General features: G+C 43.0%; 2 protein-coding genes and 1 pseudogene across 3 annotated transcripts in view; 1 reads left to right on the top strand and 2 right to left on the bottom strand.

The window, feature by feature from the left end:
• The window catches only part of SNRPB (small nuclear ribonucleoprotein polypeptides B and B1), an 8652-nt gene extending 3059 nt beyond the window's left edge, over nt 1-5593 (top strand). Inside the window, exons 3-7 of one of the 2 annotated variants that reach the window (XM_055432758.2) lie at nt 1611-1722; nt 3136-3288; nt 4000-4138; nt 4470-4595; nt 5433-5593. In XM_055432758.2, the coding sequence (XP_055288733.1) occupies nt 1611-1722; nt 3136-3288; nt 4000-4138; nt 4470-4595; nt 5433-5470 (568 nt within the window). In that variant the 3' untranslated portion in view covers nt 5471-5593. Of the gene's footprint in view, nt 1-1610; nt 1723-3135; nt 3289-3999; nt 4139-4469; nt 4596-5288 lie in introns of both variants that reach the window. The other variant, XM_055432764.2, reaches the window with a different exon arrangement.
• Nucleotides 5594-6665: 1072 nt separating this feature from the next.
• On the bottom strand, nt 6666-6961 carry LOC148775406 (TP53-regulated inhibitor of apoptosis 1 pseudogene; annotated as a pseudogene).
• A 22785-nt stretch (nt 6962-29746) lies between these two features.
• Nucleotides 29747-56785, bottom strand: TGM6 (transglutaminase 6). Its single transcript, XM_055423949.2, has 12 exons — nt 56617-56785; nt 55876-56118; nt 54968-55086; nt 53704-53832; nt 51863-52040; nt 51196-51334; nt 48063-48166; nt 47742-47984; nt 39023-39364; nt 32054-32208; nt 31637-31770; nt 29747-29900 (listed from the first exon to the last, which is right to left on the bottom strand). Exons 2-12 carry the CDS (start codon nt 56042-56044, stop codon nt 29747-29749), a joined length of 1866 nt encoding a protein of 621 aa, XP_055279924.2. The 5' UTR covers nt 56045-56118; nt 56617-56785.
• Between the last annotated feature and the right edge of the window lie 44248 nt (nt 56786-101033).

Below are 101033 nucleotides of genomic sequence, written 5' to 3'. Positions count from 1 at the left end.
TTCCTCTCCGTTTGCTCTCCTGTTTTATAGGGCAGATTAAAATGGAGAGTTTCTTAAATCTCTTTCCTTAGTTTTGCTCTTTACTTCTAGCAGAGTACAAGTTGTAAGGAGGGCTGCCAGGCTTTTTATTTCTCTGACTTTGTGTGCCCCTGGGTACTGGGGTAAAGGGCTCTCATGTTCTCCCTACAGGTGTGTAAGGGGGGAGAGCTTGATTTTCTGGCCTCATTGCCTATTTGTAAAGCTGTAGCCTAAAGGGCTCTCACAGTGCAGCCTGGTCTGAAACTGCTTTAAGAAGCCTCTGACCCTCTTCAGGGTAAGTGCTCAACTCCCCTTGTGGGTTTGGGGCCAGTGATTTTTGTTGTCATTTATAGAAACAACTGGAGAATACAGTTCCCATAATTTGTTCGATAATTCCCTTGCCTTAGGAGTCACAGATCTTAAGCTTCTAGTAAAAGATGTGGCCTAGTGTTTCATTCTGTTTTACAGTCAAGGCATCCTGAGGCCCAAAGAAGTTATGTAATTCCCTTGGCCATCCAGCTCTCTCTTGCCTCTGGAGTGTCTATAGTGTGTTGCCAGTGGCTGTCAGTTCCCTTTGATTCTCTTTGGGACTTCTGTTTGCTTTGTGGCATGAGGTCAAGAAGTATAGGACAGAAAATGGTAGTGATGGCTGAGTGCCAGGTTCACATTAGAAAGTGGCCAACATTTTTAAATGAGACTAACTTTATTCTGGTAATGAAAATGTGCCCAGTAGAACATATTTTTTTTAAAGTACATAGAAGTATATGAGAAAAAACTTAAGATACCCAGAAAGGTTTTTTTTTTAATTGTGAAAGGGCAGTACATGCTTTCTTTTAAAAATAAGAACTATAGAAAAGTTTTTAAAAAGAGGAAAAAATGATCACCCACAGAAAATTTATATAAAATATCATTAAAATGAAACCTTTAATTAATTTTTAAAAATCAAGGTATTCTGTATTTCCTTTAATTTTAGGATATTGACTTTGACTTTCCTTTCCCTATCTTGTTGCAATTACTTTTTCCCAGTCTATCTCATTTATATTTTGCTAATCTTTTCTGCTTGTGGATATTTGGAGATTTGTTTTTGTTCTTTGGGGATAGAAGTGTAATTTCTATGTAGCTAATCTCTTAACGTTTTCCTTTATGGCTTCTATTTCTAATGTGAGGTGAGAGACAGAGTTATAGTTCTGTGGGGTTGAATTAATACTGGAAGGATACTGCATGTAAGTAGAGTGAATGGGATTCAGTTGAATTGAGGAATTGTTTCGACTGCCTTCTTGACGTTGTTAAGACCTTAAACTGAAGGAAGGAAAAGGGTAATGGCAACAAAGAGTTGACTGAGGAAAGGCTTTCACAGTGGCTTTGTGAGTGAGTCAGGGCTGAACTTCCTTGAATCTTGTCCTGTCTCTTGGTCTGTGCATTCTCTTGGCATGGGACACAACCATCTAATGGGGGGAGGTTACAAGTTTAGCCTGTCAGTAGATTTAGTGTAAAACAAGTCTTGGAGGGCCCCTAGGTAGGTGAACATGAACTTTACCCTTTTTCTAATGCTTATTTTTTTTGTTTGTTTCTTCTCCTAAACCTGTCTTTAGACCAAAGAACTCAAAACAAGCAGAGAGAGAAGAGAAGCGAGTCCTTGGTCTCGTGCTACTTCGAGGGGAGAACCTGGTCTCAATGACAGTAGAGGGACCACCTCCAAAAGATGTAAGTCAGAACTGAGAGCCAGTGCAAGGCCAGGAACCTTGTGCAAGGGAGGTGCCACCCTGAGCTGGGTCCTGGGTGGGGTTCTCTGTTTCATTGCAGTATTCACAGGTATCTTCTGGTTTCTGTTTCCCTTATACAGATAATAAACCAGAATCTTAAAGAGGTTACTTTGCAAGTCAGAAGTAAGGAACTGGGATTTGGGGGTTTGTAACTTTAAAGCCCTCTCTTCCTTAGTTGATGTACATAGTCAATAGAAGAGGCACTTAAGGCCTCCTGGGTCAATTCTTAATGTGATGACAGTCTAGTTGGACCATAAAAAATTGTAACTCCAAACATGTATATTTTTTGTATAGTTGTGGAATAATAGTTAATATTTAATTAAGCATCTGCTATTTGCCAAGCCCTTCAGTATTTAATCCATGTAACAATCTTTTGAGATAGATTATTCCCACTTTATAGATAATGCAAATTGAAATTTAGTAACTTGAACAAGGTGGCACAGCTGGAAAGTGGTGAAACTGTCATTTGATTCCGAGCAGTATTGGTTCATTAACATCAGCTTCCCTTTAGAAATAGAAGAGGCTTTAGAGAATCTAACCAAATTTGTTTTCCCTTTTTTGTTTTAAGATACTGTTTAAAGGAATAATCTTGTTACCTTGTTTTAATTTTTGTCCACATATATATATGTTGGGTTTTTTTTTTTACTTGTAATAGGTATGTATCAGTCTACTTTTTAACTTAACACTGTAAACATTTTTCCAGTTGTTATATTCAAAAATCCTGTTAATGGCTTAAAGATACTTTCAAGTGAGTGCAGAATAGTTTATCCTAGTTATTTTGTTCTGTTTAGACTCTTATATGCAAAGGATGTTACCATGTTTCTGATTCAAAGCCTATGTGCCTACATAGCTTTAGTATCTATTTCCAGTAGAATTTGCTACTCTAATGTAGCCAATTGTAAACCTTCAGGACCATAACCAGTTTTGTTAAAACCTCTTCATTGGCAGATGAGGAAGCAGTACTAGAATGGTGGGATTACTTGCCCACTATCAACCGCCAAGTGAGAATCAGAGCTGGGACTGGACCTCATATCTCTTTGTCAGGTCAAATACTCTGATCTAACATACACACCCTTTTGGGTGGAGGCTTGGCTGTTTGTTTATTTAATTTTCATAGGAATGCATATTGGTTGAGTTGTGTGTGTTTCTCTTGACTTAAAATTTAAGTTCTTTTAGCCTGCTAGGCATATAATCTTGGATGAAGGAGGAGTGGTGTTAACAGGAATGGATAGTGTTTATAAGAAGGTGTTTTGATGCCCTGTAAATCTGAGGGGTTCTCTTGGCAGTGATATTCCAAAGTGTACTTCTTATTCTCTAGGCCACAAGCATATTAACATGTATATTTATTTTTCAGACTGGCATTGCCCGAGTGCCACTTGCTGGAGCTGCTGGGGGCCCAGGGATTGGCAGAGCTGCTGGTAGAGGAATCCCAGCTGGGGTTCCTATGCCTCAGGCTCCTGCAGGACTTGCTGGGCCAGTCCGTGGGGTTGGTGGTCCATCCCAACAGGTGAGGATTTGGAGGAAGGGGCACCAGCTTCTGTAGTTAAAATAAAGGATAGAGTGAAGATCTGAGTCCAGAATGACCACCTAGGCTGTGATTGTGAAGCTATCAGTGTGCTTCATACACGGTTGGAGAGTCAAGCAAAAAGGAAAGCTTGCTATTATGCATTATGTCAATGCTGTAAGAGATGCATGAAAAGTTTTTGACCAACTATATTAAAGTATTTCCATGACAACATTTCACATCTTGACCCTTGAACAATATGGGGGTTAGGAATGCCAACTCTACAGGTGAAAATTTGTGTATAACTTTACAGTTGGCTCATTATGTCCATGGATTCAAGCCAAGATTGTGCATAGTACTGTAGTATGTATTTAGGGAGAAGAATGCATATAAGTGGACCCTGGCAGATTAAAACCACGTTCAAGGGTCAGCTGTACTATAGCTTTTACAACCTATTGTCAGTCCTGTTTGAGCATGCAAATGCCTTATCTAATTTGGATTGGGCATCCTTAACTTAGGCCTGGAAAACAGGAATTGAACTTAAAATCACGCTTGATCTCCTCTGGCATAATAGGTTTTGATAGGAAGTCTGATGCTTTGAGTTGTAGCTCAGTGGATTTGGTGTCTGCTGTTTCTTAACCAAGTTGGAGAGGAGAGAGGGACATTGCATTGCACTGTACTGTTCTGCCTAACTTCTTTCCTGTGTCTTCCTAGGTGATGACCCCACAAGGAAGAGGTACTGTTGCAGCAGCTGCAGCTGCTGCCACAGCCAGTATTGCAGGGGCCCCAACCCAGTACCCACCTGGTCGTGCAGGTCCTCCCCCACCTATGGGCCGAGGGGCACCCCCTCCAGGTGAGGAGCCCAGGAGGGGTCCACTGTTAATTGATAGAAGATTCCTTAGCTGGATTTATGATGAGACATAACCTTGACTGAAACTGATGATGAGTTTGTGTAATTAAGCAGGATTACTCTGAGATCCAGCTTGGTTGACTGACTTTGGAATTAGCCAGATAAGAGTTCTATCTCTCTGGCTCAAGTCCTAGTGCTAGGAAGAACTGGAAGGCTGGAATGGTCCCTCTGTCTTAGAATGTGGTGAACAGTTTTGTACATTTCCTGTTACCTTTTGTACTTTTCCTGCTATGATGGACACTTGAGCTGTATTCTTGGGACTTTTCTCTTGCAGGCATGATGGGCCCACCTCCTGGTATGAGGCCTCCCATGGGTCCTCCAATGGGGATCCCACCGGGACGAGGAACTCCTATGGGCATGCCGCCACCCGGGATGCGTCCTCCTCCCCCAGGGATGCGAGGTAAGTGCCTGTAGCAGTGGTGTTGATTCCCTAGAGCTATGTTGGGTTAGGAATTGGAGAGAAGGTTGGATTTTGACCATACCTTCTTGGCTTTTATGCCGTAAATTTAGGGAGGTGAACACTTAGAGGACAGCTTTGTTCAGAAAGGAAAGAGGGAACAAGCATTTCTTAAATGGACCTTACCTCCCTCTTAGAATAGTGAGAACCCTCCCTGTACACAGTACTTCCAGTGTCTAAGGCAATAGTCTCTGGTCACTGTAAAATAGTGCATTTTGTTGCATGACCAAGAAAGGTCTTAGGCCCTTTGGTTTGGGAGTGGCTAGTAATTAAGGAGGGACTCTGGGCTTTGCTGTACTATTTATTATGGATTATCTGTTTAACTCCAGTTTGAGAAATGCTGATGTAGATCAGTTCTCTTGTTTTATAGGTGAGAAACAGGCCCATAGAGAGCTCAGTGTCCAGGCCAGTGTTCTTTTCATGAAGCCATAGTGGCCTATAAGTTAACCCGTGGCCAAATTGGCTGATCACTGTATTTATAGTTTTCCATTACTGAGCTTTATAAGCATAGGAGCCCATGGCCCCAGAGAAGTCCCCCTCTGATCATTTGGTAACTGCTGGGTGTGGGAGGCTGGGGTAGGGTGGGGATTTGAGTTGCAGATCAGGCACTGACTAAACTTCTTACTCTTACTTCAGGCCTTCTTTGACCTTGGCCACAGAGTTATGGAAGTAGCTCCACAGAGGCTTGGGCCTGATTCTCCAGGGCCACGTTACCACACCTGTTTGTTTGTTAAGCCGTTGTTCGCGGAGTCTCACCGGATTGTCTGGTTTCCCTTACAGGGCCCCCTCCCCCGGGAATGCGCCCACCAAGGCCCTAGGCTCATCTTGGCCCTCCTCAGCTCCCTGCCTGTTTCCCGTAAGGCTGTACATAGTCCTTTTACTTCCTTGTGGCCTGTGACACTAGTTTATAATAAACTCTTTAAGAGAATATTATAAATGCACCTAGTATGTTTGTTTATTTTCAGAAAAACCATTGATGTATTGGGTGCTCGATAAGAATCAAGAAGGGTTGCCTTGGAAAAACTAGCCCTAATCCTTAGCTGTTTCCCTTGTAAAATACTGTATTCATTTGCAGGGATGCACAGCCTCATTCAAGAGAATTACAAAATTGAACTGTAAGCAGACATTTTCATCTTATACTGGCAAAAATAATTTTGTTAAAATTAACATTAATACTGTATTGGTGAGGATTGTGAATTGGTATGTCCTCTTTGGAAGGCACTAATCAAGATAACTTCTTAAGCAGCACTTTATTTTCTTTAGAAACTAAATTTACAATTCCATCTTAAAGTTGAAAGTTGGCAACAAGTCTTTACAATTTAGGTTCTTCCTCCATAGCCTCTCTAAAGGTCTTAATTCCTAAACTACACCATGAGCTCTGAAATGGTGTTCACCACACCATTCTGGAAGTTTTCACATCTTAATGTGAGATCTGACACCTCTTGTTAACAAGGGCACTGTTAAAAGCTGTCTTCCTCTTGGCTAATGTAGTCCACCAGCAATGTTAAAAATTAATTTACTATTTAAAAACAAAACTGCTCTCAAGCATTGCTTGAAACTGTTACGCTGGGAATCCTTTCGAGCGCATTCACTTCCTGAGAGAAAAGAGAGATCCTAACCAGTTGCTTCTACGGACAATAACCCTAGTTCAGTGTATGTGACATAATGTCCTTTGAAGCATAACTCAAAAGGTCAGGAATCCTTGGTCATCCTGATAAACTTAACAGCATTTACATACAAGATATTTCTAAAACTCATCCCAGACCAAGTATTGCAACCATAATCCCAAATAATTCCATTATTTAGCACATGAAGTTCCTACTGAGTTGCCAGAGCTAGCTAGAAGTGGAGTGATGGTTCATCATCTTTTACAAGTAAGAAAAAAGCAAGAAGGAAAGGAAACTTCTCCTTCCTAAATTTGTCAAATTGATGGCTGTCTTCATGTCTTTGATATGATTGGAAGTCCTCAGTTTCCTAATTTGAGGAGTCCCATTTTCAAAGTTACTGTCAAGATCAAGAAGCACTTTCAGGTTTTTCTTTGCCATGGCCCAAGAACTCCAGTCCTTCAATAGGAATCTCCTCCTTCATTGCTTTCTAAAACACTCTTCTGGTAGCACTTGAAGAGGCCAGTGCATGGGTCCCTGGAGCCATCCCCCTTGAGGAACTTACTGGCAAACCAGCGATTGAACCACTGGTTGTATTCAGCTTTTGAGTTGGTGCAAGCCTTCCTTACATTGTTCACAATGTCAGTGTCCATGGTGGTTGAGCAGTGCTTTATCATTTTTCTACAATAAACTATGAAGCAAATACTGAGACTTCCCTGATCCAGTGGCTAAGAATCTGCCTTCCAATGTAGGGGACAATTCCTGGTTGGAGAACTAAAATCCCATAGGCCTTGGAGCAATGAAGCCCATGAGCCTGCATGCTCTAGAGCCTACATGCCACAAGAGAAGCCTGTGCACTGCCAAGAAGACCCATCACAGCCAAAATAAAGTATGAAGCAAGTAATAAAAATGGAAATGAATCCTATTGGAAGAGGAACAATTTTGGTATAACTTTCTCCTGGGGTCATATGCATGTATATAATCTGATTTTTGAGTTGTGGGATATCAATTTCTCCCAAAATCTGTTGATAGGTCACAAAACAGTACTCTATTAGTACATCAAGCTTAAAAAGGCTACAGAAATAAAGTGACTTTAAAATTACTGCATGGGATGGAGGACTATCCTAAATATAAAAGAGAACTTAGTGGAAAAGGAGAGACTACTGTTGTAGTACGAAGGTGTTTGTCCAGGGAAATAAAAGTGGTTCAGTATAAAAACAATCAGACGTACCAAGTTAATAGGACAAGAAAAAAGCTGTATGATCATCTCAGTAGATGTAGAAGACATTGGATAAAATTCTAACACATGACATTAGGAATAGGGAAATTTATAAACATACAGGTTTTTTTTTTTCTCATTAAAAAAACAAAAACCCCACAGCTAACATAATGAAAGGTAGAAAACCTTACCCTTAAGATCAGAAATAAGTGTCCCCACTTCAACCACAGCTATTTAAAATTATACTGAAAGGTCTAGCCAGAGTAATTATTTAAGAAAAAGCCAAATTGGAAAGGAAGATTGTATAGATACAATTCTATATGTGGAAAATAACAAAGAATCCATAAGAAAGCTCCTAGATGTGATAATTCAGCAAAATTGCAAGTTATGAGATTGCACATAAATTGTAATTCTATATACTATCTATAATCTGAAAAAAGGTAAAGTTCATTTACAACAACATCCAGGAGAATAATATAGTTAGGAATCAGTTTAACCAAGGTTGTGGAAGATTTGTGTGCTGAAAATTAAGAACATCCTGAAAGAAAAAATGGAAATACCTGCTATATTCATGAATTGTAAGACAGTATTAAAATGGCTGTATTTCCCAAAGAAATATAGATGCAATCTGTAACAAAATTCCAAGAGATCTTTTTGCAGAAATGAAGAAGCTCATCCTCAAACTCTATGAAGCTGCAAGGGACACTGAATAGCAAGAACAATCTTGATAACTCCTTAATTTTAAGACTTAACTACAAAGATTGAGTAATCAAAACTATGGTACTGGCATAAGGATAGATACAGACCAATGGAATAGAATTGAGAACCCAGAAATAAGCCGTTGCATATTTGACCATGAACGTGTCAACACCTTTCACTGGGAAAAGGATAGTCTGTTTGACAAGTGCTGCTAAGACAATTGGAAAACCACATAGAAAAGAATGAAGTTGGTCACCTGCCTCACTTCATATATCATTCACTAACTCAAAATGGATCAACAGTCTGTAAGAACTAAAACTAAATTGCTAGAAGAAAACAAGTCTTGATGACCTTGGGTTGTGTTCTTATGTTTGACACTAATAGCTCAAGGGAAAAAAAATGGATTTCATCAAATTCAGAAATTGCATCAAAGGACATTATCAAGAATGTGAAAATGTAACTTACAGAATGGAAGAAAATTTTTGCAAAGCATATACTGATTTGTGTTTAAAATCCAGACTACTAATTGTATATAAAGAACTTTCAAAACTCAATTATAGATAAACAGCCCAATTAAAAAACAACAAAGAATACACATTTCTTCAAAGAAGATATACAAACGGACAACGTGAAAAACTTCATCATTGGTCATTAAAGAAATTCAAATGAAACCCACAATGAGATATCACTTCAACCTACTAGGATGACTTTAATGGGGGAAAAAAATTTGGCAAGGATCTGGAGAAATACTGTATTACTGGTAGGAATGTAAAATGTTGCAGCAACTATGTAAAATGATTTCGCGGTTCCTCAAAAAGAAAAACAGAATTACCATATGATGGAGAAGGAAATGGCAACCCACTCCAGTACTCTTGCCTGGAAATCCCATGGACAGAGAAGCTCGGTAGACTACGGTCCATGGGATTGCAAAGAGTTGGACACGACTGAGCGACTTCACTTCTACTCTTAAGTATGTATCCAAGAGAAATGAAAATATATGTCTACACAGAAACTTGTATGTGAATGTTTATAGTAGAATTCATAACAGGCAAAAGGTGGGAACAGCCCAACTGTCCATCAGTGGATTAATTGATAGGTAAATTGTGACTGTACATTCAATGGAATATTATTCAGCCATAAAAGGAATGAAATATTGATACTGCTACTACTTGGATGAACCTTGAGAATATTCTGCTAAGTAAAAGAAATTGATCTCAGAGAGACAGCAGTGAGCACCCCTGAAGAGGGATCTTACTTCCCTGCCCAGGAATTGAACATGGGTAGCCTGGGTGAAGGGGCTTCCCAGGTGTCTCTAGTGGTAAAGAATCCGTCTGCCAATGCAGGAGACATAAAGAGATGCGGGTTCAATCCCCTGGAGGAGGGCATGGCAACCCACTCCAGTATTCTTGCCTGGAGAATCCCATGGACAGAGGAGCCCGGTGGGCTATAGTCCATAGGGTTGCAAAGAATTGGACATGACTGAAGTGACTTAGCACACAGGCACACAGGAATCCTAGCTACTAGACCACCAGGAGCTAGAGGTTAGAAGCAAAGTTTCCCTCTTACCCTTTTGAAAGAATGTTTCAAGGAGGCAGAAACTGAAAACAGATGCAAAGTTTATTTGAGACAGCATGAGATTTGTGGGAGAGCACAACAGAGAAACTTTATTTAAGACAGGTGGACGAATCTAGAGCATGTTATACAGAGTGAAGTAAGTGAGAAAAATAACATTAACACGTATGGAATCTAGAAAAATGATTTTATTAGAAAACTGAAATTTACAATGTGTTTATATCACTGAGTACATGGCATTTAAAAACAATATCATTAAAGAAAGATAACAAAAATACAAAGTCTTAAAACCTACGGGATATAGAAAACATTATTCACTGAGGCCTTAAATGTAGTAGACTTTACATAAAAAGGAAAAGCAATGAATATACATGTATACAGCCAGTTTAAGAAGTTAGCAAGATAAACAGAATAATCATAAAGAATGATATTGATGAAGCTATTTGCAGGGAAGGAATGGAGATGCAGATGTAGAGAATGGACTTGTGGATGCGGTGGGGGAGGGAAAGGGGGACAAATAGAGAAAGTAGCATCAGCATTTATATATGTACTATAAGGTGTAAGATGGATAGCTAGTGAGAAGTTGCTGTGTAGTGCAGGGAGCCCATTCTGGTGCTCTGTGATGACCTGGAGGGATGGGATGGGGGAGAGAAGGGAAGGGTTGTGTGTATAATTATGGCTGATTTGCGCTGTATAGCAGAAACCAACACAGCATTGTAAAATTTTTTTAATTTATATATACTGTATGGCGTTAAAAGATACTGAAAAAAAAAAAAAAAAACCAACAACACTGAAGCAAGCCAGAGATCCACAGCTGGAGAGAAAGAGTATGGGCACCCTCTACTGAGGCAGGACACAGAGGTGATTTGTTGTTCAGTCGATCAGTCGTGTCCGACTCTAACCCCATGGACTGCAGTGTGCCAGCTTCATCTCCTGGAACTTGCTCAAACTCATGTCCATTGAGTCAGTGATGCCATTTAACCATCTTGTCCTTTGTTGTCCCCTTCTGCCTTCAATCTTTCCCAGCATCAGGGTCTTTTCTAATGAGTCAGCTCTTCACATCAGGTGGCCAAAGTATTGGAGCTTCAGCTTCAGCATCAGTCCTTCCAATGAATATTCAGGGTTGATTTCCTTTAGGATTGACTGGTTTGATCTTGCTATCCAAGGGACTCTCAAGAATCTTCTCCAGCATCACAGTTCAAAAGCATCAATTCTTTGGCACTCAGCCTTGATGGTTCAACTCTCTTTATGGTTCAAGTCATCCATACATGACTACTGGAAAAACCATAGCTTTGACTATACAGACCTTTGTTGGCAAAGTAACGTCTCTGCTCCTTAATAGACTGTCTAGGTTTGTCATAGCTTTTCTTCCAAGGAGCATCTTATATTTCATGGCTGCAGTCACCATCTGCAGTGATTTTGGAGCCCAAGAAAATAAAGTCTGTCACTGTTTCCATTGTTTCCCCATCTATTTGCCATGAAGTGATGGGATCAGATGCCATGATCTTCATTTGTTGAATGTTGAGTTTTAAGCTGGCTTTTTCACTCTCATCTTCATCAAGAGGCTGTTTAGTTCCTTTTCACTTTCTGCCATAAGGGGGTGTCATCTGCATATCTGAGGCTATTGATATTTCTCCCAGCACTCTTGATTCCAGCTTGTGATTCATCTAGCCTGGCATTTCTCATGATGTATTCTGCATAGACGTTAAATAAGCAGGGTGACAATGCAGCCTTGACGTACTCCTTTCCCTATTTGGAACTAGTCTATTGTTCCACGTCTGGTTCTAACTGTTGCTTCTTGACCTGCATACAGGTTTCTCAGGAGACAGGTAAGGTGGTCTGGTATTCCCATCTCTAAGAATTTTCCACATTTTGTTGTGATCCACACAAAGAGGTGATTGAAGTCACTCATATAGGACAGTCCTTCAGTGTCTTTGTTTACATTTGGCCAATCATCTTGTTTCTTTCTGTACTCCTAACTAGTCCTTGGACCCTCCCCCAGATACCTTTGCAACATTTTTCTAAGATGGATTCCACCACAGAGGCTTGTGGGTACATGTATACACTTATGGGAGGTGTTGCTCCCTCCCCCCGCTCCACTTTTTTAAGCTTTTTTTTTTTTTCCACTGTCTCTCCCTCCTTGAGATCCTGGGTGTTCATTGGAAGGACTGATGCTAAAGCTGAAACTGCAATACTTTGGCCACCTCATGCGATGAGTTGACTCACTGGAAAAGACTCTGATGCTGGGAAAGGTTGGGGGCAGGAGGAGAAGGGGACAACCGAGAATGAGATGGCTGGATGGCATCACCGACTCTGTGGACATGAGTTTGAGTGAACTCCAGGAGTTGGTGATGGACAAGGAGGTGGCGTGCTATGATTCATGGGGTCGCAGAGAGTCGGACAAGACTGAGTGACTGAACTGACTGAACTGAACTGACTCCCTCCTTGATCCTCCCTCTACTTGTCCTGGTGTTGTTTTTTTTTTTGGCTGTCCTGGGTCTTCATTGCTGCCAGACTTTTCTCTAGTTGCAGTGAGCAGGGGCTACTCTCTAGTTGCAGTGCACAGGCTTCTCATTGTGGTGGTTTCTCTTGTTGCAGAGCACAGGCTCTCGGGTGCCTGGGCTCAGAGGTCTGGTTCCTAGACTCTGGAGCACAGGCTCAGTAGTTTCAGTGCACAGGCTCAGTTGCTCTGTGGCATGTGGGATCATCCTGGATCTGGGATTGACTTGTGTCTCCTGCATTGGCAGGTGTATTCTTTACCACTGAGCCACCAGGATAGCCCTTCTTCCCTTTCTCACCCCCAAGGAGCCTTACTCTGCATGTGCAGACAGGGAAGTTTCCCTTGACCTCAAGAGTGGTCATCTTATCTCCACTTTAGCAGAGCTCAGCTTCTGCCACTAGCTTTTTCCTTGGATTGTCTGGGTGATAACAAAGCTCCAATTTTACTCCACTTAACAAGCACCATCTGTCTAGTGCATGGGCCTGTTTTATCTCTTACCTCAAAACTAGACCCAGCAGGGCATACATATATGGCTCCTTTTTGTTTTTAGTTCGCATGTTCTTTTTTTTTTAAATTGAGATATTTGTTGTTGTAGTTATTGTTCAGTCACTAAGTCATGTCCAATTCTTTGTGACACCATGAACTGTAGCACGCCAGGCTTCCCTTCCTTCACTATCTCCTGGAGTTTGCTCAAACTCATGTCCATTGAGTTGGTGATGTCATCCAACCATCTCATCCTCTCTCACCCGCTTCCCCCACTGCCCTCAATCCTTCCCAGCGTCAGGGTCTTTTCCAATGAGTTGGCTTTTCACATCAGGTGGCCAAAATATTGGAGTATCAGCTTCAGCATTAGTCCTTCCAATGAATATTCAGGGTTGACTTCCTTTAGGACTGACTGGTTTGATCTCCTTGCTGTCCAAGGGACTCTTAAGAGTCTTCTCTAGCACCACAGTTTGAAAGCATCAATTCTTTGGCACTCAGCCTTCTTTATGGTCCAATTCTCACATCCATACATGACTACTGGAGAAACCATAGCTTTGACTCTACCTTTGTTGGCAAAATGATGTCTGCTTTTTGATACACTGTCTAGGTTTGTCATAGCTTTTCTTCCAAATAGCAAGCATATTTCAATTTTATGACTGCAGTCACCATCCGAAGTGATTTTGGAGCCCAAGAAAATCTGCCACTGTTTCCATTTTTTCCCCATCTATTTGCTATGAAGTGATGGGACTGGATGCCATAATCTTTGTTTTTTGAATGGTGAATTTCAAAGCCAGCTTTTTCACTCTACTCTTTCACACTCATCAGGAGGCTTTTTAGTTCCTCTTCACTTTCTGCCATTAGGGTGGTGCCATCTGCATATCTGAGGTTGTTGATATTTCTCCCAGGAATCTTGGTTCCAGTTTGTGATTCGTCCAGCCTGTCATTTCACATGATATACTCTGCATAGAAGTTAAATATGCAGGGTGACAATACAGCCTTGATGCATTCCTTTCCCAATTTTGAACCAGTCCGTTGTCCCATATCTGGTTCTAACTTGCTTCTTGTCCTCCATACAGGTTTCTCAGGATACAGGTAAGGTGGTCTGGTATTCCCATCTCTTTAAGAATGTTCCAAAGTTTGTTGTAATTCACACAGTCAAAGGCTTTAGTATAGTCAATGAAGCAGAAGCAGATGTTTCTCTGGAATTGTCTTTTTCTGTGATCCAATGAATGTTGGCAATTTGGTCTCTGGTTCCTCTGCCTTTTGTAAATCCAGCTTGTACATCTGGAAGTTCTCCGTTCACATACTGTTGAAGACTAGCCTGAAGAATTTTGAACATTCCTTTGCTAGCACGTGAAATATGTGCAATTGTACAGTAGTTTGAACATTCTTTGGTATTGCCCTTCTTTGGGATTGGAATGAAAACCGACAGTCTTATGCACCTCTTAGTTTGTTACCCCTTCATTGCCCTCCCCTCTTTCCTCTCTGTGTTGGTAACCATGAATTTGCTCTCTGTGAGAGAGTATTTCTTTTTGTTATGTTCACTCGTTTATTGGATTTTTAGATTCCACGCACATAGCATGCTGCTGCTGCTGCTAAGTCACTTCAGTCGTGTCCGACTCTGTGTGACCCCATAGACGGAAGCCCACCAGGCTACCCCATCCCTGGGATTCTCCAGGCAAGAACACTGGAGTGGGTTGCTATTTCCTTCTCCAATGTGTAAAAGGGAAAAGTGAAAGTGAAGTCGCTCAGTTGTGTCCGACTCTTAGCGACCCCACGGACTGCAGCCTACAAGGCTTCTCCATCCACGGGATTTTCCAGGCAAGAGTACTGGAGTGGCTTGCCATTGCCTTCTCCTGCACATAGCATAGTGACCTCCAAATCCATTCGTTTTGTTGCAAAGATTCCTTCTTTTCTATGTCTGAATAGTATTCCTTTATATATACATGCATATGCTATATATGTATAATATATATACTACATCTTTAGGTGTATCTGTATGAAAGTGTTAGTTCCTCAGTTATTTCTAACTCTTTGTGGCCCCATGGACTGTAGCCTGCCAGGCTCCTCTGTCCATGGAATTCTCCAGGCAAGAATACTGGAGCGGGTTGCCATTCCCTTCTCCAGGGGATCTTCTCGACCCAGGGATCGAATCTAGGTCTCCTCTTTTGCAGGCAAATTCTTTACCATCTGAGCCACCAGAGGAGCCCCTATCTATATTTTTATGTGTATCTATATATACCAGTTCAGTTGCCTGTGGGAAAAGAAACCTAGTGGGAAACAGAAATGGATAGGAGAGTTTCCACTGTATACTATTTAGAACTTAAAATATTTAACAGTGTGAGTTCATTACCTAGTTTAAAAAATTAAGTCCTTTTTAAAAATTCAAAATTGTAAAATAATGAATGTACGTAAAAAAGTAAATCCACCAGGAGGCAGCATTGCTCTGTCAGGAGGAAGGAAGCAGCAGTTATGTGAACTCAGTCTTCTTCATGGATGCTGGGATTGTGGGTTGTTTATTATTTCTCCCTGATACTCTGTATTTTCTAATTTTCTACAAAGACCTATACAGAAATAAAACACACTTAAGGAAAGAAGGAAGTGTCAAGCCCTGCCCCTTTTTAGCTGTGTCTGTATGTATAAACTCCTGAAAGTAGGGTTACCAAGGGAGAGTGGCGCTACATTTAAAAAGTTGATAGACCTACCAGGTAGCCCTCCAGTGGTATTACCCCACACCACTCACAGACGGTGTATGCAGGTGCTGATAGTGTGTAGTTACAGTGTTACATCTGACTCAGTTTAAGTTAAAAATAGCTCCTTGTTTTAATTAGTATGTATTTAGCTAAAGGGACACTAGTTATATTTTCATATATTTTTTCGGTAAACTACTTCCTTCACTCTACCACGGGCTGGAAATTGGTCCGTGTTGTTTCCTACTTTGTGCACTGAACACATGCTGTTGAATGGATTAATGATGAGTAACTTTTCTAAGTTCACTTTCCTCATCTATTAAGTGGGAGTGTGTCTTCTTGTTGTCTCATGGGGGGCAACGTTGTGCCCTTCACCAGCTTTGATTTGGATATCTGAGACTGATCTATCTGTGCACTACAAGTGTTTGAAACAGTTTATTATAGACATAATGAGGCTTTCTGGGGAGGCAGGGCAGGGTCCCAAACAGGTCTGAAAATGTTTTGAGAGAGCAGGGTGGGGCAACTGTCCCATTTCACTGTGGTTGTTGGGGTAGGGGATGCTGTGGTGAGGTCCCATAACAGGGCCAGGGCATGTATGGCTTGGACATCCTGCAGGTGCCAAGGGAGGGTGCCCATAGTTTTCTTATGAGCTTTGAAGCTGTCAGCAGTCAAACAACAAAAAAGAAGTGGGCCTTGATATGACAGAACCTTATCTCTTGTTGTTTAGTCATTAAGTCATATCCAACATTGACTCCATGGACAGTAGCATGCCTTATATCACTGAAGATTAGATGAGGTAATATACACAATAAGCTTGCCATAGGGGAAATGGTCAATAAATATTTGCCATTATTATTGTTATTCTTGAGTCTTCCAATTCTAGCTTCGTAAGAAGTTTTTTTCCCTTGTTTTTTCATTTTGAATATAACCTTAGAATTTTTTTTCTACTGATCTGCTGTCACTGTAGATCTCATTATAGAGTGAGATCTATAGTGACAATATTGACAAATCTTCTTACATATCATATGGCTTCTTTGAACCATACTTACTTGAGTCTTTGTTTCATTCCAGTGAACCAGGTACAGTGCTTTGCATGGAATCTAAGAAAGAAAATGCCTGTTTCCAGAATCCTCATATTGAACCCAGCCCAATGCTGGGTGCTTCATATGTGTCATGTCAGGGAATGTATTTGACATGAATGAAAGAGAATATCCCTGTGGTATTGGCTGGGGAGGCTGGTTGGTAAATCTGAATATGTGTATATCTGCTCCTAGATAAACACCCAACAGAAATTCTGACATATGCTCACAAGAAGACATGTACAGGAAAGCACATAGTGACTCTATTCATAACAGCCAAAACTGGGAAGTACCCAAAGATTCATCGACAGTACATAAATAAACTTGTAGTATATTCACACATTGGAATGTTGCACATCAAGGAGTATGAAAGATACACAGTAAACAATGAAATATAGATGGATCTTCTATAAAAATGTCAAGTGACAGAAACCAAAGACCAATCACAAAATGCATATTGTGTAATTCCACTCATATGAAGGACAAACACTAATCCTTGATTCTGCAATCTGGGATAATGTTCACCCTTAAAGGGGCTCAAAGGGAGATTTTAGGGTGCTTGGTAGTGTTCTGTTTCTTTGATCTGAGTGCTGGTTACCTAGGGGGTTCAGTTTGTGAAAATTCAGGAAGTTTCACATACAAATGCATTTCTGTGTCTATGTTAAGCCCCTAAAAAAAAAAAATCCTCAAAGGGGAAAATCTGAAAGGAACAAAATATTAATAGAATTCTTTGTACTTGATGAGCTAACATCCTTGAACATGGAGAAGGATAATAAATAATAAATACCCACGTAAATAATCGCTTTGGAGAAAAGGATGAGGTCTGAGTTGCAGAGTGCTGTGAGTATGGTGCTATTTGATGAAGTTGGTTAGAAAAGGCCCTCCTGATAAAGAGCAATTTGAGCAGAAACCTGTTGGATGTAAGGGAGCAAGTCACACACAAAAGATTGGGGATTGAGAAGGATTCCAGATGGAGGGCACAACAATGCAAAGGCACTAAGGTGGGAGTGAGTTTTTCAGAGACTATCGAGAAGGTCACAGGCCACTTATCAATTGATTTCAGTTGTTAAGTTTTGTCAGTGGAGGATACTTGAAGAGACATTGCAGGAAGAGAGGGCTTTCTGTCCTGGTTCTGCTGTGCTCTAGAGGATTTCTGCAGGGAAAGTGACATTTTAAAAAAATTTTAAATTGGAGGATAATTGCTTTACAATGCTGTGTTTGTTTCTGCCATACAACAGCATGAAACAGCCATAAGTATACATATGTACCCTCCTCTTAAACCTCCCTGCAACCCCACCCCATCCCACCCCTTTAGGTTGTCCCGGAGTATGAGGTTGAGCTCCTTGTGTTATATAGCAACTTCCTATTAACCATCTATTTTACCTATGGTAATGTATATGTTTCAATGCTACTGTCTCAATTTGTCCCAGCCTCTCCTTCCCCTGCTGTGTCCACAAGTCTGTTCTCTATTTCTGTGTCTCTATTCCTGCCCTGCAAATAGGTTCATCAGTACCTTTTTCTAGATTCCATATATATGCATTATATACAGTATTTGTTTTTCTCTTTCTGACTTACTTCACTCTGTATAACAGGCTCTAGGTTCATCCGCCTTAATAGAATTGACTCAAATTCATTCCTTTTTGTGCACTGTTTTTGTGTACCATATCTTCATCCATTCTTCTGTTGGTGGACATTTAGGTTGCTTCTCTCTGACAAAAATTGTAGTGATATCGTTTTCAATCCATCTCCCTGAGTAATGATAATAAAAACAAAAATAAACAAATAGGACCTGCTTAAACTCAAAGGCTTTTGCACAGCAAAGTCAACCATAAACAGTATGAAAAGATAATGCACAGAATGAGAGAAAATATTTGCAAATGATGCAACTGACAAGGGATTAGTCTCCAAAATTTACAAACAACTCATGTGATTTAATATCATAAGAAAAAAACCCAACAAATAATGGGCAGAAGACCTAAACAGACATTTCTCCAAAGAAGACATACAGATGGCCAACAGGCACATGAAAATGATGCAAATCAAAACTACAGTGAGATATCACCTCATGGTCAGAATGGATATCATCAAAAATTAATAAATGCTGGAGAAGATGTGGAGAGAAGGGAGCCCACCTACACTGTTGGTGGGAATGTAAATTGGTACAGCCACTGTGGAGAACAGTATGGAGGTTCCTTAAAAAGCTAAAAAAAGAGTTATCATATGATCCTGCAATCCCACTCTTGGGCATATATCCAGAGAACTGTGGTCTGAAAGGATATGTGCACCCCAGTGTTCACTGCAACACTGTTTACAATAGCCACTTACAATGTAATTATTGATAGGTATGTTCTCATATCAATAATCTCAGATATGCAGATGACACCACCCTTATGGCAGAAAGTGAGGAACTAAAGAGCCTCTTGATGAAAGTGAAAGAGGTGAAAAAACTGGTTTAAAACTCAACATTCAAAAAAGTAAGGTCACAGCACCTGTCCCAACACTTCACGGCAAATAGATGGGGAAACAATGGAAGCAACGACAGACTTTATTTTCTTGGGCTCCAAAATCACTGTAGATGGAGACTGTGGCCATGAAATTAAAAGATTCTTGCTCTTTGGAAGAAAAGTTATGACCAACCTAAACAATGTATTAAAAAACAGAGGCATTACTTTGCCAACAAAGGTCTGTATAGTCAAAGCTATGGTTTTTCCAGTAGTCATATATGAATGTGAGAGTTGAACCATAAAGAAGGCTGAGCGCCAAAGAATTGATGCTTTTGAACTGTGATGTTGGAGAAGACTCCTGAGAGTCTCTTGGATACCATGGAGATCAAACCTGTCAATCCTAAAGGAAATCAACCCTGAATATTCATTGGAAGGACTGATGCTGAAGCTGAAGCTTCAATGCTTTGGCCACCTGATGCAAAGAGCTGACTTGTTAGAGAAGACCGTGATGGTGGGAAAGATTGAAGGCAGGAGGAGAAGGGAATGACAGAGGACGAGATGGTTGGATGGCATCACTGACTCAATGGACATGAGTTTGAGCAAGCTCCGGGAGATGGTGGAGGACAGGGAAACCTGGCATGCTACAGTCCATGTGGTCACAAAGAGTTGGACACGACTGAGTGACTGAACAACAAATGTTCTTATTGTTATGTTGTTTAGTATTTTTTGGTTGTTTCAGTATTGAAAGGTTTTTGTTCCTTTCTTCTTCTTTTGCTCTCTTCATTTGTGATTTGATGATTATCTTCAGTGTTATTTTGGAATCTTTTCTTTTTTTGGTGTGTATCCATTATAGGTTTTTGGTTCATATACAACTATATATATGTAACTATATATACAAACACATACATATATGTGATTATTTTAAGTTGATGTTCTTTTCAGTTTGAATGCATTCTTAAAATTTTGCATTGTTACTCTCCCCATAGTTAGTGTTTTTGGCATCATATTTTACATCATTTTTTGTGTGTATCCCTTAACTACCTATTGTGGATATAGATGGTTTCACTGATTTTGTCTTGTAACTTTCCTACTAAATTTATAATTGGTTGATCTACTACCTTTACTGTATGTTTGCCTTTATGAATGAGATTTTCCTTTTGTAATTTTCACTTTTTCTGATTGTGGTATTTTCTTTTCTACTTAGAGAAGTCCCTTTAATATTTCTTGTGAAGCTGGTGTAGTGTTGCTGAACTCTTAGCTTTGCTTGTCTGTAAAACTATATGATAGCCTTTCTGGATAGAGTATTCATGCTTATAGGTTTCTTCCTTTCATCATTTAGAGGGATGGACCATATAGGGAGGACTTCAAAATGGCACCAGCCAACAGTACTGTTCTTGTAGTAGAACAAACTCTCAAAAATGGTCATCATGAACATCCTTTTCCCCAACGGGAGTCCCAGTTGCCTCCTGCCTCTCCAGGAGGCTTTCTAAGATCAGCAAATTGGTCTGACCCAGGATCCTCATATTACTCTTTCTGATTTGTGCCTCAAAGTGTGGGATTTTTGTGCAAGATTTTGAATGAAGTCTCTGGTTCCTACAGCCCTTGCTTTCCCATACTCAAGCCCCATTGGTTTTCAAATCCAGGCTTCTGGGAGCTTGTCTTTCTGCTTCAGGACCTCCAGACTAGGGAGCTTGATGTGGGCCTCACACCCCTTGCTCCTTGGGGGAAACCTCTCCAATTGTGGTTATCCTTCTGTTTGAGGTTAACTACCCAAGCAGGTGGGTCTTGACTATACTGCATCTCCACCCCCTCTTTCCCTTCTAATTGTAGTTTCTTCTTTGTGTCTTCAGTTATAGAAAGTCTTTTCTGCTATTTTTCAGGTCATTCTCGTAAAGAATAAACAGTTGTAATTGTGGTGTGCTCATAGGATGGGGTAATCTCAGGGTCTTCCTACTCCATGATCTTGGCCACATTTTGAATAATTCCAAAGTTTTTAACCTGAAAAGCTGGAAAGAAGAAGGTTCCACTAAGAGTGGGAAAGGACAGGAGTCAGAGGTTCAGTTTGGATATGTTATGTTAGACACAACAAATTGAGAGACATTTATTTAAGAACATCTACCAAGCCTCGATATGAACAATGGGAATTCATGGCGTATTAGCTGTTCTCCCACTGCCCACCACCCCCACCTCTGTAGTCCTATGAGGACATAGTAAGCCATGAGGACTAATGTAAGGGACAGACTTTATGGGAGGAGAATACAGAGCCACTTGCCAGGGTGGTTGTAAAAATCAACAGTGACATCAGTGGCAAATAATTAGAGAAGGCCAAGAGCACAGCTAACCTGAGGTCTCTCTAATGGTTAGGGCAAGCAACAGACAGATAAACCATCCAGAAATTTAACAAGGGAGATCTAGGTAGGAGTCAACCAGAGTGGATCTTTCTAAGATCTCTGCTTAATTCCTGGTGGTCTGAAAGGCTGCGCTCATGCTCAAGGCTGTGAGCTCCTAAGGAGAGACCAGAGAGGACACCAGTCAGCTACTCCTTCCTTGTTGAAGGTGAGGTACTGTAAACACAGCATAAAATGTGGACCCCACTTGAAAGTTGCTTGAACTTTAAATGCGTTCTCTGAACCACTCACAAATCAGTCAGCAAAGAATGGGTGTCTTACGGCTCAAGGCACTTTCAGCACAAACTCTGACTAATCATATTTTGGCCAAGAGTGACCTCTAGGAAGTCAGGCTTAAAAGTAAAAGCAAGAATTAAAAAGAACCCTAAGTAGAGACACCATCTAGCACACAATGTGAGGGAAATAGATTTCATGGAATTAATCCAGGCAAACAAATCCAGGACACAAAAAAAACACTATTAACAATCACCCCTCCTGGTGAGACTAGAATTCAGAGTTGCAGTGATACATAAAAGGTCCAATCTTCAACAGAAAGTATAAGACATGCAACACACATATACACACATACCCACACCCAGGAAAGTGTGACTCCCACAGAGAAGAAAGCAGTCAATAACACAATCTCTGGGGGCCCAGATGTTAGACTTAGCAGAACAAGACTTCAAAGCAGCTATTATCATTACGTTGACCTAACAAATCGGTAGAACACCCAGCAACAACAGAACACACATTATTCTCAAGCACACATGGAACGTTCTCAGTTCAGTTCAGTTCAGTTCAGTCGCTCAGTCGTGTCCGACTCTCCGCGACCCCATGAATCACAGCACGTTCTCAAGGACAGACTAAATGCCAGACAACAAAAGAAGCCTCAATCAATTATTTTTCAGATTAAACTTTTTATTTTGAGATAAGTATAGATTCACATGCATCTGTAAGAAGCAATATGGAGAGATCCCACATATTCTTTACCTAGTTTCCCCTGGTGGTAGCATCTGGCAAAACATCCTGTATGGTATCACAACCAAGATATTAACGATGCAGTCAAGAGAGAGAGTATCCCATCACAAGGATCCTTGTTATGGCCTTTTATACCCACACTCTTTCTCCTTCAACTACCTCCTTAACCTCTGGCAACCACTAATCTGTTCTCTATTTCTATGACTTTGTCACTTCAAGAACGTTACATACTGTTGGCTCTCTGCATCTATAGGTTCCACTTTCATGGATTCAACCAACCATGGACTGACATTCTGCAACTGGTTGAATTCTTGGATGCAAAATCACTGGATGAAGACAATTGACAGTACTGTGTCATTTTGTATAAGGGACTTGAGTATCCTTGGATTCTGGTGTCTGAGAGGGTCCTGGGACCAGTCCCCATAGATACTGAGGGATGATTGTACATGGGATCAGATTGTACATGGGATGATCTAAAAGTCAATTTGAGAATTGACTTTTTTCACTCAGCATGGTTCTAGGAGATTCTTCCAGGTGTTGCATGTATCAAGTCTGTTTCTTTTTTATTGCTAAGTAGTATTCCACAATATGGATGTACTACAGTTTAACTACTCACCAGCTGAAAGACATCTAGGTTGCTTTCCATTTGGGTCTACTACAAATCAAGCTGCTATAAACATTTATGTACAGGTTTTTATGTGATCACATTTTTCATTTCTTGGAATAAGTGCCAAGAGTACAATTGTTGTGTTATGTTAGTTGCATGTTTTTTAAAAAAGGTTTTTTGGTTTGTTTTTTTATTGCCAAAGTATTTTACAAAGTAGCTATAACATTTCATTTACCCCAGCAATGTAAAGAGTTATCATGTTCCTCAGTGTCCTTGCCAGCATTTGGCATTGTCACTATTTTTAAAGTCATTTTGTTGGTATGTAGTGCTATCTCATTGTGGTTTTAATTTGTAATTTCCTAATGTCTAATAACATTAACATCTTTTCATGTGCTTGTTTGCCATCTCTATCCTACTCAAGGAAAAGTTATATATTTTTATTATATTATTTTATTAAAATATAATATATTTTATTATATATAACTCAGGAAAAGTTATATATTTTCAGGTTTTCTTAGAGAGCTTTTTTGCTGTTCTTTACATATTCTAAATGCTAGTTCTCTGTCAGATATGTGGTTTGCAAACATTTTCTCCCACTGTGTAGCTTGTCTTTTCATTCTCTTAACAGAATCTTTTTGCAGAGCAAATGTTTGATTTTTGATGAAGTCTAATTTATCAATTTTTCTTCTTGGAATTTTGATAGAAATTGCATTAAACCTGTATATCAGTTTGAGTAGAACTGATTTTTAATTATGTTGAGGCTTTCAACTTATGAACATGTCTCTCCATTTATTTGGATCTTTGATTTCTTTCACCAACATTTTATAGTTTTCAGCATATAAATACATATATTTTGTTAACTTTACATCTAATTTTTTTTAGTGATTATAAATATATTTTAAATTTTAGTTTGGATTAGTCATTGATGGTACATAGAAATGCATTTGATTAAGGAATTGGCTCACACAACTATGGAGGCTGACAAATCCTATATATATATATATCCTAATGATTCTGTTTCTGTAGAGAACCCTGACTAACGTGAGCATCACCACTACCACAGTCACCCCTCTGCCTTTTAAATTGGAGGGAAGGGACTGACTACAGAGGGGCATGTAACAATTTGGGGGAGATAAAAAAAGAGTCTGATAACCCACTCTGCCAGACCAATAGATAGAATGCCAGGGATCTCTCTGAGGGACAGCCTTTTAGGCCTACTGAAAAGATGACACAAACAAGCTATTGAAGTGGTCAGGTTCAAGGTACTAGCCTCTGAGTCCCTTCTTGTTGGTTGCTATACAGGAATTGAAGATCAGGGCCACTGACCAATGTTAGAAGGAAGGTATTGAGCTGCAAGACACTTTGGGCGCATTGGCTTTCACTTTGTCCCTTGGACACATCATGCTTATTTCTACCTCTACCTCACTGCCTGTGTGAGTCAAGGTTCTTGGTTGCAACCAATAAAAACAAAACAAAAACTGACTCTCGTTGACTTAGGCAAGAGGCGATGGAGTCGAAATTATGTATAGATTAGAGAGGATGCTAACAGGCCAGACATATGGAAATATGGGATTCCATGAGTATCTACAGAATTAAAAAGCAGGCAGCAGGTAACAGTATGGCAGACTATATATTTCCAAAAATATCTACAGCAGTATTTCCAATCCTGTAAGCTCTTCCAGAATCTTTCCACTTCTTATCATGAATTGGGTCTACTTCTCCTCCCCCTGAACTAAGAGTAACTTTGTAACTTATTTGATGAATAGATTGTGGCAGAGTGACACTGTTGACCCCCAATCCTAGGTCATAAGGGCAATATGGCTTCCATCTGACTCTTTCATGAGATACTCCCCCTTGAAACCCAGCCACCATGTTGTGAAGAAGCCTAGGCTATGTGGAGCGGTAGTAGGTACATGTTTTGGCCCACATCCCCAGCTTAGGGTCAGCCAACAGCCAGCACTGACCACCAGAAGTGTGAGTAAACAAGCCTTCAAATGGTCCTAGACCTAGTTTTTGAGCAGCCCCAGCTTCACTAGGTTGAGCAGAGGTGGCTATCTCTACCAAGCCCTGCCCAAATTGCAGGTTCATGAGAAAAATAATTATGGTCATTATTTTAAGCCTTTATGGGTTGGTTTGTTACACAGTGACTGGTAATAGGAACATTCACAACCATGTCATAGCAGAAATCACATGGTTATGACACTGCCCAGGGCTCTACGACCATTAAATAAATTAGTATGTGTAAAGTACTTGAAACAGTTTCTGGCATGTAAGGAACTCTCTAGGAAACACACTCATTTATATTTTGATAATTATTTTTATTATCAAAATTTCAGCTTAAACGTCACTTCCTTAGAGAATCTTTCTCTGATGCCATTATCTCCCCACCATCTGGGGACAGATGGCCTTCAGTTTTATTTATTTGTTTTTTGTCATATGTCACAAATTTACTTATTTACTTAAAAATTTTCTACTTATTTACCTGTGTCTCTCACTTTATACTTTTAAAAATGTGATTGAATACCTCTGCATACCAGCTGGGAGGTAATCCCCTTAGTGCAGGGAACTTGGGATCTCACTACTCTGTCCTTGGGTTGAGCAGACTGCAGGGTGGTGGACAGGCAGATGTGCTATCCAGATCATCCATTAGTGGAGGACTTCTTTCCCCAAATGCTAGAAGTGCTGTCTGCAGACAACCCTCGGCTGTGGGCCACTTTCAGAGATGGCCTTAGCTGTAGAGCTGCCCAAAGTCATGCTCAATTGGTGGCAGATGGTGGCAGATAAAAAGGCCCAGCTATCTCAGCTAAAGCTGGGATAACTCTGACAGGTCATTCTAGCTCTAGAGCTGCCCATGGATGCACCCAAGCTGTCACTAGGCCTGCATCATGGGTTGATTTCTCCTCTGGCCCCTTCTCCTCCTTCCAACCCACCTCCATGAGGTTGATCCCTAGGTCACCCCTCAGTCAACACCCTGCACCCTGACTTCTATCTCAAAGTCAGCTTCCTGGGAAGCTCAGTCTAGGACAGCTGAGCTTAAGGGAGATGGGCAGTTGGTGTTTGCAGGGAGATTGAGGTATCTGGGGCCCCCATAGGATGAGACCATCCTGGATGACACATGGAGCCTCCCTGCTGACAGGAGTGTCCTTTGTAGTAAGAGTGGGAGATGATCCTCTGCCCGAGTGGCAGGTGTTCAGCAGAGCTCCTTCTGTTCTTGGCAAACATGTAAGAGAAGTGAATGCACAGGGTGGAGGAGAGAGCCTTGGTCAGCTGCCAGGCTTTTATATTTATTCCTGGAGAAGTGGGCTGCGAGTGCACACTCTCACAGAACAACAGAGCTGGAAGGATACAGGCCTTCACCATGCTTCTCAAATATTTCTTCCCAAGTACCTCAAAGGGAAAGGAAGGTGAACTCAGACCCCCGGTGCAAGAAGACAGGTCATGTTTGCTAAATGACATCAAATATACTGAAGGGGTGTGTGGGTCCCCATTTGAGAAGCTTGGATCTGGATGAGAAATCCAAAGCCCAAGGCCTAGAACTCAATCTGGCTGGGGTCTGACAGAGGTCAGGACTTGGAATGAGGCTGGATCAGGGCTTAATGTGGGATCAGAGTTCTGTTTGGGACCAGGATTCAGCCTGGGTTCAGGAGTTAATCACAGGTCAGGATTAGAGCTGTCTGGGGACTAGGATTGTCTGGGGCTAGGTCAGGGTTTGATCTAGGGTTAATCAAGTCATGGTTTACCTGTGGTAGGAACCAGTACTCAATGTGAGGTGAAGATCTAAGACTCATTCTAGCATCAGGGTCTAACCCAGTCTAACGAATCATGACTAGTGATGGTTCCAACTAAGGTCATGAGCACAAGCTAGAACCTCATCTGAGTTCCTTGTGATGCCTGCTCAGGGCTTGGCCTCAGTCCAGGTATGGGCTTGATCTTAGGCTGAGTGTAGCCTGGCATCAGGACTCAGTTCTGGAGCAAGCAGGTAAGCCAGCCTGTTGTTCTGCAGCAGAGTCAGCAAATCACAACCTGTGGGCCAAACTTAGCATGCCACCTGTTTTTATAAGTACAATTTTATTGCCGCACATCCACACTTATTTGTCTACCTCTTGCTTATGGCTGCTTGCCCGCTGTGACAGCAGAGTGAAGTAGCTGGAACAGAGATCATATGGCCTGCAAAGTCCCAGATATTCACTATCTGATCTTTCACAGTGAAAGCTTGCCAACCCCTGATCTAAAGACTTGGAGGCCTCTCTGGCATGAGAAAGCTAGATCATGCCCTAACTCAGTGTTGAGAGTCTCCCTAAGGGTTATGGGGATGTTTAAGAGACCACTCAAAGGACTATGGAGGCCTGACCCATGGTCCCCACAGCCAGCTGACTAAGGTTTTGCAGTCTTGAAATCCCTGTTTGGCCTTTCTCCATGAAGGGCGCTATCAGGGTGTTGCCCTACCACCTGACAGGTAACCCCTACCTGTACATTTTTCTTTGCAGCTTCCAAAGTAGCATTTCCATCCAGACTCTCCCTTGGGCCATCTTCTCTCAGTGTCCCCACCTATCCAACCTCTGACCATGGTGGTCTCATTGGCTGCTGGGGTGTCTTTTGCTTTCAGTTGGAGCTGGAAGGACCTGGTCAGTTTTGTTCCAGTGAAGCACTACCTTGGCCCAGCTGAGATAGAAAAGGGGTTGAATAGAGGCATGACTACCTGGCAGGTACCCCCATCACCTTCAGCTGCTTTCCCTTCTTCAAACACATACTCTGACAGGCCATGCTAGCTCCAGAGTTGCCTGTGGGTACAACAAGGCTGTCACTGGGCCTGTATCATGGGTTGATATCTCTTTCCTCCTTCTTCCTCCCCTTCCCTTCCAAGAGGGTTGATCCCAAGGTCACCCTTCAGTCAATACCCAGCATCCTAAGCCCCATCTCAGAGTCAGTTTCCTGGGAAGCTCAATGTGTGACAATTGAACTTAAGACAGACAGTTGGTGTTTGCAAGCAGAATGAAGTTATCTAGGACCCATAGCTCCCAAGGCCCCTTCCTGTTGCTCAGTCTTAAGGAAACAGCTGCCTCTTCTGAGCCTCCACCTACCTTTCTTATATGGGTTGTTATTTAGTTGCTAAGCTGTGTCTGACTCTTGCAACCCCATGGACTGTAGCCCGCCAGGCTACTCTGTCCATGGGATTTCCTAGGCAAGAATACTGGAGAGGGCTGCCATTTCCTCCTCCAGGGGATCTTCTTGACTTAGGGATAGAATTCATGTCTCTTGTGTGGTAGGTGGATTCTTTACACTGAGCTCCTATATGGATCAGCATTCAAAACCTCTGAATGGTTTGGAGAGGAGTCCTGGAACTGAGGACCTGATTCATAAAATGTACCCACTCATCTGGATTCTCCAACTTATCCCCGTGCTGTGTGGAATCATCAGAGAGATGTCTTCATAAGGCTTTGGTCACTAAGATCACCCATCAGACACTGTTTATGTGTTTATCTGACCACCTTTCTGCAAAGACCCATTACATGAATCGTTCTCACCCAAATCATGTCCAGGAGGTGTCTCACTGCAGATGTGCCTGTTTTGTTTTTGCTCAGATTACTTAAATTATATGGTTAGTTACAATTCCTTGACCATCTAGAGCATTTTGCAGCCGATTTCCATGTCTGGTACAGTCATCTTCAGGGCCTGGTGGTGTCCTCTCTAGTCCTCATCCTAGTAGCTCCTCTTTGGCTTTGGCACTAAGAGAGTATGCAATTGTGTGCAGGGTAAGCTGCTGGGGAGTTTTTCAAAGTCAACACTATAGTTCCAAAGAAGTAAATAAACACTTGGTATACTGAGCTACAATACTTTGGCCACCTCATGTGATGAGTTGACTCACTGGAAAAGACTCTGATGCTGGGAAAGGTTGAGGGTGGGAGGAGAAGGGGACGACCGAGAGTGAGATGGCTGGATGGCATCACCGACTCTGTGGACATGAGTTTGAGTGAACTCCGGGATTTGGTGATGGACAGGGAGGCCTGGCGTGCTGTGATTCATGGGGTCGCGGAGAGTCGGACACGACTGAGCGACTGAACTGAACTGATACTGAGCTGGTCATATGTGACCATAGCTAGGTTAGATTTGGGGCTCTATCCCCCAACACTCGATGATCCCTCCTCTATCTTCAGCTTCTTTCAGGCAGCAGTAACCCTCCCCCAGGCCCCCAGCTGCTGGACCCGTGTCTTCACTGAGGGAAATTCTCACATCACTTTAAGCCCAATGCTTTTCAGGAGCATGACTTTGGGGTATAACTTTGCTGGTGTAAATGGCGTGTACACGGGCTCCAGATCTGCCTCGAGCTCATCCCATGGTCATAAGCAAGGTTCTCTCCTCTGTGTAGGATGGAAGTGTTGGGGAATGGTTAGGTGTCAGTGCCAACGCTTTTGGGTTCTCTGTCAGAGCTAGGAGAAGTTTCTGGATCTGGCTGTGGTCAGAGCATTGAAGAGTTGAGAGACAAGCGAGGAGAGCACAGGGGTCAGCCAGGGTGATGGTGAACTGGCAGGAGGTGGCACAGCTGGGTGGGCCGAGGTTACTGTGACACTGAATTCATCAGTCTCCCAGCAATGAGGGTGAAGAGATGGAGGTGGGAGACCCAAAGTTTAAGGGTTACTGAGTCTAACACCTCATTTTACAGATGAGGAAACTGGGACTTAGGAAGGGAGGGACTTTGCCCAAGTTCACAGAAGAGGGCAGAAGCTGAAGCGGGACTGGAATCCAGGCTTCCTGACTCCCATATGGGAAGGGCAAAGAAGTGGACAGGAGAGGAATAGGGGCCTTCTCCTCACTTCTCAGCCCTTCATGCCTGTCACTTAGCTGTGGCCACGTGGATGATCACAAAGCCCTTGATGTCCGGGAAGTGGGGGCTGACGAAGTCTACCTGCAGCTGCCGTGGGCCGCTCTTGAAGGGGGTGATCTTGAATTGGACTGAGGCCTTCTCTTGGGGCTCCAGGCTAGGCACACTGGGGAAGGAAGATAGGAGAAAGACAGACACTATTCATGTCTCCTTCCTGAGCCTGGTCTGCCAGTCCATGGCACTCCAGAGCCCTCAGGATCAAGGTCATACCTTGTGGCTTGACATTCAAGCCTTTCAATATGCTTTCAGCTTAGTCGTCCCTTCCACTGCTGCTGCTGCTGCTAAGTCACTTCAGTCGTGTCCGACTCTGTGTGACCCCATAGATGGAAGCCCACCAGGCTCTTCCGTCCCTGGGATTCTCCAGGCAAGAACACTGGAGCGGGTTGCCATTTCCTTCTTACTTATTTCAACCAGTCAGGCTAGTCTCCTCCCTGTGCCCTGAACATACCTTACACTTACCCCCCCTCTAGGCTTTTGGATGGATTGTTCCTCCTACCTAGGGTGCCCTCCCCATTCCAATTACATCCAATGCCCAGATTAACTTTTTCTTCCAGGAGACCTTCTCTAACAATACCAGCCATGGAGACCTTTGACTGGGAAGGTCTCCACCCTTCTTGATATCTGAAAAGCTCCCCAAGTCATCATTAAAGGCCCAGTTTATCAGTTCCACTTGGGATTTCCCCTGGTCCCACCCCACTGTCACTCAAAGGCTGCCTCTGAGCCCCTAGACTTTGAGGAATCCATCCTTTTGCACAAATCACACTGTCTTCATTTGAAGGGCCATTTGTTGCCAGAGTCCTTCTCAGGGCAGAACTCCATCTGTTCATCTTGGTGTTTCCAGCAGTTGACATATGGGTCAGGGTACAGGACCATGTGAGTGTGACTGAGCGAATGAATGAAAGAACGAATGAATGAAGGAGAATGAATGAGCAAATGAGTGAGTCCATGGATAATTCGAATATGTGTGAATGAGTGAGTGAATGCGTGAACGAGTGAGTGAGTGCGTGAATGAGGGAATGAGTGAGAATGAATGAGCAAATGAGTGAGTCCATGGATAATTCGAATATGTGTGAATAAGTGAATGAGTGCGTGAATGAGTGAATGAATGCGTGAATGAGTGAATGAATGCGTGAATGAGTGAATGAATGCGTGAATGAGTGAATGCATGAATGAGTGAATGAATGCGTGAATGAGTGAATGAATGCGTGAATGAGTGAATGAATGAGAATGAATAAGCAAATGAGTGAGTCCATGGATAATTCGAATATGTGTGAATGAGTGAATGAATGAGAATGAATGAGTGAATGAGTGAGTCCATGGATAATTTGAATATGTGTGAATGAATGAGTGCGTGAACGAGTGAATGAATGCGTGAACGAGTGAATGAATGAGAATGAATGAGTGAATGAGTGAATGAGTGAGTCCATGGATAATTCGAATATGTGTGAATGAGTGAGTGAATGCGTGAATGAGTGAATGAATGGGTAACTAAGTGAGCAAATTAAAGAAATAATACGGATGAATAACCCAGTCCAAACTGAGTTGAGTAGATAAATGAGTGAATGAGTGAAAACACGAATGGAAGAGTGAATGAGGGGGTGAAGGAGACAGTAAATGAATGAGTGAGTCAGTGGATAAACCAGTGGAAAAGGAGAGAAAACATGACTGTGGATGAGTGGATTAGTCACATGATTGACTAAGTTAAACGATTAAACAAATGAAGAAATGAAAGACTAATGTGTCTAGGCAGTGGGCTGGTTTCTCCCTCCTCCCCTTGCTGGCAGTGTCTTTATGGCCCATTTTATATGGAAGGCGGCCCTCCCCCGCCAGGCTGACACTTACTCGATGCTGAGCTGTCCCTGGAGAAGGCCGCTGCCCTCCACCATTAGCATACAGTCTTTCACTCTCTCCGAGAGAGGGTTAAGCACCATCACTTCCACTGCAACTGCCACCCCCACCACGGCTGGGCCAAGGACCTAGAGGGACAATATCCATAAGTTATACTCCCTCCTCCACATTCTCCCAGGAAACCCATGATCCTGGCTGGGTCAGGGAATGGGGAGTTAAACTTGTCTATCCTTTGCTTCTCCCTTCCCCATCACTGAGACCTATCATTATATCCACCCCCCTGCATTCACACCACTTGTCCCCACCCTTGAGAGCTGAAGCTAGAGCTAAAAGCACACATCCCTAGCCTCTGATGCTGGGGATCTGAAGGGGGCCTGCCAGGAACAGGTGGCAGATCCAGACAGTAGTCACCTTGATGGTAATGAAGTCCTCCAGAGTAATGTCCTTCTCCACCAGGAGCTTCTCTCCTTTGGTCACAAGGCACATGGCAGCCAAGAGGATCTTCTTGTCCTCTGTCAGGTCTTCCTTATATTGAGAATAAGATATTGCAATTGGGATCTTTTTCTCTGGAAGGGAAAGCAGAGGTGGGAATTGGGAGTCCAGTGTTCTTTCTCAAAGAACCCAGAAGAGGAAGGGAAGGCTCAATTCATAGTTATACTCTCTATGAACCTTGCAACCAATGTGAGACAGTCATTTTTATCATCAGTTCACAGATTAAGAAACCTAAAGCTCAGAGAGGGTAATTTCTTGTCCAGTGTCACATAGCGAGTACATCAAGGAGTCAGGATAAGGTAGGATTCAAATTCAGGCCAGTAAGCTACCGTGACACCAGACTGTCTCCCCAAGAGCTTCTGGAGATGTGTTTAAAATTCTCCCAATCATTTCAAATGGAGATATCACAATCCATCAATGATTCATCCACCAGGAATTCATTCACTGTTCAGTGAGCAACTACTATGTCCCAGGTGCAGAGAAGAAGGAGGCCAAAGGCCTCCCTCAAGCTTCCTACTCAGTGAGGAGGCCAACTCCTTACAGCTTCTCTAAATCCTCTCTCCCCATTAAGGCCCAGTTCCAGTCAGGCCCACCAACTGCGGAAAGCCTTCACTGCTGCACTTACCCAATGATCTTGTGCCCTCTGCCTTCGGAGAGCCTGTGATTCTGACCATTTCTGTCTCTTTCTCATCAGCCACAAAATCGCTGCTTATGTAATCTCTTCTTTTGAGCATGTGTCACACAGGCCATAGGTGACTGTTAGTCATATATATATCTGATCTCTGTATATTTTTTCTTTAAGGTACAACAGATTCTTACCAGTTTGCCTAAGCTCTACCATCCCCTACTGTTCTATCGCTACTGCTTCCTTTATTTCTGTTTCCTTCCTGTCCCCAAAGGTGTCTGAGTATTCACCCTGTGGAAAAGATCCATAAATGTTTCAAACTCTCTGTTCCTCAGAGCTTTGTGTATAATACATGCTTCTTGAATGATCCATGAGTCAAAGTTCTACCTTATTTTAACAGGTTCTCTAAGTCTAGCAGGTTCTACCAGGAGAACCTTTACTACAGCAATAATAATAATAATTTTAAAAGCTAAATTTTACTGAGAGATTAAAGTGTGCTAGAGACTTGCAAGCACATACATCGATTATCTCATTTAATCCTCACAACAATTGCATGAGCAAGTATTATTATCCCCATCTTATAATAACATCAACAATACCGATGATCACTACCATAAATTAAATGTTCTTTAGTGGTAGGAATTGTGAGAAATACTTTATATATGTTATATCATTTGTTCCTTGTAGGGAAGGAGATGAGTGATTCTCAAAGTGTGGTCCTGGGGCTAGCAGCATCAGCATCTCTAGGGAACTTATTAGAAGTGCAAATTTTAAGGCTCCAGAGTAAAGAATCACCAGATGCTCCCAATTATGCAGATGAAGAGAGCTTTGGATAGTTCAGACCATGGGAGAAGGGAAGAGAAAGACTTCCATACAATATTCAGAACAGAGCTTCATTAAGTTCTCTGGGTCATGAACTCCATTGACAATCTAATAAAAGCTGAGACTCTTTTCATTAACAAATGTTCTCAACAGTCCCATCAACCATTAGATATAACTGATAACAATAGACTACTTCATCCAACAAGAGAAGAATACACATACTTCTTAAGTTCATACTGAATGTTCCCCAAGAATGAGCACATTGTGGGCTATGAATAACACATGAAGAAATTTTAAAGAATAAAAACTATACAGTGTATCCTCTCAGACCACAATAGAATTAAACTTGACATCAGTAACAGAGAGATAGCTGGATGACTCCAAAATATTTGGAGATTAAGCCGCACGCTTCTAAATGACACTTAGGTCAAAGATCCTACCTCAGAAAATTTAAAAACATTTTGAACTAAATGAAAATATAACAATTTGTGGAATGCAGCAAAGCATTGCTTATGTAGAAATTTGAGGCACTGAATACAGATATTAAAAAAGATGAAAGACCTAAAATCAACAAATCTTAAATTTACATCTTAAGAAATTAGAAAAAGAAGAACAAATTAAATCCAAAGTAAGCAAAAATAAGAGAAATAAAATTCAGAAAAAATTTAAATCAGAGATCAACAAAATTGAAAACAAGAAATCAAAAGAGAAAAATCAACAAAACCGAAAGCTGTTTCTTAAAAAAAGATCAATAAAACCGATAAGCCTCCATCCAGGTTAAATAAGAAAAAAAGAGAGAAGACACAAATTACTAGCAACAGAAATGAAAGAGGTGAGATCCCTGTAGATCTCATGGACATTAAAAGGATAATTAATATTATGAAGAACTATATGCCCACAAATTTTATAACCTAGATGAAATGTACCAATTCCTTGAATATATTATCTGTCAAAAGTCACAGAAGAAGAAATATACAATCTGAACAGGTCTATTTCTATTTAAGAAATCAATAGTGAATCAAAGAATCAATAGTGAATAACCGTCTAAAACAGAAAACTGTGCCCAGATGAGTTCACTGTTGAATTCTTCCAAGCACTTAAGGAAGAAATGACATCAGTTCTCTACAAACTCTTCCAGAAGATGGAAGCAGGATGAATACTTCCTAACCCATTCTATGAGGGCAGCATTACTCTAATACCAAAACCAAAGACATTACAGGAAAAGGAAATTACAGACCAATATTTCTCATGAACATTGATGCAAAAATCCTCAGCAAAACGTTAGCAAATTGAATCCACCAATGTATAAAATGAATTATATATCTTGACCAAGTGGGATTTATTACAGGTACATGAGGTTGGCTCAACATTCAAAAGTCAACTAATGTAACCTATCACATCAATAGACTAAAGAAGAAAAGTCACATGAACATATCAGTAGATGCAGAGGAAGAATTTGACAAAAATCTAGCACCATTTCATGACTAAAATTCTCAGAAAACTAGGAATAGTTGAGGAAGTTTTCAACTTGACAAAGAACATCTACATAACTATTACTCCAAAAAAAACAAAAAACAAAACTACAACTAACAACACACTTAATAGTGAGAAACTCAAAGCTTTCCTACTAAGAAGGAACAAGGCATGGATGTCTCTCTCACCACTCCTTTTCAACACTGGACTAGACGTCCCAGCTAAGACAAAAATACAAGAAAAGGAAATAAAAGGTACATGTATTTGGAAGAAAGAAATGAAACTGTCTTTGTTCACAGATGACATGATCATCTATGTAGAAAATCTGAAAGAATCAGCAACAAAAAACTCCTCGAAGTGATTTTACTAATTACTAATTATAGCAGGGACACAAGATATAAAGTTAACATGCAAAATTCACTTTTAAAAAATACCAGCAATAAACTAGAGGAATTTGAAGTTTAAAATGCCACTTATATTAGCAGCACCAAAATGAAAAACTCAGGCATTAATCTAACAAAATCTGTCAAAGATATACATATATGAGGAAAACCAAACAAACAAACAAAAAAAACTGATGAAAGAAATCAAAGACTAAATTAATTAATGGAGAGATATTCCATGTTCATGGATAAGAAGACTCAATACTATCAAGATATCAGTTCTTCCCCATTTTATCTACAGACAAGGCAAACCCATCAGAATCTCAGCAAGTTATTTAATGTATTTCACAAACTGATTCTAAACTGATTTATGTGAAGAGGCAAAAGACCCAGAATAGTCAACATCATATTGAAGGAAAAGAAGAACATCAGATGATCAACATTACCTGACTTCAAGACTTAGTGTAAAACTACAGTAATCAAAACAGTGTGGTATTAATGAAAGAATAGACAAATAAATCAGTGGAACAAAATAGAGCTCAGAAGTAGATCCGCACAAATATAGCCAACTGATCTTTGACAAAGGAACAATGCAAATACAATGGAGAAAAGATAGTCTTTTTAATATATGGGCTGGAACAGCTAGACATCTGCATTTTAAAAAAAGATTCTAGACACATACCTTACACACTTTATGAAAATGAAATCAACATTGATCTTAAGCCTAAATGCAAACTGTGAAACTATAACATGTCTTCAGTTCAGTTCAGTTCAGTCGCTCATTCGTGTCCGACTCTTCACGACCCCATGAATCACAGCATGCCAGGCCTCCCTGTCCATCACCAACTCCTGGAGTTCACTCAAACTCATGTCTACAGAGTCGGTGATGCCATCCAGCCATCTCATTCTCTGTCGTCCCCTTCTCCTCCCATCCCCAATCCCTCCCAGCATCAGAGTCTTTTCCAGTGAGTCAACTCATTGCATGAGGTGGCCGAAGTATTGGAGTTTCAGTTTTAGCATCAGTCCTTCCAATGAACACCCAGGATTGATCTCCCCTAGAATGGACTGGTTGGATCTAAATCAGAAAACCTAGATAATCTTGGGTATGATGATGATGACTTTTAGATACAACACCAAAGGCATGATCCATGACAGAAAAAAATTGATAAGTTGCACTTGATTAAAATTAAAAACTGCTCTGTGGAAATACTGTCAAGAAAATGAGAAGCCACAAACTGGGAGAAAATATCTGCAAAATGCACACCTGATAAAGGACTATTATACAAAATATACAAAGAACTCAAAATTCGACAATAAGAAAATGAAAAACATGATTAAAAGATGAGCAAAAAATCGATACAAACAGCTCACCAAAGATGTATAGATGCACAAGAAAAGATGCTCACATCATACATCATTGTGAAATTTCAAATTTAAGCAACGAGATAGTACCACATATCTATTAGAATGGCAAGAATCCAAAATACGAACAACACCAAATTCTGGAAAGGATGCGGAGCTCTTCATTCATGAACTGTCATTCATTAATGGTGGGAATGCAAAGTGTTACAGACACACTGGAAGATAACTTTGGCAGCTTCTCAGAAAACTAAACATATTCTTATCATACCGTTAGCAGTCATACTCCTCAGTATTCACCCATATATATAAGTTGAAAACTTATTTTCACGCAAAAACCTGCACATGGATGTTTATAGCAGCTTGATCCATGATTGCCACAACTTGAAAGCAATCAAGATATTTGTCAGTGGGTGAATGGGTCAGTCAACTGTGATATATCCATATAAATGAAATTCAGTGATAACAAGAAATGAGCTGTCAAGCTATAAAAAGCCATGGAGGAATCTTAAATATACATTCCTAAGTGAAAGAATCCAATCAGAAATGGCTACACACTATATGATTTCAACGACATGACATTTGGGAAAAGCAAAACTATGGTGACAGTTAAAAGATCAGTGGTTGCCAGAGATTTGAGGCAAGGAAGGGAGACGTAAACAGATGAAGAGCAGGGAATTTTAGGGCAATGAAACTATTCTGTGTGATATTCTAATGTTGGATACACATCATACGTTTGTCAAAACCCATGGAATGTACAGTACAGAATGAACCCTAATGTAGACTATGGACTTTAGTTAATAATAATAATGTACCAGTATGAGTCAATTGCAACAAATGTACCACACTCACGCAAGATGTTAGTAGCATGGGAAGACGGGAGGTGGTGAGGGAATATATGGAAACTCTTGGGACTTTCTGATCATGTTTCTGAAACAAAAACTGCTTTAAAAAGTCTGTTAATTTAAAAATTATAAATTTTTAATAAATTACATATATTAATAGCTATACCATTTGGCTTAGTAATTCCATTTTTGTGAATCTATTCTGAAAAAAAGCAGTCCAAAAATCTAGACCAGAATACAGGAATTTTTTTCACCAGAGTGCTTACTTTAGTCTTTTTAAAAAAATAGCAGGATGGGGGACACAAGTACACTCATGGCTGATTCATGTCAATGTATGGCAAAAACCACTACAATGTTGTAATTAGTCTTCAATTAAAATAAATGAATTAATTGAAAATAGCAATAGATAATAACTACCTCAAAGAAGGTAACAGATAAAATAAATCACCATATATTTATTTCCAGATTATACATCTATTAAAATGATGTGAGTGAAGAGCTTATAAAAATATTTAAATTACAGTGTAATATGAAAAGAGCAGAGCACTAATGAGTGTTTGTGATATCATTAGAACTGCTTTTCAAAAAGCAACAGGCTTTAAAAATTTGGAAGGAAAACATGTTAACAATTTGTAGGTGGGTGGCAGGATCATAGGTGATCTTTCCCTTGTGCTAAATCTTTAATGAATGTGCATTCCTTTTAATAAGAAAAAAAGTCAGGAAAAAGTGTATGTTAATAAATCCTTGTGAAGTGTTATTTTGTGATTTAGATTTTGTGAAAAGTAAGTGAGAGAAAAGCAAAAAATATGGGATACCTCCTTCACATATTTTCACACCTTGTCAAAAAATACAAGCTTCACTTACCGGAAAAGTGGTTCAGAGAACAATGTCTTCGATTGAATTCTTAGGGTTCAGAAAGCGTATGAGAGAGAAAGGGAGAGAGGGAGAATATATGGGATGAGAGGAGAGGGGAGAGGATTCAGGGTGGTTGTAGGTTGTGGCTGATGCCTGCAGAATTCTCAGGACAGGGTCTCACATATGTAGGCACTTAATAAACACCTCTTACTGGTCTCTTGAGAAACACTGGAGCCAGATGAGCTCCAAAATTTGTTGGATTTTAAAAAGGTAACACAAGACATATTCCACATGTTATGAAATGCTCCCAGCAGGTATTTATTCATTGGTAAGTATTCAAACTGAGTGGGAACACTTGAGCATTACATGTTTGCCACTAGATGATTGTGCAGCTTTATTATTATCCTTATTATTCAAGTCCCTCTGAACCTCAGTTTTCTCATCTGCAAATGCTCAGAAATATCCCTTTCTCTCTTGGGAAAAGGGGCTGGGCTGACCAGGTCCCATCCAACTGGGGCTTTCTTACCTTCTTCTGGCCCTAGCTTCACTGTGTGGGATTCGTGCAGGATCTCTGCCACTGGCCTGCGGGTGTAAAGGATGGTGGCACCGCTCAAGTTGACTTGGACCCGCTGGGGCCGGGAGGTGAGGCTGGTCAAGCACAGGGCCAGCTTCAGGTCATGGCCCAGCACGGGTGGCTCCAGCACCTTGAACTTGCCGGTGATGCTGGGCTTGATGGGAGGCTCCAGGAGGTCATCACGCCAGAGACCACGGCTGCCCCCTCTGCGGACCCGGGCCCTCCTTCCAGAGGCTTCCACACTGAACAGCTTCTTCACGGCATTGCTGTACACCTGCCTCTCCTTCCGGGACCCTGCAGGGCATGGGACACCATGAGGCAGGCACCCTCTTCTCTGCCACCTGTCCCAGGGCCAGCTCTTCTCATTTCCCTCTTCTCTAAGCACAACCACTACTCCATCCCCACTTTAATTTACCATGGCTGTCGGAGGTCTCAAATTGGCAGCCCAAGAGCCATATGCAGACCTCAGCATTGTGTTTGGATCTGGGACTACTTAAATACATTTTTAATCAGTTACCAACTTCAGATTAGAAAATTTCACATAACAATAGAGATTGGTAGCCCTCTGACATATGGATGTGAAGTCTCATATAATAAAGATAGCTGATACTTTTGTAGATCTACTATGTGCCAAGCACTGTAGTTCTAGATTATATATATATATATATATATTTCCTCCTTGGCCCAGGATGAAGGTACTATTATCATCCCAATTTTACAGATAAGGAACCCAAGGCACAGGAAATGAAGAAAATTTGTAAGAGAGCTAAAATTTGAAGCCAGGCAGTCTGGTTCCAATGTCTGTGACCACAGCAGTCATGGTCTCGAGCCAAGGAAGCTGTGCTTTCTCCGGATGGGAACATGCTCTCTGGTCCTCCATAGTCTCCACCTGTAACTCTCCTGCCGTGGGTCTGCCACACTGGGGTGCCGTCTGCAAGCTCCTGAAGCATGGGTTTAGGATCCCTGATCTCCTACTTTCCCTGTTGCTACCACAGACCTCTCTTCTCTTTTTTGATCTCCAGACCAATATATGACTGGTCCACTGGCCCACTTCCACCCCCGGGATGTTCCACAGGTGTCTCCAACCCAACCAAGTATGCCATCTTCTGCCTGGCAATATTCCCATGTCAGCAAATGGCTCCACTGTTTACCCAGCATACAAGTCAGAAACTGGACATGTCCTTGACTCTTCCCTCAACCTTACTACCCACAACTGGTCAGGTGATAAGTTCCGCCCAACATCCTCACTGATCTCTGGAACCTGCCCACTTCTCGCCTCACTCCTTTCCCCTCAGACCACCATGTAAACTATTTCACCCTCAGATCAGTTTGCCGCCAGGTGACTGTGAACTTTATTGTCATTTACAGTCCCTCCAAGTCTCTGTTTCCCATCTATGAAGTGGGGAGAAGAGTTGCACAGGCGAGGCCTGAGCACAGTGCTCAGAAATGTTCCTCCCTTCTGGAGGATGTGGGCTCCATGTCCACGCCAGTCTTTTTTCCACCCTGATCTGTTCAAGACCCAACTCTGACGCTTTCTCTTCCTTGAGCTCTGGGCTGTGCTCCTTCCCAAACGTTCTCCCAAGTACCTCATTACTATGTGGCCTGGACTTGAAGGGACTCGTGTGGACCTAAAGGTTCTTTAACACGTCATGTTTTATTATTAAAATTTATGTGAAGTTTTCACTTTCCTCCATAATTTACTTATAAAATGTTTTTATTAAGAAACTGTTTTCTTTCTCTGCCAAAAATTCTAACGTGACTTTCTCAGGGAGGCCTTCTCTGATCACCTGATTTTTTAAAAACAGCTTTATTTGGATATATGTTAATTTGCCAACACACAATATACAGATTTAAAAGGACACAAGCCAGTGTTTTTTTTAATACATTCACAGAGTTGTGTACCCATCACCACAATCTAATTGCATAACAATTTCTGTCACCCTTAAGAAACTCTATTACTATTAGCGGTCACTTCCCATTCCTTCCTGCCCTGCCCCAACCCTAGGCAACTGCTATTTTAATTTCTAATTTGCCCATTCTGGGCATTTCACATAAAAGGAATCATACAGTATGTGGTCCTTTGTGACTGGCTTTTTTTTCACTTAATATTTTTAAGGTTCATCCATATTGTAGTATATATCAGTACTTTATTTCTTTTTATTGCTGAATAATATTGCATTATTGGAGAAGGCAATGGCACTTCACTCCAGTACTCTTGCCTAGAAAATCCTACGGACGGAGAAGCCTGGTGAGTTGCCATCTATGGGGTCGCACAGAGTCGGACACCACTGAAGCAATTTAGCAGCAGCAGCAGCACCACTGTGTTATATGGACAGACCACACTGTGTTTATCCACTGATGTTAGGGTTGTTTCCACTGTAGCTGTTTTGAACAATGTTGCTATGAATGTGGAAGATTTTGGTGGATGTTTGTTTTCATTTCTCTTGGGTGTATATCTGAAGTGCATCTGCTTGATGATGTGGTACTCTGTGTTTAAGTTAACTTTGTGAGGAACTGTCAAATTGTTTTCCAAAGTGTTTGCCCTGTTTCACATTCCCGCCAGCAGTGTATGAGTGTTCCAATTCCTCTAAAACCTCACCAGCTCTTACTGCCTGTCCTTTTGATTATAGCAGTTCTGGTGGATGTGAAGCGGTATGTTGTTGTGGCTTTGAATATTATTAATGACGTTAAGCATCTTTTCATGTTTTTTGGACATTTGTATATTGTCCTCAGAGAAAGGTCTATTTAAATCCTTTGCCCATTTAAAAATTGGGTTATTTATCTTTTTATTATTGAGCTACAAGGATTATTTATACATTCTAGATACAAGTCCCTTATTGGATACATGATTTGAAAATATTTTCTGTTCCATGGGCTATCTTTCTTCCTTCTTGATGGTACCATCTGTAGTATAAGTTTTTAGTTTTAATGAAGCCCAATTTTTCAATTTTTTCTTTTGCCATTTGTGTTCTTGAAATCATATCCAAAAAGGCTCTGTTAAACTCAAGCTTATAAAGATTAACTCCTGTTTTCTTCTAAAACCTTATAATTTTAGCTCTTTGATATAGATCAGTGACCCATTTGAGTTAATTTTTGTGTATGGTCTGATATAAAAAGCCAGGTTTATTCTTGTGCATGTGGAGAATTAGAGGTCCCAACACCATCTATTGAAAAAAGGCTATTCTTATTTGCTCTTCACTGAATTGTCTTGACATCCTGTCAAAATCAATTGAGCATAACTATAAGGGTTTATTTCTGGATTCCTCGTTCTTTTCTGTTGATCTGTATGTCCATTTTCATGACTGTATCACACTATCTGGGTTATTGTATATTTATAGTAAGTTTTGAATTTGGGAAGTTTGAGCCCTCCAACATTATTTCTCTTTTCTAAGATTGTTTTGGTTATTCTGGGTCTCTTGAATTTCCAAGTGAATTTTAGAAACAGCTTGTCAATTTTGGTAAAAAAAACTCATCTGGAACTTTGATAAGGGTTTCATGGAAACTGTAGGTCAATTCTGGGGCATTGCCATCTTAAAAAAAAATCTTTCAGTCCACGAGAATGGGAAATCTTTCCATTTATGATTTCTTTCAACAATGCTTTGTAGTTTTCAATGTACTAGTCTTGTTGTCCTTTGGTTAAATTTATTCTTAAATATCTTATTCTTTTTTTGCCATGCTGCATAGCTTGCAGACCCTAAGTTCCCCAACCAGAGGTTGAACCCAGGTCCCACTAGTGAAAACACCAAGTCCTAGCCACTGGACAAACTGCCAGGGAATTCCCAAAGTATTGATATTTTATTCTTTTGGATACTATTGTAAATGAACTTGTTTTCTTAATTTCATTTCAGATTATACATTTTTAGTATCTTGAAATACTATTTTTAAAAATTGATTTTGTTTTCCACAATTTTGCTGAAATCATTTATTGGCTGTAGTAACTTTTAGTGGATTCCTTAGAATTTTATGTGTACAAGATTATACCATGTGCAAGAGATAGTTTTACTTCTTCCTTTCCAGTTGGGTTTTCTGCATCTATTGAGATGATTATGTGGTTTTTGTCTTTTTTTCTATTGTTATGTTATATTATATTAATTAGTTTTTAATATTAAATCCATCTTACATTCCTGCAATAAACCCCTTCCTCATGGCATATAATCTTTTTTATATGTTGCTAGATTCAGTTTGCTAGTATTTTGTTGACAATTTTTGCCTCTAGGTTCATAAGGGATATGGATCTCTAATTTTCTTTTCTTGTGATGTCATCATCTGGTTTTGGTATCAGGATAATACTAACTTCATAGGATAAATTGGGAAATGTTCCCTCCTCTACTATTTTTTGAGGAGAAGTTTGTGAAGAGTTGGCATTAATTCTTCTTTTAATGTTTGGTAGAATATTCACCAGTGACGTGTGGGCTTGGTCTTTGTGTGTGTGTGTATTTTTAAATCACTACTGCATTCTATTTATAAACCTATTCAGATTTTCTAATTCTTCCTAAGGCAGTTTGGGTAATTCTTAGAGAAATTTGTCCATTTTACCTAAAGTTATCTAATATGTTGGTATATAGTTGTTCATAGTATCCCCTAATGAACTGTTTTATTCACGACTCTTCTGACACCACATGAGTGGGAGTTTCCCATACATACACAAAAAGGAAGGAAGGGAGAAGGGCACAGCACAGAAGTGGAGAAACAGATAGCAGAGTAACAGAGAGGGAGGGAAAGCGTGGAAGGGGAGTTCCCTAGGGGCTGGTCACTGGGTCTCTATGGATCAGCCTCTGAGCTCCAGCCCCACAGTCACAGGCAGTCCTCTGCCTGCCTGGCTGGCCAGGGCCTGATCAGCATGTGCTGGGTCTTCCCCCATCACAGGCTGCAGTGGGCAGAATAGTGTCGCCCTAAATGGTATGTCAAAATCCTAATCCCTGGTACCTGCGAATATAACCTTATTTGGAAATAGGGTCTTTGTAGATGTAATTAAGACTCCTGGGATAAGATCATCCTGGATTTAAGGTGGGACCGAAAGTCAATGATTGATGTCATTGTAAGAGAAAGGAGATGGTGATTTGAGACACATAGGAGGAAAGAAGGAGGAAAAATGGAGGCAGAGACTGGAGTGACGCAGCCACAAGCCAAAGAATGCAGGGGCCATCAGTAGCTGGAAGGATCAAGGAAGGACTGTCCCCTTAGAGACTTTGGAGGGAGTATGCTAACACCTTGGTTTTGTACTTCTGGCTTCCACAACTGTGAGAAAATGATTTTCTGATGTTTTAAGTAGCTACATTTGTGGTAATTTGTTATGGCAATCCTAGCAAGCAATGTGCAGGCTCAGAGGCAGACAGCTGAACCGCCAACCTGGCTCCCCTGCAAGCCCCTGGCACCAGCCTCTAACTGAGATCTTGCCTCTGTGCTTAGAGCCTTTGACTAAAGATCAGCGGGGGGAAACTGCCTTCCTCTGCTCTACTCTAAAGCCTGCTGCAGAAAGCCTACCTGAATCTGAGGACAGTCAGTCGGACACGACTGGAGTGACTTAGCAGCAGCAGCAGTGTGTTCTTTGTAAATACTGTTTCCTTTGCTTGGAAAGCTGGTTCTTCTTTGCTCAGCATCCAGGCTGACTCAGGGGTAGGGACAAAGCACATTGTCCCAGGGGCTCTTAATCTTTATGCTTCAGTGAATGGAGCAAGTAGACAGACCTTGCCCTTTCATCCGTGGAATGGGATGCCTGTAGTTTGCATGAATAGCACTGCTTAGAGTGAATCTGGAGTCAGGATGCAGAGGGTCCTGTCTTCCCAGAATGCCTTCCCAACCCTTTATCTCCTGGCTAAATCTTGCTCCCTGTAGATGCTCTTCATGAACTCTCCTCCCTGACTGGATTAGCAGCCCTTTCTCTGTGCTTCTCCAGCCTTCAGGCCTCCCCTACACTGTGCTGATCACCCTGGCCACTGTCCTTACACTTACCAGATGGTGAGTTTTCTGGGCTCTTCTCTTTCTCCCTTGCCTCTGAATCATGCCTGATACTTAGGAGGTGTTTTATATTTCTGGAATACATAAAAGAACCTGGCACAGTGCATGGCACATTGTGGGTACTCATGGAAGAGACAGCAGTCTAGCAGAGTGGAGGACCAGAGGCTCTGAGATTAGACAGAAGCTCTAGTTAGCGCCCTGCTCTTTAGGCTTTAGAAACTTGGAGAAGCTACTTAACCTCTCTATGATTCAACTTGCTTACCTGTAAGATGGGATATTTATGAATATTAAATGAAACAAGTCATGGACATTGCTTACCACGATGCTTAACACAATTTAGATACTATTATTAGCCTAGATGTAAAATCACCTGCCCCACAGTGGGCAGTCAATCAACAGTAGATTATATAATTAGTGCAGCCAAGTGTAGAAGCATGGTTGTGTTCCTTGACTGAGTTCACTTTCCTCTCTGCACTTCTGCCTTTCCCTCTGTCAAATAAATGTTATACAAGTGTCTACCTTACAAGCTTGTGGGAACTTCTTTGTAAACATTTGTTAAATAAAAGCATTAAGTAACATGTGAACATGGCCAGCCCACAGTCGGCACTCAGCAGTGGTGAGCTGTTACTGTCATCACACAGCAGGATGTTGATTTCTCTCGTGGCCATGGCTGACGCTTAGGACAGAAGGCCCCAAAGACCTTGTATTCTAAGCTCTAGAAACTCCCAGCAGATGGGACCAGGCATCAGACTGCGGGACATATGAGAGAGGTAGGAGTTTAGAAGAGGCCTCGCCACATGCCACCCCTCTACTCCCCACCCCATGACAGTGAGGAGAGGCCTGAAGAGGAGAAGGTCATCAACATCAAGGGCCATGTTTCTAGAGAAGGAACTGAGGGAATATGGTAGTGTGTGTGTTTACGTGTGCATGTGTGTGCATTTATGGTGTGTGGGGAGGTGTTTACAGCCAGAATTAATGTTAAAGTTTGGGGTGTTTGCAACAAGGAGCTGGCTGGTAAAGGCTGGCAGTGCTTACAGGAAGGGGAAGCTGGCATTTCATTTTGGTGGCATTTCATTTCATTCAGCTCATCACTGAGCTGTGTGTTCCCTGAGCACAGAGGAGAGAACTGAAGGAAGATGGCAGGTGAATCACGGTCCGTCAAGAACATTCTCCCCACCAGCTTCTGAGGGGGACACAGCAGTTGGATGAGTCTGGAGGCCACAGCCCTCCAGAATCTGGTGACAGAAATGACCATGCATCAGAGAGAAACTGTGGGACAGCCAGTGGGGTGGGAGGGGGTCTGCCGCAAGAGGGACCAGTGTCTCAGGAATCAGCAGTGCCTGGGGCTGGCACAGGCGTGAGTCCTGAGGCTGCAGGCCATATCAGAGCCACCACCTGTCCTCCCAAAGCTTCGGAGTGAGTAAGACAGCAGCACCCGCCTGCCTTCAGGCCTTGAATCCTTGCCCCATGAAGTCAAACGCATTTCTTCTCTCCTCTCCTCCTTGGCCTAACACACTAGAAGACTCAGACTGGTGTTCTCAACTTGGCTGCACATTGGAATCACCTGGGGTGCTTTTAAAAGTCCTGATGGCTGGGCCACACCCTCTACAGACTGTAATTCAGTTAGCCTGGGTGCAGTCAGGTTGCTGTGGTAGGTTAAAATGGCCATAATACTTTCTTTGCACCTCTTCCCATCGAGAGGTAGAGTGTACTTCCTGTCCCTTCCATCTGGGGTGGTTGTTTATTGTTTGACCAAAAGAACGTAGCAAAGGTAAGTTCTACATAAAGCCTCAAGAGACCCTATAACTTTAGATGTCACCCGCTGGGCACACTGCCAGGATTCTGTGGGTCTATAGTGGACCCACAGAATTCTGAGCAAAGGGTAATTGTTGTACAATCTGTATAACTAAGACTGTACCCTAGGTGACTCCGATGTACATCCAGTGCTGCAAATCACCATACTAGAGGGGAGACTGGAAGGTTGGAGGCAGCCCGAGCACACTGTGTCCCCTCCTTATACAGCAGCCTTCTGGGGTCACTGCCCCAGTTTGTGCTCAGAGGAGGGGAGAAGACTAGCTCTGATTCAAGTTTGAACTTGAAGTCTTGATTACCCAAACAACAATCTTTTAACAGGCAGAAATGGCTGAAAAATGCAGTCAGATCACAGCATTATTAAGGAACCTGTTACTTAGTGGGAAAAGGTGACTTTTAAAGTTTATAGCTGGAGGCAGTGACCAGAAAAAATACATGTGTTTTGTGTTTGTACCCCAATAAGCACAGAATCTTCAGTAAGCCAGTGACCCCCTAAATTAGTGACCATTGCTTAGGCCTTGGCAGATAATTAACAGGAGTTACTATTATTATTATTTGGTAGGGCCTACTGGTATGTATCCTAAGTGTTCAATAAATAATACATGTTACTATCATCACTATTATTAGTGATTATTATTATCACATGTCAGAATACCTGACACAGTACATGCAAAATATATGTTAAAGGAAATGTAGCTATTGATATTGTCAGATGTAAGAAATCTATTTAGTAAACAAAGGAAGCTGTTAATATAAGCTAAAGACACTTGGCTCAAAGCATAGAGACAGTGCCTAACCAGGCTGTCACCAACACATCTTATGAGAAAGGGCCTGGCCATGTTGCCCATCTGCAGCAGCCCGGTCACTGGGGAGGCTGATGGAGGCCACTATACGCCCTTACCTTCCGGATACTTGTAGAGGCTGGTGATATCCACGCGGGAGTCGCTGCCCACCGCCTTGGTGCTGATGCACCGCCCGATCTTCTTCGTGTCTGAGTACACACGCTCCCGGCTCTCATCCTCATTCCAGAGCCAGGTGATGTAGTCCGCATTGACCTCCGCAAACACGAAAGGACCATCGTGGGCCAGATGCACGTCGCCCTCGCGGATGGCGGTGACCGAGGCCGGGCCACACCGGAACACGCCTGCGCAAGAGGGGTGGGTGTGAGCATTTCCAGGAGTCAGAAAGCGGGAGTCTGGGACCCACCCGGCTGAGCCCGTACCTTCGCTCTCCTCCTGGGGGGTGGCATCCAGAACCTGCCAACCATTGTAAGAGGGGCCCAGGTCCTGCCGGGCAAACCAGCTCTCATTCCAGACATGGAAATTCCTGCCGCAGAGAGAGGATGAGGCAGGGTGGCCTCTGGTGAGCAAGAGAGGTTCCCCAGAGAGGGCAAGTGGCTGCTGCCAGCCAGACCCTGGGCCCTGCTCTGTGGTTGAGTTTGTGAACCGTCATTCAGCTGTATTGATGAATACATATCATCCACACGGGTACAGGCAGACCTTGTTCTATCCTGCTTCATTCACTTTATCCCACTTTATAGATAACCGTGTTTGTTTTTTTAAATAAATTGAGTGTTTATGGCAACCCTTCTGTTTTCTCAGCAGCATTTGCTCACTTCGTGTCTCTTTGTGTCACATTTTTGTAATTTCTGCACTATTTCAAACTTTATTATATTTTTTATAGTGATCTGTAATATTTGATGTTACTAGTACAATTCGCTGAAGGCTCAAATGATAGCATTTAGCAATACGTATTTTTAAAATAAGGTATGTATATTGTTTTTTAGACATAATGCTATTGCACACTTATTAGACTATTGTGTAAACATAACTTTTATATGCTCTTTTGGATTAAAAAATTCATGTGACTCACTTTATTGTGATATTCACTTTATTGAAGTGGTCTGGAACCTAACTGGTAATAGCTTCAAGGCCTGCCTGTATGTATGTATGTGTCTATATCTCTACCTATACCTGTATCTATACCTATGTCTGTATCTATATCTAGATCACCTATATCTATATTCTGTTGTTCAAGGTCCAAAAATACAACAGCAAATAAGACAGAAGATCCTTGTTCTCATGCAGCTTACATTCTAAGGAAGGAGGCAGATAGGAAGACAGGCAAAATTAAGTAAGCAGATAATAAAACAATAAAGTAACAATAAATGCTGTGAAGAAAGAGAGGAGCTTGAGATAGAGAATAACTTCTGGAGATCTTCTCTAAGTAAATGACATCTAAGATGGGACTTAGAGTAGAAAGAATTAGTCATAGGATGAGTAGGGAACAGTGGTCCAAGAGGAAGGAACAGCATGTGCAAAGGCCCTTGAGACAAGAAAAAACAGTGTATTCAAGGAACAGAAAATATGTGTCTTTGGGCTATGTCAAGCACTAAGGTAGGTAGGTTTCAGATTATGCAGAGTTCTGTAGGCCTTGGTAGGGACTTTAAGCTTTAAGTTTCCTATGTTAAAGATGAGAATATGAGGCTAGGAAAAGTGACACCATTTGCACAAGATCACACAATAGGAAGCAGCACAGAGAAACCCTGACTGGCCTGAGTTGGTGTCTTTTGTCTTTACATCTGGCCTCCAAACTGTTCTTTGGGAAAATAGTATAAAAAAGCCTTTGGAAGTAAAAGGGAGAACGTGTATAACCTGCAAGGCGACAGAGATCCTGATAAAAGAATGGCCTGTCCATTCTGCATAAATAAAGAGAAGAATGAAAGTGTTTTTGGTGCTATTCAAACAGAAGGAGTGAAAAGAACCAAAAATAGGAGAAGAAAAGGGGAGAAGAGAGGCAGAGAGATGGTCTGAGGCTAGACACCAGCTTGGGGGGAAGGGGACCTGGGCATGCTCCCCTGGGGAGCTGAAGGACATCCTAAGAAGAGGGATGCTGAGGCTGGCTGTGTTTCTTTCTGTACTATATGCTCTTCACTATTCCCCTGCTCTTTAGAAAGTTGGTTTTTCTTGGCAGCTTGCAAATGCGTGAACAGACATTTGGACAAGGTTACTCATGGAAGCCTTGTTTGTAAAGCAAATGTTTGGTCCGGCCACATGAGGTGGTTAAATAAGCAATGGTTTTGTGGTCCAATTGAAAAGGAGGCCAGGTTTGTAACTTCTCTTCCACTCACTAGCTGTGTGGCCTTAGGCAAGTTACTTGATCTCTCTGTGCCTTGGTTTTCTCATCTGCAAAACAGAGACAGCAATACTACCTTGCTCACAAGGTTGTTTGGAGGAATACATGAGTTTGTACACAGGTACGCCTTGGAGGCATAGTGGACTCAGTTCCAGACCACTACAGAGATGTGGATAGCACAATAAGGTGAGTTACACAAGTATTTTTGGTTTCCCAGTGTGTCTAAAAGTTATGCTTGCACCACTATGCTGTCATCTATTAAGTGTGCAATAGCTTTCTGTCTAAGAAAACAACCTACATACCTTAATGAAGCTGTTGAAAAAATGAAGCTGATAGACTTTCTTGACACAGGGTTGCCACAAACCTTCAATTTGTAGAAAGACACAATATCTATGAAGCACAGTAAAAAGAAGAGTAATAAAATGAGGTAAGCCTGCATTGCGGCACTTCGAACTGGGCCTGGCATAGGCTGTGCTCACCGATTATGGTGTTATTAAGTTTAAAACACTATAAAAGTAATGAAACTTTCTATGCACTGATATGGGATTGTTAAATGGAGAGCAGGGTGAACAGTATTACATTATGTTGCTGATATTAAGTAGGAGGGGGAAGTGGGGCTGCATGGGGACTGTGCATATGTGTGCCCCTGTATCTGCAGGGCTTCTCTTCTTCTGAAGAGATGTAAGAAACTAGTTTCAGCCTTGCCTCCAGGAGGATGGGGAGGCTTGAAATGGGGGAGGGAGACTTAAACACTGTAGCCCATTTGGTACCTTTTGAATATTAAAGCACTGAATGTATCTTCTACTTTAAAAAATTAAAGTAAAATGAATTTTGTGAAGCTTTGTACAAAGAGTTTTGTTTGAGCTGAGAGAGGAGCTTGTTTCCCACACAGCATAGTGTACAAGCAGCCGACAGAGAGCAGAAGCAGGCTACAGAGGTGACCCTGCAGAGGCAGTCAGGTCACAAGAATCTAGGGGAGGGCTCAGAGTCCTGCAGAGTGGAGAGCTGGGGTTACAAGGTCATTCAACCTTGAGCCCCGTTTTGGCCTCTGAGTCCAGAGCCCCCTGTATCTCAGTAGAAAAGTTATCCTGCTGGGGACCAACCCCACCTCTGCAGGGTGCCTGTCACCCCTTCCAGAACTGGCTCAGACCCAGTGGAGCTGGGCTGCAGATCTGGGCGGGCCACAGGGTGCCCCTGGGACCCAATAGCCAGGGACTCACCACATGCTGTCTTCTGTCAGGTCTTCCAGCGTTCGCCCGAAGGAGTCCACGTACTTGTCCACGCTCAGGTTCCTGTCCGTGTCATGGGCCGAGTTAAAGTTGGATACAACCCGTGTTGCGATTCCCAAGCACCTGAGGACTGAAGAGCAGGACACTCACGAGGCTCCAGGACAGGCCGGGACCCAGCCTCAGGGATGGGTGGTCTGGCCTCCCCTAGCAGGCAGCCTGTCTCACGTCTGGCCCAGTCCCCTCCTTGTCTCTCCCAGGGCTGACCCCTGTCTCCAGGCTCAGAAACACCTCCATCTCCTGGGCAGTCTCTCAGGGGACTTTGAGAGTAACCACTGCCACCCCCATTTGAATAGATGGGCTCTGAAGCTGACAAGACCTTGGAAGCTGTTTAATAACCCTATAATAGCCATAACAGCCCATGAGGACTAGGGGCCCAGGACTACAAGACTCTCTCAAAGGCACTCACTGAGCTTGAGATTCCTCAAAGATCAAAAGTCGCATAAGTGAGGGATCTGGTTTCTCTCTTCAGTAACCTGTATTCTAGTTCCCCATCACTAATAAAGATATTTTTGGTGTGAGGGAGGGATTCTTATGAAAATATATGCAACCAAATGCAGCTGAGTTGACCAGGGGTTGGGGATCTTCTTTCTTGGGGTACCTGTGCACATGACTCCAGCGAAGACCCAGCACTGGCCGTATTTGACTGGCTTGAACCTGCCTTTGAACCACTTGTGCAGAATGGCCACGCTGCCACGCCAGTGCAGAGGGCTGGTGCCGCCGCCGTACTTGCCCTGCCACTGGCCTTGGACCACGCCCCGGTCATTGTTGCTGTTTACCTAGGCAGAGGAGGCCACAAGTCCACCATCTGGCAGGGCTTCCCCCTTCAGGAACTTGACCACCATAAAATCTCCAACTTTGGGCCACTCCCGTATTGGGGGCTATTCCTTTCTTTTAAACTGTCTGAAAATTGGGGCCATCTGCTGTCTTAAAATACTTACCTTTTGGTGCCACTTATCATTTTCAATTACCTTCCTTTGGGATGTTCTATTGTTGAAAATCAAATACAGTTTTTGAGCATTTCTTGTTTTAAGTGATTTGTTTTGGGGGACTGTTGGTGGTAATAGTTATAGAGACACTTTGATGTTGTGGTTTTTAGTCACTAAGTCATGTCCAACCCTTTTGCAATCCTGTGGATTGTAGTCTGTCAGGCTGCTCTGTCCATGGGATTTTCCTGGCAAGAACACTGGTGTGGGTTGCCATTTTCTTCTCCAACAGATCTTCTAGACCCAGGGATCAAACTCGCATCTCCTGCATGTATCTCTTGCACTGCAGGAAGATTCTTTACTGCTGAGCCAAATGTTTACTATGTACCAGACACTGTTCAAAGGGCTTAGTATACACTATATTAATCTTTTAAACCTATGATGTAAATTCTATTATCTTCCTTTTTTTCAGATGAGGAAACTGAGATGCATAGAGGTTAGGGAACTTGCTCAAATTGCACAGAAAGTTAGAAAGAGGTGACCTGCGAGTTCAGTACTTTGACTTGGGAGCCTGTCAAATCCACAGGCTTGTAATGCTCTACTGTTTGGGACTGGTCACTGCTTTTGATTCTCTGTGCTCTGACATCTCTCTGAAATCTTGAGGAACTGAGAATATCAAATATGAAAATAATAGTTTTGTCTGTTTTTGGAATCACAGATACCCAGGCACTGACTTTAACAGCTACTTGCTACAGAGAGAGTTAGTAGGCCCTGTGGCTACCTTCTGAGGAGGAAGCACTGGCCTGTAACAGATTAAAGATGGCACTCTTCCCACAGCAAGGTGGTTCCATGTACCCTCTCCCTGAATCTGGGCTGGCTTGTGACTTCTTTGACCAGGACCATGGTGGAAGTGATGCTGGGCCTGTTCCCAGGCCTAGGCTTTATGAGAATGGAAGCTTCTACTTCTTCTTTTTAGAATAATTGCTTGCAGAGGCACCAGCTGCTTTGTCTGATTACCCTGAGACTGCCATGCTATGAGGAAGCCCAGCCTAGTCACATGGAGGCTACATAGAGAGACAGAGTGATGACTGGCCAGCCCCAGCTCATGCATCCATCCCAGCCCAGGGGCCAGACATGAGAGTGAGAAAGCACCTGGGCATTCCAGCTCCAGCAGACATGGCATGGAAGAGAACCAAGGAAACGTTGACTACTGGAACCAATGCCCTAGATATATAGTCCCCACAAACCATCCCAGACACCTTCAGGCATTCAGACACCCCAACTGAAGCATCTTCGAACAGAGATGTTCTGTTTTCCCAGTTCCTGCAAATCACTGATTTGAAAAATTGTCAGCATAGTAAATGGCTGTTTTACACCACTGAGTTTTGGGGTGGCATTTTGTGCAGCAAGAGAGAATTAAAACAAGAGGTGACAGGAAAAGTCTTAGGGTTGTTCCTGAGGTTTGGCCTGGGGACCTATGAAGGAGAGTGCGTGCAGGGATGGCGGGGCTCCTCACCATGGCGCTGACGGCTCTGGTGACATAGATGGGGTCATGGCGGTGGGACACGTCGGTGGCTGGGTCGTCTTGGTAACTAGGGGTTCGGTCCAGGATGGAGAGGCAGATGTTCAGGATGTCCTCCTCAAACTGTCCCCAGAGAGGCTGCTCTTAGAGGTCAGAGTCACACCCAAACTTCAGACCCTCTCACAACCTCCCCCAGTCATTTGTGTTGTGCAAGAGAGCTTGCCTGCACTTCCTGACCCCCACCCTACTCCAGGGACACCACAGAGGACCCCCAAGTCTCAAAAAACCCTCCCTCAAAGAGTTACCAGGAACCATATGCTCAGCCTTAATCACCTTTTCCCCCATGATTTTTTCAAATACACTTGAGTTAGTTGATAACATTTAAGAACTGGGAGATTTTTCACATACAAATTAAGATTTCTGGTCTTTGAAAATTCGGAAGGTCTGGGAACCCTGGGCTGATTTTCCCACGTGTTGAGATGGCGTTACCCCTTAGATGGAATTAAACCTTCTAGTATGTCATCCCTGTCCAGTCCTGAAATACGCCATGCTTTCAACCCCTGCCCCTCAGCCTGAGAGTCAAGGTTCTCTACTTGCCCAGAGCCCAGGCAGACAGAGCTCCTTCACAGAACCTCTGCTACTCCCTGACTCCCCTCCTCCACTGCTCTGTCTGCTCTTCCTCTGCCTGTCCAGATCCTGCCTGATGTTGGGGACCCAACCCCAATATCATGAAGTCTTCTGTACTCCCTGAGGTGGTTTTCCTTGACAGTCTTTTAAATTCTTTCTGCTGCCATCTATACCATTCTGACCGTGCCACCCCCTCCCACAACATTACACCTTGCATTGTAACTGTTTATCTAAACCATTGGCTCTTGAAGTGTGGTTCCAGACCAGCAGCAGCAGCACCTGGTGACTTGGTTAGGAATACAAACTCTCAGGCCACCTCAGACCTAATGAATCAGCAACTTGTTGGGGAGGTACATGGATCCCAGCCACCTGGATGTTTTAATGAGCCCTCTGTGTCCTTCCTGTCCACACTCAAGAGTGAGAGCTAAGCTATTTATGTATACCCAGTGTACCTCCCCTTCCCAATAGTAGAGACTGGATAAGCGGGCTTGGTCTAAGAGTCGGTCTAGTTGTACCTCTTGGGAAGAAGAGGACACACACAAGGGCTCCTGCACTGACTTTTCTCATGTCCCCAGCCCTCCTTCTACCTTTCGTGCCTCTCACCCCCCTTCTGGTCTGGGCCCCTGGAGACCTGCCCGAAGTTCCAGCCTTGGGCTCGGATGCGCTTCTCCACGCCCCGAAAGATGATCCCGCTGTCGTTGAGCACATACTCTTGTCTCTCTTCCTCTGAGTTCAGGAACACATCATCCTCTGAAAGGCAGTGGTCAGGCCTGGCGTGAGGGATGGGAAGGTGGAGCCCTGGCCTCACCGGCCTGGGGAAGGGGCTACATTAGGCATCAGCTGCAGGATGGCACCTAGAGGCAGCTGGAATAGGAGCAGGCAAGAGGGTCTTACTGGCTCTCAGGCTGCCTCCTGGCCAGGCCCTATTCCACTTGGCTGGTTTTGCCTCAGGCAAGGACCAACCCCACCCCAGGCCCAGATGGAAGGAATTTAGGAGTCCTGATGTCTTTGAATAACCTGGCTTAATGCCAATTAAATATTATTAAGAATTGTCATAAGTTACTGCTTACTGATTTAACCCTTAATAAGAGTACTGACCCCAGTACTTCTTATGATGTACCTTGCATACTACAAGCATTAGCTCAATGGATTCTCACCATAACCCTAATAGGTAGACACTATTATTATTCACATATTACAGATGAAGAAACTGAGACTCACAGAGGGCAGCAACCTAGCAAAGTTTGGACTAAGCCAAGGCTGTCTGATGGCTGAAGCCTGGTACTTACCCACTTTGAGGTCTTTCCTGCCATTAGGGGCCATCTTTGCCCTCTGGCCTCCACATGCTAATTCCTGCCCCTCTGGCATGTCAGCTTTGGAGTGTCTGCTACCAGCTTCCTCTGCCCAGGCCTGCCCCCACCTGGGCCCCAGGCTCTTGCCAGGCTTTAGCACTCATCCCTCTGTCCCCTAACCTGCCTCCCAGACTTTCCTGAAGGACAGTTTCTGGGAAACCTCAGCCTCAGACTCAGGAGCTCCTACCTGGGCACCATGGGTTGAAAAGGAGAACAAACTCGCCCAGCTTCCGGTCACTATGTTTGCGGCGAGAGGAAACCCTGGTGCTCAGCTGGTAACGGCCAATGATGGCATTGGGAGGGCTGGCAAGGCTGAAGGTCGTGGTGTTCTCTGTCTGAGCCTCCTTCACTGCCATCCAGGTGTCACCCCGCTCCAGCTCTGACGTCTGGAACACGGCTTTGGTGCGGAGAGCCTCAGAAGCCTGGGGTCCTGGCAGAGAGGAGAGGGAATCAAGAGAGCCAGCCGGCGCCAGGAAGCTCAGCTCTGGAGAAATGGAAAAGCCACAGGCCCGGAAGGCCAACCTTTAGCACCTGAACTGCTGGACACTGCTGTGGGGAAGGACCTGACCAAGACGCAGGAGGGCCAGTGGCAGAGTGGAGTCCACCTTGGCTGTTCTGACTCCTGCCCACTTCTTGGATCAAGGAGGAAGTAACAAGCCTCTCTGAAACCAAAGAGTGCTTGAGGATCTTCCATACCCTCCCAGAACCCTGGATTTCTTGGTGTGCATAGAATTCCAGAGTTGTCATCTCACCTGTCCTACTGCCTGCTGGCAGCACCTTCCAGCCACCCCCAGAAAGCTCAAACCACCTACAGGGACTTGTTTTCTGCAAAGTCTGGGCTGATGACCACAGGGTTTCAGGTTGCTCGTCACCAGACCCATCTTTAAGACTGCAGATTAGCAGCAGAATGCACTGACCAATCAGGTACCTGTCTCCACAGTGAAGATGAGGGTCTCCTCACTCTCCAGGGGTCTGTTCAGCTCCAGTGTGATGGTGAACCTCTGGCCCCTGCGGACCACCAGCTCAGAGCCGGGGTACTCCTGGGTGTGGTGTGCAGTGCCGTTGCTCAGACGCTGCCAGTCCACCTCAGTGACTCTGATCCCTGGGCAGGGAGAACACAGGGAGGTGGAGATGGGACCCAGCTCTTGAACATTTCTCATTCATGCCTGGCTCACCTTCCGACAGCCTCAGCCTGCCTGTCATTTGCTCTTGGAGTCACTATTTACCAGGTACAATAGTTTCTGGTAAATTGTCTACCAGAAGTAGTTATTCTCGGTTGTTCTATAGTGTTCATGAACTAACTAAGTCTGGGTTGATGTCCACTGGGCTAAACTCTGAACTAGCCAGTACTGAACCATTGTTCCCTGGGAGAAATAGAGGGCTTGGTTCCTGTGAGCCTCTGGTCACAACTTTTTCATCAACTGAACAAAACATAACCTTCTTTCATGTGTTTCTGTTTAAAGACACCTTATTTAGTAAATTGTTGATTCATTAATATTGAACTCATGGACAACAGCACTGGAATTAACGCCTGAACAAAGGTTATCCAACACATGTGTTTACTCCATAACGCATGTCACACCTTCCTGTGCTTAGGAATACTGGACAGCACTTCAGAGCTAAACTTGGAATGATTTTAAACAGCAAAAATCAGAAACAAAAGGGACAAAAATGCAAATTACATAGCATCAGATAGACCATGAAAGCCACTTGTCTGAGAGCTGAAACAGCAAGGCAGAGTGAGCTCATATCTGGAAGGTACTCAACAAACATGTCTGGGATGAATGAAGATACTGGGGCCAAGGGAAGTGAAGCCACTTTTCAAAGGGCTCACAGTCAGGCTAAGGCCAGAGTTGAGTCTGTGAGCTGGTTTCCTACTTTGGACCACTGGTCCACTGGCTTTCACACTGTTTCCTCCATGACCCATTGAAGAAATAGTGTTACCTGTTGCCCCAGTGCCTGCAAACATATAAACACATTCAGATATAGATAAATTGGAAGTTTCGCTAATATTTTCCCTGATTTATTAGGATGGGTAATGAATGTTGAAATTTTACGTCCTTTTCTGTCAGAGCTCTTGAGCCACAGACCACCAGGGCCACAGTAGAAGTTGAACTAGTCTCGTGGCGGTGAGAAAACTCCAACCCCCCTGGGGAACCAGGAAGGGGGTCCTGGAGTGGGCTTATTGTGGGATTTGGGCTGTTTTTAGGTGGTTTTGATGAGAGTTGAAGGAAGCAGGGCTTTGGTCTGGATTGGATGCTGTCAGGAAGCAAGACAAGTCTATGTCTATCTTAATTATTCTTATGTAGAAGGTGGGAGGGACGAAGAAGCTGAAGCTGTCAGTGGTGGAGTGGCAGCATTCATTAGCCAGAATACAGGGGTGTTTACTCATTCTAGGGTGTGGACAACGTTCGTGCTTTTGTCTGGTTTCACACAGGATTATGGAGTGCTTTTTTTTGTCTTGACCCGTCACGGCTGCATTACTTTGGTGGTGTTGGTGTTCTCTGAAATTGCTCATGTTCGACAGAGAACACCATAGTCAGCTCCCAACTTCACTGAAGCCTGGCTGTCATGCTCGGCTGGTTCTTGGATTCCATGGCTGCTTTTCGCTTTTGATTTTTTGTTCTTTTAAAAAGTTGATTTTGTTAACTAATTGACTCATGGCCCACGATGGGTACCTTCTGCTGTTTGGCAAACAATTAGTGTGTCCTGTCACAATCACACTCTACATCCTGGGCTCCCCTCTACTTAGATTTCAAACTTGGCTACACATTGGATACCTGGGAAGCGGGACCAATCCTGCTCTCTGGGCCCCTTCTTTAATTGATTCAAAGAGTTTCTTGGGCATTGAAACCTGAAGAATCTCTTCACGAGTTTGCAATTGCAATCTTGGTTGAGAATCACTGGTCTAGAGCCCAGGATCTCATAGACTGAGGACTTCTGAGACAAGAGTCCTCCTCTAGCCTCTGACACTCAGCAGCAGTGGCACAGGGAACATCACTAAAGAAAGATGGGGCCTTGCTCTTGAAGCAGCTTAAGTTTAATCCTCTTTATAAAGAGCCATTTCTAGTGGGGGTGGTTCAGGGGGTGGCACTGCCCACGGGAGATTTTTGGATATTCGGATGAACTTTGTTTGATTTTTGCAATGATGGCTTTTAGTGAAGAGAGATAGTATGTCAGACACCTGAAATGCCAAGGCTAGGATAGTCATTGCAAGTCCTATGCATCATTCAACTGCCTCGCTGGATATATGTATGGAGAAACCTGTTTATTAATATCTGAACCCAAAATCCAACTCTGTTTTCCATGTATATATTAAGTAAGTTTTGGGTTAAAATCTGCTGAATTCTTTAGAATGCAACTATTGTGTCAATTGAAAATTGTTCTTTATATTCTTTGGAACTTTCCCAAGTTCTTCATTCTAATTTTGGAAAGTCTTGACACAAATGTCAGGGCTGTGTGCACTGAGTCCCCATACCAGACCACAGAGGTGAGTCTAACTTGCTGCTGTTGAGTCCATGGTGCTCCAACACACAAGGTAGCATCCGACCACCTCATGTCTTCTGGTAAAATGTCAACAAGCATTTAAATAACTAGAAATTCATTTCCTTTTATTTACCTTTTATAGTTAGGACATAATTTTTTGAAAAGTGATGCATGAGGAAGGTAGTATTCATCAATTTAACTTCAGGGCAATGAAGGGACATTCTAAAATATTTATAATAGGAGGGTATTAGGGACAAGAGAGTTGATGTTTACAGTATCTGCTGCTGCTTAATAAATCAGCCCATAGCTCAGCAGCCCTTTGAAAACAATAACCATGTATTACCTGTCATGGTTTCTGTGGATCAGGAATTCAGGATAGGCTCTGGTGGCCAATTCTTGCTTGGAGTCCCTTATGCAGATGCAATCGCATGTCAGTCAGGGCTGCATTCATCTGAAGGCTTGACTGGGGCCAGAGGAGCCACTTCGATGGTGGCTGCCTCACATAGCTGGGAAATTGGTGCTGGATGTAGGCTGGGGACTTTGCCTCCTTTCCACATGGGCTTCTCCATGGCATCATGGAGTGTCCTCATGGCATGGCACCTGCTTCACTCTGAGCAAGTGTCTGAGAAACCAAGGAGGAAACTGTGATCTCCTTTGTAACCTAAATTTAGGAGTTGTACATTGTCACCTCTGCCATACACTGTTGGTCAAAGCAGTTACAAAGGTCTGCTCAGGCTCAAGGGGATGGAACACATCCTACCCCTTGATGAAAATGGGTCTATGTCACGTTAGAAAAACATGTGAGATGAGATGTACATTGATATGACCATCCTGTAAACACAATCTGCTACAGTTGAGGAGCACTGAAGTAATATCAAGTATTCTCTGCTGAAGGGCACCTGCCACAGGACTCTAGACTTTATTTTATTTGGTGCCTAGCATATAGTAAATGCTCTGTAATTGTCTACTGGACTATTGGGTAGCTTTATTTGCTAAAATTTTCCATGAACCAAGCACTTTTCTAAATGTTTTATAAATATTAGCTGATTTAATCTTTGTCAAACCTATGGGGGAGGTATTAGTATTATTATTCCAACTCCACAGATAAAGAAACTGAGGCTCACAGTCACACGGCCTATTAGTGATGGGGCTGGAAATCTGGCTTCTGAGTCTGGGCTAAGTTGCCTTTACCTTTGACCCCACAAGAATCAGAACTCCAGAAGTCCCATACTACAAAACACAACATGGTCTTGGACCATGCATATCAGAGTGGTGGCTCATCTGGGCCAAGGTCTGGAGAGAGCCAACTAAAGTGCTTGGCTTATTAAAGACTCTAGGAAACTTCATTTAACCTTTTGGTTAGGGAGGTGACAGATTGTTTCCAAGTATTATCTCCCATCCCACATACTCTTTATAAGATGGCATTGATCGTCTTCTCAAAGACGTGAGATATATACTCTCTCCTCCTGAATATGGGAGGACTTGTGCTAAAATAGAGTTACACCATGCAGACTTTCAAGACTAGATCATAAAAGCTAATATAGCTTCTGCACGGATCCCTCAAGTTCCCTTGATCTTGGAACTTAATGACCATGCCGTTAAGAAGACCAAATGGCCTTTGGAGAAGCCCATGTGGAGAGAAACCAAGGAACCTATTCCCCGCCCCTCTCCCATTTTCCCATTTCTGAGTCTTAGAGTAGCAAATCTTAGAGTCACTAAGACTTGGGTTAAAATCCTAGGTATGTACTTGCTTACTGTGTGTCCTTCAGCATGGGTTAACTTCTCTCTTCCATAAAATGGGTATGATGGATTTGTCTCAGTTTCAATAATGAGGTTGAATAAGATGAAGTGTGACCAGAACTCAGTACATAGGAGGCACTCATTAAATGTCCATTTTGTTCCTCCTCCTGTTACATGATAGGTTAATTTTATGTATCAACTTGGCTGGGCTGTGGTGCTTAGATATTTAGTCAAACATTATTCTAGATGTTTCTGTGAAGGTGTTTTTTTTTGGATGGGGTTAACTTTTAAATTGATGGACTTTAAATAAAGCACAGTATCTTCTACTATGTGGGTGGGCCTCATCCAATCAGTTGACGGTCTTAATAGAACAGAGACTGACCTCCCCTGAGCACAGAGGAATTCTACCAACAGACTGCCTTTGGACTTGAACTGAAAGTCTTCTCCAAGTCTTCAGCCTGCCAAATTTTGGATTTGCCAGCCTCCCTAAATATGCAAGCTCAGTTCAGTTCAGTTCAGTCACTCAGTCATGTCCGACTCTCTGCGACCCCATGAATCACAGCACGCCAGGCCTCCCTGTCCATCACCAACTCCCGGAGTTCACTCAAACTCATGTCCACAGCTAATAATTCCTTAAAGTAAATCTATTTCTCTCTCTCCTGCTACCCTCTCCCTCTCTCTCTCTCTCTCACACACACATCTGTAGTCCTCTTTCTCTGGAGAACCCTGACCAATACACAGGGTGAATTTGGAATACTGCATTTTTCAAAGATGGCTTCATTAATTTACATAGATGATACATGGATACATTCTAGCCGACATGCTTTTCTTATAATGACTGAAATGTCTCCCACTGAAGGATGATGTCTATGTTCTGTCTTTGATTCTGACAATATATATGGCAAAATACGAATACCATGTGCTTCTAACACGAAGATGTACACAGGATACAGCTTCTGCCTGGCTATTTTTCTCTCAAGACAAGCACCTTTGTATCTCTGAATTTTAACTGTCTAATAAGTTGCAGCAACATGAAAACCCCTGTGCTGGAAAGACAAGGAAAGACCAAGATGGAGATGTCTGAGGAACCTGACAACAAGACATAGGCAAGAAGAAGCCTTTGAATGGTTCTGCCCCAGCCATGGTTGGGGTGCAGTGATGGGGAGACCCCAGGCAGGAGCTGCCTGTCTGAGCCAAGTCCAGTAGAACTTCAAGTGATAATAGTAATAAATGACAGGTATTGTTTTAAGCCATTGTCTTGGGGTGATTTTTTTATACCACCACAGTGAGAAAGAATTTCAGAAATTATACCAGCTTTCTCTACTTCAAGAGGTGGAGAGAGAAAGTCAGCTTAGAACAGATTTTATTTGGAATGAATTCCCCTGAGTGACTTCCTTTACTTACATCCGTCTTTGGGCACCAGGTACCCACTCTCTGGGGAAAGGCATACAGAACATGTGTAGCCTGGCAAAGATGGCTCCTCTAAGTCCTGCTTGGTATATGAAACTAGACAAATTGCAGGTACATTTACTATAAGGAGGATCTCAGGAGGAAAAGAATCGAGGTCCCTAAGCTCTTGCCTTTTGAGGTTCAATCTTACTGGAAGTTTTTTGAGCAAATGAACTTGTCTTGATTGAGGTTGGCAGCTGATGTTGCCCAGGTTTACATCTCTACTCTGACTTCTTTGAAATCCAAACAATATATCAGTCATCTAGTTGCAGTCTCCATTTGGTGGTTTTCTAGGCAAATCCAATCTAATGTGCTCAAAACAGAACTCTTGATTTCTTCTTTGATTCCCCTTTGCTCTCACATCCCTCATCCAAATCACCATCAAGCTCAAATGGCACCACCTCCAAAGGTGTGTGCTCAGTTGTGTCTGACTCTTTTGCAACCCCATAGACTATAGTGTGCCAACTTCTGTCCATAGAATTTTCCAAGCAAGAATACTATAGTGGGTTGCCATTTCCTTCTCCAGGGGATCTTCCTCACCCAGGAATTGAACCTGTGTCTCTTGCATCTCTTTCATCGGCTGGCAGATTCTTTACCACTCCACTGTATACCCCAATGGCTCAGTGCATAAAGAAGCTGACTGCAATGTAGGAAACACAGGAGAGGTGGGTTCGATCCCTGGGTGAGGAAGATTCCCTGAAGTAGGAAATGGCTACCCACTCTTGTATTGTTACTTGGAAAATTTCATGGACAGAGGAGCCTGGTACTGTCCATGGGGTTGCAAAAGAGTCAGACACGACTGTAGCCAGTGACTCTGACTCACCACCTCTAAAACCTGCCCCCAATTCATCATAGGTCTCCATCTCCACCACTTGGTAGCATGGGCTAAGCTACCTGATGTCTCTCTTGTCTCTCTTGTTAGATAGCACCAGCTTTCTAACTGCTCTGTACCTGTGAGCAGCTGGGCTGGTGCTACCATCTCAAACTCAGGCCTGGGACTCATAGAAAAGGCTACTCTCGCTTGACCTCAGCTGGCAGGCTTAGACTGACATCGTGATTTGGGGGTAATGACTGAACATGAGAAGGGAGCTTCCACACTGACATGTGTCCCAGTTTGAGAGCTCCTGCAGGCACCGCTGTGGTGAGTGAGGACTGTGCAGGACCAGTGTTCAACAGAGACCCCGTGAGTCAGGAGCCCAACACTAGTGCCAGGGACTTCCCCAGAAGCTGGCCCATTCTCCCATTTGAAAGTAGAACTGAAGCCTTCACATGAAGTGAGTCCAGTAGCTCTTGGGCAGAATAGACCACTCAAGCCCCAGAAATTTGAGCTCAGGTGGTCTCGTTTAGTCTGAAGACACAGGAAGAAACTCCATTTACCTTGTACATAAGGTTGTCTAATCTAATACCAGCAAAGCTGGAAGGGCCACGAGAAGCCCAGGTTTCCATTTTATTGACAGAAACTGAGACCCAGAGATGAGAAGAGAAGGGCTTCCTGCTTGAGGGCAGATTGGAGCCACAGCCTATGAAATCAAGCCATTTCCTCTGTGGGGACAGGCTGGAACAGAATGCAGCTGCTATTTTTTTTTTTTCTCCAGAAGATGAGTCAGGAGCAGGGGATGAGGCTATTAAGTGATAATTATCTCCAGCATGCCCCAGGGCTGCTTGGTGGGTGAGGGGAAGGGCTTAGGATGTGGTGAGTGTTCCTGGACCCTGGGTCACGGGTTCAGGCCCTGAGGAGTCCGTCTCAGCATCCTCTTTCCCTGTCACAGCCCAAACCAGCTCCCACCAGCCTAGGGGCATCAGTAGGCTCATCATAGGGAGTGGGGTGCATGAGTGGGGTGATTTGGGGTTGATGAGTAAGAACTCCTGTCATCACTATCCTCAAACCTCAGAGACTGTCTCTCACAATTTCCTGCCCAGATCAGTTCCCTCAGCCAAATTCTCAATGGAAACTTGATCATAGTTCCAGCTTCATACATCCAAGAGGTGGCTCGGCTGCTGCCCCGATGTTAAGAAGTCTTTCCTTCTGCTGAACCAAGGTTTGTTTTCTCACAACTTCTCCCCACTTGTCCCCACTCTTACCCTTACCCCCACAGAACACACCTGTTCCAACTGCCCCTTGATGACTTTATAGTGCTATTACTGAGAAGTCCTGACCTGTCACCTCCACCAGTTCTACATTTGCCCTAACCCAGGAGGTTACAGATCTGGTCCCTGGGTGATCCATCCTTGGAGCTGCCACTTAGATGATCTAAGTCACCTGAACTGGTCAACTTTACTCTCCCATGACCTGGCGGGTCAGGGCTGGGAGCCAGGACCCTACAGGGAGAAAGCAGCAGGTCTGAAGTTACAGCCAATTCTTCCCTAGGAGAGTCCTCCCCAGCCCTCATGGGGACTGATGGACTCAGGGGAGGGGAGTTCTATGTACAGGGCAGCCCAAAGCAGGGAGATAGGTGTATATGTAGGAGGATTTCTGGGTCCCCATCAAAATAAACCCAGTGGTTACCTCCTCCATGTGCTCAGCTTGAATTTTCCTCTCTGAGACGTATGTTTCTGTTTTCAGAAAATCATCAAGGCAGTAGGATTATAGCTGTTTGCCTACACATTCTCTCCTCCACTGAAAGGTAAGCCCCATGAAGGCAAGGTCTGGATCTCATTCTCTGTGGGTCATTAGAGCCTGGCTCAGGGCCCAGGGTTTAGTGGATGCTCGGTGAACGTGGTTGGAGACTGAATGGCTGGGATAAGAGCAGCTGATGCTCACAGCTTCCTGGCACGGCCTCAAGGATCAGCATCCGTGCCTCTCCACCTGCTCATGCCCCAGCTTCCTCACCCATCCATAATCCCTCCCTCTCAAGCTGTCACATTTCAAAGCCTGCCCTTCCTTCCAGACTTCCTTCCCTCTGCGGCCTTCCTTCCCTTCTCTATCCCACCTTCCTCTCTTAGCCTTCCCACCCTGCATAGCAGTTAGGAGCCTGATTTCAGAGGCAGGCACACAGTTGAGTTTAAATAAAAACTTTACCACTTGCCAGCTGTGTGACCTGAGGCAGGTGACTGACCCTTTCAACTTCAGTTTCCAGATGAAAATAGTGGTGATAATAGCTGCCTCCTTGGGTGGTGAGGATTAAATGAAATAATTCACACAGAATAATTAGAAAAGCACATATGAGGTACTCAGTAAATATGAATGTTATTAATCATATTATTATTGTTATATTTGCACAAGAACTCCTGGCTGCCATTCCAGGGTTCTGATAATCAATGCAATTCTGAATCTTTCACTTATTGGCTATGTGACTCTGGATAAATTAGTAGACCTTTCTGAAGTACAGATTTCCTTACCTGAAAAGTGCCAATAGCAATACTTTTCTCATAGGATTTTGGGGGAGGATATGATTAAATAGGGTAATGGGGAAATGCATTACCTAAATCTGTAAATTCTGAGAGTGAAAGGAGAAGCCATTAATAAACACCCTAGGACAACAAGCTTCAGCCAGGTAGGTGGTCTCCTTACTTATAAGGTACTTAGTACAGTGCTTGGTTCAGTTATGAGATCTGTAGATGGGGTTTCATATCATCACTTCCTCCTTTCTCCCCACCATTTTGGCCCTCTTTTCCCAATTCCTACACACATTGCTTTTCTTTTTGTTCTCTCCTCACCTCTTGCTTAAATTACTTCATGGCCCCAAGAACCTGAGAACATTTTCAACTGTTTGACCCAACCCGTTACTATGGAGAAATTGAGGATCAGTGAGAGAAGGGATTTCCCTGTTGCATGGGGGTCAGCATGTCATTTCCCCTGCTCAAGAGCCATCAAACCCACAACCATTATGCTAGCATTCAAGGCACACCTATCACTCCCTCCCCTGCCAACTGCGCCTTCTGCTCCCCAGCTCACTTGCTCACCGGCTGGCCTAAGAAAGAGTTCCACTTAGAGAGAAGGGTCCATGTGCAGAGGATTGCCTGCCAGCCGCAGCCCTAGCTCACCCCAGCTGTTTTTCCTCTTTCCCTTGGGTGACACCAAGCAACTGATGATGCTCTGCTCCCTGGATCTCTGCTCCAGCTGGGGGATGGAACCCAGTGTGACTGAACCCAGGAGTCTCTGCTAAAGCCAGCACCATCTCCCAGACTCTGGACTCCACATAATTGGTTTTTAATGGGTCCCATTATGACCCTATCCTTACTGTGCATTATGGGTGCCTGACCTTCACAGCTAAGTGATTAACTGAGGAGTTGCTGACCTCAGAAGCTGCTGACCTTTCTCTCATCAGTAGGCAGTGGCCCATCGACTCCAACCCAGTGTCCCAGACAGAGACAATCCCACATAGAATATCCTTAGAATTTCTGAGCCGAAAGATTATTGTAATTCAACAATGATAAAAAGGGTCCAATTTCATTTGCTAATCAACTGATCAACTGGTAGGGACTACCTAAAGAACTATGTTGAGAATTCTGGGGCCACATCCAGGCTCTTGTAGGGGAAAGCTCTGGCATCAGCTAGTGATGTCCATCAGGGACAGTATGAAGGAGGGTGAGAGGAGAGGACTGCAGGCCACAGACTTTAGATCCAAGATCTGAGATCTCAGTCTTTCACACACAAATTGCATAGTAGGCTTGGTCTACCACTCTCAGGAGCAGGTTCCCAAGAAGCCAGAGGGACCCAGAAGATTGGGGAATTGAATTCAACCTACTAGTCAACTTATACACTAGGCATGATGGAGCCAACCTTGATATTTTACAGGTGGAGAAATCGAGGTTCAGAGAGAGGAACAATCACCCAGGAAGTTAGTAACGACCTGACATGGAGTCCCCCATCCTCAACTTTGCTCATAGAAGGATCCTTTCTCAGCAATTAAACTTGGCCAGATTTAAGGTTGATAGTATGCTAAATACTTAGGGAAGAGGGACCTCTAGGTGAGTCCCAAAATATACATCCTGAAGGAAGCAAAACCAGTATCTCTCATCCAGGACCAAAGGGAGAAGCCACCCCAGCTCTTGAAACTGAAGCCTGGGGTAGCAAGGCCTGGTCGTCAGAGAGCTGCTGCTGCTGCTAAGTCACTTCAGTTGTGTCCGACTCTGTGTGACCCCATAGACGGAAGCCCACCAGGCTCCCCCGTCCCTGGGATTCTCCAGGCAAGAACACTGGAGTGGGTTGCCATTTCCTTCTCCAATGCGTGAAAGTGAAAAGTGAAAGTGAAGTCGCTCAGTCGTGTCCGACCCTTAGCGACCCCACGGACTGCAGCCTACCAGGCTCCTCCATCCATGGGATTTTCTAGGCAATAGTACTGGAATGACTTGCCATTGCCTTCTCCAGACCTTCCCAAGAGCCAGAAAGGTCCAAGATGCCAGTAATGTTCCCAAGTGCCAGGTGACAATAAGAAGAGGAAGTTCAAATATGATAAGGAAATTAAAATACCAGCCTTGAAAGTCAAAGAGTAAACAAGACTTGATTCATATAACTGCTACACAATACTGAACAATTGAAAATAGAAACATCTTTTAAAAACCTGTGAAAGTAGGATCCCTGCTTCTGCTGACCTGCTCATCACTGGAGCCCAGCTCCCAGCACAGAGTAGGTACAAAGTAATTATTAACTAAAAGACATATTCCTGGGGAAGGCAGGGGATTTATCTCTCACTGTATTGGGGCCCCAGGGGGAGGCACATTTTCTGAGTGTTATGTTGACAAGACCCCACATGAGATACTGCTGGGGCTGTGAGTACTTGGAATCATCAGTTCCTCACTGCAGGCCTGTGAGATTATCTGAATTATAATACCCATTTTACAGATGAGAAAAGTGGAGGCACCAGGGGCAAATTCTCTTGGGCACATTCATATTGCTCTTTTCACCTGGGCTGGAGCTGCACTCACCCTCAGCTCTCTAGAGTGGGGATTAGAAGAGGATGAAGCCCATGGGTGCCTCACTCTCCCCACCCAGCCCACAACCCCCAGCTCTGCCCAGACATGTTTCTGGATCCTTGTAATGTACACAGAGTGTGAGAAGATTTCAGACCTTCTACTCTTCCCTTTCTGCTCCCCTTCCTCCAGTCAGTCCCACAGGATGTGTGGGGGAGGCCTGGCCCCAGTTCAGGAAGGACTTGCTTGCTGGGTGGTCGGGGCAGGCTCTTACTGTCTCTGGGCCTCTACATCCTTATGAACATGAGGGAACAGCTCATGGACTGGGCAGTGCCACGGTGCTAAGAAGCAGGGACCCAAGTTTCTTTCCACAGACAGCTGCTTCCTGAAGTTCCTCTCACAGGCCTGGTGCCCCGAGGCCCCCAGGCCCTGCCCACTCACCTGCCATGAAAGGGCTGCCCGACTCCTTGCTTCCTCTGCTTGGTGGTGTGTGAACCGTCAGGACAGCGTTTTTGAGCAGCCAACCAGACCCACATTAACAAGGCAAGTGTTGGGACACTCCTAGGCAGGACAGTCTGAATTCAGAAGGAGGCGTGGCCCTGCTACTCCAGCCATGACACCTAATCACCCAGTAATTGCCTTGGTTTGCACCTAGAATTTGTCCAGTGTGGGAGGGGCTCCAGCTAAGAGGCTTCCAAATGCAAAGTTGAGAGCCAGACTGTGAGAGAAACAATCCCACAAGCCTGGGAACAAGTTTTATGGTCTGCTGTTCTTACAAGAAATCAGAGGCTCAGAGAGGGGGCCCTAAATGTACATGGCCACCAGTTGCAGAGCTGGAATGGGCCAGGCCTCATGGCATCCAGCCCAGGGCAGTTTTCTCCCTTCCTGGTTGAGGAGAGAAGGTTCTGGAAACCACAGTTCTCTCTTGTGTGGGCTCCAGAAGTGTCTATAGGAGCAGTGACCCACCATCCTCTCCCAGGGATGTGCCCCCACCATGCCACACCCTCCTGCACACTTGCATGCTCCCACCCGTAGGCTCAGCCTCCACAGAGGAGCCCTTAGGTTCAGAGGAATAAACTTTAGCTCCAACTGGCCCAAGTTTGAAGGCCAGCTCCTGCCCCTGGTCACTCTGATTCTGCAGAGGTCTGTGATCCCCTGAGTCTTAGTAAAATGAAGACAGCAACCTCTTTTTATCTGGTGACTAAGGGAATGAGAGGGGAAACTCTGGGACAGGGCCAGGGTGCTTAGAGAGCTTGGCTCACTGGTCCCCTGCTCTTACAGTCATGCATACTTTGGGAGCTGAACCATTCCTGAGCTTGTCTGGCCCGTCAGTGTTGGGATCTCTGAGCTCTGTAGAACAGAGGTGGGGACGTCATGCTGCCTGGGCTAAATCTACTCTGGGGATTGAAAGGAGACCTTCGGCCTGAGTTCTTGTGGGATCTTCTATCCATTGGACTCCTTGCAGGGCCTCCCTGTGACAACCCAACTGCCTGGAGTGATGTCAACCTAGGCTTTTGGGAGGAAGTGAATGATAAACAGGGGAGAGGCCCTCTGGTTCAAAGCAAGGCTAATTCACTGATCTTTGTGAGCTGGCTCTAGCCTGGAACTTAGAGACCTGACAGCCACTGGTGCCCCATGACCTTGGATAAGACCTCTCCATCTGAGAATGCTATCTTCCCACCCTGTGAATTAGAAAGGACTTGGCTAAAGTATTCTCAAAGGCATTTCTAGCTCAAAGTCTAAGATTTTAGGGCCCAAAGACTCTAGACTTGTGTGGAATGAAATGGGGTGAAATTTATTTTCAGGGGAGCTGGGAGGGGAGTTTCTCTTTGTTGGGGAGTGCCTAGAGAAGAAGCCCTGGGGCCATCAGAAGCCGAGTGGGGTGGGCCAGGGAGGAAAGAGGAAGTGGGAGGGAGTAGACTCTCTGAGATGGGCATGGACGGGCAGGCGGTGGTCTATGCCATGCACCCTTGTTCCCCCCTTGCTCATGTGATCATCATTTAGGAAAGTGTATAAAAATCCCAAGGTGTTTGATGTGGTTGGTTTTCTTACAGAAAGTGGCTAAGTGGTTGCGTTCTGCCTGCTGGTTTGATGCAAGCCAAACATCTTTATGGGCTCTTTGCAGGCTCACATGCCTTTAATTACTGACATCTGGCACCTGGCTCCTTCTCTCATGCCCTGCAGCCTGCTGCCCTGGGGGCTGGGCAGACCTGGGCCCTCCGAAGCTGTTCTTCTGCCTATATAGGGTCAGACTCCTCCCTGCTAATGACAGTCTCACTCAGGGCCCTTTTATCTTTCATCTTGGGTTTGCTTGCCTGGACTGGGGCTTCCAGAAGACGACAGGGTATTCCAAAATCGCTCCTTCAACAAACCCAAACAATTCAGTGTCAGATTTAGGGGAAAGCAGCCTGGCAGTAGAGCTCTGGGATGAGAGCCAGGAGACTGGGTTTTGTATCTCTGGGCCAAACTGGCTGTGTGGCCCACAGCAAGTCACTTCCTGTCTCTGAGGCTCTGTGTCCTCATCTGTGAAAGAAGGGTGTCAGCTGGATCTTATTGGTTCTAACATTCTCTGATTCTAAATGATCAGACTAGAGATGGCAGACAGGAGCCAAAGACTGGGAAAACTCAGGATACTCCAGTGTCCAGCATATAGTGGGTGTTTCACAAGTTAAAATCTGTGCTATGGAATAAATATGCTTTAAATGAACTCCCAGATGTTCAAGCAGGTTTTAGAAAAGGCAGAGGCACCAGAGATCAAATTGCCAACATCCGCTGGATCATGGAGAAAGCAAGAGAGTTCCAGAAAAACATCTATTTCTGCTTCATTGACTATGCCAAAGCCTTTGACTGTGTCGATCACAATAAACTGTGGAACATTCTGAAAGAGATGGGAATACCAGACCACCTGACCTGCCTCTTGAGAAACCTGTATGCAGGTCAGGAAGCAACAGTCAGAACCGTACATGGAACAACAGACTAGTTCCAAATAGGAAAAGGAGTGCGTCAAGGCTGTATATTGTCACCCTGCTTATTTAACCTCTATGCAGAGTACATCATGAGGAACGCTGGGCTGGAAGAAGCACAAGCTGGAATCAAGATTGCTGGGAGAAATATCAACAATCTCAGATATGCAGATGACACTACCCTTATGGCAGAAAGTGAAGAGGAACTCAAAAGCCTCTTGATGAAAGTGAAAGAGGAGAGTGAAAAGGTTGGCTTAAAGCTCAACATTCAGAAAACAAAGATCATGGCATCTGGTCCCATCACTTCATGGGAAATAGATGGAAAAACAGTGGAAACAGTGTCAGACTTTATATTTTGGGGCTCCAAAATCACTGCAGATGCTGATTGCAGCCATGAAATTAAAAGACGCTTACTCCTTGGAAGGAAAGTTATGACCAACCTTGATAGTATATTCAAAAGCAGAGACATTACTTTGCCAACCAAGGTCCGTCTAGTCAAGGCTATGGTTTTTCCCGTGGTCATCTATGGATGTGAGAGTTGGACTGTGAAGAAAGCTGATCGCCGAAGAATTGATGCTTTTGAACTGTGGTGTTGGAGAAGACTCTTGAGAGTCCCTTGTACCGCCAGGAGATCCAACCAGTCCATTCGAAAGGAGATCAATCCTGGGTGTTCATTGGAAGGACTGATGCTAAAGCTGAAGCTGCAATACTTTGGCCACCTCACGCGACGAGTTAACTCACTGGAAAAGACTCTGATGCTGGGAAGGGTTGGGGGTGGGAGGAGAAGGGGACGACCGAGAGTGAGATGGCTGGATGGCATCACCGACTCTGTGGACATGAGTTTGAGTGAACTCTGGGATTTGGTGATGGACAGGGAGGCCTGGCGTGCTGTGATTCATGGGGTCGCGGAGAGTCGGACACCACTGAGCGACTGAACTGAACTGAAAATAATTTAATTATTTTTCTTGCTGTAAAGAAAACTATACTCATAGAAAATCCAAGCAACACAGAGGAAGAAGAAAGCATACATGCATATTGCCTCAAACATATGTAAAATAAATTTACATAAATCCCATTGTCCAGAGAAGCTCGATTGTTACCTGTCCTTTATGCTTAACCATATAAATGCTCACATGATGCTTTCTTTTCAAATCACAGACTGCACATGCACTGTCGTCAGCAGTGGTGTCTCTTGTGTGAGTTTACATGATTTAGTTAACCCTCCCCAAATCGATGGGGATTTAGTTTGTTTCCTGTATTTTTGTTCTTATAAAGAAACATAATACTATTTTTCCTGGCATTTGTGAGTGCTTCCTGTTTCAGTCTCCTTGACCGAAGAGCATCTTGAGGGCTTTGGAGTTTCCTGTCCTCTCACCTGCTCCAAGCACCAAGCCCTAGATCTGGTGAAGAGAAGGTCCTGCTAAGTACCCCTGTCCTTTTGGTGGTAGTAGTACAGAAAAACAGAGGCCTCTTGGTGGGCCTTGGAGAATGGAGAAGTACTTTCTCTAGGAAGCGAAGCAGCTAGAGGACTAGGCAGGGCTCCTGCCCTTTAAGCAATAATGGATTATCCACATGCTTGAGACCAGCAAAATGTGAGCACCAAAATCAATTAAAAAATAATTAAAATAAAAAAAATCAAACAGATCACCTTGGGAAAAATAATTTTATTGGGTTTGTTTAATTTCAAATTTACTTGTGTTTTAGTTATAGGGATATTGGGAGGGCATCATGGCTTTTCCAGGACTTGGGGCAACTATCTGGCCCTGCCTCAGAGAGTGGCAGAGGCACAGCCGAGAATCTGTGAATGTGGTCTGCAGACTAGTAGCATCAGTATCACCTGGGAGATGGTTAGAAATGCAGGCTCCTGGGCCCTACCCCGGAATCCCTGAACCAGAATCTGCACTGTGACAGGTGATTTGCATGCATCCTAAAATTGGAGGAACTCTATTCAGACCTTCCCTGAACGAATAGAATTGGAGGAATCTTATTCAGACTCTATTCAGGGGCTTCCCTGGTGGCTCAATCAGTAAAGAATCTGACTGCAATGTGAGAGACCTAGGTTCGATCCCTGGGTTGGGAAGATCCCCTAGAGGAGAGCATGGCAACCCACCCCAGTATTCTTGCCTGGAGAATCCCCACGGACAAAGGATTCATGGGGTCGCAAAGAGTTGGACGACTCAGTAACTATGCACACACAATTCAGACCAGCTATTCTCTAAAGAAGGTCCAGGGTTCCCAGGACTTCTTTGGTGAGTCTGTGTGGTCAAAACTATTTTCATAATATTAAAATTTTTGGGGGCCTATTTCACTCTCATTGTTTCATGAGTGTACAGTGTTTTCCAGAGGCAACATGATATTGCAAAAAATGGAATGCAAAAGCAGATATGAGAATAGAGCCTTCTATTTAAAGAGATTTGCAAAAAGAGTAAAACAATGTTATTCTTATTATTTTTGAAAATTTATTTTTCATAAATACATGTTATTTGTCTTAAGATGCAATGAGCTTATTCATTTTTAAATGAGTTAATGAATAAACATTTTATAAGTTTCTCAGTGTTAATTTCCAACTTGGTAACTATCCAGAAATATAACCCACATAAACAAGTGCTCTTTGGAATTCTCAATAATTTTTAAGGGTATAAAGAGGTCCTGAGATCAAAATGTTGGAGAACTGCTGGACTAGAATATGGTTCTCCTCTAGGATTTCAGTTCTGTCCCTCAAGAGAAAAACCATAAACTGACAAATCAGAGAGGAGGGGCCTGAGACCATGCCCTCAAGTACAGATGAGGCCATAGGACAGACAAGTCCAGGGGCATCTGTGTTGTGCTTGGGGCAGCCCACGGAGCCCCCTGGTGCTGGGAATCTTCATTTCCAGAGCCCCATGGCTCCAGCAAATACAGACAGGTGCGGTGCTGCTCATGGGTGAATCCAAAGGTCTGAGCAGTCGGCTGGAAATATGAGTCCCTGTGTGCTTAGGATAGAAGTTACCTCCACTGTCTTGGGAACTCGTCCTCATAGGATCATGGTGGGTCAGAGGGACCCACCAGGACTAGACCTGGACTGGTCTGGTGGCATGCCATCCCTTCCCTCTCTGGGCCTCTGCCAACCCAGGCTGTAAAATGGAAGATGATTCTGTTCCCCTCCCACCACTGGGTGAACTCACTGGACACCTAAGACTGTGAAGCTCTAACTCATTGCTGCATCACCTCATCCTGAAAGCAATAGCCATGGTGATGTAGACAGAGTTCAGACTCTGAGAGGGAAGTTCTTGCCCAGTAAGAAAGCAAGTTCCTTTTCTACTATCATCAGGAGACCTTGTTACTGCCTGCTGTGTGTGGACCAGCAGCTGCAGGGCAATCCAGGAGGTTAGAGGTGGCCTCATCTGGCCCTCAGTGTCCAGGTATTACTCTGTTCATCCATCTGTACTTCTGTCTAACATCACCAAAACCACTAGGTGGTGTTTCAGGGGGCTCCAAGGAACTCCAGTCCTTTATGTTTCAGTGAAGAAAGAATTCAGCAAGACGTAAAGAGTAATTTGTTAGAATAGGGCACTTGTGAGGCTTACAAGTGGGCAGGTGAGAGGGTGCCTTACCCTGACAACTTAGTGGGCTATAGTTTTATAGTCAAAGGAAAAGTGGGGAGGGGGAAAAACCACTTTCTTCCTGATCCTTGACTAGATGTTGTACTTCTAACATCAGCTCCTCCTCCAGGTTAGGCAGAGGAGCTTTTTGTCCCTACATGCTCATGCCAGGACTGTCATGGCTCTGTGGAAAAATTATTTCAGGTCTCAGTACAATGAGCATCTTTTATTTTGAAATATCACCTTTATATAAATTATTATTTCATGCATGCAGAGAGCACGTCCAAGGATTATTAAGTTCCTGAGCTCACTGGGCAGGATGTGGGTCTCAGGCCACCATTATTTTATTGTTTTACAATACGTCTCAAGCTTCTGTTGCATGGTTTTGTTGCTAAACAAGCCTGCTAGGTTTTGTGGTTGAGTAAACCTGCTTTCTTGAGTAGTCATTAACTTACAGGGGTCACCCACATTTTTTTTTCTACTTACAATCTCCTAATGGGATTAACTATTTAATTATCTACTTTGTTCCTTTACTCTGTTTCTATCATCATCAGGACCTAGAAGCTGCTGTGAAGGTATTCAGAGCTCACTGTGTCCTTGCTTTGGGTGCTCATGATCCACTCATGATTAATTTTTCATTCATTCACTCCTTCCAAATTAGTTTGACAAATACTTCTTCATTCCCACCAAAGGGCAAATCACTGTGAAGTCTCCAGAGAGACCAGTGGTTGCTGCACTTTTTCTATCAATGTCTAGATAGCAACTGATTTTAGCTTCTCCCCTTGGTTCATGTTGATTCACTCATTTTGTAATGGGGACAGTGTTTTGAAGTACGAAGAATCGATGCTTTTGAACTGTGGTGTTGGAGAAGGCTCTTGAGAGTCCCTTGTACTGCAAGGAGATCCAACCAGTCCATTCTAAAGGAGATCAATCCTGGGTGTTCATTGGAAGGACTGATGCTAGAGCTGAAACTGCAATACTTTGGCCACCTCATGCGACGAGTTGACTCACTGGAAAAGACTCTGATGCTGGGAAAGGTTGGGGACAGGAGGAGAAGGGAACGACAGGGAATGAGGTGGCTGGATGGCATCACCGACTCTGTGGACATGAGTTTGAGTGAACTCCGGGAGTTGGTGATGGACAGGGAGGCTTGGCGTGCTGTGATTCATGGGGTCGCAGAGAGTTGGACACGACTGAGCGACTGAATTGAACTGAACTGAACTGAGCTGTATTTCCTATAAATTATGTTGCCTGGAACTCCTCATCCACTGAAGCCAAAGGTGGAGGAGGATGAGAACAATGGGCTACAGTTCAGCATTGGCTGCCTGATTGAGTGTTCTGGTTTCTGTTTGTTTTGTTCCTCACAAGACAATGGTCTTTTGGCTGGAAAAGGGCTTGCTGCTGCTGCTGCTGCTGAGTCACTTCAGTCGTGTCCGACTCTGTGTGACCCCTTAGACGGAAGCCCACCAGGCTCCCCTGTCCCTGGGATTCTCCAGACAAGAACACTGGAGTGGGTTGCCATTTCCTTCTCCAATGTGTGAAAGTGAAAAGTGAAAGTGAGGTCGCTCAGTCGTGTCCGACCCTTAGTGATCCCATGGACTGCAGCCTACCAGGCTCCTCCATCCATGGGATTTTCCAGGCAAGAGTACTGGAGTGGCTTGCCATTGCCTTCTCCAGGAAAAGGGCTTAATTAACCCTAAACTTGCATTAAGAAGAGCAAGACCTAATGGATTTTACCCTCAAGGTTACTATAAGCCAAGTCCAGAGATCTCTGGATGTACCATTTAAGGGAAGTTCTTTCCATCCAGGAAGAGAAAGAAACCAACTTCTGCTGACCGTGAGAGGAGGAAGGGGGATCAAATGAGACAAAGCTGACAGATTTATCCACCTGACTTCACCTCTCTGGACCAAGTTTCCAGAGCAGCAGGAGGGTAGGTGGGGAAGTGTTGGTAGCTTCTATTTTGAGGGACAAGCCAAAATTAAAAAGGGTTTTGCCAACTAACCTTTGATGGGAAAAGATCAGAACAGTGGTTGCCTTTGGGGTGAGTTGTTGATAGGGGTTGACTTGGAAGGGTCAGGAAGAAATTCTGCTGTGATGGGTTGATTGAGACAGTTGATTGGGAGTCTCAGGTGTTTGTTAAACTTCAATAACTGTGCACTTAGGATTTATATATTTTGTTGTACATAAACTTAATATCCAAGAAAAAAGCTGTAAGCAAATTTCAAGCTTTAGTTAATGATAGTCATGCTGAAGTGTTTAGAGAGAAGTGCATCACCAAAATGATACGGATGGGCAGATGTATGCTAAATCAAATATAGTAAAATGTTAAAGGAGAATCTAGGGGATGGTATACAGTACTTAATAAACAATTCTTGTAACTTTACTGAATGTTTGACAATTTTCATGAAAAATTGAAAAAGATTTTTTGCTTCATGTGATATCACCTGGTGTAGCTGCTGAGCCTCTTTTGAATGCCCTTGAGAGTACATCATGAGGAACGCTGGGCTGGAAGAAGCACAAGCTGGAATCAAGATTGCCAGGAGAAATATCAATAACCTCAGATATGCAGATGACATCACCCTTATGGCAGAAAGTGAAGAGGAACTCAAAAGCCTCTTGAGGAAAGTGAAAGAGGAGAGTGAAAAGGTTGGCTTGAAGCTCAACATTCAGAAAGCAAAGATCATGGCATCTGGTCCCATCACTTCATGGGAAATAGATGGGGAAACAGTGGACACAGTGGCAGACTTTATTTTTTTGGGCTCCAAAATCACTGCAGATGCTGATTGCAGCCATGAAATTAAAAGACGCTTACTCCTTGGAGGAAAGGTATGACCAACCTTGATAGCATATTAAAAAGCAGAGACATTCCTTTGCCAACAAAGGTCCGTCTAGTCAAGGTTATGGTTTTTCCCGTGGTCATGTATGGATGTGAGAGTTGGACTGTGAAGAAAGCTGATCGCCGAAGAATTGATGCTTTTGAACTGTGGTGCTGGAGAAGACTCTTGAGAGTCCCTTGTACTGAAAGGAGATCCAACCAGTCCACTCTAAAGGAGATCAATCCTGGGTGTTCATTGGAAGGACTGATGGTAAAGCTGAAACTCCAATACTTTGGCCACCTCATGCAATGAGTTGACTCACTGGAAAAGACTCTGATGCTGGGAGGGATTGGGGGTAGGAGGAGACGGGGACGACAGAGAATGAGATGGCTGGATGGCATCACCGACTTGATGGACATGAGTTTGAGTGAACTCCGGGATTTGGTGATGGACAGGGAGGCCTGGCGTGCTGTGATTCATGGGGTTGCAAAGAGTTGGTCACGACTGAGCGACTGAACTGAACTGAACTGAACTGATGTGTTTTGTGAATTTCCAGGCTTGAGTCCCAATATCTGAAGGCAGGACACAAAAAACCGAAAGCCCACCCTCCTTTGCAGCTAGGATACCAGCCTGAGACCCATATGCATCAAATTATACCCAGACTCTAGCTCAGAAGTGTGCGATTTGATGACACTGACTCCACAACAACCTGTGTTTATTGGCATGGGTGGTGGCAGGGACCACCTTCTGCGGTTATTGTGCTTTTCCAGACACTGCCAAGATGAGTTCCTGCCCCAAAGGTGTTATTGGCAGGGTGGGGAGGTGGGAGCATCAGTAGAAACTATTGCTTCCGTTTGTGAGGCTAGTTGTGAGGTTCCAGACATTATTCCTGGAAGCTGAGTACTTCTGATGATTCTGTGGGTCCTCCTTGTACTTTTAATGAACTAATTTTCTGCTGAAAACAGCAGTGGCAGAAAGAGGATGTCTGAGCAGCAGGCCTGAAACAACCCTGTTTTATACATCAGGTAGGAATCCAGATGTTCCCACGTATCTCAGGAAGTGGAGATGCTGAAAGGGCCCATGGAGGAGGTCTTCTGGTTACCTGTCTGGCATGTGAGGAGCTTTGCAGTACTCATGATGTCATTTCAAAAAGTAAACAACCGAAGATCAACAACTCTACTTAGATCCATCAGACAAATGAAGTTACTGGTAAAGCTACTGCCCCTTCGAGTTCGAGGGACAGACAAGCAGATACAGAGAATGACGATTTACTGGAACAGAAGCCCACCAGCAGAAACCATGGCAACCTATCCTGGAATAGAAAACCTGAAACTGTGATTGATGAATTGCTGGAGGCTCAGTGTGGGTAAGATTGAGAGATACAAACTCCAAGAGGCTCAGTCACAGAGAGGAGTATGCACTTTTGTGAGTTTTACCTCTAGGAGCCCCACTAGGTCCTCACAGTGAATAATGGAGGAAAAAACCTCTCAAGTTTCAGGCAGAGGGAGAGGAAAAGGAACCATTATGAAACATAGCCTAGCTTTTCATCCTTAACAAGGCTTATCTGTAAGAGAAACTGTTCCATTAGGTGCTAATCTACTGGATAAGAACCTAACTGATCTGGGGCAAGGGAAATACCCAACTCCAGCCCAACCTAGCCATCCTGACTAAAGGGGTGGGGAGAGACTGAGAAGTGCTTGTGAAGGTCACAATCCAGAAATGCAGTCTTCCTAAAGGAGTGAGACCTAATCAAAGGATAATAGAATGCCTCCCCAACCCCTCAGCATTATTTATATCAATAAAGGTGTATTTTACCAGAATTTTTTTTAACAAGTCCAACTTTCAACAAAAAATTGTACAGCATACTGAAAGGTGAAAACACAGTTTTTGAGAGAGCAAACATCATAACCAGACTCAGACATGACAAGGATTTTGGAATTATAAGACTGAGAATTTAAAATAACTAAGATTAATATGCTAAGGGTCCTAGTGGAAAAAGGAGACAATAAGCAAGAACAGATGGATAATGTAAGCAGAGGGATGGAAATCCTAACAAAGAATCAAAAAGAAATGTTAGAAACACTATAACGGAAATGAAGAATGCCTTTGAGGGCTCATTAGTAGACTAGACACAGCTGAGGAAAGAATCAGTGAGCTTGAGGTTATGTCAACGGAAACTCCCAAAACGGAATAACAAAGGGAAAAAAAAGAATAGAATATTCAGAATTATGGGACAATTACAAAAGGTGTACCATATGCATGATGGGAATGTCAGAATACCAGAAAGAGGAAAAGGAACAGAAGAAATATTTGAAGCAATAATAAGTGAGACTATCTGCAACTCCAAGGGCACCAAGTAGGCTAAGTAAAAGGGCTAATTGAACTGAGGTGGCCTAGGACTGAGACAGAAGCTGGAGAAAGCAAGAACTTCTAACTGGAGGCACATGGTTGGAACTACAGCTTCCAGCCCTGGGAGCCAGCCTCATTCCCAGAAGGCCAGATGGGGTCATGGACACATCAGCTGTCACCAGTAAAGACTTATCAGGTCAGATAAATCTCTCTATAACAGAGAACTCCCTGGGGTAAGCCCCCACCCCAGGGCTCCCAGACAGTCCTGGAGAGGAACAGGAAGCGGAGAAAGATCTGAGAGACTGAGCAGTTGTCCTGCAGGGGCTGGATCATTACTGTAGGTCACATGAGCTGGAAGTGTCTAAGGTATGGTTGATCTAAGTTTAAAATGTGTTGTTTCTGGGATTCAGTAGGACCAGGGCTCATGAAGATTCGATCAATGATAGAAAATTTTAAAGCTATATTTTCTTTTTTTTTTTTCTTGTTTTAATTTTATTTATTTATTTATTTTTTTGCATTACAATAGTTTAATATGAACAATCAGAACTAATTAACAGTATAACAATATTTTACAACTGAAATAATTAAAAATAAACTATAAAATTACTACATAAAACAGGTCTGATCTAGCTTATTTACTTTCTATAATCTCTTCAGTGCTGCAAAACCATTTATTTCTTTTTTTTTCATGTTTTAATAAACACTTCGTCTTTTTGTATTGCTTTTTTTTTTCATCACAATAATAGAAATATAACATCATATATCACTGTAAAACACATTTCCACATAAATGCTGATAAGCACAAAATATTTTTCATCATTTACATTTTAACTGTAATAATATATCGCAGAATTAAAGCTGCATCCATCATGTGTCTAACTCACCTTGCTGTAATGAATTTTTAAATGTAATGGTTTCTGTCGCAAAGTAAAATCGTACATAATGTCTAGTGACACAGTACGCTGGTGGATGGGTGGATTTGGAAAATGGAAATGCAACTTCATTTTTAATTAGATTTATAAACTTCACCACCTCTACCTCCAGCCAGCTTCCCAACCCTCCCTCCCACCACCATTATTTATTTATTTATTTATTTTTTTAAAATGAGGCTTTTAATTAATGTTTGACAGAGCTGATTCAGGTTGAATAGACTAAATTTCTTTAAACAAACTTACTTATACTCCAGAGTCCTTTAAAAACTTAATAGCATTTATACATTGAAGGTATTTGATTTTCTTGTAACTAGCACTTCAAATGCAACAAGCATTTGAAGCAACAAGCATTTGACCCAACAAGTAAAACTTTCTACAGTTCATAACTTTTATAAATAAAATAAATTAAATGTACAGTGAATAAGTTCTCTGAAATATTTCAATATTTCTGCAGGTTTAGTAACATCGTAAAATACATTTCAACTAAAATTCACAAATCTAAAAACCTGTTAGGCATTTTTAGGCGTTTTAAGTTGGAAATGAAGACCAATGTTACATCGTAATATGCCAATTACAAATAGTACTTCAAATAGCAAATACTACAGTTTGTCCCAAACTTTAAAAACTATTCATGAACTCAACACTGAACTATTGATGGCTATGAGAATTGTTTCCTAGCCTTTTTGAAAATTTCAACCCATTTACGTTTAAGGTAATTATTGATAAGTACGATCCCGTAGCCATTTTCTTTATTACTTTGGGTTCAAGTTTATACACTCTTTCTGTGTTTCCTGTCTAGAGAAGATCCTTTAGCATTTGTTGGAGAGCTGGTTTGGTGATGCTGAATTCCCTCAGCTTTTGCTTGTCTGTAAAGCTTTTGATTTCTCCTTCATATTTGAATGAGATCCTTGCTGGGTATAGTAATCTGGGCTGTAGGGTATTTTCTTTCATCACTTTAAGTATGTCTTGCCACTCCCTTCTGGCCTGAAGAGTTTCTGTTGAAAGATCAGCTGTTATCCTTATGGGAATCCCCTTATGTGTTATTTGCTGCTTTTCCCTTGCTGCTTTTAAGATTTGTTCTTTGTGTTTGATCTTTGTTAATTTGATTAATATGTGTCTTGGAGTATTTCGCCTTGGGTTTATCCTGTTGGGGACTCTCTGGGTTTCTTGGACTTGGGTGATTATTTCTTTCCCTATTTTAGGGAAGTTTTCAACTATTATCTCCTCAAGTATTCTCTCATGGTCTTTCTTTTTGTCTTCTTCTTCTGGGACTCCTATGATTCGAATGTTGGAGCGTTTAACATTGTCCCAGAGGTCTCTAATATTGTCCTCATTTCTTTTAATTCGTTTTTCTTTTTTCCTCTCTGTTTCATTTATTTCTACAATTTTATCTTCTAGTTCACTAATCCTGTCTTCTGCCTCTGTTATTCTATTGTTTGTTCCCTCCAGGGTGTTTCTGATCTCATCTATTGCATTATTCATTGTATATTGACTCTTTTTTATTTCTTCTAAGTCCTTATTAAATCTTTCTTCCATCTTCTCAATCCTTTTCTCCAGGTTATTTATCTGTAACTCCATTTTGCTTTCAAGATTTTGAATCATTTTCACCATCAAAATTTGAAATTCTTTATCAGGTAGATTCCCTATATCTTCTTCTTTTGTTTGTGTTGGTGGGCAATTATCTTGTTCCTTTACTTGCTGGGTATTTCTCTGCCTCTTCATCTTGCTTATATTGCTTTGCTTGGGGTGGCCTTTCCCTCTTCTTGCAGTTTGTGGAGTTCTCTTTATTATGTAGTTTCTTCGCTGTGTGTGGGGTTGGACGGGTGACTTGTCCGGGTTCCCTGGTTAGGGAGGCATGTGTCGGTGTTCTGGTGGGTGGAGCTGGATTTCTTCTCTCTCCTTTAGAAGACAATGGGCTGCTTTTCTGGGAGCCTGATGTCCTCTGCCAGTATTCAGAAGTTGTTTTGTGGACTTTACTCCGCATTCAAATGTTCTTTTGATGAATTTGTGGGGAAGAAAGTGGTCTCGCCGTCTTATCCCTCCGCCATCTTGTTCCTTCCTCCCCAGAACACTGGATTCTTATATTCCACTTGATCGTGGAGTACCTCTTCCCAGCTGCTCCAGCAAGGCGCAGCCGCTGTACCTTACCTTGGACGAGGGGTATCTCCTCAAGGCCGCCCCTCCTGCTTTGAATGTTGATCAGCTCCTCTCGGCCCTCCGGTGCCCAAGCAGCCACCGCCTCCTGGACGTGGTACAGCTCCTCTCGGCCACCGCCCTAACCCTGGGTGCGGGGCAGCTCCTCTCAGCCATGATTCTGCACGTGGTCGGTTGCGCCGGGAGCCGGGCGTCTCTGGCATCTGCGCCGCCGGGAGCCGGGCGTCTCTCGCGTCTGCCTCTTCCTTTATTTTCAGCAGGGAGAATCCTATATTTTCTTATCTTTTGAGAAATTATAATAGCCACCATTTACTGTGTGCATACTTTGGCCACCTCATGCGACGAGTTGACTCACTGGAAAAGACTCTGATGCTGGGAAAGGTTGGGGGCAGGAGGAGAAGGGGACGACAGAGAATGAGATGGCTGGATGGCATCACCGACTCTATGGACATAAGTTTGGGTGAACTCCGGGAGTTGGTGATGGACAGGGAGGCCTGGCGTGCTGTGATTCATGGGGTCGCGGAGAGTCGGACACGACAGAGCGACTGAACTGAACTGAACTGAACTGTGTGCCACTGCTCTAATCTGCCTCTTATAGCTCATTTGGCATGTGTTGTCCTCATTTTTTCAGAAAAGGAAACTGAGGCTTGGAAAGGACACACATTTCTTAGGGTCACAAATCTAAATATTGGTGGAATCAAAATTTGAACCTGTGTAGCCTGAGTTTCACCTGACCTGCCTCTTGAGAAACCTATATGCAGGTCAGGAAGCAACAGTTAGAACTGGACATGGAACAACAGACTGGTTCCAAATAGGAAAAGAAGTACGTCAAGGCTGTATATTGTCACCCTGCTTATTTAACTTATATGCAGAGTACATCATAAGAAACGCTAGGCTGGAAGAAGCACAAGCTGGAATCAAGATTGCCAGGAGAAATATCAATAACCTCAGATATGCAAATGACACCACCCTTATGGCAGAAAGTAAGAACTAAAGAGCCTCTTGATGAAAGGGAAAGAGGAGAGCGAAAAAGTTGGCCTACAGCTCAACATTCAGTAAACGAAGATCATGGCATCTGGTCCCATCACTTCATGGGAAATAGATGGGGAAACAGTGGAAACAGTGTCAGACTTTATTTTTTTGGGCTCCAAAATCACTGCAGATGCTGATTGCAGTCATGAAATTAAAAGACACTTACTCCTTGGAAGGAAAGTTATGACCAACCTAGATAGCATATTAAAAAGCAGAGATATTACTTTGCCAACAAAGGTCCATCTAGTCAAGGCTATGGTTTTTCCCGTGGTCATGTATGGATGTGCGAGCTGAACTGTGAAGAAAGCTGAGCACCAAAGAATTGATGCTTTTGAACTGTGGTGCTGGAGAAGACTCTTGAGAGTCCCTTGGACTGCAAGGAGATCCAACCAGTCCATCCGAAAGGAGACCAGTCCTGGGTGTTCATTGGAAGGACTGAGAATGACACTAAAGTTGAAACTCTAATACTTTGGCCACCTCATGAGAAGAGTTGACTCATTGGAAAAGACCTTGATGCTGGGAGGGATTGGGGGCAGGAGGAGAAGGGGACGACAGAGGATGAGATGGCTGGATGGCATCACCAACTCGATGCATATGAGTTTGGGTGAACTTTGGGAGTTGGTGATGGACGGGGAGGCCTGGCATGCTGCAGTTCATGGGGTCACAAAGACTTGGACACAACTGGGCGACTGAACTGAACTGAGCCTGAGTTTAGAACCCATATTCTAAATATAGTGTTACACAGTGAATTAACTTTCCAGCCTCACTGAAATTCTTCCATTTCCTTATTTCTGCAATAAAAAGCAAGTGCTATTTGTTGGGAAAGGAACAGGTATACATGGAATACAGCAGGAATACAAGGAGGTAGCCATGCTCTTGCCTCTCTGGTCCAGTCATCACTGTTTAAGATTCCTCTCTTTCTCTTGCCAGCCTCTGAACATATGCTAGGTCTTGTGTCAGGAAAGACACTGTGGAAGGTTGAATTAGACACACTCCTGCCACCAGGTGTTATATAGTTCAGAATCCCTTAATTAATTCACGCAGTCATTCTGAGACAAGCTGGGACCCGGGACCCGGGATCCTGTGCTGCAGTGCTAGAGCTTGGACAAATATCTCCTTGAGCAGCAAAATGCAAAGAAACTATAAGGGACTAAAAATAACTGCATGCATGCAGAGTTGGGGCAAATTATGGACAACAAGATACGAAAGACCAAAAAACCCAACTGCTACTTATGAAGAATCTAGAGCAAAAGCACAGTGATGGGAGCAAAGGCAGGTTACTGTACATGACCTGTGAACACAACACTGCCAAAGCAGTGGGCAGACTACCCCTCTGGCCTGACCCCTACCCTCATCATTTGTAAGGTACCAACTCGCTCCCACCTTGGGAAGTGAGCAAGCAAAGGAAGCTGTTACATGTTCTCATTCCCCTCTGCTGCTTCAGGGGCCCCAGTGAAACCTTGCCTGAATTTGTCTGGCCTCTTATCAATTTCTGTTGATTAAGGAGGCCAAGTAGGCTTCCCTGGTGGCTCAGATGGTAAAGAATCTGCCTTCAATGTGGGAGACTTGGGTTCGATCCCTGAGTTGGGACGATCCCCTGGAGAAGGGAATGGCAACCCACTCCAGTATTCTTGCCTGGACAATTCCTTGCACAGAGGAGCCTGGCCAGCTGAAGTCCATGGGGTCACAAAGAGTCAGACACAACTGAGTGACTAACACACACACACAAGGAGGCCAAGAACAACTCAATCATTTATAAAATGCTTATTAATACCTGTTCTTGGCAAAATGACAATGAAGGTCTGGGGAGGTGGGGGAGATAAAAATGAGTACGACACACTCTCCAGCCTTAAAAAAACTCAATGTTTATAAGAAAGAGAAAACAAGTACATAAAATAATTATGGACATGGTAGAAATGGGTAATTCCTAAGAAGTACATAAACAGAAAATGTGTTATCTCAGAGGTGAGAGAGGCCATTACCAGTAAAAGTTTCTTCAGTTCAGTTCAGTTCAGTTACTCAGTCGTGTCCAACTCTCTGCGACTCCATGAATCACAGCACACCAGGCCTCCCTGTCCATCATCAACTCCCGGAGTTCACTCAAACTCATGTCCACAGAGTTGGTGATGCCATCCAGCCATCTCATTCTCGGTCGTCCCCTTCTCCTCCCGCCCCCAACATTTCCCAGCATCAGAGTCTTTTCCAGTGAGTCAACTTGTCACATGAGGTGGCCAAAGTATTGCAGTTTCAGCTTTAGCATCAGTCCTTCCAATGAACACCCAGGATTGATCTCCTTTAGAATGGACTGGTTGGATCTCCTTGCAGTCCAAGGGACTCTCAAGAGTCTTCTCCAGCACCACAGTTCAAAATCATCAATTCTTCGGCAATCAGCTTTCTTCACAGTCCAACTTTCACATCCATAAATGACCACGGGAAAAACCATAGCCTTGACTAGACGGACCTTTGTTGGCAAAGTAATGTCTCTGCTTTTTAATATACTATCTAGGTTGGTCATAGCTTTCCTTCCAAGGAGTAAGCGTCTTTTAATTTCATGGCTGCAGTCAGCATCCGCAGTGATTTTGGAGCCCCCAAAAATAAAGTCTGACACTATTTCCACTGTTTTTCCATCTATTTCCCAAGAATTGATAGGACCAGATGCCATGATCTTTGTTTTCTGAATGTTGAGCTTCAAGCCAACCTTTTCACTCTTCTCTTTTACTTTCCTCAAGAGGCTTTGAGTTCCTCTTCACTTTCTGCCATAAGGGTGGTGTCATCTGCATATCTGAGGTTATTGATATTTCTCCCAGCAATCTTGATTCCAGCTTGTGCTTCTTCCAGCCCAGCGTTCCTCATGATGTACTCTGCATATAAGTTAAATAAGCAAGGTTACAATATACAGCCTTGACGTACTCCTTTTCCTGTTTGGAACTAGTCTGTTGTTCCATGTACAGTTCTGACTGTTGCTTCCTGACCTGCATACAGGTTTCTCAAGAGGCAGGTCAGGTGGTCTGGTATTCCCATCTCTTTCAGAATGTTCCCCAGTTTATTGTGATCCACACAGTCAAAGGCTTTGGCATAGTCAATGAAGCAGAAATAGATGTTTTCCTGGAACTCTCTTGCTTTTTCCATGATCCAGCAGATGTTGGCAATTTGATCTCTGGTTCCTCTGCCTTTTCTAAAACCTGCTTGAACATCTGGGAGTTCACGGTTCACATATTGCTGAAGCCTGGCTTGGAGAATTTTGAGCATGACTTTACTAGTGTGTGAGATGAGTGCAATTGTGTGGTAGTTCGAGCATTCTTTGGCATTGCCTTTCTTTGGGATTGGAAAGAAGACTGACCTTTTCCAGTCCTGTGGCCACTGCTGAGTTTTCCAAATTTGCTGGCATATTGAGTGCAGCACTTTCACAGCATCATCTTTCAAGATTTGAAATAGCTCAACTGGAATTCCCCTTAATTCTACTGGGAAAATTATGTTCTTTTCATGAGTCCTTAAGTGTTTTTTTTGTTTTTATTAAATCTCAAATCTAAAATACTCTTGCACCTAACTTCCCACTTTCTTGTCCTGAAGCACTCTTCAAGCCCTCAAGGAGATGAAAACAGAAGAAGATGATGAAACAATTAAAAGTGATAGTCTTTTGGCTCTGATTACGCTCCAGCCAGCACAACCTGGATGGTTCTCAGACCAGTAACTTCAGAAAGCCAGACATGAATTCTCCTCTCAAAACCTTATTGAGAACTCTGCAGAACAGAGAGGTGTGAGGGGTGACTTCCAGGTAAAGATGTTAAGAGTGAATATATACAGTCATTTCCTGAAACCCCACCAAAATGGCAGGAAGGAATTCCTATGCAAAAATCATAAATGCACAAGGTTGGGATAACTAGGGTGAAGGTCACAGCAGCAAAACTTTAAAATCTAAATAACAGAAAGAATAATGGCAACTTACTCAGTTCAGTTCAGTCGCTCAGTCATGTCCGACTCTCCGCGACCCCATGAATCACAGCACACCAGGCCTCCCTGTCCATCACCAACTCCCGGAGTTCACTCAAACTCATGTCCATCAGTCGGTGATGCCATCCAACCATCTCATTCTCTGTCGCCCCCGTCTCCTCCTGCCCCCATCCCTCCCAGCATCAGAGTCTTTTCCAGTGAGTCAACTCGTCGCATGAGGTGGCCAAAGTATTGCAGTTTTAGCTTTAGCATCAGTCCTTCCAATGAACACCCAGGATTGATCTCCTTTAGAATGGACTGGTTGGATCTCCTTGCAGTCCAAGGGACTCTCAAGAGTCTTCTCCAACACCACAGTTCAAAATCATCAATTCTTCGGCGATCAGCTTTCTTCACAGTCCAACTCTCACATCCATACATGACCACGGGAAAAACCATAGCCTTGACTAGGCAGACATTTGTTGGCAAAGTAATGTCTCTGCTTTTTAATATGCTATCTAGGTTGGTCATAGCTTTCCTTCCAAGGAGTAAGCATCTTTTAATTTGCTGGCTGCAATCAGCATCTGCAGTGATTTTGGAGCCCCCAAAAATAAAGTCTGACACTGTTTCCACTGTTTCCCCATCTATTTCCCATGAAGTGATGGGACCAGACGCCATGATCTTCGTTTTCTGAATATTGAGCTTCAAGCCAACCTTTTCACTCTCCTCTTTCACTTTCATCAAGAGGCTTTTTAGTTCCTCTTCACTTTCTGCCATAAGGGTGGTGTCATCTGCATATCTGAGGTTATTGATATTTCTCCCAGCAATCTTGATTCCAGCTTTTGCTGCCTCCAGCCCAGCGTTCCTCATGATGTACTCTGCATATAAGTTAAATAAGCAAGGTGACAGTATACAACCTTGACGCACTCCTTTTCCTATTTGGAACTAGTCTGTTGTTCCATGTACGGTTCTGACTGTTGCTTCCTGACCTGCATACAGGTTTCTCAAGAGGCAGGTCAGGTGGTCTGGGATTCCCATCTCTTTCAGAATGTTCCACAGTTTATTGTGATCCACACAGTCAAAAGCTTTGGCATAGTCAATGAAGCAGAAATAGATGTTTTTCTGGAACTCTCTTGCTTTCTCCATGATCCAGCGGATGTTGGCAATTTGATCTCTCGTGCCTCTACCTTTTCTAAAACCTGCTTGATTATCTGGGAGTTCATGGTTCACATATTGCTGAAGCCTGGCTTGGAGAATTTTGAGCATGACTTTACTAGCATGTGAGATGAGTGCAATTGTGCGGTAGTTTGAGCATTCTTTGGCATTGCCTTTCTTTGGGATTGGAATGAAGACTGGCCTTTTCCAGTCTTGTGGCCACTGCTGAGTTTTCCAAATTTGCTGGCATATTGAGTGCAGCACTTTCACAGCATCCTCTTTCAGGATTTGAAGAAGGTCAATTGGAATTCCATCACCTCCACTAGCTTTGTTCGTAGTGATGCTCTCTAAGGCCCACTTGACTTCACATTCCAAGATGTCTGGCTCCAGGTGAGTGATCACGCCACCGTGATTATCTTCGTCATGAAGATCTTTTTTGTACAGTTCCTCTGTGTATTCTTGCCACCTCTTCTTAATATCTTCTGCTTCTGTTAGGTCCATACCATTTCTGTCCTTTATCAAGCCCATCTTTGCATGAAATGTTCCCTTGGAATCTCTAATTTTCTTGAAGAGATCTCTTGTTTTTCCTATTCTGTTGTTTTCCTCTATTTCTTTGCATTGATCGCTGAGGAAGGCTTTCTTATCTCTCCTTGCTATTCTTTGGAACTCTGCATTCAGATGCTTATATCTTTCCTTTTCTCCTTTGCTTTTCATTTCTCTTCCTTTCACAGCTATTCATAAGGCCTCCTCAGACAGCCATTTTGCTTTTTTGCATTTCTTTTTCATGGGGATGGTCTTGGTCCCTGTCTCCTGTACAATGTCATGAACCTCCATCCAGAGTTCATCAGGCACTCTATCTATCAGATCTAGTCCCTTAAATCTATTTCTTACTTCCACTGTATAATCATAAGGGATTTGATTTAGGTCATATCTGAATGGTCTAGTGGTTTTCCCTACTTTCTTCAATTTCAGTCTGAATTTGGCAATAAGGAGTTCATGATCTGAGCCACAGTCAGCTCCTGGTCTTGTTTTTGCTAACTGTATAGAGCTTCTCCATCTTTGGCTGCAAAGAATATAATCAATCTGATTTCGGTGTTGATCATCTGGTCATGTCCATGTTAGAGTCTTCTCTTTTGTTGTTGGAAGAGAGTGTTTGCTATGACCAGTGCGGTCTCTTGGCAAAACTCTATTAGCCTTTGCCCTACTTCATTCAGTACTCCAAGGCCAAATTTGCCTGTTACTCCAGGTGTTTCTTGACTTCCTACTTTTGCATTCCAGTCCCCTATAATGAAAAGGACATCTTTTTTGGGTGTTAGTTCTAAAAGGTCTTGTAGGTCTTCATAGAACCATCAAAATTTGGTTTCCTCAGCATTACTGGTTGGGGCATAGACTTGGATTACTGTAATATTGAATGGTTTGCCTTGGAAACGAAAAGAGATCATTCTGTCATTTTTGAGATTGCATCCTAGTACTGCATTTCGGACTCTTTTGTTGACCATGATGGCTACTCCATTTCTTCTAAGGGATTCCTGCCCACAGTAGTAGATATAATGGTCATCTGAGTTAAATTCACCCATTCCAGTCCATTTTAGTTCGCTGATTCCTAGAATGTCTACATTCACTCTTGTCATCTCCTGTTTGACCACTTCCAATTTGCCTTGATTCATGGACCTAACATTCCAGGTTCCTATGCAATATTGCTCTTTACAGCATCAGACCTTGCTTCTATCACTAGTCACATCCACAACTGGGTATTTGTTTCGTTTTGACTCCATCCCTTCATTCTTTCTGGAGTTATTTCTCCACTGATCTCCAGCAGCATACTGGGCACCTACCGACCTGGGGAATTCCTCATTCTGTATCCTATCATTTTGCCTTTTGCTACTGTTCATGGGGTTCTCAAGGCAAGTATACTGAAGTGGTTTGTCATTCCCTTCTCCAGTGGACCACATTCTGTCAGACCTCTCCACTATGACCCGTCCATCTTGGGTGGCCCCACACAGAATGGCTTAGTTTCATTGAGTTAGACAGGGCTGTGGTCCATGTGATCAGATCAACTAGTTTTCTGTGATTATGATTTCAGTGGGTCTGCCCTCTGATGCCCCCTCGCAATACCTACCATCTTATTTGGGTTTCTCTTACCTTGGTAGTGGAAAATCTCTTCACAGCTGCTCCAGCAAAGTGCAGCCACTGTATCTTACCTTGGTCGAGGGGTATCTCCTGAAGGCTGCCCCTCCTGACGTTGAATGTGGAGTAGCTCCTCTCGGCCCTCCTGTGCCTGTGCAGCCACCACCTCTTGGACGTGGGACAGCTCCTCTCGGCCACCGCCCTGACCTTGGGCGTGGGGTAGCTCCTCTAGGCCACACTAGATGCCGCTGGAGCTGGCATCTCTTGCGTCTGCAGATGGCAACTTACTAGCAGATCTGAAAAAAAGAAGACCTATTCCTTACCTGGCAATAGAGAAAGTCAGGCAGTTGAGGAAACCAACCCAACAGCCACTGTGGAGTTTCCCAAAGACTCCAGAACTGACAGCACCAGGCACCTCTGTAAATGGAAGCTGGAGTTGGAGATGGGGGCCTATGGTAATAAAGTAAGAATTGGTTGACAATCTGTTTATGAAGCAGTCAGCCCCAGGTCCTCCCTCACTCTGTGAGCTGAATGATTTCTCCTTCCCTTTTCAAGGAAATCTTTACTCCTTTCATAGACTACAATAGGGACTGCACACAGCATGCACATTTGGTGTCTAGGGTCCTGCAACGAAACTAAGTGTACTGAAGTGATGTTTCCATACTAGATGTTGAGATGCTGCCCATCCCATCTCTACCTTCTTCTCACATTTTATACCTATGATACTGGCAGCTGGGAGGAAGTACTTCTCACAAGGCTGACCAGTTCAAAAGACCTAAAAATACTGAGTTGGAGTTTCCCCAGTGAAACAGGCCTAAGTAGTCATCCTATGACACTTGGTCCATAAGCTTCACCTACCCTCTTGGAGCTTCCCTTTACCAATCACCACTTCAGTTCCCACTCTTTTTTTTTTTTTTTTGAAATTGATGTAACATTGATTTGGGCTTCCCTGATGGCTCAGTTGGTAAAAAGTCTGCCAGCAACGCAGGAGACCCAGGTTTGGGAAGACCCTCTGGAGAAGGAAATGGCAACCCACTCCAGTATTCTTGCCTGGAGAATTCCATGGACAGAGGAACCTGTTGGGCTACAGTCCATGGGATTACAAAATGTCAGACATGACTGAGCAACTAATACTTTTACTTTCCATCATTGATTTATAATGTTGTATTAGTTTCCTGTGTACAGCAACATGATTCAGTTATATATATGTGTATATGTACACACACACACACACATGCACGCGCACACATACACAGGCTTCCCAGATGGCTCAGTGGGTAAAGAATCAGCCTGCAATGCAGGAGATATGGGTAAAGAATTCCTGGGTTGGGAAGGTCCCCTGGAGGAGGACATGGCAACTCACTCCAGATTTCTTGACTGGAGAATCCCATAGACAGAGGAGCCTGGAGGGCTACAGTCCATAGGGTCGCAAAAAGTTGGACACAACTGAAGCAATTGAACACATATGCATGTATGTGTATATTCTTTTCCAGATTCATTTCCATTATAGGTTATAGAAGATATTGATTACAGTTCCTTTGCTATGCAACAGGTCCTTGTGGTTTTCCTATTTTATATATAGTAGTGTGTATCTGCTCAAAATTCTCCAAGCCAGGCTTCAGCAATATGTAAACCGTGAACTCCCAGATGTTCAAGCAGGTTTTAGAAAAGGCAGAGGCACCAGAGATCAAATTGCCAACATCCGCTGGATCATGGAGAAAGCAAGAGAGTTTCAGAAAAACATCTATTTCTGCTTCATTGACTATGCCAAAGCCTTTGACTGTGTGGATCACAATAAACTGTGGAACATTCTGAAAGAGATGGGAATCCCAGACCACCTGACCTGCCTCTTGAGAAACCTGTATGCAGGTCAGGAAGCAACAGTTAGAACTGGACATGGAACAACAGACTGGTTCCAAATAGGAAAAGGTGTACGTCAAGGTTGTATATTGTCACCTTGCTTATTTAACTTATATGCAGAGTACATCATGAGGAACGCTGGGCTGGAAGAAGCACAAGCTGGAATCAAGATTGCTGGGAGAAATATCAATAACCTCAGATATGCAGATGACACTACCCTTATGGCAGAAAGTGAAGAGGAACTCAAAAGCCTCTTGATGAAAGTGAAAGAGGAGAGTGAAAAGGTTGGTTTGAAGCTCAACATTCAGAAAACAAAGATCATGGCATCTGGTCCCATCACTTCATGGGAAATAGATGGAAAAACAGTGGAAACAGTGTCAGACTTTGTTTTTTTGGGCTCCAAAATCACTGCAGATGCTGATTGCAGCCATGAAATTAAAAGACGCTTGCTCCTTGGAAGGAAAGTTATGACCAACCTTGATAGTATATTAAAAAGCAGAGACATTACTTTGCCAACCAAGGTCCGTCTAGTCAAGGCAATGGTTTTTCCCGTGGTCATGTATGGTTGTGAGAGTTGGACTGTGAAGAAGGCTGATCGCCGAAGAATCGATGCTTTTGAACTGTGGTGTTGGAGAAGACTCTTGAGAGTCCCTTATACTGCAAGGAGATCCAACCAGTCCATTCTAAAGGAGATCAATCCTGGATGTTCATTGGAGGGACTGATGCTAAAGCTGAAACTGCAATACTTTGGCCACCTCATGCGACGAGTTGACTCACTGGAAAAGACTCTGATGCTGGGAAAGGTTGGGGGCGGGAGGAGAAGGGGACGACGGAGAATGAGATGGCTGGATGGCATCACCGACTCTGTGGACATGAGTTTGAGTGTACTCCGGGAGTTGGTGATGGACAGGGAGGCCTGGCGTGCTGTGATTCATGGGGTCGCGGAGAGTCGGACACGACTGAGCGACTGAACTGAACTGAACTGAACTGAGTGTGTATCTGTTAATCTCAAACTCCCAATTTATCCCTCCCCACTTTCTCCTTTGGTAACAGTAAGCTTGTCTTCTATGTATGTGAGTCTATTTCTGTTTTGTTCATTTGTGTCATTTTTAAAGATTCTACATATAAGTGATGTTGTATGATATTATTCTTTGTCTGACTTATTTCACTTAGTATAATAATCTCTAGGTTCATCTATATTGCTGCAAATGGTATTATTTCATTATTTTTATAGCTGAGTAATATTTCATTGTATATGCATACCACATCTTCTTTATCCACTCATCTGTTGATGGACACTTATGTTGCTTCTATGTCTTGGCTATCATAAATAGTGCTGCTGTGAACACTGGGGTGCATGTATCTTTTTAAATTAGAGTTTTCATCTTTTCTGGATATATACCATGAGTGGGATTGCTGGATCATATCTGTAATTCTACTTTTACTTTTTGAAGGAACCTCCATACTATTCTCCATAGTGGTTGCACCAATTTACATTTCCACATTTTCTCCACACCCTCTCTGCTTTTACTGTTCTTAGACTTTTTGAGGATGGTCATTTTGATTGGTGTGAGGTGATATACCTCATTGTAATTATGATTTTATTTTCTGTAATAATTAGTGATGTTAAATAACTTTTTACATGCCTGTTGGCCATCTGTATGTTTTATTGGAGAAATGTTTGTTTAGGTCGTTTGCTCATTTTTTGATTGGATTGTTTATTTTTGATATTCAACTGTATGAGATGCTTGCATATTTTGGCAATTAATCCTTTGTTGGGTGCATTGTTTGCAAATATTTTCTTGCATTTCATAGGTTGTCTTTTCACTTTATTTGTAGTTTCCTTTGTTTGCATAAACTTTTGCATTTGATTAGGTCACATTTGTTTACTTCCGCTTTTATTTCTTTTGCCTTGGAAAACTGACCTAAGAAAACATTGGTATGATTTATGTCAGAAAATGTTTTGCCTGTGTTCTCTTCTAGGAATGTTATGGTGTCATGTCTCATATTTGGTCTTTAAGCCATTTTGAGTTTATTTTTGTGTGTGGTGTGAGGGAGTGTTCTTACTTCATTGATTTACATGTGAGTATCCAGCTTTCCCAACACCACTTTCTGAAGAGACTGTTTTTTCTCCAATGTATAGTCTTGCCTCATTTATTGAAGATTAATTGACCATATGTGTATGAGTTTACTTCTGGGCTCTTTATTCTGTTCTACATTTCTGTTTTGGTGCCAACACCATGCTCTTTTGATAACTATTCAGTTCAGTTCAGTTCAGTCGCTCAGTCGTGTCCAGCTCTTTGCGACCCCATGAATCACAGCACGCCAGGGCTCCCTGTCCATCACCAACTCCTGGAGTTCACTCAAACTCATGTCCATCGAGCTGGTGATGCCATCCAGCCATCTCATTCTCTGTCGTCCCTGTCTCCTCCCGCCCCCAATCCCTCCCAGCATCAGAGTCTTTTCCAGTGAGTCAACTCGTCGCATGAGGTGGCCAAAGTATTGGAGTTTCAGTTATAGCTTTGTAGTGTTTTCTGAAGTCTGGGAGGGTTATTCCTGCAGCTTTGCTTTTTTCCCCTCAGGATTGCTTTGCAATTCTCAGTCTATATGAAATCTGTAGATTGCTTTGAGTAGTGTGGCCATTTAAACAATAGTAATTTCTTCCAATCCAAGAGCATGGGATATCTTTCTATTTCTTTGAATCATCTTCAATTTCCATAATGTTTCATAGTTCTCAGTGTTCAAGTCTTTCACCTCCTTGTTCAGGTTCATTCCTAAACCAAGAATTTTTTTTTGGTGTGATTTTAAATGAGACTATTTTTAAATTTCTCTTTCTGATATTTCATTATTAGTGTGAAGAAATGCAACCGACTTCTGTATGATAATTTTGTATCCTGCCACCTTGCTGAGTTCATTTATCAGTTCCAACAGTTTTTGTGTGGTGTCTGTAGGCTCTTCTATATAGAGTATCTGGTCATTTGCTCATAATTATGATTTGACTTCTTTCCTTCCAGCTTGGATATCTTTTATTTCTTTTTCCTTTCTGATTGCTATGGCTAGGACTTCCAATACTATATTGAATAAAAGTAGTGAGAGTGGGCATCCTTATTCCAGAATCTAATGGGAAGGCTTTCACCTTTTTTTCTTTGGTGTGTTGGCTGTAGGTTTGTCATAAATAGCTTTTATTATGTTCAGATTTTTTTTTCTACCCATGGTTTGGCAAGAGTTTTTTTTTAAATGTTTTTTATCATGAATGAATGTCGAATTTTGTGAAATGCTTTCTCTGCATCTATTGAGATGATCATGTGGTTTTGTATTTCCATTTGATGTGGTGTATCACAGTGATTGATCTGCATATGTTGAACCACTCTTGTGACCCTGGAATAAATCCAACTTGATCATAGTGTATAACCCTTTTTGTATGCTATTTGATTCAGTTTGCTAATATTTTGTTGAGGGTTTTTGCATCTATGTTCATCAAAGATATTGGATTGTAATTTTCCCTTTTCGGTAGTGTCCTTTTCTAGTTTTGTTATAAGGGTGATGGTGGCTTCATAGACTGACTTTGAGAGACTGACTTTCCTTCCTTTCTGTCTTTTGGAAGAGTTTGAGAAGGAGTCATATAAATTCTTCTTTGTATATTTGGTAGAATTCCTGGTAAAGCCATCTGGTCTTGGACTTTTGTCTGTAGGGAGTTTTAAAATTACACATTCTATTTCACATTTAGTGATTGATCTGTTCAAACTATCTTTCTTCTTGATTCAGTTTTGACAGGCTGTATGTTTCTAGAAACTTGTCCATTTCTTCTAGGTTGTCCATTTTTTTGTTTGCTCTTATGGTATTTTGTGTATCTGTAGTATAGGTTGTTATTTTTCCTCTTTCAAGTCTTCTTTATTTAGGTCCTCTCTTTTCTTGGTGAGCCTGACCAGAGGTTTGTTGATTTCATTTATCTTTTCAAAAGACCAGTTCTTGGTTTTATTGATTTTTTTCTATATTTTAACATCTATTCTAATTTCTCTCTAATCTTTATTATTTCCTTCCTCTGCTGTAACTTTAGGTTTTATTTGTTATTCTTTTCTTAATTCTTTTAGGTAGTAGATTAATTTGCTTATTTTGTATTTTTCTTGTTTTTTTAAGGTAGGCCTGTATCACTATGAACTTCCCTTTTGCCACATCCCATATTTTGTATGGTTGTGCTTTCATTTTCATTTGTCTTATGGCATTTTACAATTTCCTCTTTGATTTTGTTGTTGAATTATTAGCTTTTTAGTAGCATGTTTTTTTTAGTCTCATGTAATTTGTTTTGTTTGTTTCTTGCTTTTCTTTCTGTGTTTGATTTCCAGTTTCATGCTTGAAAATATGCTTGAAATAATTTCTATCATCTTAAATTTGTTGAAACTTATTTTGTATCCTAGTATGTGGTCTATTCTTGAGAATGTTCCATATGTACTTGAAAAGGATGTGTATTCTGTTTTCTTGAATGTAATGTCCTGAAGATTTCAGTTGAGTTTAACTGTTCTATTGTGTCATTTAGGATCTCTGCTGCTTTATCGATCTGTCTGAAATGTCTGTCCATTGAAATCAGTGAGAATGTTAAAGTTTCCTACTATTGCATTGCCATCAATTTCTCCCTTTACATCTCTGTTAGTATTTGTTTTATGTGTTTAGGTGCTCCTCTATTGGATGCAATATGTTAATGAGTGCAATACTCTCTTCTTCTATTAATCCTTTTGTCATTATATCCTTCTTGATCTTTCTTTGTGGCCTTTGTTTTAAAGTCTATTTTGCCTTATATCAGTATGGCTATCTCCACTTTCTTGTCATTTCCTTATGCATAAAATATCTTTTACCATCTTCTCACTTTCAATCTGTATGTGTCCTTTGCCCTAATTTGGGTCTCCTTTGGCAGCATATTATATATTTTTGTTTTATTACCCAATCTTCCACTGTTTGTCTTTTGATCAGAGCGTTCAGTCCATTGACATTCAAAGTAATTATTGATAGATGTGTATTTATTGCCATTTTAACTTTGTTTTCCAGTTGACTACATACTTCTTTTTTGTTATTTTCTTCTTTTTGTTTTTCCTTTTGTGGTTTGATTTTTTATTTTTTTTGGATTATGCTTGAGTACCTTTCTGTTTGGTTTTGTGAATCTATTGTATGTTTTTGAGTTGTAGTTACCCTGGTTTTCAAGTATATTAACCTGTCATTATATCTGTGTACTTTAGACTGGTACTCATATAAGCTCAAACACATTCTAAAAGGTCTACATTTTCTTACCCCTTTTCCCCACATTTTGTAATGTTCATGTCTTATTTTACATCACCATGTTTATCATCTTGCTATTCACTGTAGTTAAAATTGCTTTCACAGAAGTTTTTGATTTTTTTTTTTTTTAATGTAGGCAAAGAGTCGTGTCCGACTCTCCACGACCCCATGAATCACAGCACACCAGGCCTCCCTGTCCATCACCAACTCCCGGAGTACACTCAAATTCATGTCCACAGAGTCGGTGATGCCATCCAGCCATCTCATTCTCCGTCGTCCCCTTCTCCTCCCGCCCCCAACCTTTCCCAGCATCAGAGTCTTTTCCAGTGAGTCAACTCGTCGCATGAGGTGGCCAAAGTATTGCAGTTTCAGCTTTAGCATCAGTCCCTCCAATGAATGTAGGTACTGGCTAATTTAAGTGTTCTTCAATCCTTATGTATTTTTACCTTTCCTATTGTCATTTTCACTTTCCTATAGATTATCTGTTTCTTTTTTTAGGTTTGAGAAGTTTTCAATCATAATTTCTTCAAATAAACTTTTGATCCCTTTTCTCTTCCTTCCCTTTTGGGATCTCTATTATATATAGATTGTCATGCTTTCTATTACCCCATAGATGTCATATATTATTTTCATTTTTCTTTCTGCTGTTCTGAGTGGTGATTTTCACTATTCTACCTAGATCGGTTCTTCATTCTTCTGCATTATTCAGTTAGTTATTTATTCCTTTTGGTTTGGTTTTCATCTTGGCAACTGAGTTGTCTAATTTTGATTGACTTTTCTTTATAGTTTCTAGTTCCTTGTTACAAAGATCCACATTTCTGTCAATAGTCTTTCTTAATTCCTTCAGTATTTTTACAACCTCCTTTTTGAACTTGGGATCTGGTGGTTTGGAGAGGTCTGATTCACTGTTCTCTCAGGGGATTTCCCTTGTTCTTTTAATTGAGGGTGGTTCCTCTGCTTTTTCATTTGTACATTTCTGGCTCTATGAATTTAGAAGAAGCAGTTATCTACTATGGTCTTGAAGGGCTCTTTTTATGTAAGAGTGTCCCCGTTGCCTACGTGAGTCCAGTATTTTTGGTGCAAGGATTGTTTTTGGTGTGGATGCCTACCACTTCTTTCTTCAGAGTGTCCTGGCCGTTATCTCCTTGATAGGGGGTAAGTTTGCTGTTGTGGTGACAACAGTGCACACTGGATGCTGGATGGGGCCTCCTCTTTACTCTGTGGATGTCATGGCCCTGTTGGGGGCAGGGTCTACTCCCAAAATATTGTAGTAGAAGTACCCAGATCCATGTCTAAACTGCAGTGTGAGGTAGGTGGGACTGAAGTGCTCACGCTGGGAAAGGAACTGTTGCATATTCCTCCCCAGGAGCTGTTCCCTGGTCCTGCACTCTGTGACATCACCTGCCACCTGGTATGTGTGCCCACAATATACACTGTTATTCACACTGCCCTTAGCCCCACCCCTACTGTGGGAATGCTGATACTAAGCTTAGAGGTCCCTCAGGTGCTGTGCTCACAAATCCAGTGGTATAACCTGCTGAAGCCATGCACCCACACCTACTGTAGGAGGGCTGAGAATTGGCTTGGATTTTGGCCCTACTTTCACATGTGTGAGTGCCCTCAAAGCCTGCTGCTGCTGGCTCCAGACGTGCCTCAGCTACAGGCGCCAGTAATCAGCTTGGATGTCTCTCAGTCACTTTGGTCAAAAAGCTGCTGGTGTAAATCCACTGAAGCTGCATGCCCACACCTGCTCTAGGAGTGCCAGGATAGATTCAGCCCTGCCTCCACTTGTGAGAAGCCCACTGGCTCATGCATGGTTCCAGAGTTTGCAGCTTTGGACTCATCTCCACTGTGAGCACACAGAGAGTGAGGCTGCTAAGGCAGGACCACATACTTCCATTTGTGTCTTTTGACAGTGGAGTTCTATGGTGGACCTGGACTCTATCCTGCGCACACCCCAAGTTATGGCCCAGACAACACTAGTCTCTTTGGACTGGCTCCATGCAGCTGAACTTGGCTGGATTTGTCCACTGAGGCTGGAGTTTTAGCATCCAGTTGCCATGCACTTATTGGGCTGGAAAGTGAAGCCAGATGGCTAGGACCATCTGTGCTGGTTTCTTTCTGTCCTGCCCACTATGGAGAGGCTGCTATCCTCTCCTCTGAGTCTCTGAAGCTCCCTATCCATCCCAGTTGACCTTTCAGTTGGTAAAATAGGTTCCCAGGGTGAGGGACCCTTCCCTTTTGGGAGAATGGGGAGTCGTGTCTACTTCATTTCATCCTTGCCCCTGATCTCTTGGCTCCCTATGATAATGAGTGGATCCTTTGGTGAAGTTGGCATCTCATCCTGAGTTTAATAGGTTGCACTCTTCAGGAGAGCAAGCTGTTACCTTTCTTGGAGAACTGCCTTCTGAAACAACCCAGAGAGCCTTGGCGGCTGTCAGGTGGTGAATAGATAGAACAAATTCACTTTCTTTGCCTCCCTTGAGTAAACCCATGGCAGACAATGTCCAGGTGTTGGGCAGGCCTGGCACAGTTAATGTCAGGAGGATGGAACAAACCTGCCCTTTGAGCTGGGTCTTGAGAAATGCTTCCAGCAGGTACAGGGTCATCTTCATGACCCTGTCTTTGGTTTTCTTCTTTTATTCTCAACTC

The sequence above is a fragment of the Moschus berezovskii genome, chromosome 15 (genome assembly GCF_049115385.1).
Source record: "Moschus berezovskii isolate FMDL1 chromosome 15, NW_MosBer_1.0, whole genome shotgun sequence".
NCBI classification, from domain to species: Eukaryota; Metazoa; Chordata; class Mammalia; order Artiodactyla; family Moschidae; genus Moschus; species Moschus berezovskii.
Note: the sequence above shows the minus strand (reverse complement) of the source record. Positions and strands in the feature narration are given on the sequence as shown.

Coding starts and splice junctions, on each gene's coding strand:
- TGM6 (XM_055423949.2), bottom strand. CDS start 56,044: ATGGCAGTGAAGGAGGCTCAGACAGAGAACACCACGACCTTCAGCCTT. Junction 55,087..55,875: donor TTTCAACCCATGGTGCCCAG/GTAGGAGCTCCT, acceptor ACTGCCTTTCAG/AGGATGATGTGTTCCTGAAC. Junction 48,167..51,195: donor CTGACAGAAGACAGCATGTG/GTGAGTCCCTGG, acceptor TCTCTGCGGCAG/GAATTTCCATGTCTGGAATG.